Source organism: Vipera berus, assembly GCF_964194415.1.
Source record: "Vipera berus genome assembly, chromosome: 1".
Classification (NCBI taxonomy): domain Eukaryota; kingdom Metazoa; phylum Chordata; class Lepidosauria; order Squamata; family Viperidae; genus Vipera; species Vipera berus.
In genome coordinates, this window is record NC_138202.1 from 122,540,020 (window position 1) to 122,684,198 (window position 144,179).

Genomic DNA, 144,179 nt, shown 5'->3' on the forward strand with positions numbered 1-144,179 from the left:
TGCTAAATCTCAATAAATCAAATATCAGATATTGCAGCAAATTAGCTATATAATATAAAAATCATTTTTATTTTTAACACTATATCAAATACATGCAAATATTTCAAGTAAATAGAAATGACACTTTTTATAGCCCTCTCAGCTCAAAAGATTCTGTGTGGGTTACAACATATCATACATGCAACAATAAAATAAAATCTATATTATAAAAACAACAATAACAAGAAGACAACAATATCAAGTTAAACCTCTCCCAAGATGGAGGTCAGTAAAAGTTAGTCAGAATTGAAAGCTCAGTGAAATATGACTGTCCTTAAAGAGCTTCTACAGCCACAAGGGAACAAGGGAGCTTTACAGACCTCTGGCAGTGGTGGGGTGGTCCAGGCCCAGAATGGACTTCCGGAAGAAGCATCCACACAGAGAACCAGTTGTTCACGTATCTGAATCCCACCACTGCCTCTGGGGATTAGGAATTGCACAGAGTGGTGGTTACCTCAGAGAAGGCTACTTATGCAGGTCTCCTAAGTTCAAAAAAGGAGAGACTATTGGCAACTCTTTCTGGAATGTTCTCTTTATATGGGAAGATTCTATTTCTTCTGGAAAGAGAAGGAAGAGGAAATCTATCTGTAAACAATGGTCCAGCAGAGCACCAGGAAAAAGAGAGCTTTATGCTAAATATGTAAAACTCACAAGAGTTGGATTGATGATGCCCCTTTAATATGTACAATTTGTTCCTATACTGTATAAACAGAAAGTTTAATCCAATAGAGATAGATGATATGTCAAGATGATATCTCAGGAATAGGCTACTATATATGTATAATATATGCATAATTCTGTATTTATTTTTGTCATATTTGTGTAGTGTATATCGGATGGTGACTCTTTGAGAGCTGTATGCAACGAAATTTCATTTTAATGTATGCCAATTAGTATACATTCAAAGTGACAATAAAGTTATTATTCTATTCTATTCTATTCTATTCTATTCTATTCTATTCTATTCTATTCTATTCTATTCTATTCTATTCTATTCTATATAGAAGCAAGATAAATTCAGATGTTGGACCTAGAATAAATATGAAATCATTGCTTTTAATGCTTAACACGATAAGGATTTGGGCATATTGGTGAGGTACTTTACGTAATACGTAAAGAAAATATTCTGGTTTATGATCAGCCTAAAATATTGTGTGGAGTTCTAGTATTACTCCGAGGAGGCAAAGGCAAGATGTAATGAGCTGTAAAAATAACCTGGAGGAACAGGAAGAAGACATATAACTATGGATAACAGCTCTCAAGTCTGAAGCAGGAATGTAATTTGAAAAAGCATCTCTGACTCAACCTCCCTAATTCTATTGAAATTAAAGGTAGGGAAAGGAGAGACACATTCAAACTTCCAAGATTCTGTTACTGTAATCTGGTAATAAAAGTAGTATTATTCATAACTGGTTTCCTAGTGGGATACTTGAAGGGTAAACGATACAAGTACTGGAATGTTCAGTGATGGTTACTTTAACTAATACCAAACTAGAAATTAATAGGGTATACTTTTAGAGGAACTAATTCAGAATCATCCTGAATGTTGTTTACTGTATTCTGCCCATCCTACTTTTATATGAAGGACTCAGACCAGAGCATTTCCTGCAAGTCTACCAGTGCTGTGGAGTAGGATGCCGTTTTAGCATGCCATTTATTGTTAGGATGCCATTTTAGTCCAGGGCTCTCCAGATGCTTGAAAAGAGTTATTAAATTTGCATGCAGTTAATTTTGACCTATAACTATAGACCTATCTTTACCAATGAATTAATTTTTGTCTACATTACCCTTCTCTTATTGGCATTTTCCAGTTTGGTTTACAAGTAGCAGAACTCCTTTCCAGTTGGCTGAAGATTCCAAGGATTGCAAACTGAGCATATTAGCAGGCCACTAAATAGGATTCGTTCTCAGGATAGGCATACTTTACCTGGGCTGTAACCTACTGACAGTTATTAGATTGTAGGAGGGGATTAGCTATTTTGTATCACTCTGTTGGCCAGTAAGGGTCATCCAGATTTTTGCAATGCAGATATTCCAATTTAGGAGTAAAATCTTTTACTTGAGACAAAATCTGATCACTGGGCCTCAATCAACAATGTAGATTTAGCTTTGGACAAGAGGGCTGTCTAGCAGATTCCCAAATTTAATTTTTTGATTTGACTAATCAATATATAACAATTCAAAACATTTATATTTTATAAAATCTTGTGGCACCTACCTTGCTAAAAGACTGAAAAATGTGTATCATGCTGATACTCCTACTGAGGGAACTAGGAAAGTAAAGGGAAAATAAGCTAATAACTTATTTAATAGCAAACATTTAATAACGAAGTAATATTAGTCTAATATAATTCCACCTCCCATGAAATATTAGTTAATAGGGCACACAATTTGATTCCTACCTAGTTATGGACTTAAAATCACAGTGTTTTCCTGGTTACCGTGGAAAAAGATGCTAAGCTTGGTGGATCATTTATTCAGTCTAACCAGGGTGTTTCTTATGTTCATTAACAAAGAGAAATAAAAAGTTATTTTCTATATTTTTGTTTAACAAAGTTTTGGAATATAATCTATACCGTGGTCATATATTATTACCATGCTAGTTTAATCTACTAATTAATTTAATTGTTTAAAATGCCTATGATTTTATTAAAACTAAAACACTCAAATTACAAAAGTCAACACTGTGAATTAAAGAGTTTGTGCATAAAGAAGATATTTGTTATGTTAATTTTTTGCCATAGAATGGTCTCAGGTATTTACTTGCTCTCCACTCTCATGAATGATTTATTTTGTAGTTAATCCATAAACTGATTAATTAATTGAACCATAGACAATAACATACCAAAAGGAAAACTTTTTCCAGTCTGTTTTTTTATTGCATTGGTACATTTATGGTTCAGCCTTATCCTCTCATTTTTGTGAGGTAGGTTCAGTTTCTAAGCACACGTGTGTAAATTCTTATTTTGTATTTTACAGAATAGGCTCACGGCTGAATGTTGTAGATGGGTGAAACAAAGTCATGCCAACTGTACATAGAGTATTTGAATGCACTGTATATTGATAACAGTTTTAAAGAGCCCACACTTGGAATCAGTACAGGTTGTTTTTGATTACAACTGTAATTGAGCCCAGAATTAGGGTCATAGGTTGTGGTGGTCATTAAGCTTGTCACCATATGACTACACTTGATTTTATGAACTTTTTTGCAGCAGTCATTATGCAGCAGTGGTTAACCCAACCCGTTTTCTCCAGTGGGGTTGTTTTGTTCAAAACCAGCAAAAAATGCTGAAAATTGTTGTCACATGACTGCAGTTGCTGCAAATGGCCGTAAATGCAAGCCAGTTGCCAAGTATCCAAAAAGTAATCATGTGACTGGGGTTTTTTTTGGTGTGTGTGTGTGTGTGTGTTTTATTAAAAATAACAATACAACATTACAAAAATTAAAAACAGTTAAAATAATTACATAGACTCCCTGTCTTTATTCCCTTAATGTCGTTAGAGTTATTGTAGCTATTTAACTACCCACCATCCATAATCTTAAAATATTGTAAGAAAAGAGATTTCTCAACTTCCTTGGTCCAAAATTTAGAGAGGGCCCTAACTAAAATGCTTCTCCTCGTCCTTCTGCTCGTTCTGGGTATACTCATCTGCAGGAGCAAACTGATGGCATTGTTTTGAAAACTTACTGGGTAGATTGCAGGTTTGTGGTTGTTCTCTAGAAGGAGGGCACACATTACCGAAGAGCAGCTGTTTACATGAAGGTCAAATGTACAACTCTAAGGTTATAGCCCAGTCATAGCCCCTAGTAATAACAGCTCCCACCCTAACTAGAGAAAAACATGGATCTCTGCTTAGGTGGAAACTGCTGAGCCAGCTACGGTCATGATGTACCACATTTAAACACCCAGCCGAGCCCATTTACACTAAGGTTATGATTATAGAAATGAAAGCAATGATTTAGACACCTGTAAACAGTAGAGCAAAACCCTATTGCTATCTAGCTGATTCTGTTGAACTCAATGATCTCATTTCCATCGTAGTCAAAAGTCACCAGGGATTTTCCCCCCAGCTGATATACCCTGCTCAGTGCTAGGTTCATCCTGAAATAAAATCCTATAGTTCTAGAGCAAGGGTGTCAAACTCGCAATGTCACGTGACATATCACGATGTATCACGACTTTTTTTGCCATTGCCAGCAATGGGGTGGGTGGCTGTTTCGCTATGATGTATCCAGCCCGTGGGCCAGCAATTTGTTCTAGTCATTTCTACTAGAGTTAACTTCAGATGCAGAAAGGAAACAGATTTACTTATTCCATCTTTAAAACATTTAGCCTAGGCCTGCTCCATACATTTTTATTAATTATGAATATAAAGGAGTTGCGCCATCATCTAATTAAATTGCAGGCTGATTTAAAAATACCGGTTCTCAAGGTCAAAGCCCAAGATCAGGGGTGGGCTGTGTGTCAGCTGAAACCTCTTGGCATAGAGACTAGAATCTGCTGTGATACTCCTGCTGCAACTTGTCTCTTGGCTTCTTTTTGCCTTCCAACCAGAATGGATCCAAATTGCTGCACTAAAGCATCTTGTTCTTTATAAGAAGGTAAGAAAACCTTCATGGGGGCAACTAATTTTTTCCCCCCTCATCACAACCTGGTCTCCATTGCTACAGTTCTTGGTGTGTGCTTTAAGGTAGAGGTAGTCAAACTCTGGCATCCAGTAGTATCGGGGTGATCAATTCTAGGTGGAAAACAAGAATGTGAAAAAATCCACACAATTTATGTGGGTGCTTTCATCTTGGTTTCTCAAAAAGTGGAGGAACATCCCAAGTATGTGAATAAAATTGGTGTTTAATGTCTGATTTGGTTCTTTTATATACATATACATACATACATGTTGTATCCTAGTACAGCTGTTGTGCCTTGGAATGTAATAGAAATCATATTTTGTTTTAAATGAAGAAAAGGCTTTACTCCCGGGACTAGGCAAAATAGTGCTAGGGGCACTTTCCTTGGAACTGAGAGGGCTCCCTGGTTCCGTCTTTTGATTTTAGCCGATTCTTTTAATTAAAAAAACAACAAGAGAAGAATGACATGAGGCAAAATGAAATTTCAGCCTCTAGCAACATCTTTAACAATGAAAAGAAAAGAATAGTTTTTATTGGCCTACTGTGATTGGGCTTGTCTCTGGAACACAGGGCTTTTTTTCTCATAGAACGCTCAGAACGGAGTTCCGGCACCTTTTTTGGATGGAATCTTGTAGGGTAGGCAAAGTGGGTTGTATGACATGTGTGAGTTCCGGCACTTTTTTTTCTTCTTCTTCTTCTTCAAAAAAAGCACTGCCAGTGGAGCATAAGCTCTCAGAGTATAATAGAATGCCTCTAAACCCCACACAGGGCCCATAGGCATTCTCAGCACATAAAATGGAGGGGTGCAGTCCAATATTCCATGGAAAATGTGTTGTGGGATTAAAAAAAATTGTATGGGACAACACAGAACATCCTAAGGTACTAGTGAGTTATACTGATCTATCTTATTCAGTTCATCTTCTGACAATTGGTCCTTCTGAGGAGGACCAGACATCAAGGCAGCCATCTTGCCAACAGTCTCAAAGCATGTTTGCATAGTTAAAAAATGCTCAGTAGCCAAACCTCCCCTTGGCATATAGTATTAAAGATTGGTGGTGGGTGGGGGGAGAGGAAGGAGATTTAATTAAACTAGTTGCTCTTTCATTGATCTAATTGATGCTAGCAACAAAGTAGGAATTCATGAAAATGAGCCTGCTATAGTTTTCAGTGATTTGTATTTTTCCAAGTCAATGTTGGAAAGATAGTATGTAAAAGAGCATGGCTCTCTCTCTTTCAGCAGGATCCGTGTGTGAAAAACTGTACAAAATTTGAAGTGGAAGACAAGGAAAGAAAAACAGACTTTAAAAATGAATGGGATCCAAGTGAGGGCTGTGGAGAAAAACAATCCAGAAAAAAACCTCAAATGGAGGAAGTCCCATGATCCATGGTTGGGCTGTTATTAAAAGTTGGAAGGAATTCCCTGAATTATTTTATTCAAGATTTTGCTATCTTATTTAAAAAAAAAACTGAAGAGCATTCTGCGCTCTACATGCAAGCACCCCCATATTTGTCCTGTTGAAATTTTATGCGAAAATTACTCATTTTGAACCATGTGGTTTATTTGTTTGGGTTTTGGACAGAAATAACCAGCATAATAGATGCCTTCCCGAGTGGCCAGCTAATTAGTATGAGCAGCCAGCCAACAAAAACTGTTTCTTTTATAATTAATGACAACAGGAGGCTGATCATCTGCTCCTTGCCAACTATCTGATATGCTGACTGCTGGTGGAATAGGATGAGGGGTGTGGATGCTTCCATGGGGATTTATAGGTGTCTGAGACAGGAAGAGTATGCTTAGGTGCAGCCCTCAAGCTAAAAAAAACCTCACAATTTTTATTTGAAATAGTTAATTGGCGGAATCTTGGTATTGAGTATAAAAAGGAATTTAGGGAAATCACAGGGCTGTAGACTTTCCCAAAAGGATTTTTATTTTAAGTTATAACTTTAATGACTTTACATGCTTTATTATAAAGGATAGTCCTGCTAAGCTTGTAAGCCGCCCTGAGTCTTCGGAGAAGGGCGGGATATAAATGTAATAAAAATAAAAAAAAAATAAAAAATAAAATAAAAAATAAAATATGGCCACAGGAGTTAAATATCCTGTTTTCTGAATGTACTTCTAGCAAGGCCAAGAAATTGCATAAAACAATTTTTGAAATATAGCTATTACACTGGGAACATAATTTAGTTAGGTCAGTCCAAAAATCTATGTAATCCTGTTCCTCAAATAGGAGAATAGAATGGAGTCAACCATCTGTGGGAAAACCAAATACAGATAGTAGTCACACTTTCTCTCATGCTCCCCAAAAACTAGTGTTGAGATTTGTTGTCTCTAATATTGGAGATAATATATAGCCAGAATTAAAGCCATTCTAGTTGGTAGCAATCACAGCATTTTAAAGTAATAAATGTATAGTTTAATTGTCCCTTGTGTCTTTGAAATACTTTCTTTTATTTGTATTGAGTTGTCTACCATTCAACTTCATTGGTTGACCTCACATTATGGAAGACAGAGAAAAGATAGCCTCCATTTAATCTACAGCAGGTATAACTCTATGTACTTCAGCTTGTATCTTCCCTTGACATACTTGGCTTATTTTCCTCAAGGTCTACCTTTGGAATATATTTGTCCTTTGATTATTCTGTTTGTCTAAAAGTGCATAATGGATTGAGACTGCAGCAGAATTAATATCTATTTAACCACACCTTACTAGGAAAGGATTATTAAAATAGGACACTTCTACTTGGCTATTTATCTCTCTCTCTCTCTCTCTCTCTCTCTCTCTCTCTCTCTCTCTCTCTCTCTCTCTCTCTCTCTCTGTGTGTGTGTGTGTGTGTGTGTGTGTATTCTTCAAAGGTCTAGAGCAGGGGTGTCAAACTGCTGGACACGTCATCCCAAAACCGCACCCAGCAATGGAGAAAAAGCTCTGATACATTACGTGACATCACATGATGTCGCAAGTTTGACATGTCTGGTCTAGAGCATTGATATTAATCTGGAATAAAGAAAGATTCTCACTCTTTGTTGTAAAAAGGCTATTTCACTTGATCTGACTATCCAGCCATAAGAAGCCTGAAGTGATGGTGGCACAAAACATTTTGCTGCTCAAAGTGGAATGGAAACCCATTTCCCATCCCAGCCCAGCTAGGGCAACTCTTTAAAATCTTGCTGTACCAGTGAGATACATACTTGCCATTGGTACGTGCAATCTCTCTTTCTCTATCCAACATAAAGCATTGCCGGAAGCAAATCTCTTCACCCTGCTGCATGGCAGAGCTGGCCCCAGCTTAAAGATCCCTTAAATTAAAATGCAACTGCTGCATTTAATCCTGGTTGCTGGTCCTTTTCTTTGAAGTCTTCACGGCAGCTGCTTCCCATACTGGGGACTGGATTATTGCGTCTGTACATGGTAACTTTTTCAAAGAATTATAATGAATAGCAATAATGGCACCATTTATAGTGTTTCAAAGAAAGATACCCTTTGCCTCCTGCAGATCTACCCTGAGGAACCTGCATTGCACAAATAGGAAAGATAACAGAATGGATAGGAACTATCTAGTTAGACCTGCAAGAAAATGTTGCAATATGAGTAGTTTTGATTTGGAATGCCAACCAATCAGAATACAGGAGGCAAATACCTGTGTGGTTGTCTATTTTTCTTCCACTAACAATGAGCATTTCCTGACTATGTATAATCTACATAGGGCTATATTTGATGTCTTCTCAAATAAAGATTTGTAGTAAAATTCTTTCTTTCTTTCTCTTTCTTTCTTTCTTTCTTTTTTTTTCAAAAACCCCCCCTCTTCAAATCTTTGGCTTTTCTCAAGTCTCCAATATTCTCCTTTTGGGTTTGGATTGGGCCCTTTGGATTACGTGGCAGAATATTTCAAGAATACTTTTCTATTGATACAGTATATACCATTTCCCCCCCAAAAGTAAGGCCTACCCCCAAAATAAGCCCTAGCTTGATTTTTTGGGGTGGGCCTAGTATAAGCCCTACCCCAAAAATAAGCCCTAGTTTTGGGGTGAGGCACAGACTTAAAAATCAAGCTAGGGCAGGGGTAGGGGTGTGGATCTGCCCCACGTGCCCCGCATCCACTTACCTTGCAGCCAGGCCTGTCCTCACTGGCCCACTTCTTCTGTGGCGTCTTCTGCAGCCAGGTCTGCATTTCTCAGTCATAGGCCTTTCTGGAAGGCCATTGCAGCCAAGAACCGAGCTATGGATTCAATCTATAGCTTCATTCTGCAAGATCTCTGCAGCTGAGGATTGAGCTATGGATTGAATCCATAGCTTAGTACTCTGCTGCATAGACCTTCCGGAAAGGCCTGACTGTAAAATGCAGCCAGGAATGCACCTGCAGAATGAAGCTGCTCCTTCAGTCCCAGAAAAAGTAGACCGGCTGGGTGGGGCTGTCGGTGCCGGAGATGAGTAAGACATCCGCTGAAAATAATTCCTGGTGCCTCTTTTGGAGGCAAAAAAAAAGACCTGATCTTATTTTCAGGGAAACAAGGTAGCACCCTTCCCCAAAGTGGTGTATTCTAGGTCCAATGGACCCTAATGTCTGGCCACCCTAGCTTTTGAGATGAGGCTTACTTAGGTAAACACAGGTTAGAAGAAATTTGAAGCAAGAAGTGAGATTATATTGACATTCAGAAAATATGATCCAGTCATAAAGAGTATCATGGGAGAATGGGAGGGCTAGTTAAATGAAAGTAGATTACTTTGAGTACTTGGAAGTGGTGTTCTTAAGAGAAATCATTAGCATGGCAGCACCAGAGAAAATGTGGGCAAAATAAAGATGATCTGAGAAACCTAGGAGACCAGTTGAATAATGCAAAACCAGTACATTTGAACAACATAAAACCTTTATAGGAAAGCATAGAAAACCATTATATTAAATATCCACAGTCCAGCAATATCCACAGCAATATAATGGCTCCAAGGTCAGCCCTACCCATATGCTTATCATAGAGTCATCAACATCAGTGAAATAAAACTGAAAATCACTGGAGGTTTTGAAAAATAAACTGAATAACCATTTGGCTGGGAGGATACAAGGTCTTCCACCTCCGAGGTTCCTTCCAACCCTGTGATTTTACGTTCTATAAAAATAATAGGGGAATGTGAAGATGGGATAATGCTATACTTCGTAGGTAAATTTGTGGTTTGTGTGGGGAAAATCTGTTTCTCAAGTTCTCTAATGGCTTTTCAGGAATTCATAAGACTATAACTATTCCTCTAGGGGACAGGCAATCTTTTATATACTGTACTTTTCAAGGGGATGTACAGACTTTAGTTTCAGCTTTGTCAGCTTCCTCAAGGTAGAAGTTATTTGTCAGAATCTATTCATCAAGGGATAGAAAAGCTACTCATATAGACAAATCAGAAAATAAACATAACTCATATTGTCTCAGTAAATAATGTCCTGAGAAATGCTGTTGGGTAATAATTACAGGACTTTTTTTCATCCAGTTCCAAGTTTAACATGTAAGATTTTAATCTCTTTCAGGAGAACTATATTAGTCTCTTGCTGCTAAAATAACAGTGCCTTGTACACAACCTTGTGATACAAATAGTATATTTATTAGCCTTTAACATTTTATGACTCTGGGATCAGTTACAAGCCAGGTTCACAACTGCCGGCATCTCGAAGCTTGTGATTTCAGAATGATAAAGTTTGATCTTGCCACTTTTCTGAAAATTAAGAAGCATGGGTGTTGTGACACAGATTCGTGCACAAATTTTGTCTTACAGTGGCTTTGTCCTATTTTCCACTTTTAGTGACATGAATGAAAACAGCAGTCAAGAAACTAATCAAAAAACAGGTTCATTCATACAATCAGAGGCCCAGGCTTGATGGCAAAACCAGCTGTTTAAGGCCTTGCAAAAAGCCAGCATTCTTTGAATACTCTAATTTTTCCTTGTATTATTATGTACATCGTTACCTTTAGACAGAACACTTTCTTTCAAATATTACCTTTTGTTCTACTGGTATATATGTAAGCATTTGTTGAACAGCAGATAGTTGCAGTAGATGTTATCAATATTTCCACTCTGGTTTTAATTTATTTTATTAGTTACTCTACTAATTTGTAAGTAAGCCTGGTTTTTTTGGGTGGGGGGAGGGGTTGGTGATTAGAAATTCCTCAAACTGTTGTCAGTCCTTAAAAAATAAGACATTTATTAAGTCTTCTGAAAGCATCCTGACTGTGGACAAAAGACATTCTGAAGTAATAAATAACATTTGAATGGGTCTCTAAGTTTGGGAATAAGTCTATTAAATTCATTTGTAAGGATATGATATTATTAAGAATATTGCTGATTATTTCGACAGCACTCCCCAACCTTCCCACCTTGGGGGCCAGGCATGGGGAGGGGAAAGAGGGGATGGTTCCATTTGAGTGGCTGATGCGCACATGCGAGCACAGAGCTAAATTCATGCACTTGAGTGTAGCTGTGTATGGCAAGCACCCACTACACAAGCAAGTGGAGTTGTGTGTATACACTCAAGCGCATGCTTGCATGGTCCAGTTCCAAACAGGCCGCAGTCCTGTAGTGAGCTGCAGCCTGGGGGTTGGGGACCCCTGGGTTATACTGTAGAAATGAAAATAGTGCTGGTTTATCTCTCTTATGGAATGGTTAAGATATGGGTTTCTAAACTTGTTAGGTCAATACAGTAGACAAATTTGGCCTTCTGACCACCCCATGCTCACAAAATAGCCATTTAAAATGGGACTTAGGATAAATACCCATTTATTAATATTCATTTACCAGATGACAAGCTAGCAAAGTTACTTTAAGCAATTCCCTTTAGCCTCCAGAGCCACTTTATCACTTTGGTTTAACTTTATCCCCTTTTTTTCTGGGTAGTTTTGTAAAGTACGTTCTGTGCAGCCCCTACTCATCCTTTTTCATAGATAAGAATGATTCTAGGTTCTCCGTGTGCCTGAAGTCTGTCAGGATATGGGTGGAATGGTACAGGGTGAAACTAAATCTAAGCAGGAGAGATACTGCTAGTCTATTGTGTCTCTTCGGGGGAAAACACAGCTCTGAAGGAGTAAGTCTGAGACTTGGGGTGTTTTTGGACTTACTGCTTCTGTTAGAAGAGCAGCTAGAAGTCATGGTCATGGGATCTTTGTCCCACTTCTTTTGGGGCACCCATTATGCAAGAGGACCTAGGAATATTAAACCAAATCCTCCTTACTACCAGTGAGACTATTGCAATATGCTGTTCATGGAGCTGCCTTTAAAGACCACTCAGAAACTACAACTGGTCCAAAATACAATGGCCCTTATGCTAACTGTATCCTGACCAGCTCAAGGTTGACTCAGCTTTCCATCCTTCTGAGGTTGGTAATATTGAGAACCTAGATTGTTGGGGGCAATATGCTATCTCTGTAAACTGCTTAGAGAAGGCTGTAAAATGAGGACCCAGATTGTTGGGGGCAATATAGTGACTCTGTGAATTGCTTAGGGCAGGGGTGCAACGCCTACTGCAACTTTTTCCCCATTGCCGGCAATGGGGTGGGTGTGGTTTCGCCATGACGCATCTGGCCCACCGGCAGTTTGACACCCCTGGCTTAGGGGCTGTAAATCACTGCGAAGCTGTATTTAACTCTAAATGCTATTGCAATTGTAGCTGGGAGCAAACTACACCTGTTCTTTAGGCCCAGCACTGCCTTCCAATCGCCTTCTTGATACCTGAACCCAAAATGTTGGTTTAACCTATACAACCCTTTATTGCTTTGCCCTTAGCTATCTCCAGGTGGAATTGGAAAAAGTCAGTCACAGGAGAAACAATTGATTTCTCCCTTCCAGGGGAATAAATGGGAGGAAGACTTTTCATCAGCAGCGCTGGCTCTTTGGAACACCTTTCCAGTAGAAATTAGACTGACCCCTCCTTGATCCCTTTTAGGAAAATATTAAAAACTGAGCCCTTTCATAGAGTATTTACAATCTAGAATTAGCCACCGATCTATCTATGGATTCAGCATGATGTCATATATTTTGATCCATTATGTTTGATTATTTAAAGGCTTGCTTATAATTGACTTAATTGGCTTAGGTGTTTTTAATTTGTTTATGATGGAAGTTTATATCTTGTAAACCACAGAGAGTCATACCTAATCATGGAAGAATATAAACCTTATAAATAACATGCTGCAACCTAGTGCAAACTCTGTGGTTTACAGTGTATACTTTTCTTGCAAATAGATGCACTTTGATATTGAAAACTGGCTCTGGACTTTGCAACATACCGGTACTTGCTTTCTAGTTTTTCCCTTAATTAAAATAATTTTAAAAATTAGTAAATGTCAGGTGCACTGATACTGTATGCTGGGTACCACACTGGGAAATCCAAGAATAAAAGCCTCCTATTAAGCAATCCATCTAACCCAATCTTTTGCAACATTCTCCCATCAAAAAGCCATCCTCTGCCCTTCGACAGAGAATAAATCTGCAAATCTTCTTGTGGGTGCCCCATCACTGGAGGCTTTCAAAAAGAGACTGGACAGCCACTTGTCTGAAATGGTATAGACCGGATTCCTGCTTGTGCAGGGAGTTGGACTAGATGACCTCTAAGGTCCCTTCCAACTCTGTTATTCTGTGTTATTGTCTGAAATGGTACAGGGTTTCCTGTTTGAGCAAGGGCTTGGACTAAGTGTCTTCCAAGCTCCTGCTTCAGTTGCTGAAGAGGGATTGGACCTGATGGCTTAAACCAGTTTCTCCCCCCATCTCTATAATTCTCTAGGTCCAAGGGAATCAAACAAGAGGCCCCCCTCTACTGTAGAAGGACGACTGAATTGTACCTGTTTGGCTATATATGCGCCTGGCCGTTTAAATACGGAAAGGTGCTGCCGACTATGTGTAATTAATTGCACTGGGGGGGAGAAAAAAAAAGGCGTAGCCACAATTGATTCCTGAACTGTGTAAACCGCCGGTCTTCGTAATAGTAGCCGGCGTGCTTGTCCTCGGCACAAGAACCAAGAGTAGCGTGCAGAGCAAGAAAAGTGCGGCGGACGTTTTAGTAAACGTGCAGCGGCAGGGCAGAAGGAATCTACCTTGGCGACCGTTTTGGCTAAATGGCCTGCACGCTCACTAGCCAGCGAGTCTCTCCGAAGAGGCTTCAGCAAGCGCCCAGCAGGGACGAGCGCGGCGCTTGGCTCGGGCGAGAGCGCCTTAGCCGGAGCGTTGCTCTTCAGCTCTGCCAACGGAGGAGCGCGCCCGGCCTCGCAGCCGCTTAGCTTTGCGGGCTGAAGAAAACACCGGAGTATGTGAAGGGACGGCCGTGCCTCTTTCGGTGGCGTGCAACGCCGACCTGCGTGTCTTGAGGAGGGCGGTTGGCACACGCTTCCCGACCCGTCCTTTGCCTGCTCGCCCGCCTGCCCGAGGGCTCCTGCCCGGGCGTGTCGGGACTCGGGCTTGGGGCGCTGGCTCGGGAGTTGAACGCTACGCGTGGAAAAGGCTTTGCTTCCGTCCCGTCCGAGAAACCGCCGCCGCCGCCAGTTGCCTTGTTCGCTTTCTTTTCCGGCATCTCAATCGCCAGGAGCTCCGCGCGGTGGGACGGGTGGGACGGGCATCGCTGCTCTGCCAGAAGCCCCCGGGGCCTCCAGGGTCGGGCTGCCAAGGCCGTACGTGCCTTCTGACCCCCCCTCCCCACCACCACCACCACCACCTTTGGCCCCTGGAGAAAGATTGCTCTGCCCAGTAAGAGCTGCTGCAGCCCCTGGCTGTGATTTTCACAGTCGGGTGGTGGGGGTGGGGGGTGGGGGTGTTCCCAGTTGCAAAAGAAAGAGGGTGTGTACTTAGATAGCAGGGCGGGGTGGTGGTGGTGGTGGTGGTGGTGGAAATCATTTGCCAGCCTCCTTTTCTTCCCTCTGCGCCCCAGCGCGCTCAGATGGGGGCGGAGGAGAAGGACCTGTCCGCATGGAGTTCCCAGAAGCTTCGTGGAGCCTGTTGCTCTGTTCTGCAAGGGGTAACATCCCACGTCTCTTGGCAAACCAGCCACCCTGGTGAAGAAGGAAGAGGCGGGGGGAGAGGAGAGGAGGCAGGCCCGAGGTGATCACCCGCAGGTTAGACTTGCAGGTCTTTGGAAACAGTGGTCAAATTAAAACAGGACCCCTACTCCCCCCTGTTGACATAAACAGAAAAACCAAAGCTGAAAACTCTCCACTGGGAGGCAGTTGAGGAGGTCCTCAAAAAAAAAAAGTAGCCTGCAGTGACAAGGCAAAGAGTCGAACAGTAGATAGAAGGGGAAGGAGAGACGGACCCACTGCCCCGTCTTATTTGGGCTGGCACTTAAAGGAGAGGAACCAGCTGGTGGAGACAGAACTTCCAACATCCAGGATGGGACAAGCCTGGCTGCTTCTTTGGCTCTGCCCCCTGCTTCTCCTCAGCCTCTGGGGCCAAAGGTAAGAAAGACCCCTTCCTCTTTTTATTTTGGATTTCCTTAGCAGCCTCCCTCTGGCCAGATTCTGTTTCTTCAGTTAGTAGGCAAGACCTTAACCCCATAGCCGCACTTGGCAGCAGAAGATCTTCTTCAAATTCTTCCACCCCTGGCCCAGCAAATACACTGTACTAAAGGGAGATTAATGACACATCCCTCACTAATGCAGCTCTTGTAAGCCCCCAAGGGCCTGGAGGCTATGTCACTTGGGAGCTGTTTCTGTAATTACAGCTCTCCCAGGAATGTAGTGTCGAAGCAGATTTGTCTTTTTTACGAGTGGCTCTAGTCATCAGGATTATTTCACCCCCTGCTCCCCCCAGCACATTATAATCCAGGCTGTCATCTCCTTCTACAGACCTATTCTCACCCCATCGGTAATCTTGAAATTCTCGCCAAGAGGCATTTGCTTTGACATGAAAGCGTCCGGGGAGAGCCTTCATTTGTCAGTGTCGATTTTGGAGTTCATCTCTGAATATCCAGGGTTAGGAATTTGCTTGGCATCTTCTAGAAATGGGGTTAGAGGAAGCAAAGCAATCAGTCTCCCAAGTGGTTTTGTTCTAACTTGTTAGCCATATTTTCCTACTCAAAGTCAAGGACAGTAGGAAGATTGATTCCTGCTTGATCCTTGTATGGAGCAGCTCAATTTACTTCTTAAACTTGGAAAAAGATGATCGTTATCTGTAGCTAGGAGAGGAAAAAAATCCTCTAATGGGTAAATTTGAAAGATTCTTTTGATCTCTGTAGTCATTTGAAATAGTCATGGACCTGAGATGGTCTTCCCCAAAACAGTGTTATCTTTTATACAGCATAGTAATTGATTGAAAACTTACTATTTTAACTTCGTTGAGCATGGTACGTATCCTACATGGAATTGTTTGCCATAGCTTATCTAGGTTTACCCTATTTTATCATAACACAAGCTAACAAAAGATACCAAATTTGTGGTTTGTGTGATCTTTCTGTGAGCCCTGATGTTCAGCTGGCATTTCTATTATGCAACTACTAATGTTATATGGTTTTTTGTCAAAGTACTGCAGAAACCAGTTACCTTACTAGAGTGGAGTTTTGGCACATAGTTTGAGAGTATTTGTATTTGGAAATGGAAGAGCTGGTCTAAATTCCATTTATAGCATGAAGCTTACTAGGTAACCTTGAATCACAACCTCATACGTAATGCTTTCTTTGTAATGTTTTTTTTTAGAAAGTTATGTGGAATGGATTATAAAAGGAAATAAGAGACTGATACTTGTATCAAGGCTCAGAAATTTGGTAACAGAAATGGGGAGAAATTTAAAAATATAAAGAACGCTCAATGTTTGGGAAGCGTTTTAGAGCATATGTTAGTCTTCCAATATTTATGTGTCAAAATTGACAAGAGTCACAGGATGTTTCTTCACAAGGTAGCCCTGATGAAGACACAGCCATAACTTAACAAATAAGCAATATCTGAGTATCTGGGGTGGAGCACAATGCCCTTTCCAATTTAGGGAGAAAGCTGGGGGTCAAATGAAGAAATGGGGTGTGTGCTGGGTTCTGAGTCCTGGGGTTTGTATCATTCTGCATACAAATTAGTAGCTAATTTCCTTCATCTTTGTGACTCATTTTTACAATAAGGACGGGCAGAAGTTGTTTATGTTGCCCAAAAACCAATGGATTGGAGGTATTTTATTTATTTTTTAATGGGGCAGAGGATAAGTTTATGAATGAATCAATCAGCATCACGTTTCGAAAAGGCTTGAGGATGCCATGTGGAGTGCTTTCATTATTGCAAGCAAAGCTAGGCTGTTCAGAGCCACCTTATTTTGAAACACACACACACACACACACACACACACACACACAATCTCTTAATCATTTCTTCGAAGGGCAAGTCCCTTGCTTGAGGGCTAGGAGCTGATCACTTCCAAGAGCAGACATGCCTCTCTTAAGCAGGGCCCACTTACTTTGGGGCTTCAAGTGAATTTTGGATTTGGCATGGATTTTCAGACTGGATCAAGAGAGCCCTTCCCTTTTCATAAATAGGCAATGTAAACTGCCTTTCTAGTTCCTCAGTGTGGGTACAAGAAATTAGACATCATTTTGAATCATTTAGAAGGAAGAGAGTACATGTAGTCCTCAATTTACTATAGGTTCGAAGTTACAACAGCACTGAAAAAATTGACTGTTGTCACTCAGGACAGTTACAGTATCCCTGTGGTCACATGATCAAAATTCAGACCTTGGCAACTCATATTTATGAGGGCTGTAGTATCCTGGGGTGATGTGACCTCCTTTTGCCACCTTCTGACAAGCAAAGACAATGGAGAAACCAGATTCAACGTGTTACTAACTTAACAACTGCAGTGGTTCACTTAATGACTGTGTCAAGAAAGGTCATAAAATGGGGCTAAACTCAGTTAACAACTGTCTCGCTTAGCAATGGAAATTTCGGGGTCAATTGTGGTCATAAGTTGAGGACTACCGTACTTCCTGAGCCGCATATTCTTCCTCAGTTTAGGAAATGAAGAACATTTATAGTCTGATAAGATATTCTTATAAGATATTCTTATCTCGTATCTTCTAGAAAGATAGCTGCAGTTTAAGGGGGGGGACTGACCAATGTAGTGGAACTATTATTTCTTGTGATTTAGAAATTTCTGTTAGCACACTTCTTTCATTTTGTCATCAGATAGATATGTATTATTAACAAGTCCGATATTCCTGTCTTACGGCTGTATGTACTTCTTTTTCTTAAATAATTTTGCATTTGTTTATATTAAATCCCAATCTGCTACATCAATCCCGTTCTCTAATATATGAAAATCATTTCTGAATTTTGTTTGTCTTCTGGAATATGAGCTGTCCAACCTAGTTTGTCCCCAGCAAATTTGATAAACATTCTTCCTTATCTAAGTTATTGAAGACTGAGGAGCAACACCCACGGTACCCCTTCAATACCTAACTCCACTTTAATTAGGAATTATTATTGAGTTAATAGTTTACAGGCCAACTGTAGGCTCATCATGCTTAATTAGTTTGCTAATCAAAATAACATGGGATACTTTGTCAGATAGTATTGCTGAAGTTGTTATGTCTACCACATTGCCACAATCTGCTAAGGAAATTACCCAATTAAAATATAGTGGTTCTCTGTCTGGCAATGTGACCAGTAGTTCCGTGGATCATTCTTTCTCCCTGTTTGGACAATAGGAACAACATTTACCTTTAATGTTAAATTAATCTGATATTTCCTCCACTCTTCAGGATTTCTCAGAGATCATAGACAGAGGTTGGTCAAGTGATAAGCAAATTTCTTTTCACATTCTAAGGCAGAATTCCTTTGGCCTGGGGATCTGAACTCATTCAAGGTCAGCAAATATTCCCTGACTTCGTTTCTGTCAGTGTTGAAGGGGAATCCTGCTGGCCTTCACGGATACTCCATGGAAGGTGTTTCTTTCTCCAGAGAAGACTGAGACAAAACAGGAGTTCTACTTTTTCTTTGTGATCAGTTGCCATTCTGCTTTGTTGACACTGTAGCTTGATTGGAGATTTTTTCCTCCTTCCCTGATGTATATATGTACCCTGTTAGATATTCTGTATATGTTTTCTATGATTTTTTGCTAATCTTTTTGTATAGCCATATTGGAATTTTTTTGGGCAGTCTTCCATCCTGCTCTTGTTGGAACGGTTGTATAATGTCCCTTCCATATTTCCTGTTTTAGAACATTCTAATCCAGCCATCAAAAGCTTCTTTTCCCATTAACGTCTTTTGCCATGGAATCGTATTTCTCACTGTTCTGAGTTTGTTAAACTCTGTTTTCTGTATAAGATCATACTCATCTGTAGTTTGGGTGGCTGAAATCTGGAGGGAAGTGATGGGTTTGAGAATGTGTGTGTGTTAAGGAGTGTTCAGAGATATTCTGCTTCCATTTCCTTCCTAAAGCCTCCCCAAATAGCAGGCGAAAAACATTCATTCATGCACCTTTAAGACAACACTGGATAGCTCCCTGTGGTTTTCTAGATGATTGGAAAGTTGACTTAGCCAATCAGAGATTGCCTGTCCATGTCTTTATATAAAGAAATCCAGTACTATACAATCACTTTTCCACAACTTCCAGTTTGCCCATCTGTACTGACCAAGGATGGTTGATCCCTTTGCGCCTTCCTTCATTCTCAGAGACAGTTATAAGCAACAAAAGACAGAAATTTCCACTTAAAACGTGCGTCCAGAGTTTCTTTTCTAATAGTGTCAATGTAACTGAAGCTCTCTTCTTCATTGCTCCTGTATGCCACCTTGGAGAATCTGCAGTTTGTTTTAGGAAAGTATGATCCATATCTTATTCTTGGGTCACGGTTAGTAGTGAACACCCAGTAAGAGTGCTGCTGTTATTTCTTTTTCTAGTGATTTTAATCCAGTTTCTCTCAAATTAATTCCAAGTTAACCCAGCTAATTCCTTTGGATTTCTGTGCAGATGTGGCTATTTTTTAAAAATATGCAGTGCAATTGTTCCTCCTTTTTATTATTCAGTCCTTCTTGAATACATTACAGCCTTTCATTGTATTCAATTGCTGCAAACTCATGCTAAGCCTTGTCGTTATTATACAGCATTCTCCAATGGGTACACAGATTGGAAGCGATAGGAACTTTATACTATACTATCTTCCAGTATACAGGTAGTCCTCGCAGAGATGCCAAATTGACTGCTCTGATTAAAGAAGCAGCCTCCAACCTTTTGGGCACCAGGGACTGGTTCCATGGGGAGAGGTTTATCCACAAACCTAAGGGGATGTGGTTTTGCATGCTGCCTGCATCCCGCGGATGGGGCTTCACTTCTTTGTGCAGCCCGGTTTCTGCCATGCCGAGGAACGGTGCCGGTCCACAGACCGGGGCTTGAGGAGCCCTGGATTAAAGAACACAGTTAACTTTGTTTCTACATGGTAAACCACTTTTGGACTTTGTGCTTGAGGTGGAAAAAAAATCAATCTTTGATTTTGGCTTTCGCCGATTAGATAGGTTTGTTGTTATACAAATGGCTAGTTTACATTATTATATAAAAATAATATAATATAATATAATATAATATAATAATAATAATAATAATATAATAATATAATATAATATAATATAATAATATAAAAATAATATAATATAATATAATATAATATAATAATAATATATAATATAATATAATAATAATATAATATAATATAATATAATATAATAATATAATATAATAATAATAATTATATAAAAATAATAATAATAATAAATAATAAAGGGACGCGGTGGCTCAGTGGGTTAGGACGCTGAGCTTGTCGATCAGAAGGTCGGCAGTTTGGCGGGTCGAATCCCGAGTGCCGCGTAGCAGAGTGAGCGTCTGTTACTCGTCCCAGCTTCTGCCAACCTAGCAGTTCGAAAGCACGTAAAAATGCAAGTAGAAAAATAGGGACCACTACGGTGGGAAGGTAACAGCGTTCCGTGCGCCTTTGGCGTCTAGTCATGCCGGCCACATGACCACGGAGACGTCCTCGGACAAGCGCTGGTTCTTCGGCTTTGAAACGGAGATGAGCACCGGCCCCTAGAGTCGGAAACGACTAGCACGCATGTGCGGGGGAACCTTTACCTTTACCTATAAAAATAAAAAATTGAGGCTTGATGCTATTCTCTTATTCTACCACACTAAAAGGAGTCGGAAGTCAACACTTTTTCTTTCTTTTTTCCCCCTTTGCCCTACGTTTTTCTCTTCCCCCTTTTCCTTCCTTATTTTTCCCTTATTTTCCTTTGTGCTTTTGTATTTTATATTGTATTTAAATAAACTAATAAAAATTTTGATTTGGCTGTTCACAGGCAGTCCTCGACTTATGACCGCAATTGAGCCCAAATGTTCTGTTACTAAGAGACTTGTTAAGGGAGTTTTACCCCATTTTATGACCTTTCTTGCCACAGTTGTTAAGTGAATCATTGCAGTTAAGTTAGTAACACGGTTACTGCCTACGAGGTGTTAAAGTTAGTTACATGGTTGTTAAGTGAATCTGGCTTCCCCATTGACTTTGCTTGTCAGAAGGTAGAAAAACATGATTCTGGGACACCGCAATCGTCATAAATATGAGTCAGTTGCCAAGCGTCCAGATTTTGATCACATGACCATGGGAATGCTGCAACAGTCTTAAGTCTGATGCATATCAGGCAAAGTTAATTCTGTCTGTCATTGGTGAACATCCTTAAAATAATCATTACAGATTCAAAGAAGCTATTCTAGATTGTGTGTATTTTCTAATAAAACCTCTTACCCCCCTATCTCTATAGTAGAGTTTTTACAGTGGTTTAATGAGTTATGAGATTCAAAGCTCAGTTTATATTACAGTAGGACCCACCAAAAAAGGGATGTGGTGGCTCAGTGGGTTAGGACACTGAGGTTGTCGATCAGAAGATCAGCAGTTTGGCAGGTTGAATCCCGAGTGCCGCGTAACAGAGTGAGCGCCTGTTACTCGTCCCAGCTTCTGCCAACCTAGCAGTTCGAAAGCACGTAAAAATGCAAGTAGAAAAATAGGGACCACTACGGTGGGAAGGTAACAGCGTTCCATGCGCCTTTGGCGTCTAGTCATGCCGGCCACGTGACCATGGAGACGTCCTCGGACAAGCGCTGGCTCTTCGGCTTTGAAACGGAGATGAGCACCGGCCCCTAGAGTTGGAAATGACTAGCACGCATGTGCAGGGGAACCTTTACCATTACCTTTAGGACCCACCAAATTTGCCTAGCTGGTTAGGAAAGGAAACACTTCTTTGGCATACATCAAGTGGAGTAGTTGCCAAGATCTTATCAGAGATAGGTAACTTTCCATTAAAGCCCATTGAGGCTTAAAATTCAGTTCAGTGCCCATTTCATGTAAAATATAGATGATAATTTTTTTTAAAAAAAGGAACGTTTGTTAAAAGTCAGCAGAGGAAGCTATTCACATGTCTGCTACTATAAGTAGTTTAACTAATTGAATTAATTTGATGATGTGGGAATTGGAGGGAGATAATTGTTTGAATAGCTATCATCAGAAAGAATGAGATACACCTTGTTTTGACTTGCAATCATGGCCAGCACTTTGTTTCTTGCCTGTAGTTTCCTTGCTCAAAAAAAAAAAGAAAAAGAAAAAGAAAGAAAAAGTCAGCATTGAAACCAGCGGAGGGAAGGGTTAATAAGGGGTCTCTCCTTCTTTCCTAAGTTGCCGGAGTTTTAATAGTTCTGTTTCTGAGTTGCTTTTCTCTCCCCCTCCTTAATTTATTATCGTTGGAACTTGCATTAATTAAAGCAGCAGCAGCAGCAGCAACCACCACTGCTCGTGACCTGCGGCCATTCCTTGTGAAATCGTGTTTTAACTCATGTAGAGCTGGAGTGGGGAGGAGCAGGAAGGCAGGTCATGCAGAGAGAGTATGCCCATTCCTGGAGCCCTTTGGTTCTCTTCCCCAGTGCTGTGAGGTTTGGACCTCTCTTCCTTAGCCTTCTCGGGTCAGGGGGAAAAAAGTGTACATGGGAGTGGATGGTCCTGTGATTGGGTGGTGGATAGAAGGAGGGTGAGCAATTTTTATTGGGCAGGCCCTGACTTCCTCAGAGAAGGGGTACAACTTTACAACTTTTATGGGTTCTTGTGGGTGGTAGAAGGAAAGGTAGCCATTCTGGTCAAAAGGGGTTTGTCTGCAAAATAAGGTACGGTAAGTGAAAAAGGAATCTAGACTTATTTCTTATAAAACTTGCTCTTTGTCCTTAAACAATGTCTGTGTGGTTAGAGCAGGCAGTCAGAATTTAACTCAGTCTCATTTGGACATCATTGCTGCATCCCGGGTAACTATAATAGTTTTTTTAAAAATCAATAATAAACACTGCCTCTCTTGACAAATTTCATCATATTTTTCCTGGGTGGGAAGGGGCCGTGGTGCATTAATAAGAGATGAATTTCTGAGTGGTTCTCAAGTGTTCACACTGTAGCCTCCTCTGTCAAAGAACCTAGGAAACTTTATACAGGTTTTCTGCGATTGTACAGAAAGCACTAGATTGGGCACAACATACTGTATGGATTTCCCTTAATTATCATTTCAATGATATGTATCTCACCTAGACTATTTCTGTGTCCCATTCTGATGTGTGTATTATCACTGTCCTTCTAGAAGGCCTAAGAAACATAGTTGAGAAATATATGGAATAGCATTAAGTTCCACCAGATGCGCGGGCCAATTTCAAGAGTGCCCCAAGTATGGGCATTTCTGAAAAGTCTGCCATAGCTATGTTCACTTTGCATCCACAGTGGATATAACCAATTTCATTAAACCCAATTTTATTAGCTTGCCTAACACATAAAATCATAAACCAATATTTTAGGGGTTGTTCAACATACTAGGTCAAAATGGGGTCAGCTGCCTAGATGAACATAAATAGGTAGTCTGTAAATGATTTATGAAAATAATGTTATCAAATGCATTGACCTTTTGGAAAGCTGCCCCAGTTACAATTAGATGTCAGGCAGTATAAAAAAATAAATGTATAAGATGCTTTTAATTTTGCTGGTACAGGCTGCAGACACAAATACTTAGTCTTATTTTTTCCCCACTCTGTGTTTGTGTTTTGTATGTGACCCATTCCCCAATTAAGGCCTGAAAGTGGCATGTCACAATGTCTGAATCCAATATGAGTGATTGTCACTCTACCATTCTCATATAATTTTGCAGATAAGATTACTTTCTGATTTTTATTATGTTTGTACTAAGTAAATGTTAGCACCAGAGTTGCTTGCACTACATCGTATATACTGGACAGTGTTTCTCAATCTCAGCAGCTTTAAAAGGTGTGAACTGAAGTTCTACACATTTTGAAGTTGCTGAGGTTGACAATTGTTGCCTTACAGCAGGGGTCTTCAAACTTGGCTCTTTTATGATTTGTGGACTTCAACTCCCAGAATTCCTCAGCCAGCATGCCTGGCTGACAAATTCTAGGAGTTAAAGTCCACAAGTCATAAAAGGGCCAAGTTTGAAGACCCCTGCTTTACAGATATGGGATGAACTCCCAGCATTCTGGGTCTATAATTGAACTCTATCATTTGCTATAGAAAAATGATATGTTTTATTATTTTATCAAGAAATTGCTCAGCCTTTCAGAGCAATGCTCTGTTCTTGGAGCTGGCTGCAGCTACTGACAGGTGATGTTGCTGATTTTCAAAGTTTGAACCACTGCTTATTTTGAAGATATAGCAGAACTGGAAAGGCTCTTTTCTGATTTGGGGATCATAGATGTTGTATAGTGGGTTCTTTGGAAGCAGGAGGCGAGACGAGAGGGTTCAAACAGGAACATTGCTTTATTGAAGTAACAGGAACAGAACTGAATCAGAGGCTTCTGCGCAGCTACTTATATGGTTGGCCACTAGGCGGTGGCCAATAGGTTTAAAGGAACCTATTTCCGCCACAGAGCCAACCTATGATTGTCCTGGAGACTGCATGTCTGGGCAGTCAGCGACCGTTACACAGACACCCTAGTTAAGCAATCTTAAGCAGCATTCAAAAGACATTGAAAACAGTTCAAGTAAAAGGCCCAATACATTACACCCCTCCCTCCTAGAATGTACACACATTATTATTATTTGAGAATAAAGTCTTGCAAATGTGGTGGTCTGCGTGACCTTGCAGACTGCCTGGGGGATCCAGGCAACTCCCGGTCTATCAGCTTGCCCGCTGGGCTGGGTAGACCAGGACTAATGAGTTCACGAGAGTCGGATTGACTTGAGTCCCTTTGGCCGGCCATTCCAGGTCAGCCCAAACCAAAGTCCAATGAAGAAGCAGAGTTAGCACCGAGGCTGTCTTGATCGGGATGACTTTCCCCATCAGGGGACCCTTGTTGCACTCCTGGGCTTCGCCCATCTACGACCACCTGGCCGTTGTACTGACTGGTTGAGTCCTCAGAGCATGTGAACTGCCCTGCTTGGCTGCTGAGAGCGGACCCGTCTCGAGGTCCTTGCTTTGTGGCCGTTCTGTGAACCGCTTCCACAGCTGATCAATATGGCGGCGAATGACTCACCCCCCCATCCAGAGCCACCTCATACAAGAGAGGGCCCGAGATTTTGACAATTTTACCTGGCACCCACAAGTTCCCATGCTCATAGTTCCGGTCCCATACCCCATCACCCACTTGCAACCCCCTTGGAGGCTTTGGGCATGAGGTGTCTGCTGCCACTCAGTCAGGGTGCAACCTGTCCAGCTTTGTGATGAGCCTTCTCCCCCAGCGAAGCTCTGCTGGGCTCTTGCCTGTTACTGTACAGGGCGTAGTGTGCTGGCAAAGCAAGAAATCAGCCAGCCTATGGTGCCAATCTCCAGTCACTATGCGCTTGAGTGACTCCTTTGTAGTGTGCACCATATGTTCAGCCTGCCCGTTAGTTGAGGGATGAAAGGGAGCCGATGTAGCATGCCTTATGAGGTTAGTCCTCAAGAAGGCTTGAAACTCTTCCGCTGTGAACTGGGCCCCATTGTCTGATACTACAACGTCCGGTAGCCTGTGTGTGGCAAAAAGCTTTCTAAGCACCTGGATGGTCCTAGCAGTAGTCATGGTTGAAACAGGAATTACTTCCAGCCATTTAGAGTGGCTGTCGACCACTATCAAGAATAGCTGTCCCTGAAAGGGCCCAGCAAAGTCAATGTGAATCCTTTGACCACAGTGTATGAGTTTCCTCCCATCTGTGGACAGATGGGAAACAGCGAGGGACCGGCCCGGGCCACATTGGCACTGCCCCCTGCGTGCACGCTGGGCAGGTATCACCCTTTGTGAGGAATGAAGAAATACACCATTGCCTGGAAGTGGCCAGCATATGACCCTGCCTACTTCAGGCAGGCTAGGGGTTGGGCAGCATTGCGCTTCTCTTCAGATTTGTGCCACCCAGCTCAACTTCTCGGCAGTGTGAGGAGAGCGACCCACTGCCTGCCAAACCCAGGCAGGCTGGGGGCTGGGCATCATTGCACAGGTTAACATCGACTCTCACACTGCTCATGGCATCCCCTCCCCCAGAGCCCACCAAGCTGGATGGGTGAAGTAGGCGAGGGTCATGTACTGGCCACTTCCAGGCGATGGTGCATTTCTTCATTCCTCACAAAGGATGACACTTCTCCAGCTGCGTTTCTTGCCTGTTTTTCTCCCTCCCTCATCTCAAATATTTCCCACCACACTGTTCTAGGAAGGAAGGAAGGAAGGAAGGAAGGAAGGAAGGAAGGAAGGAAGGAAGGAAGGAAGGAAGGAGAGGGATGGTCTGAGGGAAGTCCTGCTTTAGTCCTGCCCTGCTGCCCTTTCACTATCCCCTTGCCCCCTCCTCCTGGCCTATCCTGGGGGGTCTCCCATCCTATTGCTAAGGAAGCTTTGGATACAAAGCCAGGTCTCCTCACATGGAGAGGGAGTGGGCCTCCCTCTTGACTTTGCCCTTGTACCCATCATGAGCAACCTGGCTAAGGAGAGCAAGCACAGCAGCAGCAGCCTTAAGGAGGAGGTAAGTGCAGCTGGGCGCCACCTTGGGGAAGTGGGGCTGGGCTTAGTGCCATGGGTCTTGAGGGCTGGGCTGGGCATTTGACCTCCATGCCACCATCCAGCCCTCCACACACACACACATGGCCTGAGAGGAACAGGCTCCCCCAGTGGACCATGCCTTGGCACTTGCCCCAGTCCCTTCTGCCAGAGACCCTCAGATCTGTCCCATTCCTGCCCAGCCCCCCCCCCCCGTGTTGGTTAATCCAAGACGCAGAGTCAGAATACTCTATGAGTTAGAAGTCAAGCCAGAGGACAAAACCAAAGCCCAGGAATGTATTGCTGAAATAGGAATATTTAAGTAAAGCAGCTCCTGTTTGTCTGATTCATATATTGCATTGAGGCGTACCTTGTTTAGTCATGATTTGTTGAATAAATCACATTTGGCTGGGTCCACATATTATTAACCATGTTTTGGAAACCACAGTAATTTGATTGATATAACATACTAAGACAAACAATCATGTTCTGACTTCCCCATGAAGTAGGTCTTATGTTACTTCCCAGCCCAGGAAGAATCTGTGCCACTTAAATGAAAGGATTTAATCTAATGCAGGAAAGTTCTGCCAGGTAAGATCCCTGTTAGGCCACAGATCAGGTATTGCACACAAGAGTGGCTTGGATGTATGCACCAGTGCGGATGAGAGTAGTCCAGCCTGTTTACTTGTCACGCACAGACTCCTGCCAAAATGGTTTTCCCCCGCTATTTTCTATTCAAACTACAGACTTTTTAATACAATTATGAAAAGTGTACCTGGCCACCTTGTTTCATCCCAACCATAGTCATTGCTGAAGAAGTACTTGTGCACACTGACTCAAAGTCAGTCTATGGAGCAGAGCGAATAGTCATTACACACATGAAATCCTACTGTCTACATAGGAAAAAGGGTTTGTCTTTATATAGACATGTCAACCTCCCCCCACCTGCTCCCCGCAGTTGGAGAGTAAAGCTATAGCACAAACATTGGAAGAACATTCAAGTGATAACCCTCTTTTTTTTCTTTCCCAAGCTCACGAAGATTGACTCTCTCCAAATCTTCATTTACTTTCACAGAATTCTGTCCTACATTGTAAGGTCAGTCTTGTGTATTGTCCAGATGGAAGTGTGCCCCATGAATACCAGTAGAGTAGGATGCTTTCAATTGATCCTCTGGTAGATTACCAACACATTTGCCCTAGACGGGCTGCTGTCCCATTCCCACATACAAATATGTGAACAACTGGTTCTCTGTGTGGATGCCGCTTCCGGAAGTCCATTCTGGGCCTGAGCAACAAAAAATTAGCTATCGGTTCTGCAGAAGAGGTGTGAACTGGCTGAATCCCACCACTGTCCACATCTTTTCCCCCCCCCCTTACTTTCAGAATCTTCTCCATGTTAATAAAAGTATGATTTGTTGTCTGTTGATTCCAAGGATGTGATAGACTGAAATTAATTTCTGATATCCTGAAGTAAGTATGCAGAGCAGAACTCATGGCCCAGGAGCTGCATATCATTTATTTCTTGTTTCTTATTAAAAATCTCTGCTGGCTCATCTTACTGCAAGGCGACTTGGGGCAGCTTACAACATATCACATATCAAAGAATCAGGAATGTCTCCTTATACGTTCACTTTTTGTCTGGTAGCAAAAAGCTTCCATACGATCATCTTAACATCTGTCATTTTCCCCTGTTCATATTATAACATGGACAGTTGGGAAAGGTCACATTTTCTTTTACTTTATTGGAAATCAGTTCAGGTGTGAGGAGAAGGAAATTGTTCACTGCGTGGGTGTTAAAAGTTGAATAACAGAATAACAGAATTCAGAATAGCAGATTTGGAAGGGACCTGGGAGTCTTCTAGTCCAGGGCTTTTCAACCAGTGGTACGGGTACCACCTGTGGTACATTGGCACCTAGCAGGTGGTACACGACCATCCTAGAAAAGTGGTAGCGGGGGAGGCGAATGAGTTGAACCAGTGGCAGCACTGCACAAGCCTGAGCGAGAGACAGCTGGAGCTGCAGGGCTGTCAGGGCTCAGCGGAAGCACCAGGATCAGCGCCAGGCTCCAGCTGGAGCTCAGCGCTGATCATGGCACTTCTGCTGAGCCCAGAAGAAGCACCGATCAGCTGGAATGTTGCAGCATCTCCAGGGTCCTGTGATTTACATTCAGATGCTTGGCACTGATTCATATTTATGATGGCCACAATGCCCCAGGGTCATGTGAAGTGACTTAAACCTGCTGCAACAACCCAGCAGAGGGGGAAAAAAATAAAAACCAAACACCCCCACCCATCCCGGCTGCCAATCCTCAACAGAAATGCTCACAACAATGAAAATCTCGGACAGGAGAAAGAGCACCGCCGAGCGGGCAGGCAGGTGTCTTGCTCTGCTGTGGCTTGGGGGGCACTTTTTCCAGTGCCATTGTAACTTCAGTCACTAAGTGAACTGTTGTAAGTTGAGGGCTACCTGTACTTCATCACTTTTTTCCTTTTTTTTTTGATCATCAAGTTTTTAACACTTTGCTAGGCGACTGGTGGTATTCGGATGTTGCCATATCCTAAAAGTGGTACAATGGGTGAAAAGGTTGAAAAGCCCTGTTCTAGTCCAATCTCCAGCACAAAAAGGAGGCCCTATATCATTCCAGACAAGTGGCTGCCCAATTTCTTAAAAACCTCTAGTATTTATTTTTATTTATTTATTTTATTACATTTATATATCGCCCTTTCACGAAGGACTCAGGGCGGTTTACAGGGTGATTAAAATGAAAAATACAAAAGTTAAAAACAATTAAAAATATTATATCAATCCCTGAACAAATAAAAACCCCAGTTAAAATTAAAATTAAATTAAAATTCTCAGCCTGGGCCAGAGAGCTCGAAGAGCCAGGTCTTCAGGTCCCGGCGGGATGAACGGAGGTCGGGGGCAGTCCTCAACTCCACGGGCAGCTGGTTCCAAAGGGCAGGCCCTACCCCTGGGTGTTATCCGCCGGCAATCTCTTACCGGCGGTACCCTGAGAAGACCCTCCCTGTGGGAGCGCACTGGACGAAGGGAGCTTGATGCTGGCAGCAGGTGTTCCCTCAGATATCCCGGACCCAAGCCATTTAGGGCTTTATAGGTCATCACCAGCACCTTGAATCTCACCCGGAGGGCAACCGGAAGCCAATGCAGCTCGCAGAGCAGAGGTGTTACATGGGAGTATCGGGAAACCCCCATCACAACTCGCGCGGCCGCATTCTGCACCAGCTGAAGCCTCTGAGTGGTCCTCAAGGGCAGCCCCATGTAGAGAGCGTTGCATTAGTCTAAACGGGAGGTAACGAGCGCGTGAGTGACTGTGCGTAGGGCATCTCGGTCCAGATAGGGTCGCAACTGGCGCACCAGGCGAACCTAGTATGGGATCACCCACAACTTCTGAAGGCAAACTGCTGCAGTGATTTAATTATTCTCGCTGTCAGGAAACTTCTCCTTAATTCTAGGTTGGATCTCTCTTTGATAGTTTTCCATTTGTTATTTCTGAAAATAAGTTAAAATAAGACATGCTGACATTTGAAAGCTTATCTTCTGTTCAGTCTTTTAATCTTCATGCAGACTTAACCCTTTCTGTTGTGTGGCCCCTGACGTGCTGTTTCAGTCATTGGTCTAACAAAAATTGCACACCCCATTATAAAATGATCTAGCCTTCAGCAAGCTTAAAGATGAGATTTGAGAATGAGATTAAAGGGCTTGGGGCTGATCGTTGCTCTTCCCATTATTGTCCTTTAGGTCTTGTAACATGAAGGAGTTATGCTTCCTGTATCATCAAATCAGAGAGATGCTTTAGCCAGTTACAGAGGGAACTGGCCAATAAAGTACTTGTTTGAAAGACTGATCTGGTCTGCAAAATTGAAGAGTGATACATTGGATCACAAGGACAAGAGGTGGTCTAAAATGGCTATGTGGGAGCCTAATGCTGTTCTCATTGGCTTGGGCATGAGTATCTTTTCTTGTAATATATTATGGTATTGTTCCCATGATCCATTTTCTCTAAAACATAAGCCCTTAGGTTGTTCTGGTTTCTTATGTATCTGTAACCAGATATTGAACAAAGATCCTACCACATGTTTTATTCTTGTTTCGTAGTACACTTAAAGGGTAAGCTCTGCATTACTTATAATGTGGATTTTGATCCTGGGAGTCCTCTGGCTTTGACTTTGTGTAAAAAGTGTAGGGGATTTTATTCTTCCATACTCCAATTGCATTCAAGTTCTTGGGGCATCAGAATTGGTTGCCTTAGTCTACATCTGGGGCTGCCTTTCTCTCACTTCCTGGATCTGTCTTTAACTGTTGAATGAATCTTCTCCTTGGGAAAATCATGAACCTTTGTTCCACCAGGCTATGTTTTCTGCAGGACTTCTGAATAAGAAGCTGTCTGTGTTTTTTTTGTGTAGGATCTCTTTTCTTTTCTGTGTGTGCAATTGATGAACAGAATCAACTGTTACAACTTTTACTAGCAAGTTGGACTAAAGGAATTCTGGTGAGCATCTCTGTGTGTCTTGTCTTTCTTGTTCATTTGTGTACCTGGATATAGGTGTGATCAATTCCATAGATCATGATAGGGTATTATTGTATTCCCAGGTATGTAGGGTACATGTCTATAAAGTTTACTTTTTGCATTGTGTATTTTTACCTAACCCCCTGGATTGAGCAAGCCTAGGATAAAATACTAGACGTGAGGTGCAAAACTCTGGACAACCACAAATGATAACAATTTTTTGCACATCTTTGCTGCCATCTAGTGATTTTCTTTGCAGCTGCTTCACCTGCATCATTTTAGTGACCACATATTTCTTCTCTTTTGTCAACATAATTGGTATATAGGGTTATTTGGTTAGTCTCTTCCTAGGAATACAACATGAATGGAGTAGAGGAGAGGAGAGGAGTGGAGAGGAGAGGAGAGAGGAGAGGAGAGGGGAGGGGAGGGGAGGGGAGAGGGGAGGAGAGAGGAGAGGAGAGAGGAGAATTCTTTATTAGCCAAGTGTGGTTGGACAAACAAGGAATTTGTCTCCGGTGCACAAGCTCTCAGGGTACATACAAGTAATACTGTAGTGATAAATCATGATCATAAAATAAAAATACATTCATCATAAATCGTAAGATGCAACATTTAGTGATAGTCATAGGTTACTAGCTAAGCAAACAACATAAATCATACTAGGATACTAAATAAAACAATATAAATTGTAAGTTACAAGCAATAAAGTTATAGTCATAAGAAGATAAGGATAGGTAATAGGAAAGATGAGGAGAATAATAGTAATACGGCTCTATTAAGTAGTTTGACGGTGTTGTAGGAATTAGTTGTTAAGCAGAGTGATGGCGTGGGGGGAAAAACTGTCCTTATATCTAGTTGTTCTGGTGTGCAATGCCCTACAGCGTCATCTTGAGGGAAGAAGTTGAAACCGTTTATGTCCAGGATGTGAGGGGTCTGTAGATATTTTCACAGCTCTCTTTCTGGCTTGTGCTGTATACAGGTCCTCAATGGAAGGCAGGCTGGTAGCAATTGTTTTTTCTGCAATTCTAACTATTCGTTGAAGTCTGTGTCTATCTTGTTGGGTTGCAGATCCAAACCAGACAATTGTAGAGGTGCAAACAACAGACTTAATAATTCCTTTGTAAAACTGTATCAACAGCTCCTTGGGCAGTCTGAGCTTTCTGAGTTGGCGCAAGAAGAACATTCTTTGTTGTGCTTTTTTGATGACATTTTTGATGTTAGGTGTCCATTTTAAATCTTGAGATATTATAGAACCTAGAAACTTGAAGATCTCTGCTGTTGATACTGTGTTGTCTAGTATTGTAAGAGGTGGAAAAATAGTAGGGTTTCTCCTAAAATCTACTATCATTTCTACAGTTTTTAGTGTGTTCAGTTCCAGATTGTTCTGGCTGCACCACAAGATTAGTTGTTCAACCTCTTGTCTGTATGCAGATTCGTCATTTTTGTTGTCTCGAACGAGACCAATTACTGTTGTACCATCTACAAACTTCAGTACCTTAACAGAGGGATCTTTTGAGATGCAGCCATCTATTTCAAATACAGTAATAGCACAGGTTTGCTAGAAGGGTGCTACTTTCAGATGAAAAGTGGTTTTCAGATAGTTTTAATTCTGACAGTGGATTCTATGTAGCCCTTCTGAACAGTTTGAGAATTCTATTGGAGAATCCCCTAACTTCCCTGTAAAACAAAAAAACCCTGCTTGGAGAGAAGGCCATCAGAATTGAACCTGCATAGTAATATAGCATGTTCATGTTTTAATCTTCAGACTGAGAGTCAATGGTATGTTGCAGACATAAATATCAACAGCTCATATTAATATTTACTAGCTCATTTCTGTGGTATGTTGATGGTCTGAATAGAAATAATAACATAACTGTTATGTATTGGGCTCAATGGTAATACCACGTGGGTTGCCAGAGCAGCTAACGGCTCTCCAGCAACCCAGACTACAAGTCTCCAGTGCTGCTATTGGCTGTCCCTAGGCGGCAATGGTTGCTTCAAACCTATTGGCTGCTGCCTAGGGGCTAGACTATATATTGCAGCTAGTTACAGCCCAATACTCTGTTCAGATCTGGCAAGCAATAATCCATGAGCTTTCCTGAACTCACTTGCCTCATCTTCATTCCTGCGCCAAGAACCTGCTACACAACACTGGCGATGAGGGTGGGATCCTGCTTCCCTGAAAAAGAGCTGAAGTCTTAGAGGGGAAGGCAGTGCACGCCGGAGGGAAAAGGCATTTCCCCCCCTCCCTCAAGGTCGGCTAGCAAGCTATGCTAGTGACCTCGTGCTCAGCGGACTCATTCCCTGAGCCTGGGAAACAGGATCGGAAGGAATCGCAGGAACCAGCAAGAAACAGAATGCCGAAGGTCAGAAGACTTCGAGAATTAGATGTGAAGCATCCAGAAGAATGGCCATCTTATTTGTCCCAGGTAGAAAACTACCTCCAGGCAAACCAAATCATGGAAGAAGGCCTCAAGGCCGCAACACTACTCTGCCTGTGCGGCCCAGCAAGCTTTGATTTGGCCGAGAACCTCTTCGCTCCGACGCCAATAGAATCAGTCTCCTATGCAGACCTCAGAAAGAAGCTAACTGAACATTTCCAGCCCAAGATGTCTGAAATGGCCTGGTGTTTCAAGTTTGACCAGAGAGTGCAGCAACCTGGTGAATCAGCTTCAGAATTCATCGTGGGCCTGAGGCAGGCTGCACGCCTTTGCAAATTTTCGAACTTAGAAGAGAGACTATGAGATCGGCTCGTTTGTGGCCTACAGAACCGAATGCTTCAACAAAGACTCTTTGCCAGACCGAGTTTAACATTTTCAGAAGCACGGGACAAAGTTTTGGCCGATGAAGCCGCTGGGGGCGCAGTTCAAGCAGTCCAGCCCGCCAAAATGACAAAGCATGAAGAAACGGTTCACCACGAGGATGCCAAACACCCCGAAGAGTCCTCCGAGGAGGAAGAACCAGAAATCAACAAACTTCAAAAGCAGCCCAATGCGCAACACCGCAACAGCCAGCAGCAAGAGAACACTTACAAGGCAGTTCTCTTGCCTAGATGTAAAGGGTGCGGTGGCAGCCATTTTCGCGCTGATTGCAGATTCCGGTCAGCCACGTGCAGAGCCTGCGGCCGGACAGGCCACATCGCAGTGGTTTGCAGAGCCCACCAGAGGGACCGGCCACCCAAACACCAGTTGGAAGAACCGACTAGGAGAGGTACTGGGGCTCAGGGTCCGGTTAGTGTGAGGTTTTTCAGAAGCCATAGAAGCGTGTGCCGCACTGGGGCCCAAAGCCCCCTCAAACCTAAACTCAGACTCCTGGTAGAGCTACAAGGAGTTCCTTGTAAAATGGAATAGGACTCTGACTCTGCAGTCACCATTATTTCTCAAGACACTTTTAATTTTGTGTGTAGGGGCAGTAACAATTGGGCCAAACTGAGGCCCTAAGACATAATTCTAATTGACTTTCAAAATGCTCAAGTTAAAGTTAAGGGAGAAGCCACCTTGACTGTAAAATTTAAGGGGTTTTATGGGCACCTGGATGTCATAGTAGTAGGGGGCCAGAGAACGAGTCTCATTGTACTCAACTGACGTTTTTGATTATGCCCTAGGAACATACACATGCTTGCCTATCTCATTCAAGCTAGACCCCAACGTAGTTCCAATTAGGGTTAAGCCTCGAAGGGTCCCCTTTGCCTTAAAACATAAAATTGATTCTGAACTTGACAAGCTTGTAGAACAGGGTGTTTTACAGCCAGTTGATGGAGTGGGAAACTCCTATAGTCACCCCACTTAAAGCCAATGGGGAAATTTGCATTTGTGCTTATTATAAATGCACTCTAAATAAAGCCCTCAAGCAACACACTTACCCGGTTCCAGTGGTCAACCACATTTTAGCCTCCTTGCAAGGGGGTACTATTTTTGCTAAACTTGATTTAGCACAGGCCTATCAGCAATTGCCGGTTGATGAGGCCACAGCTGCGGCTCAGAGGATCATGACTCACAGGGGGGCTTTCAAAGTAAAACGCTTACAGTTTGGAGTCAGTGTTGCCCCAGGCATTTTCCAGGGAATAATGGAACGCACACTTAAGGGCATTCAGGGCATCTGCCCTTATTTTGATGATGTTCTTATTCCTGGGGAATCCCCAGAAGTGTTAGCCTGCAGGCTCAGAACTGTTTTACAGAGGCTTCATGAAGCAGGCCTCAAGTTAAAAAAGAGCAAGTGTAGTATTGGGGTTCCTTCAACAGAATTCTTGGGATTCAGAATTGATGCTAACGGCATTCACCCTGCTGAATCTAAAGTGAAGGCCATTAAAATGGCTCCTAGTCCCAAATCCAAAGGTGAGCTACAAGCATTCTTAGGTCTCCTTAACTTCTATCACACCTTTCTACCTCATAAGGCAGCATTAGCAGAGCCTTTGCACAATTCACTGCTGCTGAATTTCAGGCCTTCCTTAGAGCTAATCTCATCAGACATGCAACGTCTGTGCCTTTTCATCCATCTTCTAATGGTCAAGCTGAACGCATGGTGAGGACAACAAAGGAATCACTCAAGCGCATTGTAACAGGTGACTGGCATCACAGATTGGCAGATTTTCTACTCTGCCAGCATTCTACGCCCTGCACTGCTACAGGCAAAAGTCCTGCAGAACTGCATTGGGGGAGGCGATTGATCACTAAACTGGACAGGTTGCATCCAGATAGAGTGGCAGCAGAAGCCTCTTGACCAAAACCCCCTAGGGGGCTGCAAATGGGCGGTTGGGTTTGGACCAGGAACTATGGTCATGGGAATCTGTGGGTTCCTGGTCAAATTACCAAAGCATCTGGACCCCTATCTTATGAAGTGGGGCTGGAGAGAGGGCGAATTGTCATACGCCACATTGATCAACTCAGAAAACGGTTTCCAGAATGGCCACTAAGTGAGGACTGCATCATAAGTCCCTCCCAAGGTCCTCAAACGTGCGGCCAAGCTAGTCATCACTTGGACTCTCAGGACTTTTCCTTCATAACCAATGAGGAACTAGATGGAGAAGTGGGGAGTCCAGGAATGCAACATGGATGCCCTGAAGGAGCAAGCCAACCGGACTCCAGCAACCGCTGTGCCTACTCTGCTGATCAGTCTGCTCTGGGGTGGGTCAACCTGGAGAGGCCAGCCAGAGAGCATCTAATCCCCTTAACTCAGGAGCAACAAGGGACATGGGTCTACCCAGCCCACTCGCTAAGCTGGTAGACCACAAAGTGACTGGAACTCCGAGACGTTCCACTAGGGCACACAAGCGTCCTTCATATCTTGCTGATTATGTTGTAAAATAAAGATCTATAATGTTGTTGTATTGCAACTTGCCACTGTACTACAGAAACTGAGAGTTATGATGTTAACTGTCTAGTGTGCTGTCAATGAAGGCCTATTCATTCAGATGCTATGATGTTAACTGTCTAGTGTGCTGTTAAGGAAGCCTATTCATCCAGATGCTGTAAGTTAACCTTGTAACCTATGTGGGTTTATTTTCTATTACCGTATTTTCCGGCATATAAGACGACTTTTTAACCCATGAAAATCTTCTCAAAAGTTGGGGGGTTGTCTTATACGCCCAGTCGTCTTATACGCTGGAAAATAGTACATAAATCAATCGAGCGCCCCCGTTCTTGCAAAGCAACTTCAAGCCTCCTTAGTCCAGTCCCCCCTCCAACGTGACTCTCCCTTCCCACCCCCAAGAGCCTCTAAGCCCCTTCCCCTCCTCCTTGCAAATGCCAGACCCCGGGAGCTCTTGCGTTTATTCCAAAGGGTGGGTGGAAGGAAAAGCCCCTTTTGGCTCTGGCGTGGCTGCAAGTCGACGAGCCTGGGAAGGCACGCCCTCCCCTCTCACTGTGGAGAAAGCAGGGCAGGCTGGCGTCAGGCGGGAGCCGGCAGGGCAGTCCTGCGCACGCGCGTGCTCCCCGGCTGCTAAGGAGTCCTCGGGGAGCCGTGGCAGGTGCCTCATGCTCTTCCCTCTCGAGGCGGCACTGGTGGAGCCGTCCGGCATCGGGCGGGAGCCGGCAGGGCAGTCCTGCACACGTGCGCGCTCCCTGACTGCTAAGGATTGCTCGGGGAGCCGTGGCAGGCACCTCACGCCCTTCCCTCTCGAGGCGGCACTGGCGGAGCTGTCTGGCGTCGGGCGGGAGCCGGCAGAGCAGTTGTACGCACGCGCGCGCTCCCCAGCTGCTAAGGAGTCCTCAGGGAGCCGTGGCAGGCGCCTCACGCCCTTCCCTCTCGAGGCGGCACCGGCGGAGCCATCCGGCGTTGGGTGGGAACCGGCAGGGCTTTGCACCATCTGCATCAGATGGGTCTGAATCGGGCTTGTGTCGGACACTTGGCAACTGGCATGTAAGTATTTTCCGGCGTATAAGACGAAAAATCTTGAAAATCCTCTCAAAAGTCGGGGGTCGTCTTATACGCCCAGTCGTCTTATACGCCGGAAAATACGGTACTATTATTTAGGATTTTGATAATGAATCTTGATAATTGTATTAATACTAAATTGTGTTACAATATTGTCTGATCTAAGAGGGGAGGGGTCGTATGTATTGGGCTCAATGGTAATACCACGTGTTTCTGAGATCACGTCTGCCAGTTCCTTGAGAACCTTGGGGTGTAATCCATCTGGTCCTGGTGATTTGAACTCGTCTAAGCTGGACAGGTGCTCATTTACCATTTTCTTGCCTATCTTAACTTGTGTTTCTATTCTGTTTTTTATGGCTCTGTTTTTGGTAAGTTGGACTGTTTTTTCCCTTTGTGTAAAGACAGATGCAAAAAACGAGTTAAATAGTTCTGCTTTCTCCCTGTTGCTCGTCACCTTCTTCAAGTAGGTAGGTAGATGTTAGATAGATAGATAGATAGATAGATAGATAGATAGATAGATAGATAGATAGATAGATAGATAGATGAAGACCATGAGTTATGTGTTGAGTCCTATGTATTTTATCTCTCTTGTTTTCTTTGCTGCCTCTCTATTTGCAATTTGGCCTCAACCCAAAAAATAATAAAAATTCTCCTTCCCTTAACAAACCCCATTTGGGCAGCAATGCATAGCTGTTTGCATTGCTGAAATACAAAGCTTGTAATAGTCAAATACAGAATGACAGACATTTTCAAAGAAGTGGTTGGAGGGACAGAGCCGTTTATACAATAAGTTGGTGAACTAGGATCCTGTGGGAGAGGAGACACTGTTTCATGCCTCTGCTTTTGATGAAGCACTGATATTAAGGAGTTACAACCATCTTTACATCTCCTCAAATTGAGCTATTAGAGGCTTGGAACTCCTGATTTTTAAAACTGCCAAAGGGAACACTGTATTGTGTAATTAGAGCGTTGTTGACTATTAACCTGTGTCTGTCTGATTTTTTTCTCTGTTCACCTGGTCTAGTCAACTTACAGATGGTGTGATTGTGGAAAATCTGGTGATATGTAGACGAAAGAGAATGAATTGGACTTTCTGTTCTGCAGACAGACAGAAACTACAATGTTGTGTGCTAATTTGATAATGCTTTTTAAAGGCAGAGGTATTTTTCATGTTTTTAGTGGTTTCCATGGGTATATCAGTTCTAACATGAGCAGAGGGCCATGGCAGAATATATTTTCTTTTATATTACAAATGGAAAAGGCCATTGAAGCCACTGAGTACAAATTTAAATTTATGCAGGAATGCAAATAAAATCATTCCCATCCGATTGTTATCTAGCCTCTGCTTGATCAATTCCAGTAGGGGGGAATCCATCATTTCTCTGAAAAGTTGGATCTACTGTCATTTACTATGAAAGGTTTGACCTCTACAATTGGAATTTGCCCTTCCTGTTATTAAACTCTATCATTCTATGTCCTGCTCCCTGGAACAATGGAAAACACATCTTGACTACTTTCTGGTGTGACACGATTTCAAGCTTTTGAAGAAAGATGTTGTATTCTCCCACAGTCTTATCAAGGCTGAACATTCCCATTTTCTTGAAATGCTTCTTCATTTGGCTTAAATTTCTGATCATCTCCTTTCCAATCCTTTCTCTTCTCCTTCCCTTCACTTTTTTCAAGTGAGGTTTCAAAACTGGACATGCTGCTTTAGGTGAAAATACCTGGGAGTGCACCATCTGCCAAACAGATTCCAGTCCCAAAGGATGCCCATTTTTTCCTTCGCAAAATATTGCTGAACAAGACAATTTGCAGTTGAGAAATGGCAGACTGGGAAAGGTTTCTCTCAGGTTCTGAATTTAATCTGTTCCAAAAACGGCTTTTCATTGTTTCCATGCGATGTGGAATCTTGTGAATTGAGATGACTGGCTCTTATTAAGCCATTGTGCTAAAAACCTTGATTTAACAGACCATTTTAGAGGAGGGATGCCCATTAAATCCAAATTTACATCATTTGTGTAAGTTTACATGATTTGTGTAATTATGTTATTGACATAAAGGAATTATTTTGAATAAATCAATTTAATGCACATCTCCCTGATGTAGCCGGTAGAAATCTCTTAAATAGTGTGGAAATTGAAAGCAAAAATGAAGGAAGAATGTGTTCATTGTATCTAAACCGAGGTCAAGTAATTGAGAATTTAGTGTAATTTATTCTTCATACAAGATAACTTTCTGTATAGTAAACTGTATTTGACTACATGTGGCATGTTGTCATTTAAGTAATAGAAAAATAAATGTTCAGTAACGGTAGTTTATGGGGACGTGGTGGCTCAGTGGGTTAGGATGCTGAGCTTGTCGATCAGAAGGTCGGCAGTTTGGCGGGTCGAATCCCGAGTGCCGCGTAACAGAGTGAGCGCCTGTTACTCGTCCCAGCTTCTGCCAACCTAGCAGTTCGAAAGCACGTAAAAATGCAAGTAGAAAAATAGGGACCACTATGGTGGGAAGGTAACAGCATTCCGTGTGACTTTGGCGTCTAGTCATGCCGGCCACATGACCACGGAGACGTCCTCGGACAAGCGCTGGCTCTTCGGCTTTGAAACGGAGATGAGCACCGGCCCCTAGAGTCGGAAACGACTAGCACGCATGTGCGGGGGAACCTTTACCTTTACCTTTTAACGGTAGTTTCGAATCCATGAGCTTCCCTTTAGATCCCGATGGAGGCTTATCAATGGACCTTTAGAACTGAAAAAAAACACCAGTAATTTATTTTGTGGTTCTTTTTACTGTTTGAAATTGCTTTAACTATTTTAGAATTTTAGAATTGCAAGCCGTGCAGGATCAGTTGAGATGGGAAGCTAGAGAACTTGAATAAAATAAATAAATAGTTCAAGTCAGGTGCTATACAGTATTCAATTATAGAAGATTTGTGTGCCAGAAGACTTATTTGTATAATAGATTTATTTCTGATTTCTATCTGAATAGAAGAACACAGTGCTGCAGAGATGCATGACATACTTTCTCTCTGTGGGTACTTACGAACTAGTAAGCTCTGCTGTCAACTCTGATTATATCAGCATTGTGTCTGGACAGAGAGCAGACTGAGTAGACACAGCAATCTTCTGCTGTGCAAGAGCATGTTTTGAATTAGGGTTAGGAAATACCTCCTGATACTTCAGCTGCACTGTTTCTGAATCTCTTGGCCATGGAAGAAAAGAAATAATGCCTGCCACAACAGCCAGATGTTAGTACCTTAGAGAGAAAGGCTTGTTTCCCAGCTGTTCCTTGCCTTTCAGCTCCCAGTGGCCAAAGTTAGAGAGCAAAAGGATTGATAAAGCCCCCCTAATCTTCAGATGTTCCAGCTGTCTCTCTGTTTCTAAATCTAGAGGATCTAACTTTGCAGGTTAGAGATTCCAGCCACTAAGAGAACAGCCAGATGTGGCCCTTCACAAGATCCAACTTCTTTACCCTTCTTGCTGCTTTTGATGCCACTGAAGCTGCTGCAGGTTGGGCCTCAGGAGGCCAAAATGAAAATATTCTTGAAGAAAGCAAGATGAAAACTGCAAGAAGGATCATGAGGCAGAAGGCAATTTAATTTCTCCCTTGCCTAAGATAACTGCAATGGTTACATGTTTACAGTGCTTTTTTGTAAAAGAAAAAGGTGCCGGAACTCACACGTGTCATACAACCTGCCTTGCCTACCCTACAAGGTTCCATCCAAAAAAGGTGCCGGAACTCCGTTCTGAGCGTTCTATGAGAAAAAAAGCCCTGCATGTTTATATGTAGAACAGAATCTGGAATTTTTACTCTTTTAATCTTTTATTAGGAAAAGAAATGATCTAGCCTTGATGATGACAGGATGTCTAAAGTGTGTGTGAGTGATCCTCATGTCTTATAAAGTTAGCTCCAGCAAACTGTAGGCATCATGTCAAAATCTTCACCTTGTTCCCTGTGTTGATTTTTTAAAATCTTTGGGGATAGATGGATGGGTGGTGGGTGGGTGGGTGGATGGATGGATACATACATACATAGATAGTTGAGGTGTTTAGAAGAAAAGTGCTCTTTTAACGTGGCGACATGGCTGATGGCCTGTTTCCTTTCCAGCTCCTTCTCTAATGAAATCCTGGGCCTGAAACTGCCTCTGGAGCCTGTGCTGAATGCAAACACTGTCTGCATGAACTTGCCTGGTCTGACACGGCGGCAGTTGGAGGTTTGCATACGGAATCCTGATGTGACAGCATCTGCCATTCAGGGCATCCAGATTGCCATCCATGAGTGCCAGCACCAGTTCCGTGATCAGCGTTGGAACTGCTCTAGTCTGGAGACCAAGAATAAAATCCCTTATGAAAGCATCATCTTCAGCAAAGGTGAGAATTCGCCTCCCTACCAGAGGCCCTGTAAAATCTCCAGAAGTTGATACTGTTTGGGAAGATGCTAAGCTGCTTATGGATCAAGCAGCGGACTCATTCAAGAAGTTGTGACGTTAGAATTTGTTCTAGAATTCAGCAGCTTCTCAGAATGATCAGGTGATAAAATTGGGTTAAGTTACAGAGTTCCCCCCAGATCACCTGTTGCAGAGGTCCCCAACCTTTTGGGCACCAGGTACCGGTTCCATGGAGAGAGGTTTTTCCGCGGACTGGAGGGGGTGTGGTTTTGTGTGCTGCCTGCATTCTGCGGATGGAGCTTTGCTTACTTGTGCAGCCCGGTTGCTGGCATGCCACAGCCCGATACTAGTCCACGGACCAGGGGTTGGGGACCCCTGACCTATTGTATATAGGTAGTCCTTGACTTACTACAATTCATTTCGTGACCATTCAAAGTTACAATGGCTCTGAAAAAAGTGACTTATGACTGTTTTTCACAGTTACAACCTTTCCAGCATCCCCATGATCACATGATGAAAATTGAGATGCTTGGCAGTTAGTTCATATTTAGGATGGTCTCAGTGTCCGGAGCCTCATGTCACCAGCTTTTGTGATCTCACAAGGAAAGTCAATGGGGCAGCCAGATCCACTTAATAACCATGTTACTAATTTAACAATTGCAATGATTCACTTAACAACTGTGGCAAGGAAGGTCATAAAATGGGGCAAAATTCACTTAACAAATGTCTCACTTAACAACATAAATATTGGATTCAATTGTGGGCATAAGTTGAGGACTATTTGGTGCATTTATTTCTGCACCAAGTTGAGGACTATTTGGTGCATTTATTTCTGCCCTTTCAGAAAAAAATACCTAAGGAAATGGCAAAAAATCCAAAAAGCCATTAAAAAATACCTCAAAATAATAAAAAACAAAAATAATGAAAATATCCACATCAGAATAAACAATTTACCATAAGGTGGTGCCAAAATAAGAGCAGATTCTAAAGATCAGCATGTTTAGTAAAAAAAAAAATTCAGATAAGAAGAAATGAAAGTTTCAGCCAATTCAAGCTGGATCTGCTAAAATGATAGGCTAATATTTGTCTTGCTGGCTGTTGTTTATTATAATTTTATTTGGTTATTGAACACATTTATATAGCTGCCCATCTTATAGTGAACTCTGGTTTGTTTTTTAAGTGAGAATCCAATCATTGTGTTTTAAATTTTGTATGAAAAAGTAAAAGCTCCTTCAAGCTCACCACAGCTCCTGGTGCTTCATACATTTTTCCGTGTAGTTTTCCTGGTAACAGTATAGAAAAGATTTCCCATTTCCTTCTTCTGGGATAATTTCCCAGTTTTCCAGTTTTTCCTCTGTCATGAAATTCCCTTGGGCTTTCCCATTCATATATTAAGCAGTCTCAGTCTGCCAATACCACCCAGCCAAGATCAGTCAGATCCTATTACTGCTGTGACAAAAAGAGAAATATAAACTCAGGGAAGATTTGTCGACATTTAAAATAAAGCCAATATAAATTGATTGGAACATTGCATAAGAGCCTTGTAGATAGTCCAATGTGCTTTTCAGGATTCCTGGCCCTGGGATCCACCTCAATGGTCTAGCAGTCTGTCTGCAAATTAAAACCCTATTGTCTCACTAGGTGGGAATCTGCCAGTTTGGGGGAGATTTTGGGATTTTGTTATGTATGTGCATGCAATAATCTCTTCCTGAGATTGATTAGAGATATACTTGTGTGTGTGTGTGTGTGTGTGTGTGTGAGAGAGAGAGAGAGAGAGAGAGAGAGAGAGAGAGAGAGAGAGAGAGAGAGAGAGAGAGAGAGAGAGAGAGAGAGAGAGAGAGAGGGAGGAGAGAGAGAGAGAGAGAGAGAGAGAGAGAAAGAGAGAGAGAGAGAGCGAGAGAGAGAGCGCTATATTACATAAGTTAATGTAGCACAGTAGCTCTTCTTCAGGTATCAGGATGTTTCAAATTCCTTCCCGGTAGGAAAGCCATGTCAGATAAGTTGGGTAATAACATGTTGAGATAGTTTGTTGTAGACAAGCAAGCACGTCAGATGCTTATCATGAAAAACCTTTAAGGAAGTTTTTTCACTGCTAATTGGAAGAAACAATGCCCTTCCACGGGGCTTTGTTAATTGCTGGAACTCACTCCCACAGGATATATTTCATAGCCTGAGAATTTAAGATGAAAAGGAATTGGAATCTCCACATGACAGAATAGCAAGGCTTCTATACAACTTCTTATAGGTTTAGCTTCGTGGTGCTTAGTGTCAGTTGTTGCTTCTTTGCAGACACATTGTGTGGTTCTTGGGGAACAAAGTAGCTCCCCGCTTCTTGATTGAATACAAAAACTCTCACACCGTTGGCTGAGTCCATCTGCTTTGGATACATATGTGCATATTGGAGAATGACAGCCACATCAGCAGCTCTTATTGGCACCGACAGAAAAAAGACATTTATTTATTTATTTTATTGTAGAGGTAATTTGCATCTCCCTATGTCTCAAGATTTGGGTTGCTTTCAAGTCTTGATCTTAGTAACCTAAAGTGGGCAGATCCTTTGAATCATTCTTGCCTTTACTACTGCCATTAGCTCCATCATTTTTCCATTTGTTTCTGATCTTTTACACCCCAGCATTTCCCTTTCCAATTATATGATGAAGGAAACCTCCATCTTTCAAGGCTCAGGATTTTGTTGTTCTTCTCCTTCCATTGATTTATCTAGATCAGACATGTCAAACACAAGGCCCGGGGGCCAGATCCGGCCTGCGAAGTGGTTTCATGTGGCCCACAAAGCCATCCTGGAAACAGTGAGGGAACGGCCCCCGCTGCCTTGGCCCTGGCCCAGGGACCCTCTTTCTGCCAGAGACCCTCAGATCTGTCCCACTCCTGCCCAGGCCCCCATAGGCACCCTTGATGCGAACGATGTAGAGCTGGCCACGCCCACCCAGTAGGCCATACGCACTCTAGCCACGCCCACCCAGTAGGCCACGCCCACCCTGGCCATACCCACCCGGCCCCCTGAGGGCAACCGCAATGCTGATGCGGCCCTCAATGAAATTGAGTTTGACACCCCTGATCTAGATAGACCGAATTGGTTGGACACCAGGAATCTGCTTCTGGCTAACGTAATGGGGAAATTTAAGGTAGATGTGAAACAATTGTGTTGCTTGCAGACAAAGCAGCAATGAATTTTCTGTTGTGCTGGATCCCTGAGAGGAAAGGTACACACTGACTAGTCTTGTTTTGCTGATAATTTGCAGTTGAAAATTATGACAAGAGTTGTCTCTGTACATTCTGCAGTTTCAACATGGATGCATTGAAGGATTTCTGGAACTTCTTCTGCATCATTGCCTTTTTGGGAAAACATAATATGTTCACATAATCCCTAATTTTGTATGCTTAGATAAAAAAAATGGTGCTGTCCCACTGGGTTTTTTTTTATTGTGACTTACATCTTTCTTTCATTAGAAGCATGTTTCTTGTTCATGGAATTGAGCCCTGGGCAGCTGAACTATTGAGGGTGAAGAAACAATGTGGCAAAGGAAGGAAGGAAGGAAGGAAGGGAAGGAGGGAAGGAAGGAGGGAGGGAGGGAGGGGGAGAGGAAGGAAGGAAGGAAGGAAGGAAGGAAGGAAGGAAGGAAGGAAGGATCGCCTCGTCTTCCTTTTCCCTTCCAGGAAGACTTCTGTGCAGAGCTTGTTTGTCATTCCTGGACCACCTCACACTCATCCCAAGCTATCATTCCCTAGGGCAGCTAACCTGGTTTTTTGTGCTTGGTTGTGGCACATTTCTCTTATTTGCAGTGCTCAGACCCCCACAAAGCTTGGAACAGGCGGTTTTCCCATTTGAGGGAAGCCTCTCTTGAAGCTCGCTAGTAGGTGTGACAGGTAGCCTTATCAGCAAACCTGTTTTTAATCTTTCTGCAAACTTTCACAACCCCTGCAAAAAACAACAACCCAGTTTAATTTTCTCCGTTTATATAAGCAGTCTACCTCCAATTCTTGCCTCATCCTACCTCCCAGCCTTTGGGCGCAAGCAAACCATTATGCTTTACCATGCATACATAGAAGCCATCCCCTGAACTTAAACCATGATTGTCACTTTTTAGGAAGAATGACTGGCTGTGATATGGAGATGCCTTACATCACTGTGGCATTCAATTGGAATTTATATTAGGAAGAAGGCCTTCTTGAGACTCTTAACAGCATTTTGCTCATAGCGCCAGATCTAGCAAAAGATGAGAGTGGGAAGCTAGCAATTTATTTTGCCTCTTTTTGTTGAACCTGGGGGAGCGGAAGGCTAAAAGGACTTTTGTCACCCCAGGTGCAGCTGTAGCACAAGGCTACATTCTTCACACTGATTGGCTCATGACGGGATTCCGTGCTTGCTCTGAGTTTTAGGTTTAGCAGGCTAGCTTCAGCACTACTTTGCAGGGATTGGAGAATAAAAATGGTAGCTTAAACCTATTATTGAACCTCATGATGATGATGAAATAACAACAGTAATCATTCCAATAATAGTACATAATAATAATTATTATTTGGAACAGCTTACATCCTGTGACGATACCTTTAATATCATTTTTATAACAACATCTGCTTGTCTCAGGTTCTTAGGAAGGATTCGATAGGTGGACAAAAGTGACAAACCCAGGCTAAACATCTGGCTAACTTTTGCAACCAACCATAACAATAACAAAATCTCCTTCAGCAGTTTGGTAGAGTTTTATATATTTGCATGTAACATACAATTAGTTCTCTTGAGACCCAACTCATGGTCACTTTGACTTCAGATGCTGAATTTGGCAAGGGGATCTCGACAGTGGTGGGATTCAAATATGTGAACATCCAGTTCTCTGTGTGGACCGCTTCTGAAAGTCCATTCTGGGCCTGGGCAACAAAAAAATTAGCTACTGGTTCTGCCAAACTGGTGCAAACTGGCTAAAACCCACCAGTGGATCTCGAAGAAATCTGATCAGAATTTCCCTGCCAAGAGTAGCACAGTTGGATAGCTTTAGTAATGTGTTTTTTATGTTATGCCTTTTAAAAATGTACTCTCTTGATATATTCTACAGCACAAGCTATAAATGGGATGGATTCCTAAATACATATGTATAGAAATCAGAACGATGAGCAAATGTGGTACAACCTACTCTTTGTCACCCTGCATGCTTTAGGCTTCATTGCAGTTATTCAACTTTGTAATGTTCTTTTTTAGAAAGACTGTGGCTGCCCTTGGGATGGGCAAAGTAAATATCACGTGTGCCCCTGCTCAAATGATACAAATCACATATTGTGCATCATTCGCATTATGTACAACAGATACAAATTGCGTAATTCACATTAGCTGAATCATGATGTCATTGAGATTTCTACTGAAACATGCGGGGGAAAGCCTTGGTAGATGGATACTTTCCTTCCTCTTGTTTCCTTCTTGCGCTTGGCCTATAGAGCTTTATAGCTCCAGGCCTGGTTTCATAGTTATACCTAAACCATTATTATTATATTTTGTTCAGAGAATCTTTGAAATGGGTAGGCTCTTTGGATCCATGCTACAAAGGCTTCCATTTGAGGTACCATTACGTAACAGAGCAAAATTCTAGCCACAAACTCTTTCTCTGTTCTGCATGTAACCAGTTATGAATCTCCTTTTGCTGCCTATAAATGAGACTGTGCCACCTCAAAATTCCTTGCAATTCAAAGCACAAACTGACATCAGAAGAGTAGGAATAATGGCACAATTTCAAGAGCAAAAGGATTGGTAGATCAAACAACAATTGGCCACACTTGGAATACTGCATCCAGTTTTGGTCACCATGATGTAAAAAAGATGTTGAGACTCTAGAAAGAGTATAGAGAAGAGCAACAAAGATGAACAGGAGACTGGAGGCTAAAACATACAAGGAATGGCTGCTGGAATTGGGTATGTCTAGTTTAATGAAGAGAAGGACGAGCAGGGACATGATAACAGTGTTCCAATATCTCAGGGGTTGCCACAAAGAAGAAGGAGTCAAGCTATTTTCCAAAGCGCCCAAAGGCAGGACAAGAAGCAACGGATGGAAACTAATCAAGGAGAGAAGCAACCTAGAACTAAGGAGAAACTTCAAGACAGTTAGAACAATTAACCAGTGGAACAACCTGCCTCCAGAAGCTGTGAATGCTCCAACACTGGAAGTTTTTAAGAAGAGACTGGACAGCCATTTGTCCGAAATGGAATAGGGTTGCCTGAGCAGGGGGTTGGACTAGATGACCTCCAAGGTCCCTTCCAACTTTATTATTATTATTATTATTATTATTATTATTATTATTATTATTATTATTATTATTATTATTATTATTATTATTATTATGCCAAAACAATGCAGAGTAAAGTATTTCCTTTGCTGTGTAAGATTTCAGAAATTTGGGCAAGGTGGAAGAGTTGTATGATGCTGTGCTTATATGACTCCTTTTTGTGTGATGTGGAAACAGCTGTGAAAGGATATTCAAGTGAAACATATTAGTGTTTGCCACTGTGATCTTGCGCAAAAGGCAAACTACTGAAGCAATTTTCAGGCTTTCACAGAGAATAAATAGTGCAAGTCAACCATCAGCTGGAAAACAGTGGGAAATCCCTCTTCAGACAGAATAAGGGAAGCAGATACCAAGTCATTTGCATTTACTATTCCTTCATCTTGTTGCTTGTTTGTCCATCTTTTTCTTTACCTTTGTTAATAATTAGATAATGTTTCAATTAAAAACAAACAAACCTAACTTGGATTTCTCTTTTGTTCCCACTCCCCTTCCCAACAGTTAGTTTTGTAGTTTGATATTATGTATTTCCAGTAATGCAGATCCCTTGTTACAGTTCGCTTCTTATGGTAGTGGAAGGGAGACAATATAAAGAAGGAAGATAGAGAGTCCGAGGAAATAGGAGAAAGAATAAAGAGAAATGGGGATGGATGGGTAGAGAAGTGAAATAGTTGCTCCCCTTGTTCTGCAGATACATTCCTTACTTTTCTTTTGTGTACATTTAACTGTGACCCATTACAGATAGTCCTCGAGTTACAACCACAATTAAGCCCAAAATTTGTGTTGCTAAGCAAGGCAGTTGAGTACGTTTTGCCCCACTTTACACAGTTAAGTGAATCATGCAGCTGTTAAGTGAATTATGTGGTTGTTAAGCGAATTGGTTTCTCCCATTGACTTTGCTTGTTGGGAGCCAGGTTACAAATGGTGATGGTCACATGACCCTGGGACAGTGCAAGCATCATAAATACATGCCAGTTGCCAAGCGCCTAAATTTTGGTCACGTGACCATGGGGACGCTGCAACAGTCGTAAGTATGAAGCCAGTCATAACTCTTTTTTCAGTCCTATTATAACTTGAAACAGTCAGTAACCGAATGGTTGCAAGTCAAGGACTACCTGGACCTGAGACTTTTCCTCATTTTGTAGTGGACTTTGAAGACTTCTGGGGGTGGTGGTGGCTACCAATGGTAGAGATGCCCGGCTGAAAGGACAGAATCATTGGACCATCATTGTGACTTTGCCTGTTATTTGAGCCCCAGGCACTGAACCCGTGACCCTGTTAGGCACGTACATCTTCTATTATGATTTCCCTAGAGCCACGCTGTGTCTTCCTCAAACGTATCAGAGTAGAGGGTGTGCTGACATACCAAGAAGAGAGATATCTTGAATCCAATTTGCCCTAGGGCTCGTCCTTTAATCTGGCTTTGGTTTCAGCTCATTTCAGGCTGGAATGTTTAAACCTCTGCCTAGACACGGGTCCCACTACCAGACATGAGTTGAAACGCTGTTTGCACTGGGCCTTAACCTCACACTGTTTTTCTGCAAAACAGGGCAGGGATGCCCTATATTCCAAGTCTGTTGTAACTGAAAAACAATAAAACACCAAGCTAGTGAAGATGAATTGGCACTCCATAGCTAATAATGGGGTATGGAGTGCAGAAAGATGACACACTCCAAAACGCGCCTAGAGTGATCAAGGTCTCGGGGGCTCTTTTGAAAGATGGAGGGAAGCAAGTTATGATCTGCCGTGAAAAGCTAAAGGTCTGGCAAGTTGCCAGTCCCTGGCGGGTTCACCTGCAGTTTAATTAGGAAAAGAGGGAGGAGGGACTGAGGAGAGAAGCGGGAGGCATGTTTCAACTGGCTGTGTGCATAGCCTTTGGAGGAGTAAGGAAGGGGAAGGAGTAAGCAACTGTGGACGGTATGGCAAGCTTTCCAGCATCCTTGGAGTGAAGTCACCTCCTTTTTGACATTATTAATAGCAGCCTTGGACTAATTGGGGAATAATCTGCTAGGACACATCCAGCAATGTTGACGTTAGACAGGTGTCACTGAAGGGATCTTAATTGGTTGTGCAAGAATTTCATCTTAGCAAAGTTATGTTGTTGGTATAGTCAGAGCTGGATGGCTTCCAGGATTTCTGCAGCTTGGATACATAACAGTCTTTCCCAATCTAGGATCTGTCAGATATGTAAGGATTCTAACTCCCAGAAACCAGAAATGATGTGATTGGGAATTTGGGGAGTCGCAACCTCACCAAATCACGGACAACTCTGTTCAGAGGAAGACAGTTCATAGAATTGCGGAGGGGGTTTCGGCGACTCCACTGCCACGTCATACATTCTCTTTCTCTTTCATTGATTAGTCAAACAAGGATTCCCAGTGTGCGTTTTTCTAGCTTACATACTTGCTGTATGAAACAGGTTTGCCTATCTGCTTGCCAATGGTTCCAGCTTATGCTGCTCTTTACCAAATCTATCATCATGCAATCGTTTATGAGAAGTGAGATTGTGACACTGAATTACCAATTATTTATGCCACATGAGATGCCTACAGTTTGACTTGCAGCAGTTTGTTTAGTGACCATTCTAAGTTACCACAGCACTCAAAAAAGTGACTTACAACTGCTTTTCACCCTAATGACTGTTGCAGCATCCTCGTGGTCACATGATCAAAATTCAGATGCTTGGTAACTGACTCATGTTTTTGATGGTTGCAGTGTCCCGGGGGTGTGTGTGTGTCTTGTGATCCCCTTTTGTGACTTCCTGATAAGCAAAGTCAACAGGGAGGCCAGATTCACTTAACAACCATGTTACTAACTTAACATCCACAGTGATTCCCTTAACAGCTGTGGCAAGAAAGGTCATAAAATAGGCCAAAACTCACTTAACAAATGTTTTGCTTAGAAACAGAAATTTGGGGCTCAGTTGTGGCCATTAATCGAGGAGTAACCGTGTTTGAGAAATGGCTACTGGACTGGATTAGACTTCACCACTGGTAGAAGGCTTGTGAATTCCGCCTAGTGTTGATTTATTTTTTACCTTTTCCATACAAAATACAGTTGGAAGTGCAAACACTGGTAAAGCAGGCATGATGGGGAAGGGGTTGAAACTTGGATGGAATTGTCCCCTCACTCAAAAAAATGTTTCCCCAGTGTGGCAATGGTACAGTATGCTTGCAGCAAAGGCAAATGTCCAGATGACTGGCCCTAGTGGCTCCTTGCCTATTGTCCTTCTCTGTCCCTAGTATGGAAGATTAGGATTATGATTAGCTTGGGAACTAACCCCTCCCAGACGGCATGCAAGATCCTGCAAGGAAATACATTGGATCTATTTTATTTTGGCTCAAGCCTTGAGTTCACAGGAAGAACTCTGGCAATGGGGCACTTGGTGAAGGGAGACACTTTCCAAAACCAGCGAAGAGTTGACAGCAAATTCATGTCGAAAATGAGTAACGGCAATCTTTGCTCCGTGCTCTATTTTGCTGCAGCCGCTGTGTCTTTTCAGGAGCAAAGCGGAGTGATCAACCTTGTCAGATTTCAAATATCCTCTTTCCTTAAGCATCCCAAGACTTCCAGAACAACTACGATTTCTGACCACCCTATTTCCTCCACTTTTTTTTTTTTGCTTTAACCAAGTGGCAGAACTGTTGTGGCTTAAACTTCCTTTGTAGCCATTTCTTGCAGAGGGGGCACAGAGCATGGGTGGAATGGGAAGTTATGTGGGCAAAGCCTCATCCTTCCCCAGAGCATGTAAACTCTCACCACACACAAAAGAAACCTAACCAAGCACAGCCTTTGTGGTTGATGAGCATCACACACTGAGCTTGGTTATTGGTTTTCTTACAGAGTCATACAGTAAATGGGAGTATGAGAAATGGCAAAGGAGGTTTACAATAGTGTTTACGTGGAATGGATAAGTATTCTTCCTTAGTAGGTGAATATCCAAATACTGATATCAGGCAAGCATAACGTATGGAAGGAAGATGAAGTTAGATCAGACACTGCTAGTGGCACCTTTTCTGGAACTGGTATCAAACAAACCTTTTTCACTGCCCAGTCATTTATTTGTTTATTGCTGCTGCTGTAGTTTGCTATAATTTCCAATAATCGCCACAGGCAAATCGCCAGTGGATCCTCATTCACAGAAGCAAAACACTTCCCCATCACCCTCCATTGTTATACAGACCACAAGCTAAAGAATCTGTTCTGTCGGAGGTTGCCACATTTTTTCTCCCAGGACTCTACCTTATGTGGAAATATGTCACTGTCAGAAACTGAGCAGGGACAAACATTTCCAAGATAGATATATAGCAAAGGGGAGGCCACCCACTTATTAGGCAAGCTGTCCTATCTCTTTTGGAAGCATAGGTCTTTACAAAAACAAAAGCAAATGCTGTTTTTGAGATGCTATCAAAATTCTACTGTGATATTGTTCGAAATAAGTGGCAACTATCTCAATTGAGTCCTTCTTTTCCTGATATTAGCAGATAGGGAACTCTTACCTCAACTGTGATGTACCTTAAATGTCTTCAGGATGGGACAACTGAATATGAAGATGAAGTATGTTCTACTTTACAATACTCTACCATGAGCATATTCTACCTTGTCCTCCTTTCCATCTCAGCATATTGTTGCCAATGGGGCTGCATTTACATTTTCTGTGACATGGACTCACTTTGCCCTCTTCTATTTCCCCGCTGCATTATTTTTTCTTCTTAAGCTGGGTGTCAGTTCACATATGATCTCTTGTGGGTTTGCTACTGTAAGCCGTATTCTTCCCTGTATTCCTGGCTATTTCTCTCTCTACTAGAAGATTTTCTTCTGTCATATTGAAAGTAAGTATACTGTGGATAATGCATTATGTAGATTTTTGGCACAACAGTGGGACTTGCCCCCTCCCTGTCACAAGGATTATCCTACAATGGTGTGTGTGTGTGTGTGTGTGTGTGTGTGTGTGTGAGAGAGAGAGAGAGAGAGAGAGAGAGAGAGAGAGAGAGGGAGGGAGGGAGGGAGGGAGGGAGGGAGGGAGGGAGAGAGAGAGAGAGAGAGAGAGAGAGAGAGAGAGAGAGAGAGAGAGAGAGAGAGAGAGAGAGAGAGGGAGATTACTGGTTGTCTCCCCACTGGGCTATACATTAAGGCTGCTTTTGTGGCTAGAATGTTGTTTCTTCCTTTGTTATTTGGTCCTTGCTATTTATTCCCTTGTCAGAAAACCTTTCTAGGCTGCCACAAGATTCAAACTTGTTTGTGAAGGAGGCATTGGAGCTTTTAGATAAGAATATCAGTTGCTTCCCTTTATTATTGGATTTCATACTGATTCTGATGCAAAAGCTATCAGGAGCTTTTCTTGACAGTTTGAACATGTTTTGGGTTGAGGTAGAGAATTTAACTGTGTTCTGTCAAGTCACAGCTGTGCTGTAATAGTGCCATGTTTTCAAAATTGCCAAAGCATTTTGTATAGCAAATTAACATTATTCTGCTGAATCCTGTGCATTTAATGCCAACCTAACAAAACCTTGAAGCCATATCAGAAGATGCTTTCTTTAGACTGGAATCAATTTTTGGATCATACCAATTCATGAAAAACAAACATAAATGAAGGATACACTGTACTTTATTTGCCCTTCATATTCAAATCTGATTATCATCTGTGGTTCTGACAATTTGTGTGTTTGTTTCCAAGGGTTTTATGCCATTTTGATCTAGAAAGGACTCTTTTGTTTGAGCAACCTTTGATTCATCATGGGACATTATTAAAAAATACTCTGTACATTAGACATGATTCAGAGCATATTATTTGATTACTTGTGCATGTTTTAGGAAAATATGTTTAGTCTCACAATTTGAAGACTAATGAATAGGAATATTATTAAAATGCCCAGCAAGAGGATAATGGGATGGAAAGATTCGTTAATTCATCTTCCTTTGCTGGTTTAGTGATTGAGGAACAAAATAAATGAGATATGGAGAACTACTATTGGTTCCCCAGGGTTTTTTTTTTAGTTAAAGTTCAACTATTGCAATGTTTCCTTTGTAGTCCAGGACTATAGCTACTTTAGGCAACACAGGCATGGAGTATAGGATAGATTAAATTGCACAGGATAAATTTTAAACTTTTCCAGATCTTACTTTGTCTTCAAGATTAAGCTGTTTAATACTACTCAGTGGTAGAAAATCATGCTTGTATCATGTTGCTTTGCCTGTATTGATCGAACAGTAATAGCAGAATGCTTGCTATACTTTTGAACAAGAATCCTGAATCTTGAATGCCTTGCAAATATTATCCTTCAAGAGCTAATAAAGACCACTACAATCCAATTAACTTTCCAATTTAAGTGTTTTTCAACTCCTCTTCACTAAGAGAGTGCAAACCCCTCATCTTTTTTTGTTATGAACTTTTGTTTTTGTATTGAATCTCCCACCCTCAGGTCCTATTTGACCATCATTCAAGCAGTTGGCAATAGTTGAAACATCAGTCACCCAAGGACACCTCTTGCTCTTTGCTCTTGACAGGATGAAATTGGGTTAAATAAATACCATTATTTTGGACTTCTGGAATTAAGTTCAATGGTGGGATTCAGCCAGTTTGCACCATTTCAGCAGAACCGGTAGCTAATTTTTTGTTGTCCAGGCCCAGAATGGACTTCCAGAAGTGGCATCCATACATATTTGAGTCCCACCACTGATTAAGTAGGTTCTTCTAATGGTTAGTACTAAATATGGGGTGGGCTTCAGACAGACACTGATCCTTGATCTCACAACCGGACTATTACAATATGCTGTACATGGTAGCTATAGCTGCTTTGAAAACACAGTGGCAGAAGCAGTAATAATAGATACTTATCATGCCCATGTATCATTGCTTATTTGCATGCTGAATTGACTGCTAATTGGCTTCTATGCACAATTCAATTGCCGGTTATTACTTATAAAGCCCTACATGACATAGGGCCTGGTTATCTCAGGGGCAACCTCTCTCCAGATGTTACTGGAGAGTGAGTGTGCTCAGCTAGGGTGGATGCACTTCAGGTCCCATTAATTGCCACCTTATGGGTGGATCAGCATCTGTTTGAGATACATATAGCATTGATTCTCCTAGAGTTCTGGAAGGCCCCTAAGATTGAGCTCTACTCCCAGGCCTGGGGCCAATGTATCTGTTGAGCCCCTTTCATGTTTTTATTGGTGTGATTGTTTTCAGTCTGGGCTGCCATGTCTTGCCTTGTGTTTTTTAAACTGTTTTTAAACTGAATATTTGGATACCATAAGCTGCCCAGAATCTTCTACAATGGGCATCCATAATAATTTTTGTTACAATAATATTAATGTGTTTCCTTCATTCTGCCTTCCCTCCAGCCGGAGTTCTTTAAGGAGCTTATAGTGGTTCAGGCAGGCTGAGTCTCCATCTAAGCAGCCTGCAGGACCAGACCTGCTTAGCTTTAGCAGAGAACTGTGTCATGTGCCTTGAAATCACTCAGTTAACAATAAGAACAGCAACAAAAAAGTCGAGATCTTAAAGACTGTGAAACAGATGGAACAATAGATGTTGAAATCTCACTTTGTGAATGCTTGAACATGAGTGGACCTCAGATACTGAGGGAGCTGTAGCCAGAAACAGCAAGGATCTATCTTTCATCTTGAATTAAGGTGGTAGTGCAGAGCCAGGAATGTTTGGATAGCATTGAATTTACAATTGGCAAAGGACGCAACTGCCGGAAGGCTTGCGTTTTGGGATTCCCCCCTCTGACTTTCTAAAACATTCAAACTCAAGAGATCATGGGTGACTTTATTGTAGAGTTTGGCAGAAAGACAGTTGAGTGCAGCATTCTCCCCTCTGCACAGAGAAAATGACATTAGGTAATACAATCATCCTGTGATAATTTAGAGATGTTGTTTTTTTAAGGTGGCTAATGGTGAAAGCGAGAGAGAAAGAAAAGCAAAAGGAAAACCCGCGCACTCCCCAATAACCATTTTGACTACAAATGAGATACAACACAGATCTTTTCCTTTGCTATAAACCCATGCTTGCATATTGGTGCCTGTGAAATGTTTAAAACTACATCCAGGAAGACATTTTGGCACTAATTAAAACAGTTGCAAACAACATCAACACAGCTGACAAATGGTGCTCGCTGCAAAGATCCTAGTGCAGACATGTCAAACACAAGGCCCGGGGGCCGGATCCGGCCCGCGAAGTGGTTTCATGTGGCCCGCGAAGCCATCCTGGAAACAGTGAGGGAACGGCCCCCACTGCCTTGGCCCTGGCCCAGAGACCCTCCTTCTGCCAGAGACCCTCAGATCTGTCCCACTCCTGTCCAGGCCCCCATAGGCATCCTTGATGCGAACGATGTAGAGCTGGCCATGCCCACTCAGTAGGCCATACGCACTCTAGCCACGCCCACCCAATAGGCCACACCCACCCTGGCCATACCCACCCGGCCCCCTGAGGGCAACCGCAGTGCTGATGCAGCCCTCAATGAAATTGAGTTTGACACCCCTGTCCTAGTGACTCTGTACTCAAGTCTGAATGGTTCAGCTGCTCCCTGCACTGTTGCCCACCTGAAAGCTATGTACATCTGCTGAAGTGTTGTTCTTCTTCCTTTCTTCTCAAGAAGGTTGGGTTTTCTGCAGTAAATACTGAAGCAGTTCTAGGAAAAGAGCCCAGATTGCAAATGAACGAGAGCATCCTATGATCCCTTAGTAAAATGTGGGTAAATAAAATGGGGAGTTTTTCAGGAAAGCACTACAGGACAAGCCACTCAGAGCTCAGTTTAGGACTTACTCTGTATAGTATGTTGTTTTGTCTGAATTAAGAAAAGGGACAGGGTGAAAGAATCTGCATGCTGAAAAGCCCCTTAGATGAGTAAATAGAGTGCCAACAGCTGTTCTTTGGGCCATTATTATTCTTTTGACAGCTTATAAAATGATCTACTTCAGGGGCATGCAACCTTGGCAACTTTAAGACTTGTGGACTTCAACTGCTGGAATGGGAAATTCTGGGAGCCAAAGTCTACAAGTCTTAAAGTTTCCAAGGTTGGACACCTCTGACCTGCTTGTTCCAGTGTTACTCAGGATTGGCTTTTTATACATTGTTCCCTCTGACGGATGATGTGATGTTGGCCATTGCTCAGGTAGTATATGACTTAAATTAAACATGTGTGAGTTATAATGTCCAGCCTTGCATTAATACTTAGTTAAATCGAAATGAAGTCTTGGGCAAAGAGGAACAGGTCTACTTTTTTTTGTAATTAAGGATCAACAATCTGTTGAAAAGTTCATGTTATAAATGGAAGCCACAAAACCTTCCTGTAAATATACAGACGGCTTCTCTTTCATCAAGTCTTATCTATCTGTGCTATGTATTTCATAAACTAGTTCATATGTGTAAGACAGACTGTCATGGGGTGTGTGTGCACGCACACATGCCTGTGTTTGAGCTCAAAACTTGAAACATCCTCTGGCAGCAGAATTTGGAGCAGGAATTCCTCTCTTCTATTGGTCACTGTTCCACTGGAAATTCCCCTTGCAACACTGAAATAATGCTGGGCTTTGGAGGCTGCAGCCTATAGCTTCTTCTCGCATGACACCAATGTATCTTTAGAGCATAAACAATGCCAAAGCCTGAAATGTGTTCTAATTAATGTTGGCAAGCTTTGCAGTAGTGACATTCCAGGGTGCCTAAGATTCCTAATCCTCACTTGCCCTTTCAAGCTGTCATGGTTGCTTGTCCCAATTCAGTAATTGCCATTAACTTGTCTCCACAACTTGGTTTCTGAAATCAAGGAGATGTCTCCTCCAGCATCCTGGTCTTCTCTCTGGTGATACAAATCCCAGAAACTGGGCTGAATGTTGTTCCCGATAAATTGTTTTCAGAGGTATTGCTTTGTCTTCTGTGAAAAGAATCCCTGCAAGTGCATAATTTACCTTTTCCCCAGGAGGATGTAGGAAGTCCGCACAAACCTATTTTAATCGTTCTTTGGAGTTTCATACATTACACTGGAGCATCAGAAGCTGCAATCTTGTTTAGAGAATTTTCCTGCCTGTCACAATGGCATTTTTAGAAGTTTTTGCAGCCCATGGCAGTGTTTTATCCATGACTCATTTCATTAATGAAGAACATCACTGGAACATTACTAAAGCACAAGACTGAAGGAAAAAATAATTTTGCAATTCTCATGCAGTTTTTTTTAAATTTTACTGCTTGTACATACTTTGCTGTGTGGTACAAGTTTTTTTTCTGATTGCTGTAGACCTGTGTGCATTTTTTCAGTGAGAGTATTAATGACAGGTATGTTTTCTTGAAAAACAGCAGGCAACTCCCTTCAATAGACAGATGTAGAGGGAAAGATGGATCTAGCCTAAGGATACTGTTGGTTTCTGCCTGGCAGTTTTGGCCATAGCCCATAATACTGGAGGCAGGTCAGAATCTACTGATGTATCTCTGCAGGTTGGATGAAAGTTAGCTGATACAGAGGACCTAATCTAATATATCATGCTAGTTACTGAAGTGAAGGATGACAGGATAAAGGGACTGTCTAGCACAGGGGTCTTCAAACTTGTCCCTTTTATGACTTGTGTGCCTGGCTGAGGAATTCTGGGAGTTGAAGTCCAGAACTCATAAAAGGGCCAAGTTTGACAACCACTGGTCTAGCAGAAACCCTTTTTTTAACAAGAATTTTCTCCATTTCTAAATCTTAGAGTAAAATTATGATTGCATTATCCAGTGCTTTCTTTGTGAAAGAAAAAGGTGCCGGAACTCACACATGTCATACAACCCGCCTTGCCTACCCTACAAGGTTCCATCCCAAAAAGGTGCCGGAACTCCGTTCTGAGCGTTCAATGAGAAAAAAAGCCCTGGCATTATCCCAATGTCTCTCCCCCCCACCCCTCAGTTAAATAAAGGATCATCATGGGGGGAAATGGACTGGAAGGGCAATATAGTATTGGAGGAAGCCAGGTCTTTCTCCCCTAGTTTAAGCCTTCAATCCCTGTTAGCCCTTAGATGTATTTACAGAGGCTTTTGGTGGGGGACAGTTTGAGATCAGCAGCAGGCTAGCAGGCTCATGTATCTTTATATGCATGTTGGGGGGAAACGCTATGGTTTTGTACTGTGGGCATTTGTAATATAAATAATAGGAGGGATAATGTACTCAAATGATACCTGTGTAAAACGATGCTAAATGCAAGATAAGGTAAGCTTTCCAATTCAGTCTATCATGATATAAAGAAAGATCGTCTCCAAAAATAATTAAGCAATAATGAAATTATAAATTGGAACAAGCTTAGTGCTCTTTTTCTTTTCAGAAATTTGAAGAGACTTGTTTCTTTTTTTCTTTGAAAATGAACGTGTTTGGACAAGTAGGGTAGTGAAAATTGTTCTGCAACTGCAACAGTGACTGTTGTGAACAGGAATTAGAACAGGAAGCAGGAAATAATGGGATTCCACTCTGGGAAGTTGGGGGTGGGGGAAGCCAAGCATAATCTAACCTAGGTGTTTTGACCTTTTTGCCTGTGTGCGCCTCTGAGAGAGGTGAGAGCTGAAGATGAAGGAATTAGATGAGTGAACTCTGGGCTCAAACTACAGCTCCATATTTTTGCAGCCCAGTTCCATAAAAATCCCATAATATTATTTGGTCTCTCTACAGATGCTAACAAACCTAATATAGTAGATATTAGATGTCCTGGATGTTAGATAGATAATCTGTCTGTCTGTCTGTCTGTCTATCATCTATCCTATTTATCTCTATATCTATCTGAGAGACGCACAGTTTCTCTGTACATTAAAAGTATTTTCTGCATTTCGTTCTTCTAACTTTTAGCCAGTTCACAATGAAAAGCAGGAATTATGAATTTTAAATGATACAGGAAGAGGAGAAGGAGGAGGACTGTGCTTGCCTTAAGAACTTCTGGAGAACGACCGATGTTGCAAAAATCCTATAATTTGGAAAGTATATTTGGTTCTTCAATATCTGATGGCAGGAGGACTCACTAGGCCCTCAGATGTTTGTTTTATTCAAAAGTTTTATATGTTGCCTTTGCAGAGGAGCTTAAGGCAAAGTCTGCAGTGTTCCTCCTTCATAATCTCAGTTTGGCTGAGAGAAAGCAGTAAGCTACAAATTTCCCAGTGACTTTCTGTGACTGACAGTGGAATCTGGTCTCCCCAGTCCTGCCCCAACACTTTAATCGCCAGGCCAACCTGGCCCTCTTGTGGTGTTGAGATACGTAGGCCCATAGGTAAGATAGCAAATGTCCATGCATGGATTAAGGCTGTTTGAGAAATACCCATGCACTAAAACTGTGGTGAGGGTAGTATTTTTGAGCTTTGTGGCAGAGATTGAATAACATGGTTTATGTTGCTTGCTTGCAGGTTTCCGTGAAAGTGCTTTTGTCTATGCCATTGCAGCCGCAGGAGTGGTACATGCGGTCTCCAATGCCTGCTCCTTGGGCAAACTGCAAGCCTGTGGCTGTGACCAGAAGCGCCGAGGGGATGAAGAGGCTTTCCGCCTCAAACTTCATCGCCTCCAACTGGAGGCCATGAACCGTGGCAAGGGGATGATGCACGGCGTCCACTTGGAGCACCTGCCAGATGAGGCCCCTGGCCTACAAGACTCCTGGGAATGGGGGGGTTGCAGTCCTGATGTGGACTTTGGGGAGAAATTTTCCAAGGACTTCCTAGATTCTCGGGAGATCCATCGTGACCTCCCATCCCGTATGAGGCTTCACAACAACCGTGTTGGTCGGCAGGTAAGTAAAAAAAAGCATAGTAATAGACAAGGCTTTCAGCTTGTCAAACTCCGCCTGATGTCACCTAAATACTGTACATGGGGCTGTATTTCCCAGAATTCCCTGCTCAGTTATGATGAGCATGATATATTCTAAGATGGTTTGGAAAAAAATGGTCTAAGTCTAAGACATCTGGCAACTTGCTTGCTGGGGAATTCTGGGAGTTGAGGTGCACATATTTTATAGTTGGCAAGTTTGAAAAACACATGGTCTAAAACATCTGGGTATCATCTCAATGAGAAGGCTTTCTAAAGGTTTCTGAGGGAGTGAAAGAAAATCAGCAGATCATGGTGCTCTTGAGGCAGAAGAGAAGTTCCTGCTCACCCAGTTCATACAGAGTTGATGTGGGTGATGGGACCACAAGAAATACAGTGGCCAGGATATTGTAGATACTTTTTAAAATATAATTACATGAAGCTGATGAAGGAGGCAGCCCATCAGCTTTCAGTGCAACCTGATGCTGTTTTAAGGCATACAAGATGCATCTGATTAGTTTTTTTCCCCAGAAAAAAATTGAGGAACTGGCCAGTTTAAAGTAAAGTGACAGTTGTTAACGTAATCTTCATATCCAAGAGCTGTAGAATCCTGCATTTGTTCTAGAGTGTTTAATAGGAGGCTATAACTCAGAGCTCCTTTTGGAAACGTGACTCAGGACCTGGAAAAAGGATAGAAGAAAAAAGTGGTGCAAGATAGCTTGGGAGCCTAGAGGTGTTGATGGGGAACAGCCCTAGTAGTTTGACTCCTGACAAAAGAGTTTTTGTGACTGGCACCATTTTTGGTGAGTGACTATGAGATGATGTCAACAATTGCTGTACAAACGTGCCCACCTGCCTTAAAGAGCAGGTAATTGGGTTTTAACATCTAACAACTTTATTCACAGACAAAACAAATCATTCTGTAATTTTAAGCCTGATGACAGGTTTACTTGAGTCTAAGAAGCGCTTGATAAGACGCAGCTAGACATTGTGATATGAAGCTGGTAATGCCACAGTTTTTCGAAAAATGTTATTAATAATAGCAACTATATACACAATGATATGGTATGTTTCTCAAGGTGTTAAGAATAGGCACTTTATACCATATATTACGCGTAACAGAGCGAGCGCCTGGTACTCGTCCCAGCTTCTGCCAACCTAGCAGTTCGAAAGCACGTAAAAATGCAAGTAGAAAAATAGGGACCACTACGGTGGGAAGGTAACAGCGTTCCGTGCGCCTTTGGCGTCTAGTCATGCCGGCCACATGACCTCGGAGATGTCCTCGGACAAGCGCTGGCTCTTCGGCTTTGAAACGGAGATGAGCACCGGCCCCTAGAGTCGGAAACGACTAGCACGCATGTGCGGGGGAAACTTTACCTTTTTACCATATATTAACTGTGATATACTGTTCCACTGCCCAGAGTACCTACTGCTAATAGGTAATGTAAAATGGTTAATGAAATATTGAAAAATCTTAGACAGTACTTAAAAAAATCTGTGCATGGAGAAAAATTCCCATCTATCAATTACAAAAGGCCACATTGTTTGGATCTGCACATATACTAACCAATACAATACAACATCTTAGATTCTTGGAAAGAACTCAGTGTGCAAGAAGGCTAACATCAATTAAAGAACTGGTAGCTCTGATTTCACGTTGTTGGGTGTAATAATATAATAATCTATATACTTCTGGAACTCACATTCACATAATCTTTAATTGGGCAAAACAGTGCCTCATAGGGCAACAATTTTTGAATCAAGATACCTCAAATGGGCTAGCTTAAGGAATGTGATCAAAATTGGAGACTCTTGACTCCTGTGGAACTGAAATTTGGTATAAAACATTTTATGACATAGAAGTTATCATAAAGCAGTTAATGACATAATATAAAATATCATAAAACCTTTTCTGTTCTGATGTTTGAATGTGCTATACAGTTCAATATGGGCTATTTTCAAGGCAGGTGCATCTCTGAATGTATCCCAACTTTTCCAGTGAAGGCAGTACATTAGAAGTTCTGTCATGGTTGAAGGCATTGAGGAATCTGCTAAGAAAATACCTCTGAAAAGATGAGCCAACTGAACTCAAGAGTTATCTAGTAATAAATTAGGGTTAGGGTTAGGGTGATCTTGATTCTATTCCTCTGTTAATGCAGCCTAGCACTGTGTTGGCATTTTTGGCAGCTACAGCACACTGCTGGCTCATATTTAAGTGATTGTCTACTAGGACTCTGAGATCCCTCTCATAGTTGCTACTATTGAGCAAAGTACCACATATGCATGTAATAATTTTTAGCTAAAGAAAACTATCATTTGGGGGAAAAGTATACTTCAGTCAAATGCATCATTCTATTGTTTTTGATTGTTTAGCAGTGTTGAAAATGTTGAGGGTATGACTGCTGATATGTGAGGGAAATTTAAATCTTGTTATTCCTGCACAGTTAATAATTACATAAGAAAATCTACTGTAGTGAGAGTTACAATTACTCACATCATCTGCAACAGGAATTGGTTTTATAATAGCAAAAGATGAATAAGAAGTTATTTGCTTAGGGGAAATATGGCAATGAAGATTTTCAGTGAAAGCCTGGCAAAAATTGCTCGGTGTCTACTTGATGCATATCTGATGCACTTATTTTTAGCATCCTGAAGCCTGAAAATGGGTGTGGATGCATAGACTTGTCACTGTCTTAAAAAAATGGGGAATTCCCCTAAGCCAGAGAAAATGTATGATAATAGGGAAAGTATCTCAAAAGTGTCACTGGATTAGGTTGTGTGCCTTTGCCTTTATCATTTGAAAGTATTATCCTTCAGAATATTCCATGACACTAAGTCCAAATTGGAATGTATTGCATTAAATATATTGGGAAGGAACAAAGGAAGGAACTCAAGCAATTATATAGCCATCAACTTCCTTAATTTAGACAAAATACGAAAACTTGGTAGTCTGGATAGTGCAGGGTGTGGAAAACATGCGTATACCCCTTTAATATTTCTTCTGTAGTAATTCTGTGATTGAATAAGACAGTGGATTTCTTGGATTTCTCAGTACTATTATGAGAAAAATTTGCAAGCCATTTATTACACTACAGAAGATTATAGGCCCATCACCATAAAGATAAATAGAAAAGCTAGATTTACTCAGTGTATTTTATTTAAGCTGTATCACTTAAAACATTGAAGAAATGAAGTACAGCATTCTCAAACATAATGCTTTCAGTAGAATTGCTAGCAAGATGGCATCAGTGAGATGAATTGGTTTCAGAGAAATTAATGTTTCCTCCATAATAGTTGCTTGATATTTATAGGTACCAGACTTCTGTGGCAGTTAAACAGGTCGAAGTCCATACATGTATGCAAAGTCTTGCAGAATGTAAATCCAAGCAATCAGATAAAATTGGATATAATATCTAACTTACTTATTATAACAATTGAATTTCAGTATTTTTACAGCTATGAAACCACAAAATAGACATTTCTTGCTATAAATTCCTTTAATTAGGAATTAACATTTGAAGAGGAATGTCAGTTCTGTTATGGATCTAGAAGGAAGATGACAACATTTCTGAGAGTTGGAGGTAGTTGATGAATATACATTTTGTTTAGTTGTTTATTTAGCTGCTTAAAGTTGTTCAAGGTGTTGTGGGCTACCTCTGGTTTAAGCTGAGGAGAGCATTTTAAACACATATTCGGAGAATTAGAGACATGTTTAAAATGTTCCCCTCTTCAATGCTGCAGTATTGAAATTGGCAGGGCAGCCTATCTGTTCGTAAGAGTCTGTATAAAAAGCAGACAAACGTCTACATAGGCCTATAGTTGAGGCTCCAATTGATAAAATGCCTGACGGATAGACAGAGTTGATAGAGAGGCAAGTTCTTCAGATTTGAGTATACAGGTAGTCCTCGACTTACAATCACAACTGAGCCCAGAATTATAGCCATTAAGTAGTTGTTAACTTAATTGCAATCCCAGCTCTCCCCATTGCAGTCATATAGAGCATGGGATGCCTCAAGGGGTGGGGGAGGCCTGGGGTTGCTGAATGAATGGTTCTAAGTTGAGGGCTACCTGTAGAAATATAGTATCACATATCCTATGATTGTTGTAAAATACTTTTGGCAATCTTAAAAAATATGCATTACCTATTTCCTTTGTTCTCTTCTTAGTTTTGGTATCCCTTGTATGCAATTCAAAAGAACACGAGCATCTACACAGAGCCATAAATCTTCCACAACAATCTGATGTGTACTTAAAAGAGCCAAATGGGAGCCGTAGAGGCAATGCCACCTCATGTGAACCATCAGGGTCTTATTCATAGAATTCACCATTTGTAACCTGTTCTTTGTTCATTGTTCCATCTGTCTTTCTTTCCAGAGATCATCCACCGAAGAAGAAAAACTAGAACCACCATACAGTTCTAAGCAGCAAAGTTTGGCATGATGGTGGGTGGGGTATTTGCAATGCAAGCCCCACTCTTTTGTAAGTGCCTTGATGTTGCACCCATCTTCAAAATGGATGGAGCTTGCATTTCAATGCCCCCTCCACCATCTTGCCAATTTTGACTTCCCACTTGACTCTCAACGATGCCACTGGTTCTAAGAGTTTTATCTCTGGATCTACCCATCTTACATGTATGAATGTAGAAAAAGGTTTGATAAATGGCCTTCAAATATGTAGGTTTCCATCGAGAGCTTTGTTGCAAAGACAGGAGTATCCCCATTCCACTTTATAAATCTGATATATTTCCCAAATGTTTTGTCGCCCCCCTCCCAATTCACCCATTCCTCCCCATTTAGCCAGCTTTGCTAAATGCAACTCTTAAATGGCCATTGTGAGGCAAATAAGAATCAGTTGCTCTTTCTGTTTCGCAGGGACAAAGAATAATGAATTTAAACAACAGCCTCAAACATTTCTGTTGGGCATTGGAAAGCACTTTCATAATCCTTAAATTGGTGGCACACAGTTAAGGAGTATACAGAGTATAAGAAAGATGGCATCTCTATCAGTGAACAGTTGAAAAGAAGCTAAACCAGTATTTGGCTGCATTTATTTATATGGATTTACCCTGAATAGGTGGATTACATGAAGGGCTTTTTAAAGCTACTGCCAGCCTTATAGCCAAAGATATCCTTCAGTAAATAAGTGAAAATGTCCTGCAGCAAAAAATGGGTGTGAGTAGAACACCTGAGTCTGGCAAAGGAAAAATCAGGAATGTTGTACAGGATTTTGCCTCCTCCATGCAAAGGTGGAAAAAGCTTTTTCTTTCCAATCAGCTTTGATTTCATTGTTTTAGGGGAAAGTTAGCACTTGAATGCTTAATTAAATGCATGAAGCAGGATTATTTAGCAATGCAAATATTTTTAGTAATTTAAGGAAATTGTACAGGTTGTCCTTGATTTACAACAGTTCATTTAGTGACCGATCAAAGTTACAACAGCACTGAAAAAAGTGATGAGCGTTTTTTTACAGTTGCAACCTTTCCAGCATCTCTATAGTCGTGTGATTAAAATTCAGGTGCTTGGGAACTGGTTCATATTTATGACCATTGCAGAGTCCTGGGGTCATGTGATCACCTTTTGCTATCTTTCGACAAGCGAAGTCAATGGGGAAGTTAGATTCACTTAACAGCCAGGTGATTAACTAATCAACTGAGGCAAGAAAAGTTGTAAAATGGGCAAACTTCACTTAACAAATCTCTCACTTAACAACAGAATTTTGACTGTAAGTAGAGGACTACCTATATTCTAATTACAGAGAGGCATAAAAAGATCCACATTGATTATTATGAAAACTGACAGTATAGGTAGTCCTCAATTTATGACTGTTTGCTTAATGATTGTTCAAAGTTATGACAGATTTCCCCCCCCAAAAAAAGGCTACTTATAACCCATTTTCAAATTTATGATAGCTACCACCCTGTGTGGTTGCATGATTTCATTGACATCTGGCTCACCTTCACAGCCATTTGTAGCATCCCATGAACGTAACTATGATTTGTGATTTTTTTCCCTTATTTCTGGCATTTACTTCCAGTTCTTGGCAAAAAAATGACCACTGGGAAAAATTTATTCATTTAACAAGCATGGCATTCACTTAATGACCACTGCAAAAAACATTGAAAAAATTGATTCCAATCATGTGATGCCTCAACGTATAACAGTAACAATTTATGACCATATTTCCAATGTCAGTTACAGTCATAGGTCAAGAGCTACCTGTACTGTATTTGATGAAGTTTGTTGTGTGCCATCAAAACATTTTCAATTCCTATTTACCACATAAAGAGAGGATCTATCCCTAACTGTTCTTTTCTATCTCCCAATGGGTACTCATTGCCAAAGTAAGTGACTCCCTCTGCCTACCTGCCATGTGTCCTCTTCTCTTTCCTTCTAACTTTCCCAGAATTAGAGCCTTTTCCAGAGAGTTAGGTCTTCACATAATTGGTCCAAAGTAAGATAATTTGCACTTTACTATTTGAGCTTTGAGTGACTTGATTTGTTTGATGATTCACTGGTTTGTTTTCTTGGCTGTCCACAATATTCTCAGGATATTCTCAAGATAGTTTAATGAAGAGAAGGACTAGGGGTGACATGATAGCAGTTTTCCAATATCTGAGGGGTTGCCACAAAGAAGAGGGAGCCAAGCTATTCTCCAAAGCACCTGAAGGCAGGACAAGAAGCATATTATTATTATTATTATTATTATTATTATTATTATTATTATTATTATTATTATTATTATTATTATTATTATTATTATTAATTATTGTTGTTGTTGTTGTTGTTGTTGTTGTTGTTGTTGTTGTTGTTATTGTTGTTTTGTTTTTAATATTTAACACGAACAAATATTTAACCTGATACAAAGAGATAAGTAAAGCGAAACAGCTTGTTACATTATGAAAACCAAATCCTGTTGACTTTCTCTTTGCTTTATCTGGAAAAAGTAGATAGCTGGTCATGCCTGTTCATGGTGACTGTATGGATGAATGGTTTGCATCTCAAATTGCCTCCACAACTCTTCTAGGGATATTTTAGGGATAATCTTGATCCTATTCATCCACCTTATTGGTTATCTTCCCCTTCAACCTTTTCCCTCATCTTTCCAAACATATTTTTTAAATCCATCAATACTGTAGTTCAAATAAGATGCCCAAAGTAAAGCCTTTGAAGGGTGCGCCTAAAAATTAAAATTCATAACTTTGCTCATCTCATAAGATATTTGGCATAGATCTTGGATTCTTGGGAAGCAAAACAACTTTTAGCCGATTAGTTTATTTTATTAAAAGTGCTTGAAAGTGATGGAAATATTTGTATGGTAAATGGAATTTTATTTTGGATTGTTATTTCTGCTTAATATAGAGCTGGCTCCAGTCTGCTTTGACACTTGCTGTGCACTGTGTTGCATTAGAGGGAGTTCCACAGACAGGGTCATGAATAGTAACCGTCCTCAATTACCTAATAGAATAGAATAGAATGTTGTTAAAAGTATATACAAATTAAAGGAATTAGGACTGTCCTGATTACAAGAAATCTCTTATAGCTGTAAATTTATGTAACTTTTCTGTCACTGCAGGATTTTATTATTAAAAACTCTTTGAGGGAGATGGGCAGTTCAGAAATGTGAAAAACATAGAAAGAAACAAATACCATGTATGGCAGGGGCCTTCAAACTTGGCCCTTTTATGACTTGTGGACTTCTACTCCCAGAATTCCTCAGCCAGCGTGCCTGGCTGAGGAATTCTGGGAGTAGTCCACAAGTCATAAAAGGGCCAAGTTTGAAGACCCCTGATGTATGGTGACATATTTTCTCTTTAATCTCAAAAGTGGAGTGGGGAAATTAAAGCCCTCCAATCTTACAGAACTACAACTCCCAGCATCCCCCCAGCATTAGTTTCTTTGGTGGGTTGTTTCATTACTAGCCTTACTTGTGAGATACACAAAAGGATTCTTTACTATGTTTGAAGAACAGATTCTGCCTGCTCTTCAAACATGGTGAAGGAACAGCAGGAAAAGCTCATCGTAGTTTTAGAATTAAATGTGCCTCAAAGCAAATGGCCAACCCTTTAATGTAAGGTCTATTTCGCCAGTCTGCAGCTTGTTGGGGCTGGAATGGTGGCCCTTGCCTTTGCCAGATCAGAGAGATAGAAAGATGAAAGGGTACCAGAACCACCCATTAGCTGCGCAACAAAGACCTTCTGGTGCAAGCAACAATAAAGCATTTGCACATGAATCTCTTCAGGGAAAGATGTTTAGCTTGTAGTGTGTTGTGTATTGGGTTCTTCTTTTAGACAACTAGGTTTTGGGGGCTTTTTTGCCTTGATCTGAAGAGGTGGCTAAACCTAGACTATGGCTTTTGAGAGGTGGAAGCCCAAATTCACTCAGTTCCTCTTCATTAATTCATTAACTAGCAATTAAAGACAATGTGGGGTTTTTTCCCCTTTTCTGCCTCTATGTCATTTATTTGAGGGGGAAAGGTGAAATAAACACTTACATGCCTTTAGAGTATTGATGTAGGCAACATAATCCAGGTTAATGACTGTAATACATGTTAAGCCTTCCTCTTGTAAACAATGTTGCCCTAAACCTGACCTCCTGGCCTCCTTGACTGAGAAGGGAGACTGCCTTCTGGTCTCTGCCTGATTCATGAGAGTCAGATCACTCCAGCACTGCTTTGCATCTGGGCAGTAGCTGTTAAGATGAGCCTTTCTTCCACCTAATCCAAGATGGTTAGTACAAGAATTGGTGCTTTTTTAAATACAGGATGACAGACCAAGATTAAATATAGGATGCACTGCATGATATCCTGAAGGGTTGCATTATAAAAGAGAGAATGCCTAGTCCTTAAGGATACTTGTCATTAGATTGTTCTATAAGTCATTCAGATGCAAAATCTGAATCCAAATGTAGTATATAAATTGAATAAAGAATAAAAGGAATGTGCTTATTTTGCCTCTGTGAAGCAGGAAATAGAAGGATCTTAAATGGGTTAGACTGGCCAGAACATCAGAGGCTGTTACCCCAAAAGAGATGTCTTTGGTGATGATTACAGTTGCCTGTTTAATCAATTGCCCCATTCCTGATGTTGGATTAAGTCAGGGGTCTTCAAACTTGGTCCTTTTACAATTTGTGGACTTCAACTCCCAAAATTCCTCAGCCAGGCACACTGGCTGAGGAATTCTGGGAGTTGAAGTCCACAAGTCATAAAAGGGCCAAGTTTGAAGACCCCTGGATTAAGTGGTTGGAATTGCTGAATTGCAGAATGCCTTCAGTGGAACACTGTGGGAATTAAAATGGAACCTCTTATCCAGATGTTCAGTGGCAGCATTTCAGAGTCACAGCTTCCATAGGCTTTTCCATTAGTAGCCATAGATGTGAAGGGGTTCACAAGGAAGATGTTCTGTGGATGGCCTTCTTGAGTCTTAGCAGAGGCTCCTATATATTAGGGAAAAGAGAATGTGATGCCCGCCTATCAAAGGCAAAACAGCCAAATAAATCAGTAATTGTGTTACAAATGAACAACATGAAAAAGACATTTCTTATAACAGATCTGAGTTCAATCACTTTTTGCTACTTTAATGCTAGGCTTTAATTCTAGGCTTCTCCCCTTTCCATCCCAGAAGAGTGGGTTTCTTTTCCTCAGGACATATGCCTCCCATGATACCTAAAGAGAAGACTGTAAGCTCTGGTACCTTCAGGGACCCAATTTTTAAAGGCTTCCCTAAGGATTGCTCTCTCTGCCTGATAGAATTATGGTAGACCTCAAAGATTGTTTTGTTTTGTTTTCATTACAGCTGCAGTTCTGTATATCCACTTACTTGGAAGTAAGTTCCATTGAACTTGGTCGGCTTTTCATCCAAGTAAACACAGAGGAGGATTTGTCCTGAACAGCTGTTCTTTGAGATTAGATGTCCTTTGAACAGCTCAACTTTAAAGAGTGCATAATGAGGAGCACATGAGCAGGGATGGGGTGGGGGGGTGGAGTCAGCTTTGGAGGGAGAGAAGCTTGAGGTGTGCGACTTTGGTTGTCTTCCTCCTTATATAACCATCCAGGGTTTGTTTGTTTATTTTTTGCTAGAGCACTATCCTTTACCTAAAATTTAAGAAATCCCCCTGGATGAATGACATTGGCCTGCTTTCTCCTTGGAGAAGTTTTGGCCTGAAGAACTCTGCCTTAACAGGACTGGACCCTTTGCAGGCAGGCAGTCCCCTTGGAACACACACAGGAAATGATTTAGAAACCACTAGGTGGGATGCAAAGGGGATAATGGCTCCAGCCTATTAGTGCTCTGTAATTTGGTGCTAATTTCCTTTATTACAGTGTTCTTGCACTGCAGGGGATGGTCCTCTCTTGCTGCCTGGGTGGGGGTGGGGGCTGAGGGCTGGATTGCAGAATGTAGAGATATCAGAGCCCCTGATGGGCAGAGAGGTGGCATCAGTGTGCTTTGCAGGCTGGTTTCTATGTGCCTTCTTGGGCCCTTTTGCCTCTCCCAAGGCACAAAGGAGTTTCATTGGTACATACAGATCATGATGAAGTCAAGGAATGCAACTGTGGTCTGTGATGCTATAGGACATGCCCACAACTGTTGGGCACAGGACACCCTCCCTTGCTTTACTAAACCAGACTGATGGCCTGTCTGGCACTCAGCTGCCTTCCTGGGACTGCCTTCTTAAGCTTGCTGGAACTTTCTGGCAAGTTTTAAATAGTTGTGACTATTCCCCATCCTTTGCTTGAAATATTGAACAAGCTGGTGTGCGTGGTTTCTAACCATGGTACCTCTGGTGGATTTCTGCTTATTGGTTTGAAAGCCTGGGAGTCTTAGCCACAAGAGGTGAAGGGTTCAGTCCACACGTGCCTTTCAGATTTGAACCCACCTCCAATTGAAGTTAATCATAAGTAACTCACAATACCAAGTATTGAAAGAAAAGCCTTGAAGCTTATAGATGCAAAAAACCAAAATGCTGCGGTGATGAAGGCATATACTGTATGCTAATGAGAGAAATGGCTTAAAGGTAAAAATGTCCTTGAGTTCACCTTCACTCCTGGTAATGGCATTATCAGTTTTCATGAAAGTAGTTTGCCTTTTTCCAAAATGCTTGACTTTTCACTCTAGTTTAGCGTGTTTCTCAAACTTGGCCTTTTTTAGATGTGCGGACGTCAACTCTCAGAATACTCCAGTCAGCATGATGGGGAAGAATTATAGGAATTACAGGTCTACACATCTTATAGTGGCTAAAATTCAGAAATATTGGTCTAACCAACAAAATTCCCAGATGGTTCTCATCCTAATAGTAAGCAAGACCTCTTCAGTTTAGTTCCTAATTTCAGCCAAAAAGAGGTCAGGCAAGGAAATGCTAATGGCATCTTGTTTCAAAGGGTGCATGAGTGGAAGAGAAGAGCTATATTTCTATACCAGTACCAGTGCAGTACGCTCTGTCAAATTTCAGTCAGCTGAGGACCAGCTTGGTTGTGTAATATGCATACTTCTAAGTAGAGGACACTATTCACTGTAGACTTGCTGCTGCTGAACTAGGTGTAGAGGAAGGGAGTGTTATGGTTTTGCTTTGACATGAGGTGTTCAAATGTGCTATTCCTTTCCCTAATCCGAAAAGATGTGCACTGCATGCTGCTTCTACATTTGTACATGTAGTACAAATGTAGTTTTTCTGGCTATCTTCTTACTCTAGCCTTCTGCATTGGGTGGGCTCCCACTTGTCTGCCATAGAAAGCTAAGCAGGGTCCTGCCAAGTTAGTACTAACTATGGCAGACAAGTTCTATTAAATGCTACTACCGGTATCTAGCCTGGGAAAATAATGAAAATTCCCTTTGGTGGAATCTGGTCTCAGAGGCAAAGAATATGGACTTTGTTAAACATGGTGATCAAAATCAAGTTAGTTAGTTACTGCATTGAAAGTTCCATCCTAGGAGCATATGACGTTTTCCTCAGAATATGTTTCTAACAGTATAACAGCAAACCCTCATTCACAAAGAACCTATTATAGATAACCAGAACACGTTTGCAGAACTTGTAACAACAGAATATAGCACAAAAGTATTATGATCTGCTTGATCAGCTTTATTTTCTGGCCATCCGAGTTTGCAAGAACATATTATCAAACAACTAGTTGATAAATTAGTATCTGGCTGATGGGTTGAGTTCATCTAGGTGGTTCCTAGTTGTTCTAACCTGATACCTAAAGTTTTAGATTCCAGGAAGTTCTACCAATATTCTAATTACATGTTTTCTACGATTCTGTAGTAGAATCCACAGTTCCTTAAATCTCTTCTCCCATACACTGATGTTAACAATTCTTCTCTTGTGAGCAGAGCAGAAAAGGCTGCCATAAGTACAGACCTATGGCAAGTATCTTGCATAAGTAGTAATTTACAATACTTACTGTGTTTATGTAGTCCAGCAGCCATGCTAGGTTGAGAGATGGTTGACTTCTCAAGGAAAATTGCACTGCGCTCCCTGTTTGTCCAAGACTGCAGATGTGTCCTCCCACAAGGTCGTATCTGGGCTGCTGATGGGAATTTAGACCCAGTCCTTTCCCTAGCTTTTATGAAGATAGGAGGAAGCTGTTTCTCTCGGTTGAAACATACTACAGCATACCGTTTTAGTCACTGGGCAGGCACTGTAATGGGCAGGGGAAGTAAGGTCCTGCTCCCTCTAGCTCTAAGAAACTGACTTGGCCCTGGCACAGCCTCACTCAGACAAGAGTGCCGTTCTTTTCCTAATTGAACAGATGTATTCTGAGAAGACATAAGTTGGCAAAACCAAGCTGAAAACATCCTGCCTCCACTAGATTGGCCTACAAGAGGAAGCAGGCATGTCCTCCATGAATTAGGAGCAGCCCAGAGTCCAAGCACCTATTTTAGCCTTTTCCAGGTATAACTGGCCCACCAATACTAATACCCCGAATCTGGTGATCTCCCTGCCTCCCCCCCTCACCCATATCCTAAGAAAACCTACTATTAGAAAATAATTTCTAGATCAGGGAATGCATTTGGAACACATTGCACAGGAAACAAGCAGGTAGGTCACAGCTTGGTTCTGCCAGATCTCAAAGCAATCCCCACAACCTGGTCTCCTTTGGATGTGCTAGAGACTGTAGCATCCATCATTTCCAAACTCATTGTGTAGCCATTAGAATTATATCTCATGTTTTCATTCCAGGCCTCAAGGCAGCCCAACTAGTGCTTCCTCTCTTTATAACTCTGTCAGATAGATTGGGCTGAGAGGCAGCACCCTAAATCACCTGCGGAGTTTCTGTGGCTGAGAGTAGATTGGAATCTGCTTCCTGGTTCCAGGCCAAGACCTTAACCATTACATTATGCTGGCTTGTTTTAATGCCTTATAGCAAAGCTATGCATCTCTTAAGAAAAAAGAGGAAAATGGTTCTGAAGAGACGTTTAATGAGACTGGAGTAGATGTGCCTTGGAAAAAAACACACACAATATCCCTCAGTGATGTTGGACATATAATCCCAGGAGAACAGTAAGAATTGGAAGCTTCCTGGGCATTCCCAGAAGAGTATCCTTAAAGTGAAAATTCAAAACATAGGGAAAAGTCAGGATCTGAAAAAGGGTAAGTCTTGTAGAATCAGAACACAAAACAATATTCCAAATTTGTCTCTGCTGTAGCCCTAGCCAAGGGAGTTGCCACTTAATCTCATGAACCAAAGTTAATATAGGTAGTCCTCAACTTATGACCACAATTGAGCCCAAAACTTCAGTTGCTAAGAGAGACATTGGTTAAGTGAATTTTGCCCCATTTTACAACCTTTCTTACCACGGTTGTTAAGTGAATCACTGTGGTAGTTAAGTAAACCATGAAATCATTAAGTGAATCTGTCTTCTCAATTGACATTGCTTGTCAGAAGGTTGCAAAAGGTGGTCACATCACCCCAGGATACTGCAATTGCCAAGCATCTGAATTTTGATCACATGACCATGAGGATGATGCAACAGTCATAAGTGTGAAAAATGGTCATAAGTCACTTTTTTTCAGTGCCATTGTAACTTCAAATGGTCACTAAATGAATGGTTGTACTTTTCTAGATGAGATGGAAAAGGGTGTGGGCATACAAGACACAGTTATTCAGACAACGGATTCTATTTCTGTTAAATTGGCTCACCTCTGGACCCCTACAAGCCAATGTTTGCACTTTTTACCTGTGTAGTTGCAGAAGCAAGCCTTCATGGAATGCTTGTGGCCAGACTCTGTGATAAGGAGATGGAGGAGAAGAATGTTGTCTTTAGCTTATTTAAAGCCCTTTAAAATCCCATTCTTTGAGTTTTGTTCTAAATATAAGGTGATGACACATTCTTGTTGAAATAACAACTTCATTTCATCCTGCAAGTCTGTAAATGATAACCCTAAACGATCTGAAGTCTTGGAATCTCTCAACACAGGTTGTTACATGTAGTTGGGAACATTGCATAAACTCTCTTCACCTCTCAGTGTACCACATGGCTACCTGGAAGGCTCTCGTTTACACTCCATCTACACCTTTTAGTCTAGTTAGTATGCTCTGTGAACCTACAACCACCATGGTTAGCCTTTGGTGCAAGATATTATGCACATCTGGATAGATGGTTAAATTGATCATGTGAACACAGTCAACACAACCAATCTCTTATGTAACTGCTTGACTGGGTTGCATAGCCTGTACCCAAAGAAGTTGTGACTTTTTGTGCTTTCAACTCAGTCTTGACTCCTGGTGACAAGTCTCTGTAGTTTTCTTGGCAATATTTCAGAAGTGGTTTACCATCAACTGCTTTCTAGGGCTAAGAGAGAGTGATTGGCCCAAGGTGACCCAGTGAGCTTTCTGCCTAAGGTGGAATTAGAACTCACAGTCTCCCAGTTTCTAACCTGGAACCTTAACCACTACACCAAACTGATGCTCTTGTGCCAGTAGCACAACATGTCTCTAAGGGATAGGAATTAAATTCCAAAGCCAGCTAGACAGAAAATTGAACTAGATGGAGCTCAATCCTTCTGCATGAGGTCTTCTGACTGCTGTGTTCTTGTGCTTCTGACAGGTGGTGATGGAGAACATGAAGCGAAAATGCAAGTGTCATGGGACTTCAGGAAGTTGCCAGCTGAAGACATGTTGGCAGGTGACTCCTGATTTCCGGCTGGTGGGTTCAGTGCTCAAGGAACGCTTCCATGTGGCAACAATGATCCGGCCCCACAACAGGAATACTGGACAGATGGATGTGGGCCAAGCCCGCCACCGGCGTCGTGGTGGCATCAGTGACCTGATCTACTTTGAGAAATCACCTGACTTCTGTGAGAGGGAACCAAAGTTGGACTCTATGGGCACACAGGGGCGTTTGTGCAACAAGACCAGCCCAGGCATGGACAATTGTGAAAGCTTGTGCTGTGGACGAGGACATAATATTCTGCGGCAAACGCGCAGTGAGCGATGCAATTGCAAATTCCACTGGTGCTGTTTTGTAGCTTGTGAGGAATGTCGACTCACAGAGTGGGTCAGTGTCTGCAAATGATATCTGTGTCTCTGTAAGTCCTGCAGAAAGTTCCATTGTTTGCCTTTGCAGCACTAAGGATGGAGCCCTGCATTAACATAAAGCAGGGTTTGAGGGACTTGATACATGCTAACGTTTCACATCTCCCGTCACTTCCTTTCTGGCTGGTTACATGAGCTCTTGATTCCAGGAGATCCTATCTTGGTGTTTCCAAAACACCAAGAGCTGTATATTAGTAAACTTGCTGGAGACCCAGAGCTTGTCTCTGGCTGTTTCTAAGCATTGACAGCTTCAGCCACACTTATCAAGTCTATGAGCTGTAGTTCCTCATAAAATAGCTGTCATTCCCACTATAAAAAGGTAAAGGTAAAGGTTCCCCCGCACATGCGTGCTAGTCGTTTCCGACTCTAGGGGCCGGTGCTCATCTCCATTTCATAGCCGAAGAGCCAGCGCTTGTCTGAGGACGTCTCCGTGGTCATGTGGCCAGCATGACTAGACACCAAAGGCGCACGGAACGCTGTTACCTTCCCACCGTAGTGGTCCCTATTTTTCTACTTGCATTTTTACGTGCTTTCGAACTGCTAGGTGGGCAGAAGCTGGGACGAGTAACAGGCGCTCACTCTGCTACGCGGCACTCGGGATTCGACCCGCCAAACTGCCGACCTTCCGATCGACAAGTTCACATTCAAATTAATGCCCTTCAAATCCAACATTGAGAAAATTCAGGGGGTAGGGAATACAATCAAATTCCTGTTAACCTAGGCCAAATTTGTTCCAATCTGGTTAAAGTGCCATGAGCATCTTTGTTGTTCGGGGGAGAACAATGAAATAAAATGCAACGTTGGTTTTAAAGAAATGTTTCAAAAATGAGATTGACGAGTTGGGGGTATAGAGCTATCTCTGGAACAAGAGCCACAGGCACTGAGTGCAAATACTGTGGTTGGTAACTTATTTTATTATTGTGTGAATAAACATGAATCCAGGACACTAATGTGCATGTGTATGTCTGCAGTAAAATTATGTGGCGATGTGTGAGGAGTTTCCTTCAGATGATATGTCATCATTTCTCCTTTGTGCACCTTTGGGATGTTGTCATTGCCGAATCGACTGGACAGAAAGATTCTGTCTTGGAAGAAAGCTATGACTGTAATATTTCGTTTTTAAGCTTCTGGGTTGAATTCCATTGGAAGAACCACAAATGTTTTATGCGAATTGAAATGAGCCTTTCCCAGCTGGGATGTTACATTTATGATTTCCACATGCAGAGACTTGTAAGCCGATTGGCGTGCGGAGTTAGTCACAATGTTTGTAAGAGGAGTAGACATGTTAATCTGCTGCAGGAAAAAAAGTACTGTAAGATTTTAAAATGCCACTAATGTTGTGGATAACAGGCCACAATGCCGGATTCATGAAGTGCTATCCTAACTTACAGGCACACATGGAGAGGATTGTCACCTGTAAAGTCCATGCAAACTAAAAAACAAACAATGGCAATCACATGGCTCAAAGTATCTCCTTTTTCTCTATGTATTTTCTATAGTAATGCCCCTGGCACTGGGCCTATATATACAGGATTGTGCAGTTTGGGACCAAATGCGTTTGATAACTGGTCTGGACCTTGAAAACATATGCTAGAATCCTTCGTTTTTAAGGTGCCACAGAACTCATTGTTTTTGCTAACATGATTATCCTGTTGGAAGCCTCTTCTTTTTGTTGCACATTCCGAAGATTATTATATTACTGCAAACCGGGAAGTTTTAATGTATTTGTTGCATTGAGGCTATCAGGATATCTCTAATTCTGCCCAGGAATTTATTGCACTCCAGGAGGAGGATAGGGACTAGGATGGCACTGAGAGGAATCTCCTTTTACGATAAGTATGAGGTGAGAAATGGGGACAACAAAATGGCCACTTATGTTGGAAGAGACCTCCCTTCCACGGATAAGTAAAACAGTAGCACAGGTTTGCAATAATGCCAGTCATTCTTAAGCGTTTGAAAGAGAGTGTTTGTCTCTACTGCTGAGCAATAAAATATTGGACTCTCAAGTGTTTGAAAGAGAGCGCTCCTCTCTACTGCTTTAAATGTGTTTTCATAGAACGGGTGAGTGGGATATGGGGCTGATATATGAATGGTGAACATGGGGTGAGAAATAAGTAACTGTTCTAAGCAGTCCCAGCTGCCTGCTCTGCCCTTCCTGGGCTTAGATGGTGATGAATCACCTGATTGGTATTGTGCACTGTCTGATAAATCCCCACCCTGCCTATAATGTCAGCCCAGAGGCTATGTAGCAGGAATATGAGACAGGAAGGGGAGGGAAGAGTGGGCAGGCTACGTCGGCCTAGCCCTAGCCAATGGGGAGCTTTCTGCAGCTGCATTTCAAGACTTCAAAGCGCTTTAAGGTTGGCAGTGGGTTTGCAGGCAGTCAAGTAACTGGGGGGGGGGGAGGCCAGTTCACCTCCTCAAATGCCTTTCCTGATTCTACTTTGTGGCCTCTGTAAAGGCAAGCCCTTCCATTTCAGCTTTGGTGCCTCTGGAAGAATAAGAAGATATAATAATATGGCTAGAGACCAAGCAAAAGTCCTGTTGAAGGTCTTTCTTACTTCACACATAGGCGTCAAAAAATAGCACCACCTGTGATAGGCTGTACTTCTGCTGAAGGCTTTAGCTATTTCTACATTTACATGCTGGAGATAAGTTGCAGCAGTAGGATTTTGACTTGTCAGGCAAACATTAGGTCAGGAAAGGTGAATCTTGAAAATGGAGGTTGCCTTCTGCACTTGATGCATTGTGTAGAAGAAACTTGTATGTATGTACATATGTAACTGAACACACAACCTCCAAGCATGGCGATCTTTTATTTTCAATGCGTCTAGCCAATATAGTTTTGACTGCAACCTGCCCCCAATAATTTGTCAATAATATGCTGGGCAGCTGTCATTCGAGTAGTATCTGACTTGAGTCTCATTTTTTAAATGAGCCATAAAGAAGGCTGTCCGGGTAGAGGGGAAAATGCTTTCAGTCCCTTTTTAGACATGTCAAAGTCAATAGGCAGCATGTTCAAGGTGTGACAATGGGGAAGGTGGACCTTGCAAAAATTTGTGACTTTTGGAATTATATTGCAATTAAAGCTTGATCGGAAGAGATTCTGCCTTATTTTCTTCCATTTACATTACTCTATTTTTATTTATTACACTTATTCTGTGATGTGAGAACCAGGAGCAACATTTAGCATTTTGATTTGTTAAGAAAAATATTAAGTTTAATCCGTGTCCCCCTTGTATACTCCTTTTATTTTTTTAATATGTAAGATGGGGCAGGGAATACCTTTACAAAGTTATCACTCCAAAGCTTTACATATTTTTTTCATGTCATGCTATCAAATTGCAATTTGCATGTACATAAATCAGTTTGCCTAATATTAGTAGTGGAAAAATTAAGCAGATGAGCAGAGCAAATGCCTAAATAGGTGAGACTTCAAACAATGGGATAAATTTTCAAATATAGAAAGAAGGTAACTTCTTCAGACTAGACATAGTCCTCACTTAGCATCTGTCTCTGACAGCGACAATTCAAAGTCACGGTGGGGATGAAAAAATGACTTTGTGATCAATCATCCCATTTCTGTCCTTCGCTGGTCTGTAAAGCAAAGGAAAGCTGAAGTAAGATCATAAGCACAGTCACTTTTACACTTAATGACCACTTCACTTAACAACCAAGTTGCTGATCCTAATTGTTCCTACCAGTATTGTGCAACTGACGGGGGGGGGGGGGGGGAAGCATCCTTTCATTCTGGTATCGGGTTTTTTTTAAATGATGTTGGTATTCAATTCAAAGAAACATTAAGCATTCACAAAGGCCAGGGAGCCTTCTGCAGTTTGTGAGATAATATGCCCCAAAGGGAGGCACTGTGATGAAATCTTCTCTCCATGAGTCTAATCCTCCCAGGTTCTTACATCTCCAGCCCACCCTGTGCTTGTTTGATACTCAGAGCCATCATTCTTCCCTAGCTCAACACACTCCAGTCTCTTGATAAACACGGGAAGGAAATGTCAGGCTATTAAGAGAAATAACAGTTGGAAGAAGATAGGAGGAAACTACCTTCTGCCAACAGTTCTCTCTCCTAATAGCTCGACATCCCTTTACTTTCAAGAGTCTGAACCCTTGGCTGTTCCTACTGCACTTTATCCAAAGAGCTTAGCCTCCTGGTTATTCAACACAGCCACCTTCTCCATTTTTTGCAACCAAGCAGTATCAGGAAGCCACCCCCCCAAGATGATTTTCAGAGGTGAGGCCCCCACCCTTGAAGAAAATGGGGTGACCACCCACCTTTCCAAATGCCCATCTCCAGTTACTCGGTGTTCGGCTCTAATCTCAGCAGGTCCACACATCTGCTTGCCCCATCCTGAATAGCCAGGATTCTTTCATCTTACTTCTGAATACCACCTTCGTTCCATCTGCATTCTCCATACTCAGCCACTCCTTCATAAGAAGGGGAGGGGGAAAAGCAACAGGCATGGAGGTGGGGGGGCAGAGAGCAGCAAATTATCCACACACATCAATCACGCCTCTGCCTTTTGAACTCTGCATCCATTTGCAAGCTCAAAGCAAAGGGGGATTGACTGAGTGTGTGTGATCTCAGTCTGCCAAAGATGATAACGTAAGTTGCCAAAACAGCCCTATTCCAAGCTGTATCTTTAAAATCCCACTGTGCTGGCCTTTTGCAATAACTATCCACCACTAACACACCTGCTTGATATATGTATGAGAAGTGGGAGCAGCAGAAGCTACCTCAAAGTCCAACATGCTTGTCCCTGTAAGGACCCACATCTATCTTGGAGGTTTCCCTCTGCAGAGGTGCAATAAAAGCTCCTGTCCCATTTGTTTTAGAAAAACCTAAGAGTGATGCAGAGTCCAATTGCAGGTAGTCCTCGACTTATAACAGTTTAGTTAGTAACCGCTCAAAGTTACAAGGGCATTGGAAAAAGTGACTTATGACTGTTTTTCAGTTACAATCTTTGCAGCATCCCCATGATCTTGTGATCAAAATTTAGATACTTGGCAACTGGTTCATACTTATGACTGCTGCTGTGTCCCAGGTTCACGCGATCATCTTTTGCAATCTTCTAACAAGCCAAGCTAGTGGGGAAGCCAGATTCACTTAACAACCAAGTTACTACCTTATCTTACTGCAGTGATTCACTTAACAACTGTGGCAAGAAAGATAGTAAAATAGAGCAAAACTCCCTTAACAGATGTCTCACTTAACAGCAGAAATTGTGGTTGTAAGTTGAGGACTGTCTGTACCTTTTTGTTTTCCTCTTGCCTGGTTCCCTAATGAATTCAATTCTTGCACCCGATTTGATACATTCTGTTCTCCAAGCTCTGTATATCCCATCCAATTTAATTATTGAATTAACCAAGTCCAACACCAAGAGTAATTTCTTCCCAGAAATGTTGATAGCAAATCATTTTTTTCCCAGAAGCAAAATCAGCTTTTTTTCCAAATCATTCTATCACTCTAGTCTATATAGTACACAAACTTTGGGCAGCATTCTGGAGAAAACGAGTATTTGAATCCACCCTTGTTCCAGAATTCCTGATTTCAAAATTCTTTTCAGTTTCTTAAGAGCTGCTGGGGCAAATCGCAGCATCTAGTTCACCGGGTTTATTTATTTATATTTTATTTTATTTTATTTTTATACCGCCCTTCTCCCGAAGGACTCAGGGCGGTGTACAGGGCAATACAATAAAATACAATATATAAAAATTTTTAAAAAATTAAATACAATAGCCCAATTTAATAAATTACAAAACGTTAAAATACCCCTAAACCCATCAGACCAGGCCGGCTTGTTCAAATAAATATGTTTTTAGGTCACGTCGGAAGGAGCGAAGGTCGGGAGCCGTCCGGAGCTCCACCGGTAAACAGTTCCACAGGTCTGGCGCGCCCACAGAGAATGCCCTCTCCCTGGGGGCCGCCAGTCGACACTCTTTCACCGACGGCACCCTAAGGAGGCCCTCTCTGTGGGAGCTCACTGGACGAAGGGAAGTTGATGCCGGCAGCAGATGTTCCCGTAAGTAACCCGGACCCATGCCATTTAGGGCTTTATAGGTCATAATCAGCACCTTGAATCTTACCCGGAGGACAACCAGAAGCCAATGCAGCTCACGGAGTAGAGGTGTTACATGGGAGTATTGGGAAACTCCCACCACCACTTGCGCGGCTGCATTCTGCACCAGCTGGAGCCTTCCTGATCTCAGGAAAGCTAAACAAGTTTAATACTGGGATGGGAGACCACCAGGATATCTCAAGGTTGTAGGTTAGATGGCTACCCTATTGGAAAACCATATTGGAAGAAGCCACTGCCATATTTGTGCAAAGAAATCTACATAGGTGTACCTCTGTAGTCGTTAGGAACTCAGCTTGACTTGAGGGAGACTTCATTTCTCTCTAAAGTCCCCATAAGGATCAGCAAATCATTTGTTTGGAATCCTCCCATTAGGGGAAATACTGTTTTTCCAAGAGTGAAGGGATAACCAGTGGCAAGAGGTGTGTGCTTGGGCATATATTCCTTGCTTGTAAGTTATTTTTTTAGGAAAAAAAAACAATCAAAAGTTCTGGTGCAGACACAGGAAGTCTTTGAATGTTCGGAGCGTGTGTAGAAAAAACACTGATTACAAGCATATATCAGTGCTAAAATGATGAATGCTACCCCTCCCCCCCTCTAGTATTGTTTCCACTACTGGATGCCATATTTTAAGAAAGATTCGGAAAGAATAGAACAAAGAAGAGTAATAGAGATGCGCAGGGGATAAACATTCTTACAAGGCGAGACAGAGACAAGGGAGCAAATTTAGCCTGGAGCAAAGGCTGAAGGGGGTGTATATGAGAACTCATCAGGTTTTTGAAAAGAAGGCAATGAGGACCTTTCCCTCTCTTTTCACAATGCAGGACATGCAATTGTGGGCTTAAGTTATAGGCAGGCAGGCACACTCTGGTTAGCTATTTGAGGGGAGGGAAAAAAATCCAATAAAAGAAGAAACTGTATGAGTGGGGAGCTCCTGGGCTAGATATGTTTAAGCCCAGCAGGGACACCCACTAGGAAGTGCATCATATTGGATTCCTGCATTGAATGGTTGCCTCTAAAGTCCCACCAAGCTTTTGTTGGTTTGAGCACAAACCCTCCACAGTTGCCAATTGCCATAACTTCTTAGGGGCCTTGTTCAGAGCCCTGTATTATGCCCAGTGGTGGGATTCAAATATGTGAACAACCGGTTCTCTGTGTGGATGCTGCTTCCAGAAGTCCATTCTGGGCCTGGGCAACAAAAAATTAGCTAGCGGTTCTGCTGAAGTGGTGCGAACCAGCTGAATCCCACCACTGATTATGTCCTTTCTTCCCCCAGAATTAGTCTAAGGCAGAGGCAGGCAACTTTGGCTCTTTTATGACTTGTGGATTTCAACTCCCAGAATTCCTGAGTCAGTATGGCTGGTTCAGGAATTCTGGGTATTGAAGTCTACAAGTCATAAAAGAGCCAAGGTTGCCTACCCCTGGTCTAAGGCATGGGTATCACACTCGATCGCGTCATGTGACGTATCGTGACATATCGCAACATTTTTTGCCTTGCGGAGCCAGGGGGCGTGGCCTGCACGTGACACAGGCCGCCAGTTTGACACCCCTGATCTAAGGGAAAGATCCCTAGCAAGTCTTAGCTCAGCCTTTGAATCGTTGAGTTGGTTCACCCTGAAAGAGAGATCAACTCCCAGGCATCTAATAAGACCTCTGAGTTACATTAGTAGTTACGTACATTAGTAGTAGCATATTCTTATCTTGCCATATCCACCCCACAGTGGAAGGGGCTCTTCCGCTTTCTTTCCTGGAGTGGAGTTCTTCTAGAAATCTATCTTTTCTAAGGGAAAATTCTTCAATTACATTTAGTTGGTAATTTCCTCATTTACCTAATCCAATTCTGCTTGACTGCAATTACACTACAAGTGGTCCACAATTTACAACTGTTTGTTTAACATTGGTTCAATGTTACTTCACCCTTGGAAAAAGGGCTTTACAACCTGCCCTCTTATGACTGTTACACCACCCCCACAGTCATGTGATCACAATTTGGGGTGGATTGCCTTTATGACTGGTTGCAGTATTCTGTGGTCATACGATCACTATTTGCAATCTTTCTTGCGGGGGAAGCTGGATTTGCCTGATGACCGCTTGATTGGTTTAATGACCATGGTGATTCACTTTACAACCATAGTAAAATGGTTGTAAAATCCACTCTGGTCACATGATGACCTAACTTGTGACCACATCAACTTACAACTGAAATTCCAGTCCAAACTGTAGTGGCAAATTGAAGATTACCTGTATTTCTCTTGTTGCTCCAAGAGAGGGAAGGCTGTGCAAAGGATTTGAAAGCTGCAAAAGTAATACCATCACTTTCAAAATGTGATCCCAGCAGAAGAATTGTCTGCATGCACATACCTGTGCAATCAGCCTTCTAAATGGCCAAATAAGCTTCCAGGAAAAGGTGGCTGCTTTGGTATATTTAGTTAGCATCCTTTGAAAAGCACCCCTTTATGTTAGTTTCTTCCTCTCTATCAGGGATGCCTTCTACAATCAAATTTTGTTATAACTTTGCGTTTCCCCACATATGTATTAGCCTTATTCTACATATTTTTGCATTTTGAACATCCACATGCGCTCTGTCCCACTGTAGGCATGATTTGCAGGCCCCAGAATCACTGGAGGAGTGGGGCAGGGATAGGAGTTGGGAGGAATATATCTGCTATATTTCTGGACTTGTTTTTGTTGGAAAATTACTATGGCTAATTTTCAGTTTAGTTAGCACTCAGCACACTTCCAGTCAATCCCTATATCCAAATCAGAACAAACAAATACACCACCTACTACAGCTAGAGAAACTATAGTTTGACATTTGTTAAACAGACATCAAAATGTTTAACTGGCAAAAGGAAAAATGAAGAAGAGAGAAAGCTATGAGCAACAGGGAAGATATACCTTATTTATATATCAATAGGGGGGAAACTTTCCAGAACCACTAGAAACTGTGTAAATAGCATGGACTTTAACCTTTGCATAAATTTAACAGAAGAAGAACAGAAATGGAGCATAGGACACCAGGTGATTCCTCCTCTCTTTTGTATTCTGAAAGAAACATTTTCATAATTGAGGATGATGCATCCAACAGTTCTAGACAGAACAAATTGCAACTGGGTCAAATATTTCTTTCCCTTTTTTCCATTTTGCAAAAATATTTTAATTTTGTCTTGTGGCATTCTAAAGAGGAGGGATTGAAAAAAAGAACTAGGAAGGTTGCAGCTTAATAGTTTGAAGTAAAATAACCTCAGTGCAGCCCATCCTGGCTTTGATAGAATGAATTTAGTTTTGGAGAGAGTCTGAGTAATTCTATATCTCAGCTCAATCTTTTCCCATTTGATCCTGTTTACTAATAAGCCAAAGTCTGAACAAACATCCGCCTAATGCAGGGGTGTCAAACTCAATTTCATTGAGGGCCGCATCAGCATTGCGGTTGCCCTCAGGGGACGGGTGGGTATGGCCAGGGTGGGCATGGCCTACTGGGTGGGCGTGGCTAGAGTGCATATGGCCTACTGGGTGGGCGTGGCCAGCTCTACATCGTTCGCATCAAGGGTGCCTATGGGGGCCTGGGCAGGAGTGGGACAGATCTGAGGGTCTCTGGCAGGAGAAGGGTCTCTGGGCCAGGGCCAAGGCAATGGGGGCCGTTCCCTCACTCTCTCCAGGATGGCTTCGCGGGCCACATGAAACCACTTCGTGGGCCAGATCCGGCCCCCGGGCCTTGTGTTTGACATGTCTGGCCTAATGGGAACAAATGGGCAGGCACCAAAGAGGACCTGAATTGATCAGTACTGCAATCCAAATTCAGTTCTGGCTCTCCCGAGTGGCAGAATTAGAGGGCAATCGATTGGATCTGGAGTATGCCAACTCTGTCTGATTATGCAAAATGGGCAGAAACTAAGGAAGACAAAAGGTCCCTCAATTAACAGGATATTAGAATAGAATAGAATAGAATAGAATAGAATAGAATAGAATAGAATAGAATAGAATAGAATAGAATAGAATAGAATAGAATAGAATAGAATAGAATAGAATAGAATAGAATAGAATAGAATAGAATAGAATAGATGGAAGGGATCTTGCAGGTCTTCTAGTCCAGCCTGCTGCTCAGGCAGGAAACCCTATGCCATTTCAGACAAATGGTTGTCCAATCTCTTCTTAAAAACTTCCAGTGTTGGAGCATTCACAACTTCTGGAGGCAGGTTGTTCCACTGATTAATGGTTCTGTCAGAAAATTTCTTCTTAGTTCTAGGTTGCCTCTCTCCTTGGTTAGTTTCCATCCATTGCTTCTTGCCCTGCCTTCAGGTGTTTTGGGGAATAGCTTGACTCCCTCTTCTTTGTGGCAACCCCTGAGATATTGAAACACTGCTATCATTGTAATGTCGTGGGTCCGACGCAAGGAAGAGACGCCAGCTGGAGTACGTGTTCAGCTCTTTATTGGGGGGGTAGCATACTGGGGAACAAGGGCTACCTGACCTCCTTAAATACCCAGCCAGGTAGGCGACCAGCCAATGGGGTTGGCCCTAGGTTTCCCGCTGAAACTAGGTTTCCCGCCAAAACCGTCCAGGCCAACGCCCCCTGGTGGCTGTTGCTATGCAGATGACTTGGATACATAACACCCCTCCCCCCTTAGAGAAGAACCACATTACAACTATGTACATACACAACTATATACAATGTGCCAATACACATTCAGCTACTGGAAGGTCACTTGCACACATAGTCCACTAAGTAGGCAGGTGTCCTGTGGGGCCTGATGGACTGTCTGGGTGTGGCTTGGCCCTGGACTTGGACAGCAGGCTCGTGAAGCCTCTGTGCTGGGTTGATCAGAGCTGGTTGCAGGAGGCCCTCCTCCTCTGGTTCCAGTTCCGAGTTGTTTCCGGTTGGGCTGACCCCCCTTGGGGTGTGGCTATCCTGTTGGCCGTGTGTGGTGCACTCAGGGACCCTTCCTCTGAGCTGGTCGATGTGTCGCCTTATGTGTCTATCCCCCTCCACCCCCACGATGTAAGAGAGAGGTCCAGTTTTCTCAACCACTGTCCCCGGAATCCATGGATGCCCTGCCCCGTAGTTCCTTGCCCAGACCAGGTCCCCCACGTTGAGAACCCTGTGTGCTGCTGCTGCTGCTGCTGGTCTATCCGTCTCTGCTGCCACTCGGTCCGGGTGTAAACGGTCAAGCTTGGTGATGAGACGCTGTCCCCATCGTAGTTCTGCTGGGCTCTTTCCGGTAGCAACGCATGGTGTAGTGTGTTGGGCAGGTAGAAATTTCACCAGTCTGTGATGCCAGTCCCCGCTGATGATGCGCCGGAGTGCGTCCTTGGTCGTCCTTACCATCCGTTCAGCTTGCCCGTTAGTCGATGGGTGGAAGGGTGTGGAGGTGGCGTGCCTAATCCAATTCACCTTCAAGAACGCCTGGAAATCAGTAGCGGTAAACTGAGGCCCGTTATCAGACACAATTACGTCGGGGAGACCGTGTGTGGCAAAGAGGGCTCTGAGCACCTGGATTGTCCTGAGGTCATGTTGGGAACAGGGACTACCTCCAGCCACTTTGAGTGGCTGTCCACTGCCACTAAGAACAGTTGGCCCTGGAACGGCCCCGCATAGTCGATGTGAATGCGGGACCAGGGTGTGTGTGTGGCTTTCCCACCTGTGCACTGGGGCGTGAGGCGTCTCTGGCCTGGATCTCTGGCATGTGTAACAGGCCTTGACCCGTTCCTCAATGTCCTTGTCCAGCCCTGACCACCAGAGGTAGCTTCTGGCCAGTGCCTTCATCCTAACCACCCCTGGATGTCCCTCATGTAAGGATTCCAATACCCTGCCCCGGACTGCGGTGGGAATGATGACCCTGCTTCCCCAAAGGAGGCAACCCCGGTGCGTGGAGAGCTCATGTCGCCTGGTGAAATAGGCCTGGAACTCAGTCCCCGGAGACTTGTCCTGCCACCCCGTGCAAACCCATGAGTGTACCCTGCTCATGATGTTGTCAGCAGCTGTGCTGGTTGCAATGTCCTTGACATGTACTGGGCATTCCGATAGTTCCTGCAGGGCTAGGATTTGTGTTTCTGGTGCTGGGTCTGGTTCAGTAGTGTCTATGGGTAGCCTACTTAGGCCGTCTGCGTGGCCCATCTCCTTCCCTGGCTTGTGCACCAGCTTGCAATTGTAAGCTGCAAGGAAGATGGACCACCGGAGCATTCTGGGGAGCAGTATTTGGAGGGTCTGCTTGTCCGTTGTGAATAGGCCTAGCAGGGGCTTGTGGTCTGTGTAGACAGTGAACTCCCTGCCATACAGATAATCGTGGAACTTCTTGATTCCAGCCACGATTGCCAGGGCTTCCCTGTCAATTTGGGCGTAGTTCCTCTCTGCTCCAGACAGCGGTGCTGGGAATAGTAGGAATAGTAGGCTATGGGGATTTGAGCCCCATTAGGCTCGAGGTGACTTAGTACTGTGCCCACACCATAAGGGGATGCATCACATGCGATGCATATGGGCTTTGTTTCGATGAAGTGGGTTACTGTGGACTTATCCGACAGTAGTGCTTTTAAGGCCCTGAAGCTTTGGTCATGGATGGAAGTCCAGACGCATGCTGCCTGCTTGTCCAGTAACCTGTGAAATGGCTCTGCAATGGCTGCCTTGTGTGGAAGGAATGTGTGATAGAAGTTAAGCAGGCCCAGGAATGCCTGTAGCTCTGCCTTGTTCTTGGGGGTGGGTGCCAGTTTGATTGCCCTTACTTTGGACTCTGTGGGGTGGATTCCCTTGGCATCTACCCTGAATCCCAGAAACTCCGTGGATTGGACCCCTATGCTGCACTTCTCCCTCTTCAATTTGAGCCCAGCAGTGCGCAGCCTGGTTAGTACCTCCCTCAGCCTACCAGCTAGTTCTTCCGTTGATGCTCCTGCGATCAGGACGTCATCAAAATAAGGACAAACCCCTGGAATTCCCCTGAGCGTCTTCTCCATGATCTCCTGGAAAATACCAGGAGCTACGCTGATCCCAAACTGCAGCCTGTTCACCCTGAACGCTCCCCTGTGAGTCACTATCGTCTGGGCATCAGCCGTTGCCCAGGTAACTGTGAGTTGCTGGTATGCCTGCGCAAGATCGAGCCTTGCAAAGATGGCGCCACCTTGGAGGGAAGCGAGAACGTGGCTGACCGTGGGGACTGGGTAAGCGTGCGGGTTTAGGGCGCGGTTCACCGAGCACTTGTAGTCGGCGCAGATCCTTACCTCCCCGTTGGTTTTGAGTGGGGTGACTATCGGGGTCTCCCATTCCCCCCCCATCTACGGGCTCTAAGATTCCCTGGGCCACCAGCTTATCCAGTTCGCACTCGATCTTGTGCTTGAGTGTGAAAGGAACTCACTGTGGCCTGACCCTAACTGGGGGAACGTTCGGGTTTAATTTGAATGAGATGGGGGGCCCTGTGTACCTGCCCAGCGTCCCATCGAAGACGTCTGCGAACTCTTTGCAGACGACCTCGATGGAGTCTCCCTGGATCCGGTGGATCCCGGAGACGGTGATTCCCAGGGCCTCAAACCAGTATAGGCCGACTAGGCTGGCTCTCCGGCCCTCTACCACTACAACCTCCAGGTGCTCTTCGTGACTCTTAAACCCCACGGAAATGGTGGCCTCCCCCTTCACCTTGACCGGCGAGTTCTGAAAGTTGGCCAGGGCTAAATTTGAAGGCCGTAATTTAATCCGCTGCTTGCTCCGGCCATTAATGTAGTTAAGGGTCTCGTCCGAAATGATGGAGACCGCGGATCCGGAGTCAAGCTCCATGCTGCAAGGAATGCCTTGCAAGTGGATTGTTAGTCTAATTTTGGGTTTGAGCAGCCAGTGGCTGCCCGTGTGGTGGATGGCCAGCCGGCTCTCAACATAGCCAATTCGCATTTTGGTCGGGGCCCCAGTACCTTCGAACGGCGATTCCTCTGGTTGCAGCTCATGGATCTCCTCTCAGGGGCGGCGGCTGTGACAGACCGCGGCTATGTGGCCTGTTTTCTTGCAGGCCCGACACGTGGCCAACCGGAACTTGCAGAGGCTGCGCACATGGCTTCCGCCACACCCTGCGCACTTCTGCGAGTTGGTTGCATTGCTAGAGGGCCTGGGCTTGTCTGGGCGTCTGCCTCGATGGTTGGGGGTCAACTTCCGCTGGAGGAGGTCGATGCTCTGTTCACCCTCGGCTGCGGCGACCTGCTGGTGGACGCTGGCTGCCAGGGCGCTGGGTTTGGCTTCCTGGACCACCTGGACGGCCCCGCAGGCTGCCTCGTGGGCCAGGATGGTGTCCTGGCCTTCCTGGAGCAAAACCTCCTCCCTCTCGAACAGGCGCTCCTGCAGCCTTGTGTCCCGTAGGCCGCAAACCAGCCTGTCTCGTAGCCGCTCCTCCAAATTTGAGAACTTGCAGGCAATGGCGGCTTCTCATAAGGCGGCGATGAAATCAGCCCCGGACTCGTCGGGCCGCTGGTCCCTCCTCTCGAACTGGGATTGTGCAGCCAACTTGGACCTGCGGGGCCGGAAATTGGCATTCAGCTTATTGACGAGGTCCCGGTACGAGACGGTATCGATGGCCTCCGGGGCGAACAGGTTTGCGGCGACCTCGAGGAGTGCGGGTCTGCCTAGGCAGAGCAGGGCAGCCACCTTTGAGCCGTCTTCCGAGATTTGATTAAATCTCATGTACAGCTCGACGTGCGACAGGTACCGGGCCCATTTCTCCGGGTGGTGGGTGTCGAACTCGTGGGGTTGCCCATCTCGTGCCATCGTCCCATCGGTCGTTGTGGCGTGTGTTCCGTTGCTCGCGTGGTGGCCTGAGCCGGTGTCTTGCGGTGGCTGGTTGCGGTGGCTGGCGGTCACGTTGGGGAGGAAGGGAAAGATTCCTCTTTTCCTTCAGCGTGCGGTGCGTCCCCCTAGTGACTTGGCAGCTCTTCTGTCGGCAGCATCCCACCTTCGTCGTGGGTCCGACGCAAGGAAGAGACGCCAGCTGGAGTATGTGCTCAGCTCTTTATTGGGGGGGGTAGCGTACTGGGGAACAAAGGCTACCTGACCTCCTTAAATACCCAGCCAGGTAGGCGACCAGCCAATGGGGTTGGCCCTAGTTTTCCCGCCGAAACTAGGTTTCCCGCCAAAACCGTCCAGGCCAACGCCCCCTGGTGGCTGTTGCTATGCAGATGACTTGGATACATAACAGTCATGTCACCCCTAATCCTTTTGCCATGCAGGACTTTATAGGTGATAACCAGCATCTTGAATTGTATCTAGAAGTCTATTGGTAACCACTTCAACTCATCCCAAAGGTGCTTTTCCAAAAGGCAATTGGACTTTCCTATTTTTTTTCCTTGAAAAATGTTTCGCTTCTCATCCAAGAAAATTCTTCAGTTCTAACTGGATGGCAGGGAATGCAAGGGTTTATATTCTTTGCAATCATCTGGTTGTTAGCACTCTGAGGGTTGTTTATCCATTACTGTTTATCAGGGATTTATCTGTACCTTCAGAGTCACCTGGATCAGATGGGTGTGGAACTTTCTTGGGATTGCTGAAAGGACTGCATTGTAAACAGAGAGCTGTATGAATTAGAAACCCTGTTCATAAATTAAGTGCAGCTGCTGCATTGGTAGCATCCCAGGTGTGGATCTCCTACCTAGGCCAATACATATAGCTCTGATGCCCAAAAGTTCCAGGAACTTTAGATGGATTCCATTCATTTAGGCTTGCACATTGCAGACTAGACACTGAAGTGACTTCAAAATCCATGATTAAAGGCATGTGATCATGTTTAATTTTATAACTGGTAAGACTAAATCAATCGGAGAGCTCTTTTAACCATCTTTGTAGTTTTGAAGTAAAGTTAAATTAAAAATGTGTCCGCACATCTCGAAACAGAAACACAGACACTCTCCAAGTGTTTCCCCATTTTCCTGAACTCTAAAATCTCTCATCTTTTTCAAAAATGCCAGCACAGGTCAGCAAATATTGTACCGTATTTTGGGATTTTCCCTTGCTGGAGACTGTGGCATCTTCTGGAGAGGGGTGATGAATGATTGTATGGAGAGTATGTGTGTTTTTGTGACTGTAAGGCTTTTGGTATTCATTTTCTGCTTAGAACATCCATTAGGTATTCCCCCAGAGGCACTGTCAAGGTTGTTGTGTAGCAGGTTCTTTGGTGCAGGAATGAAGACGAGGTAAATGAGTACAGGAAAACTCATGGTTTATTCCTTGCAGAACCTGAACTGGGGAAATGGCTGCAACTAGCCGCAATATATAGTCTAGCCCCTAGGTGGCAGCCAATAGGTTTGAAGCAACCATTGCCGTCTAGGGATAGCCAATAGCAGCACTGGAGACTTGTAGTATGGGTTGCTGGAGAGCCGTTAGCTGCTCCAGCAACCCACGTGGTATTACTAATGAGCCCAGTACATAACGAAGGTGTTGGGAACACCCAGCCACAGCCACACACTGGTTTGCTCAGCAAACAACCTAAGCAAAAGTAGGAGAGTGTTACAAGGAAGGGCAATGTCCACCTCACATCTTTGATGATGGCAAGGAACAGAACTAGCATCAAAGAAGGAAGGGACCTCTTCCCTAATAACCAGACAATCCAAAATATAGGAATCCTTCTTTCTTCTTCTCAGAGGACATCTGGCAAAGTACATGTCAGCCATGGAAATAGTGTCATGTCGTTGTAGAACAGCCTTTGCCAACACGTTATGTCCTGGGTATAGGACACAGTTCCTCAGAAATTATAACGATGATGTTAGAAGAATTATAATGCCACATACCTGGGAAACATCTAGAAGGGCATTCTAGAGCCTCACCAAAACGTGATTTTCCAAAGTTGTATCAGATTTGTTTCCCCAAAACCTCTATCTAAGCCAGGCAGTTATCTCTGTTATCCTTCGTTTGTCTCCACTGTCCAAACCTTTATTTCTAACACCAATTACTATTTGGAAAATTCTAATCTGTAAATGGAAAATGAGCAAGGGAATCAAGTCAACAAAATGACTAGGTTCTGAGGAACTGAGGAACACACAAACGTGTATGTGCAATGTCAGTGTGTGTGCGTGTGTGTGTGTGGTGTGTAGGGGATAAAGTGGTAAACAGGTGTGAAGGTAGTCCAAGCCTGTGTTTCCCTCTGGAATCCCTTTTTGGTGTTTTTTAAAGGACTTCAGCAAAGGGAGCTGAGCAGATGTACTTCGTATAATTTGAAGCTATCAGATAATGACACCATAGTAAGGTCCCTAATTTAGCTGTCCACATTGCAGCATACTTAGCAAAATGATTGATCTCTGTAACAAAAGAGGTTCTAAGTGGCAAGAGATCTGCTGTGGAAAATGGAGGTTTAGGGAAGGAAAACAAACACTTGTAAGTGACAGGAACATTCAAAGAAGAATTCCTGTGCATCAGATTTCATGTCTTTGCAAGGTACAAATTTTAACCCTGAGCTTTAATCACATTAACCTGTTTTGTACGTAAAGTCTGACAAATGCTGATACAGAAAGATTGCAGCACACTTTTCCCTTCTACATAATTTAGGGCTTTTGTACATTTGTAAATCGTGATTACAATAGTAGTTGTTTAATATAAATTGTCCAAATCCAGTTTTCAGAACTGTTAAAAATATATTAGATAAAGAGGTATTTTTTCCGTTGGTGTTTTTATTATCATTTTCTTGAGACTTGCTCTTATAGCACATTAGAACATTGCCCATGTAGTGGGTGTACTTCAGAAGTTTCATTTTTATAACCTCATTTCTTTTCCTGTGAAAATGAGAATTTTACTTGCAGTATCACTTACAGTGAGGATGAGGCAACCTGACATCCCTCTAATATTTTGGACTTTATCTGGTAGTTAATACTCAGCTTACGACCACAATTGCACTCATTGCTAAGCAAGGCAGATGTTAAGTGAGTTGGGCCCCATTTTACAACCTTTTATTGCCATAATCGTTAAGTGAATCACTGCAGTTATTAAGTGAATCATGCAGCCATTAAGCAAATCTGGCTTCCCCCATGATTTTGCTTGTTGGAAGCCTTGGAAGGTTACAAATGTTAATCCCATGACCCCCAGGATAGATGCCTATTGCCAAACGCCCAAATTTTGATCCCATGACCATGGGGTCCTAAGGGTGAAAACTGGTCACAAGTCACTTTTTCAGTGCCACCGTAAATTTGACTGGGCACTGAATGAATGGTTGTAAGTTGAGGACTACCTGTATAGATTCTGACCATGACATTTTTTTTACCCTAAAGGATATCAGATGGTTCCCTCTTGGTTTGGAAATCAAAGAAAATAATTTAAGGAGAAAATAAATGCAGGTGAATATGTTGTACATTTTTGCTTAAATGAGGTTTTAGAAAAAGACTGTTTTCATAAGTTTTTGATTAAAGAAATTTGATATAAATTAACCTTGCCTGATGTCTACTTCAGTATCTCTACCTATCTATTCACACTGGGCCTTCTTACTGCTAACTTGAAAACCAATGTAGGACTAATGGCTGTATTCTTGGAGAATATTGGTCTGTCTGAGAAAGAATCGAGATCAGGGATGTTCAACCTTGGCAACTTTATAACCTGTGGACTTCAACTCCCAGAATTCCCCAGTAGCCATGGTCTGGATGTTGAAGCCCACAGATCTTAAAGTTGCTAAGACTGGACACCCCTGATCTAGAGGTTGCTATAAGGCCCCCATGTACACCCACGTACACCCACACCCCTCAGGTCTAGATCTGGTGCCAGCCACCTGCTTTGCAATTGGCTTGAAATCCAAACTTTCTAGAGCTTTGTGTAAGCCTAACAGAGCAGCAGATGCACTGTTTGGTACCAATTGCCATGGAAATGAGGTTTGGGGAAGGGCAGGGTGTCCAAAGCTGCTGCCTGAGCCTGCTCTTGCTGATCAGCATGAAGGAGATCAATGGGCCAGGTGGGGCCTGTCCTATAATCCAGGCTCTCATGTGGGTACCTGCAGCTGCTTGCAGTCTGCTCAAGCCCCCTCTTCCCAGTTCTTGGGTCCTGGGGCTTTCCAGCTGCTGTTTAATTACAACCCAAAGGATGGACTGTATTATGTAAAAGTAACGTTCAGGGTTTGTGGATTGAGGGGTTTCACCCTGGCTGGATTGCATAACACCTTATTCCATTCAGTAGAGTCTTCTTCCAGGGCTGGTGACTTTATAAACACAGCCATGTTTTCCTTGGCAACAGTAGGCAGGTGATTGCTCTTTATTCATGGAGAAACTGTACTGTATCTGTGTAGTGGCTGGAAATCAACAACCAACTTCCTAGCACATGATCAATCGATCAGTCATTTTCCTTTGACTTCTTCCTGAGTTTTATTGATTTCCCAGTCTAATCTACACCCTTGAGATTTCCTAGTGGTTTCCTTACCCTAGTATTAACTAATACTGATATTCTGAGAGCCCTGAGTCTTTGGAGAAGGGCGGGATATAAATAGGATTAAAATAAAAAATAAAAAAAATAAACCAAAGTCAGCTGTTGGTTGTATTGAAAGTGGATGACCTTCCTATCTATCTATACTGAATAATCAGGATATTAGTCGTTCACTTTCAATTACATCCCATGCAGAACTCCTGGCCCAGTCCTGACTGCAGGACCTTCTGTTAGCAGCTGCTTATAAATTCCACAGGGACAAAAACAGCAATGTGGAGTAACGTTTAGCTCAAAGATACAGTCTTTGCTTGGTCAGTATGTTCTGGCAAGTATTCCCAAGTTATAAAGAGGGATCATGAAGCCTTTTTAAATACTTACCTTAGAGGATATGTTGTGTAGTTCAGCATTCCTTAGCAGGCAACTGAATGCAGGAAGAGATCCCAGAATTATTGCCAAATTAAATTAAATTAAATTCTGGTAGAAGCAAAACGTGATCCTTTCAGCTACAGATTACAGGTAGGAGTTGTGTGCATAGGAAAGCTTGGAAATTGCGGACCTTTTTTATATTTGATATAATATATTTTATACTGTATTAGACAGACTAAATAAACTCTCCCATAAAATTCTGCTAGAAAACATAGCAAAAATGCCAGTTATTGCACTATCATTAGATAGATACAAAGCTGGTTGAACAGGTATACCCTACAAGTGTATGTTAATGGGTAGAAGGACATATTGAGGAGAGTACTGAATACTGTGCTGTTTAGCACATTTATAAATGGCTTGGAAAAGGCATTATAAAATGCGATTACATAAATCAGACTCTGCTTTTGTCATGAAGCAAGGAAAAGTGACTAAAAGCCGCCACTGTATTGGGCCCAGGGTGGGTTGAAGATGATGCTGTGCATTCTTGCCCTCAGTGAATGATTATTGGGGCATTTTCATATTGGTCAAGCACACACATGCCAATGAATCCTAGGAGGCTTGTTTCAGCAATTTTCCCACTTTCTACAGTGCATAAATCTTGATCTAAGGCCCTTATTCATAAAGTTTGCCATGCTGTGGCCAAACACATTGTTACTTTTATTTGTAAAGTACAGTAACAGTGTAACAGAGTTGGAAGGGACCTTAGAAGTCTTCTAGTCCAACCCCCTCACAAACAAGAGACTCTATGACATTCTGGACAAATGGCGGTCCAGTTGCTTCTTAAAAACCTCCAAAGCACCCACCACAATTTCTGGAGGCAAGTCTTTCCACTGATTAATTGTTCTGATTGTCAGGAAATTTCCTCCTAGTTGTAAGTTGGTTCTCTCTTTGATAAGCTTCCATCTGTTACTTCTTGTCCTCCCTTCAGGGGTTTTGGAGAATAGCTGGAGCCCTTCTTATCTGTGGCAGCCCCTTAGACATTGTAAAGTCGCGTGCTTCACATAGAGACGGACACAGAGCTGGGGTAAAGATGAGTTTATTCTGAACAGAACGAACTGGGGAAACAGGGAAGCCTGGCGTCTATTTGTACCTGCCCAGGTGGATGGCATCCAATCAGTTCAAACCTGGGCTTCCTGCCAGTGCAGGTGACAATGGGTGTAGATCCTGGCTTCCCACCAGGCTGACCATGCCTGGGGCTGTCAACAGCTTAAGTCATTAGGCTTATCCTGAGTGAGCAGTCATCGCCCGGAGCTGTCCAGCCCCTCTGCTGATCTGCACCATCAGCCTCCTGCTGTGCTGTCCTTTGTGTATGCTGGGAGGCATACACTGCAGACATTGTATCATGTCATCCCTAGTTCTTCTTTTCATTCAACCAGACATACCCAGTTCCTGCAACTGTTTATCACATGTTTTATCCTTTAGTCCAGGGGTGTCAAACTGCTGGCCCGTGGGCTGGATGCGTCACACAGAAGCCACATCACCCCAGCTCCAGTAAGGGGGGGAAAGTTGCAATATGTCGTAACACGTCACGTGACACGGCGAGTTTGACACCCCTGCTTTAGTCCCTTAATCATCTTTATTGCTCTTCTTCAAACTCTTTCTAAACATCTTTTTTTGTATCATGGTGAACAAAACTGGTTGCGCTATTCCAATCATATACATAACTCAGTCCAAGATCCCAGAAATCAAATCCCTACCTTCAACACTGTTTGTATACCCAGTTATTGACTTGCAATCTGGAGTGCATGAGTATAACATGTGACTCAAGAGACTGGAACTTCTTTCCAAGATTTTCAAACTGGGTGGGAATAGGATTGCAGTCGTTTTTTTGCAAGATCATTTATTATTACATGTATTAGCGGGAAGGGATATTAATAAGAGGATATCATGCCTTGGAAGTCCCTATCCTTGCTTCCAATAGGAAGTGCATTTCACCAACTAGTGGTGAAAGAGTCATGATGATGCAGTGGTTAGAGTGCAGTATTGCAGATTAATTCTGCTGACTGCCAGCAGTTCAGTTCTTGGCAGCTCAAAGTTGACTCAGCCTTCCATCCTTGCAAGACCAGTAAAATGAGGACGCAGACTGTTGGGGAAAATATGCTGACTCTGTAACCCGCTTAGAGAGAGCTGTACAGCACTGTGAAGTGGTACAGTATATAAGCAATAGCACTTAGCTATTGCTATCGCTAGTCAGCATCCATTTATTTCAGTTCCCGTTTAATGAGGGCCCAACTATCATGTCTCTTCTTTTTTTGTTTTTTTATAAGATACAGTTACTTCTTCTTTGGCTTTTGGGATCCATCTCTCTTATCCCTTTCCACGGCATTTCTTTTTCTTTTCCAGAACCCTCCAAGCTTGTTTACTTTAAGAACCTGAACATTCCTTTGGAGATCCAGGAATGGAAAATATCTTCTACATCTCTTGCTTTTCTAAAAATGAGATACTGATCTTTATGGAGTTACTTTTACAGTTGTAAAAATAATGTAAAATTACATTTTACAGCTCCAGAAGGAGCGTATAAAGTCACCTAAAATCAAATTATACCATTAGTCCTTTACGTTCTGCACTGCCTCCATTGACCTACAGTGGTTCTTCAGGTTTTTCAGAAAAAAAAGACTATGAGCCCTAATTGGTGCTACTAAGGATTGAACCTGTGACCCTTTTCCTTGCAAGCAGGTATATTTAGCAAGCTTTTGGTCCTTTATTATGACACTACAAACATTCTTTTCAAATGAGAACGTGATCTCAGCCTCTCCACCTGCAGTTTGAGAAGTCTTCCCATCTGGCTTCCAGCTTTGCAATGTGGATAAATTTCCATGTAAAGTTCTTATGGCTCAAATCTAATTGAGCATGACATGTACAGCTAGATGCTTCCAGTTTTAAATGCCCACATATAGAGTACAGCTGTTATTTTTCATCAAATAATCAGGCAAATTAATCACTTATATTTACAGACTAAACTTAATATATCCTAATAGACTTTAAAGCAATCCAAGATTAGTTGGCAGACAATTTCCTTTAAAAAGTCAAATTGCATTTCAAAATAATAATAATAATAATAATAATAATAATAATAATAATAATAATAATAATAATAATAATAATAATAATAATAATAATAATAATAATAATATATTTTAACATATATGACAAATTCTATCTTCAATACGGCTTTCCTGTCTAGGTATGTGGGAGGTGAAATGTTTCTGATCTAGTATCTGAAAATGCACATACAGTAAGTGCATCACTGAGAAATGCTGTAAGCTTCTCTTTCTTCACTATCAATATCAGGATACAAATGAATGCAAATGTTTACATTACTTGTTTAGACAGCACTGCTTTTCCAAAACTGCTTTGAGCAAAGCAAACCTATAAACAATATTTTGTGAAATACAAGTATTTTTATAGTTTGGCTTTATTTCACATCTGCTGAAGTTCTAAATGAAAAGAAAGCTGTCCAAAAGATGCGTCTACGTCTGAACAGAAAGTGCAAATTTAGAGTTCATATTTGTCTTCTGTATTCTATTCCATACCTCAGGAAAACTTCTGCCTGTAGAAAAAACATTGCTGTACCATCTAGAAGAGATTCAAAAGAGAGATCTGGGTACACAGTTCATTTGAGCTACAGACTCAGGATTAAACGTGAATGTACAGGTAGTCCTTGACTCAGAACATTTCATTTAGTGACTGTTCCAAGTTACAACAGCAATGAAAAAGTGACTTATGAATGTTTTTCACATGACTGTTACAGCATCCCTATGGTCATGTCATCAAAATTTGGATGCTTGGCAGCTGCAGTGTCCTGGGCTCATGTGACCAGCTTCTTTGACCTTCTGACAAGCAAAGTCAATGGAGAAGCCAGATCGTCAGTCCTGCCCCAACTTGGTCCCTTAAGCAAGAACAACCCTCAACTCCATTTGGTGTGAAAGGTTTACTTTACTAAAGGCCAAGTGGATTACAATATAGCAAAGCCAGAACTGAGGCTCACGCGTCAAACTTTCCTGGTTAACTTTTCCCCTTTTGCCCCTTCCCATTGTTGATCCCTCATTGTCCAATCATATTTATATAAAATGTTTTGGGGATGGTCTCTTCAACTATAGACTGGGCAGTGCAGAGGTCCATGCCTTTCCCAGCTGCCTGACCTTGAAGTGGTTTCTCTAGAAGGTAAGATGAGTCTTTAGCCTTTCCATCCAGCTCCCTCCCTCCGTAGTTCATGGCAGACTCACAGCTAACAATTGCGAAGCACAGGCATGAAATGGCAGTTCTGACACAGATTGACTTAACCATGTTACTAACTTAACCACTGCAATGGGTTACTTAATAACTATGGCAGGAAAAGTCATAAAATGGGGAAAATGTCACTTAACAAATGTCTCACTTAGCAACATAAATTTTGGGTTCAATAGTGGTCGTAAGTTGAGGACTAAAGGTAAAGGTAAAGGTTCCCCTGCACATGTGTGCTAGTCGTTTCTGACTCTAGGGTCCGGTGCGCATCTCCGTTTCAAAGCCGAAGAGCCAGCGCTTCTCCAAGGACGTGTCCGTGGTCATGTGGCCAGCATGACTAGACGCCAAAGCCGCACGGAACGCTGTTACCTTCCCACCAGAGTGGTCCCTATTTTTCTACTTGCATTTTTTATGTGCTTTCGAACTGCTAGGTTGGCAGAAGCTGGGACGAGTACCAGGCGCTCGCTCTGTTCCGCGGCACTCGGGATTCGACCCACCAAACTGCCGACCTTCTGATCGACAAGCTCAATGTCCTAACCCACTGAGCCACCGCCTCCCTTAAGTTGAGGACTACCTGTACATAAATCATCTCCATGGAATTCCCCTTTTGATTTAATTTGATGCGATTCTAGTCTAAGCACACAATGAGTTGATCTAGACTGGAACCACCACATATGAATAGGAAAAATCTTAACCCCCTTGCTTGCCCCCCCCTTTTTTAAAAATAACACAGCAATGCACGGCACCGGCTTTTAAAAACTGCTGTCTACAACATCCTAGTGAGATGGGAAAATGATCAGCACAGGGTAATCTGAAGATGTGGACCTGTTTAACCATGATTCATTGAATGAACTGCACTTGGGTTCCAAAACTAAGCCTCCTTCTCTGGTTTGTGTGTTATGTGAATCTATCTGCTTTGCTGAAATTTCTATCTTGACTTTTCTGTGAAATCTATTTTCAGAATCTCTGTGTTATTGCACTGCTATTAGCATGCTATGTACCACAGGTTTAGTAGCTGTGGGCACAAGAGAAAATTGTACAACACAGAATTAAAATACTGATTGCTTGCTCTTCTAATTCTTTAGAATGGATGCTGGGATCAAGCTAGGTAAGATACAGTACATCTAAGTGTGTTGAATTGCCATTGTGGTTCTTGTGGACTGCAGATACTGACATAAAATATGTTTCATTCAAATATGTTGTTACTCCATCCTTGATAGGAGCACTGTGACTTATGCTCAGGTCATGCTTGTTTCACGGGCCCCATAGCACACCCATGGGGTACCCCAAAGGTGATTTTGAAAGGCAACTGGACTTTCTTGGTTTTGTCCTTGAATATGTTTCAAGGAGACTGAAGAAGCTTCTTGGATGAGAACTGAAATGTTTTCCAAGGAAAAAAAAACTAAGAAAATCCAGTTGCCTTTTGAAAAGCACCTTTGGGACAATCATGATCTGGATGATTGAGAATTTCCATAGACAGTACCCTATGGGGTACAGTAACAATGAGCACCATGGAGCTTGCAGAGATAATATTTGTTTAACATGCAGCCGTCAAGGTAGAGATATGCTAGAGATTCTGCATCTGTTCATTGAAGAGAAAAAGCTGCAATATAAATAAGATTTTGATAGTTAAGAGGGATTGAATGGAAGAAACAAGCTCTTGAAACTGTAGCCATTGACTCCCCTATACTACCTATGGAAGATTGTATGCCCTAGGGCTGATGCAAGGTCTTGGCTTGATCTGACCATTGATCAGCCCCAATGAAGTGGGCTCTTATTTGGTTTGGAATGCTGAGGTGAGTTTTAGTTTGATGAACCAGCACATTCCCAGCTGCTGCTTGGGTAAGACCAGATGCCCAGAACGATGCCATGTCTAGCCAGGCTGCAAACAACCAAACTTCAGCAGCCATAGCTCTGTAATTACTGCTACATAGACTGTGGGGATAGGGTGGGGTGGGGAAGGGAGTCAAACTTGTGTATATAAACATTGCTCTGCTATCTTCTCTATGGCATCACCCTCAAAGAAAGGGCTCAAAGAAAGCTCTAATTTCAGGGCTTAAGACTGGGGGGTGGTTGTTACTGAAAGGGCTGTGACCACGAGCTTTCATCTCAGCTGGCTGAGAAAGAGCACACTTTTAGCAGTTCTGAGCCATTCCCAAGGATGTGCCAGCAGCACCACTGTTTGGAATTGGGAATTACTATATGTAACTTTGTCCATTTGAGTTTAAGGTCCAGTAGCCTGCTGCATCCATCCTTCTGCTCAAGATCTCCATTGGGTTGCTTGCACAAGGGAATGAAGTCTCCATATGCAAGGTTTGCACTGCTCCAGGATTAACTCCCTAGATGTATGTTTCTATCTGATTTAATTCTACTTCAGCTGATACTCTATAGGAAACCAATGTTCCAGCAGAAACACTGGAACTCTCTCTAGATATTGATATGGCACTTTTCTCATTGGTAGATGCTCGTGCCTCACGCTACCTTCTGTTTCTGAGCTTTGCCCTCAAAGGTTAAATGGCTCTAACTTCATAATATCATTTCTCTGACCTGACACTATAATAAACTGAGCAAGGAAATGGTATCTTGATGGTTTTGAAGCTCTTCTCACTGCAAATGCCAGGATGTTTTAGTACCACACCAAACATACCCTAGATGCATTGGTTGAATTTGATCTTACACAAAATGGAACAACTTGCCATGGCCAATTCACCACGGCCAACTTGAGTCAGGACAACTCGCTGTGGGACAACTCAGCAATTCTCTTCAAGAATTGTTGCTTTTTGCCAGCTTTGATTTCCAAAGAGAAAATATTTTAATTTTCGTCATTCACATTTCATTTTGTCCCTCCTTTTGCATCCTTTCTTTAATGATTATATTTCACTTTTTCTTCAATATTAATGTAACTCTTATCCTGCGACAAGTGGTCCCGCAGTAAGTTAGCCACAGTGAGTTGTCCTTGGCAAGTTGGCTGTGGTGAGTTGTCCTAAACCCAGTTTTACAGCCTCTTATTGATCAGTTGGAAAATGCAATGGTTGCCTCCTATTGGATTATCTGTGTTTCAAGACTGCGGCAGTGAGCATGGTCACAAGCTGGGAAACTAAAACAGTGATTTTATTTATTTATTTATTTATTTATTTATTTATTTATTTATTTGTTTTTATATACCGCCCTTCTCCCGAAGGACTCGGGGCGGTGTACAGAGCAAGGCAAGTATACAGTAAAACAATAGTAAAACAAATGAAACCCCAGAATCTATCAGGCCAGGCCGGCTTGCTGGAATAGGTAGGTTTTTAAGTCACGCCAGAAGGTGCGAAGGTCGGGGGCCATCCGGATTTCGGCTGGCAAGCAGTTCCAAAGGGTTGGCGCACCCACCGAGAATGCTCTCCCCCTGGGGGCCACCAGCCGGCATTCTCTGACCGGTGGCATCCTGAGGAGGCCCTCTCTGTGGGAGCGCACAGGACGGAGGGGTGTTGAGGCTGGCAGTAGGTGCTCCCATAGGTAATCCGGACCCATGCCATGTAGGGCTTTGTATGTCATCACTAGCACCTTGAATTTCACTCGGAAGGCAACTGGAAGCCAGTGCAGCTCACGGAGGAGAGGTGTAATATGGGAGTATCGGGAAGCCCCCAAAAGTGTTCGTGCAGCTGCACTCTGTACCAGCTGAAGCTTCCGAGTGGCTCTCAAGGGCAGCCCCATGTAAAGAGCGTTGCAGTAGTCAAGGCAAGAGGTCACAAGTGCATGGGTGACTGTACGCAAGGCATCCAGGTTCAGATAGGGTCGTAGTGGGCGCACCAGGCGAACCCGAGTGAAGGCCCCCCTGGTCACAGCTCCTATGTGATCTTCTAAGGAGAGCTGTGAATCTTTTATGGAAGGATTTTATGGAAGGAACCTGACTGATGATTTTTTTAAAGGGTTTTAGGAACACTGTAAGTGGAGGCGAAGTCATGGAGAGCTTACCCATGATATTTAGCCTCGTCCCCTACTGGCAGGATTCCTTAGATTGAACTATATTTTGATAGATGGTCAATTGTCTCCTATTACAGAAGACAAATCCATAATATCCTTCCTGGCAATTCAGTTTACTTTACTTGGAACTGAATGAATTGTTTCTTGTCCTTTTTTTTTTTTGGTAGCACTGGAAATATTGACTCTTCTCTTTTTTTTCTGTGCAGCTTTTCGGATGTTTTAAATTCAGCATTTTTACACCCTTAATTTTTTTTTGTTACCTAAAGCAATTTCTTCAGTTATCTCTACTAGCCCCTTTTTAAAAGATGGGTGCAAAAAAAGATGCTGCATCCAAGAAAGAAGAAATGCATGATGTTAGTTGTGGGGGATGCAACCTTAATAGCTCTGTTTGTGTATGTGTGTGTGTGTGTGTGTGTGTCTTAGTTTTTCTCTCTGGACAACGTTTTTGCAAATTACAGGTCCTCATTTTAACATCTTCTGGCAGTTACAGTTGTGAGTTAAATCAGTGACTGTTATGTCAGACACTCCTTCATCTCCAGGGCTTCATATGGAATCTCATTGCAATGGCAATATTCATTAATATAAACTTACCTTATCTGAACAATATTGTAAACTAAATAGCACTGCTATCTTAAGTGTGCTTAATTGGCATAAGTCCCATTATAGAAAGCGGCAAGTGTTGCTTTTAATTAAATGAGATTAGTATGTGCTGCTGGATGCAGAACTAAGAATCTTATTCTCTGGAAATTCTGAAAACTTTCCTCTACTCTTATGGGTGGCATTGATTCTTCTTCTCATCCTTATAGCTTCCAGGGCCAACAATATGACAGCCTTGTGGTTGTCACAGCTGTCATTAAGGTAACCCTTGCTAAGGATATGGAAATCCTCCACGATGGGCAACTTGAATTTCTTCTAGCCATGTATGTTGGCCAGCAGAGAGACTGATTACTACAGGTAGGGATATACCACTGTTGAGTTTTTCTCTTCTCTTTCTCTCATTTGGTGGTTTCTTTACCTATGTCAGCAGCACCAGTTTCTGTCATCTAGCCTTCCCTTTTGGCCTTAGTCATATAGTCAGATTGGTTCATGGACAGCAGATATGATTGATTGATTGATTTACAATTCCAGCAGGATATTGAGAATTGAGGCCTTTGAACTATGGTGCTGTAGAAGACTCCTGCGAGTCCCTTGGACTGCAAGGCGATCAAACCGGTCAGTCCTAGAGGAGATCAACCCTGACTGCTCTTTAGAAGGCCAGATCCTGAAGTTGAAACTTAAATACTTTGGCCACCTAATGAGAAGGAAGGACTCACTGGAGAAGAGCCTAATGCTGGGAAAGGTTGAGGGCAAGAGAAGAAGGGGACGACAGAGAATGAGGTGGCTGGATGGAGTCACTGAAGCAGTAGGCATGAGCCTAAATGGACTCCAGAAGATCGTAGAGGACAGGAAGGCCTGGAGGAACGTTGTCCATGGGGTCGTGATGGGTCAGACATGACTTCGCAACTAACAACAACAACATAAATCTGATAAATAATTGAACAAATAAATTCTACTGTAACTTGGTATATTAAAAGGGCAACTGATTAGCTGGAGATATTTTTGTAAGAAGGAAAAGATTTTGTTAGCCCTACGAAGCAGACCAGATTAAGAGACCAATCCCCTATTGGTCTAAAACTGTTTTCAATAGGATAGCTATAGTAACAGAATTGTGCATCTCTGAATGTGCTTTCCCCATCCTTCACTTTAACTTCGAAAGAAATAAGGAAGCATTTTCATAAGTTTGAGTCTTGGAATGGCCCTAAACCACACTTGTCTGATCATTGCCTTGGTAATGGGCCTTCCCATTGTCCTTCAAGGCCATTGTTTATGCCCTCTACAGATCTTACTCCCTCTTTCCCCAACATCCAGTAAAACCAAACAATGTGCCCTCTGCTGAAGAGCGTATGAAAGATGGTTCACTCTTGTTTTTTCCACAGCCCATTCTCCAAAATAATTCAAGAGGGCACAGGTCACCTAAGCTAAAACTCATTGTAGATGAAAAAAATATAATCAGGAAGTGAATTGTACATCTACCTGGTAATAATCAGGAAGTGAAATGTGGTAAGATCACTGCTCAGCCACATAATTTTATTAAACAATCAAGCATTACTGTTAAAGCCATGTCCAACAAAACAGGAGGCCTTGCCATGATGTAATCCTTACTCCATCAGAGAACTACTTGGGAAAGGCACTGTTATCCTGTAGCTATTCTCCAAAGCAACTGAAGGCAGGACAAGAAGCAATGGACGGAAACTAATCAAGGAGAGAAGCAACCTAGAACTAAGGAGAAATTTCTTAAATGTTAGAACAATTAATTAGTGGAACAACTTGCCTTCAAAAGTTGGGAATGTTCCAACACTGGCAGTTTTTAAGAAGAGATTGGACAACCATTTGTCTGAAATGGTATGGAGTTTCCTGCCTGAGCAAGAGATTGGACTAGAAGACCTCCAAGGTCCCTTCCAAATCTGTTATTCTGATAGTCTGTTCTGTTATTCCTCAAATATGTCCTGAAATGGTACTATCAAAGGGGCTCAGTTATGTCCAGAGTTATAGACTTTACACTCTACAAAGAGTGCAGAGAAAAACAACGAAGATGATTAGGGGACCAGAGGCTAAAGTAAATGATGAAGTGATACATCTAGTCTAACAATTAAACTGATATGTCTAGTCTAACAAAGAGAAGGACTAGTGGGTGACATGATAGCAACCTTCCATGATTTGAAGGGCTACCACAAAGAGGAGGATGTTGGCTTATTCTCCAAAGCACCTGAAGGCAGGACAAGAAGTAACAGATGAAAACTTATCAAGGAGAAATCCAGCCTAGAACTGTAGAGAGATTTCCTGACAATGAGAACAATGGAATGGAATGGAATGCCCTCCAGAAGTTGTTAGTGCTTTGGAGGTTTTTAAGATAAAATTGGATGGCCATTCGTTCAGAATGGTATAGTGTCTCTTGCTGGACCAAAGGATTAGAAGACCTCCAAGGTCTCTACCAAGCCTGTTATTCTGTATTTTGTATTGACCAAGTGTAATGATGCAACTATTTTCAGAAAAGGAATGATTGCCTCATAAGCATTTTTCTGTTTGACAGAATGGGGTGGAACTTTCCTCCTCCTGATGCCCTTTTTATACCTGTTTGATTTGGTTTGGGAAGGTATGGGGCAAAGAGTGGACAGTGAGTGGGAGCTTGGCAGGGCCTCTGTTCCTGCAGGCCCCATAGTGGCTGCCTCCTCTGCCTTGGCTAGACTTACACCAATTTTGCCTCTCTTCTCTTGTCCTCCAGCTTTGGTGCCATCAGTATCTTGCAACCACCTTCCCCAAGCCTGCAATTAACATGGCATCTTATGTGTTTCTCCTCATGTACATAGTAATTACATTTTCCTTCAGTCAGCAGCTATGCCAAAAGATAAAACAAAACAAAACAAAAAAGGATAGGCAAGAAGATATGTTAATTTTCTTTGGCATTATCACTATTGGATCAATAGTGATAAACACTGGACAAAATCAGGATGACAAAATAGACATTTTCCTTCAGCATGTGCGCTGTGAGAAACTGTTTTACTGCCTAGCCCTGTATTCCAGTTATGCCACAAAAGAAAGCAGAGAAGTTAATTTAATATAGTTATTTTGCCTGTACTGTTTCCATGTTGAATACTCTCCTCCCCAAAAGTTTTCAGTACAGCACTTCAACATGCGTTTATAAAACCTTTATCTCAGATTAAAAAGTATTATATAAGATTCCTTAAGCTATGAGACAAAATAAAAGTAGTACTTGTTTAGTGACTGCCTTGTTTAGCAACTGTTCTATGATGGCAATGAAAGAAAACATGATCAATCCTTGCGTTTATGACTTTTGCAAGTCTGTAAAGCAAAAGAAAGCTGAAGAAAGATCATAAGTTGAGGTTTCACTTAGCAACTGCTTCACTTAACAATTGGGTTGCTGGTGCCAATTGTGGTCACTAAATGAGGACTGCCTGTAATTCAAATAAAAAAGTTCAGTTCTCGATTGCTTTGGACATATTTCTTAGTCCTACCTCTCTCACAGGGTTGTTCATATGGGTGGAAAATTAGAGGAGGATGTGTTAAGGATGCCATCTTCAGCTCTTGGGGAAAAGGCAAGATATAAACAGAACAAATTGACTCATCCATCCATCCATCCATCCATCCATTCAATGTTCATCAAGTCAGGGTTGACTGTTAGGGATCATATAGATCAATGTTTCTCAACCTTGGTAGTTTGAAGATGTATGGTGTTCAGCTCCTAGAATTCCCCAGCCAGTATAGTTGGGAGATTCTGGGAATTGAAGTCTACACATTTTCAAACTACCAAGGTTGAGAAACATTGATTATAGATAGATTTTCTTCATGATGATCTCTTCTTAGCCTAGTCTTTCAGGTCTTTCAACAGTATACCTACTGCCATTGTAACTGAGTCCATCCACATTGCAGCTGGCTGTCCTCTTCTTTTCTTTCTTTCCCTCTCTCCCAACATTTGTGGCTTCTCCAGAGAACTAAGTCTTCACATCATGTCTCCAAAGTAAGATAATTTGAGTCTGGTAATTTGTGCCTGGAGTGAGAACTCTGGAGTTGATTTGTTTGATGATCCATTTGCATAGCTTCTTCTCAGAAGTCTTCTCCAATGTCAAAGTTCAAAAATGTCAATAGTCATTTTATCCTGGTTTTTTAAAGCCTAAGTTTGCTTCCACAGAGTGTCACAGGGATTTCTATTGCTTATGCTGTTCTGATCTTCGTAAGTAGAACACATCACAGTATCTGAATATCTTTTCCACAGCGTTCATGGATGCTAATCTGTGGCATACTTCTTTACCACTTGTTCCTTTCTTATTGATGGCTGATCCTAAAAGGCAGAAGCTGTCTATCACTTCTGTTTCTTCGTTGTCAAATCTAAAGCTGTTGCACCTGTTGTCATTAGTTTGATCTTTATATTCAATATTAATCCCATTATTTCCAATATGAAACAAAACAAATAACATTAAAGGATTAATAAGACAAGCAAGATTTCCTTTTATTATTTGCCTGTCCTCAATGTCAACGCTATTAGATAATGTGCTTGCTTATTGATCCATAATGTCAATGCTATTAGATAATGTGCTTGCTTATTGATCCATAATTCCTAAAATCCTTTTTGGGTACTCCTTCTTGGTACTATAAAATGTATTTAAAAATCAAATATGAATTTAACATCACTTCATTGTCAGGACTCTTACACCAAGAGTTATTCTAGTTTTGCTGCATCGAACTATGAGAAATTTTATTTGTGGAATTTACGCTCATCTCTCCCAATTCTACTGCTTTAAGCTAGCAGAGAATTTGAGTACTCTGAAAATGTAAAGTCAACACATGTCCTGCAAAGTTGCCTAAATAAAAGTTATCTATTGCTTTTAAAAGATATCCAGGGCTGGGCAAGCCCCAGAGCATTTGGACAATACTTGGGATATTCCTAAGGGTCTAAGTCTCTTATCTGGATGCTTTGATGAATAGGTTGCTTCCAGCTGATCTGAGATAACATAAAGGCACAATTCTTTAGAAAAAGAGAAGATTTAGCAGAGCAATCATTGGTGTTTACTCCAAAAAGAATCTTGCTATGTTCAGTATACCCTCAGGCAAACAGGTTGAGATTTACAACCTCACATTGCAATGCACTGTATCTTGTTTACAAAGAAATTAATCCTGCTGTTTTCAACTGATGTGCATTAGATTGCAGTCTAAGGAACCAATTGCATCTGAGATATTTTATGCTTTTTTAAAAAATCAAGGTGCTAAAATGGTGCTAAACTAGATACGAATTACTTGCCGAAGACCTCAACTTGGCTCCCAAGTTTGTTGTTCGCAGCAACCCTACTTGTATATTTTAGTAATAAATTGATAAAAATAATTCCAGGTCAGCTTGATAACCTGCACTCTGGATTGCATCAATATAAGTACTTTGACTTCATCAATAAAACTAGCCAATTTATGCAATTTTTTTAAAGTGTAAATAACATAATTTACAACTTGCCCTTAACACACTTTAAAGCTTGCAAGCCTGGATGTTGACAAGAATTCAAGGCACATTCTGGAGAATCATGACATACGATCGTATTAATCTGTGCCACCATCTCAATCTGTGATGTTCTGTACTACTTTGCGTTGCTGAACTGCCCTCCAGGGGGGCTCCTTACAGAGTCTATTGAAGTAGACTAGAGGCAAGGTTATGACCTCTTGGATGATATTACCAGGCTGAAACTGGAGGGCTGAGATGGGGGAAGGGGAGGAGGAATGTTTGTAACCTTCCTATCTGTTGTCTCCAATCAGTCTGTTCCCTTGAACTTTGAAATTATCATGCTTAATTTTTTCAAACATATCATATGACAAATAAAAATATAATTCTGGAGTCATTTGCTTTCAGGAGGAGAGTTGGAGGAGGAAGAGGAGGGGAGGGTGGAAAGAAACAGCCTTGCCTGGTGCTTTCCTTGTAATCATAGGCGTATGACCCTGCCAAGGCCCTCTCTTCTGCCATTTTGTGGCTGCCTAAATACAGGTTTCCTCCTGAGTGGAGACTGGCTTTTGCCAATACTGAATGTGCCTTACAAAGCTAGTTTAAACAGCAGCAGCTGTGTGAAGCATGGACATGTGGCAAGCCCTCCACAGTGACCCCCAACTGCACTTTGCCACTTCTGTATGAAAGCAGGCAGGTAGAGAGAAGACTGGAAATCTCTACTGATCAATACAGGACTAGGCCTATCGTTTAATGCAGTTAAATGATAGGCCCAGTCATGGTAGTGAAGCTTCTTCCTGATCTGACTCTCTAGCTCCACTGTTCTTCTGATCTTGTCTTCCAGACATAGGGCCTTTATTAACTATTCTGGTGAGTAAAACGGTCTTTGTTGCCCCAAACTGGAAGATGTTTGAAGAGGAGTGAAGAAATAAAATTGTGCTTTATATGGGGCTTCCCTTGAAGGCCACTCAGAAGCTGCAACTGATCCAGAATGCAGTGGCGTGTATGATATTGAGTGCTCCTAGATTCACCCATGTTGCACCTCTCTCATGTGAGCTGCACTGGCTGCCAGCTTCCTTCTGGGTGCAATTCAAGATGCCGGCTATTACATTTAAACTCCTACATGGCATGGCACCAGATTACTTGTGGGACTTCATGTGTGTGTCTGCCCATCCTACCAGATCAGATAGGGTAAACATGCTCCAAGTCCCTTCCCTGAAATCTTCCAGTTAATGGGCCTCACAAGTGTGCCTTTTTCGTGACTGCTCCTGCCTTATAGAACAGCGGTCCACAACCTTTGTGGCTTGGCCACCCGGCTTGGGGGAGGAGGGGAACTGGGCCGCTTGTGAGAGTGGAGCTGCGTGCACACATGCATGCTGGCCCACCGTTCATGTAGCCCAGTTCTGAATAGGCCATGGCCTGGTAGTTAGCTGTGTCCTGAGAGTTGGGGACCCCTGTTATAGAACATCCTCCCCCAGGCAATTCAACAGGCCCCTTCCCACGTAGCCTTTCAGAAGACCATCAAGACCTGATTTTTTTCCCCAGGTGGTAGGATAGAATGAAGATACCTGGAATTGGTTGTGGGGCTTCTCAAGGGGATGACTGAGGCACTGGTGGTTTTTTCCCCCCAATTGGTTTTATTGTTATGAGCTGCCCGGCGTTGGGTTTAAAATGGGCCTCTATACAAATCATTTAAATAAAGTCAGGAATGGAAAAATTGCTGAATGTTGAGTACTTTCATCTATCTGCTGCTCTCCTTTAACAGAATGCTTTTCAATTCACTTAAATAGCAAGGGGGTGGTCTCACATTTATAATTGTTTATGCCAATGAGACACAGCTGCCATTTGAACCCCACTTCCCTAATTCTCAACATTTTTATAAACCAATATAAAAAAACAATATATTACCAGTGGTAATATATCTACATTCTTGCACACTATGGAGGTGATTAACTGCAGAAAACTACCCCTTTTCAGCCAAACTATGGCCTATCAATACTGCTCTATGAATGTGTAAAAATAACAAGCCAATAGACATCACTATTCATGATCCTATAAGAGGGTGAGGCAAAGTCATTATTCTCCTAATATGTTTTTTTCTGAAAATACACTCACAGTCAATGAAGGGATTTAAAAGATGTGGGCAAAAGGGATAGTCCCAGCTCTCAATGTTAGACAACTGTGGGGTTTTTAAATTTTATTCACTCAATACAACTGGGAACAGTGAATAAATAGTTTTGAAATAGTGACACTATTTGATTAGCAAGCCAGCTAGCTGTATATCCCATTTTTGTCATAGAAAGATTTGAGGATAAGATACGTCCCAAAGTTTTCAAACTGATCTGCAAAAGCTCCCCAGCCTTGGATATTTGGCATTGAGAGAAAGATGGGTGGATACAAAACTCTGAAAATCTGTCATCCAGCTAAATAAAATGAGGAAGTGGCATAAGGTATTGACATGGCAATAGACAGGCTGCAACAGAGTAGGACCTGTTCACATCTGACTAACAGGTGGTGGGACAACCTGGACTGTGAGTGCCCTCTTGTGAATTGTAAAAGTAATTACACTAACATAGGTGCTGAGTGATTAGACCATTACAGTGCTGGTAGGACGGCAAGAGAGTAGAAAGAAAGGTGATGAACATCCAATCTGTTTACTTCTTTCTTAAATGGAAAGCTGATGCCTAATATATGGTTGCTAGTCCTTTCTGCCAGATTGACTCTGAGTCCAAGCCATTCTACTCTAATGACTCTGAGACATTTGGCAGGAGCTGGAGGTACTGCTATTTCCCTAAATGTATTTATTTTTATCCTGGCTTTATTACGTTTGTAAATAATTCAAAGGGGTGAACATACATAATATTCCTTCCTCCTCCAGCTTTTATGCCTAAGGGGGGGGGCAGAACTCACCATCACCTGGTTTTTAGCCTGGTGTCTTAACCACTAGATCAAGCTGGTTCAAGCTGGTTCTTCTTTCCACTCAACAGGAGGTATAGGTTACCACATTTCCCACAATCCATTTCCACTTGTCTACATCATCTCAGGTCCTTAGACTTGAAACTGTTGGTTTGAGAGCTGTCTGTCTGGGTCAATTCAAAGATCTTTAGAAATAGATTGTGTCTTTTGTTTAAATTTTGCTCAAAGGCAGCAAAAGTGACTGGTTTTAACTTTCTTTGCTTACATTGGGGTTCTCAAAACATGAAGCCCTGGGGATTGGTGAACAAATTTGATAAGGGTTGCACTCATGTTCTCCCTGGACATATACATATTTTGTTTTACTTTATTTATTACATTTGTATGCTGCTCATTTAAGTAAAGCCAGCGGTCCCCAACCTTTCCGGCTTGGTGGCCCAGCCAGGGCTGATGGGGGGCGGGGTAGAGGGGATGGTTCTGTGTGAGTGGCAGGCGCATGTGCAGTCACACGCAAAGCTTCATTTAGGTGAGCGGTGGATGCACACAAATGGAGCTTCGTGCATGACGCCACTCATGCAAGTGGAGCTGCGTGCACACCCAGCAGTTGTGCAGCCCGGTTCCAAGCAGGCCAGCCCAGTAGTGGGCCACAGCCCAGGGGTTGGGGAACTCTGTATTAAGTGACTCTGGGTGGCTTCCAATACCATAAATAACCAAATAAAATAATTACAAGAGTAAAAAATTAAAACATGGGGCATTAAAAGTTGAAACAGTAAAATTAATATTATAGCAAACCAAAAGAACCAATATGTAGTTCGGGTGGAGGTGGGATCTTCTACTAGTCTACTAGTCACCTCAAAAATGCCCTTGTTGGAGCCCCAAGCCAGTTGACAGAACCAGGTTTTCAGACAAACAAGTGTTCTTAATGCATGAGCTACAGCTCACTTTCAAGGATGGGTGTTTCTGGACCCCCTCCTGGGGCCATTATGGTAGGTCCTGGTGTTGAGCCAGTGTGCCCATGGCAACCTGTGTGCTACAGCTTCTATTTACTTCTGGTACAATGATGCCTTGCAACCAACATCTTTTCACTGGAGATCCTCCTCAAGCAGGGGTGTCAAACTCGCAACGTCACGTGACATGTTGCGACCCATTGAGACTTTTTTGCCATTGCCGGCAATGGGGTGGGGGCGGTTTTGCTATGATGCATTCGGCCTGTGGGCTAGCAGCTTGACACACCCCTGTCCTAAAGCATTTTAACATGTTCTGGATTTTCTCCACTGGATACGATCTCTGGAAGCTCAGTTAGAGCACACCCCTCCCTCCTCGTAGTGCCTGTCCAATGGCCGGCTCCATAAGTGATTTTGCACTTAGTTTTCTGACCTATTTCTCCTTCTGCTATTCAGTCACTCTTTCTAAGAGTGCTTTCCAAGGCACACTACCCTCCTGGGGCCTCTTTAACCTGTTCCCACTTGCAGTTTAGCACATCACCCTAACATCCTGACAATCCCCCTTCTCACAAAGTTGGCCCATCTCATCCCTAGCCCATGATTTAAAGTCTTAGATTGTCAGTTAGTTCTTCCTGCATCTGTCACTGCCATCTGCCAAAAGGTCTTTTTTCTTACTGTGGCCCAAATGCCTCCTGGCAACTTCTTTTTGTCTGCCATAACATTGCTTATTTCTCAGCCCAGTCTGTGAATGAGGCAGGCTTAACTTCCCATTTGCTGACTTCCCATATTCTGACTCTGTCCAAGGGTGCAGCTTCAGGTGTGCAAAATTCCGTACGCTCTGTCGCCCATTAACTCGGCGAACAACCAGGTGACAGAAGTGACTTGAAATAGAAGCAGGATAGTCCGATGTGATGAATTCTGGTTTGGGCAGTGGAATTAGAGACTCTCAGGGAGACAGGGCAGATTATTCTCCAGAGAGAAAGAAGTGTTGCATGGAAGGACTGCTTTGATTCTGGAGAACTTTAAACTGTTTTACATTCTAGAATGTATCTAAATAGAAGAATATTGGTTGTATCATAGGGTGAAGGTGAAATAACTGGGCAGGCTGATGGTGATCAGAGAGATGATGGCTTGTCTGTCTCAGTACAAAATGTCTAAATCACTGACTGACAGCTTATCCCAGCACTGAGCAAGCCCCAACTAACAGAAGGGGTTCTTCCAGAACGGACGTCAAGATAATGGAGTCTCCTTTCTTTACTAGTAGATATAGTAGTACCATGGAATCAGTAAATAGTTCATACGAAGAATGGCCTGATAGTTTAGGCTAAAGGTATTTCAGCCCAGCGCATGGAAGCACTTGCCCATTCTATTCAAGCACCAGAGTTCTTGAACAACGTGGAATTCTGAAGAAGTAAAACGATCATATTGCACTGGGGGGAAGTGAGGGGAAATGAGGTGCTGAAGAGTTGAAGGGATTAGCCGATGACATCACCGTTGCCCGGGGGGGGGGGAATGCCCAACTGGGGGTTCCTTTCATGTTCCCAGCAGGAGCTGGATCAAAGGGAGTTTATGCCACCTCATGGCAGCCCTCAAGTCTTGAACGTGGAGTCACTAACTTCCAACCCAGCATCCTAACAATGTATTCCTTAGTAAAATGTTAATAGTACTTCTACTTTTATAAATGGTGGCCTAAAGAACTGCGATCTCCATTGCACCAAGCTTGCAGCTGAACCCATCATATCATTGTGGACTATGCTGTGGCTAAATTTGGGCAAACACAGGGAGACAGTGGAGGACAGGGAAGCCTGGCATGCTATGGTTCATTGGGTCGTGAAGAGTTGGACACAACTGGACAATAAATGCTGTGGCAAATAGAAACAGGAATGGGATGAAATTTTGAGGGTCATGCTCCGATTAGACTTACAGGTGTACCATCCCTTAGAAAACTTCTGCCCTTTTATAAAGGCCTCACGCTGGCCTGGGGAAGCCCTGCATGGCCACTCCAGAATGGCCACTTTCAGCCAGCGAAGGGGTGCCCAGGTTTCCCTTGTCCGACTGACCCTGAAATGCAGATTTACAGTTTTTTGCCTGCAGAGATTCAGCGCCTGTTTCTGTCTGCTCCTGTCTGCATACGCCTTTGTGTTTCAGTGTGTGCACATACATGCCTGAGCCTTTTGTTTGGCTTTTCTGGTGCATCACTCATGTCTCCGGGTCCAGCTCACTCGGCTGGAATCTCTAGCCGCAGGGCTCTGTTCTAGATGAATACTTTCGAAAGCATTTTTTTCTCCCTTAGTTACCACATTTCCCGGGGACAAGAAAAGCCCCAGCTTCCCCTCTCTCCTTTAGCGCTGGGAGCTTCTGCTGCTCCAGGGCTGCTGTTCTGGCCCCTCTCTTGGCCCCTCCCTCCTGAGTCATTGGGATACAGGCAGCGGGCCAGGGGAGGAGGCTGCATCTTTGCCCTGACCTGCCTGCTGAACCAAGGTCACCTATCTGGAGCCCAAAAGGTACCATGGAGCAAGAATGCTGCAAGTCCAGGTGGATAGCTCTTGGTCACTCTTCCTTTCTGGCTCCGCTATGCTTAGACATTGTTTTCCATGTAACAGGACCCGCCTACTGCCGCCACCATTGCTGTGGCCATTTTCTTTTCAGGCAGCCTATCAAAGGGTGTGGGATGACGTCTTAGTGAAGGTATGGCTGCCTCTGGTGTGCTTACTCACTCCCTTCTTCCCATCCTTGGTTCTGCTATTCAGGTTGGAGTTCTAAATGTAAGTTAATGCTTCTAAATGGCATTTGTAAACACTTTTCCCTTGTTCTTTGCTTTACTTGTGGCCTATGACTATAGACAGCATGCATCAAGTGCACGTCACTCTTGGGCAATCCATTCACACTTTCATGGGCAGACACACCCGGGAAAGAAAGTAGTCCACACCTACAAAAATATTTATCTTCCAAAGTAGTAAGGACATAAGAACTCTGCCCTTTTTTTGCGCTAGACATATTGGCCTTTTTGAGCAGCTTAAACTGTTTGTTCATTCTAGACTAATATTGTCTATTCGGACAGGCAACAGCACCCTGGGACCTCTACCAAGCCCTTTGTCACCACCTCCTATTGACACTGATGACACTGATTGAACTCGGGACCTTCTTCATGCAAAACATGTACAGAGAGGGCCTCCTCAGGGTGCCACCGATCAGAGAATGTCGGTTGGTGGCCCCCAGGGGGAGGTCCTTCTCTGTGGGCACCGCGGAACTATGGAATCGGTTGCCGGTTGAGCTCCGGATGGCGCCCGACCTTCGCTCCTTCCGTCGCGAGCTGAAGACGCATTTATTTGAACAAGCCGGCTTGGCCTGATGGGGGATGGGTTGGGTTTTTTATTGTCATTTTTAATATATGTATTTACTGTTTTTAGCTTGGGCATATGTTTAATATTTTTTAACTTTTGTATTTTTGTATTTTTTATATCTCTGCCCTGTTCACCGCCCTGAGTCCTTTGGGAGAAGGGCGGTATATAAATAAAATTATTATTATTATTATTATTATTATTATTATTATTATTATTATTATTATTATTATTATTATTATTATTATTATTATTATTATTATTATTATTATTATTATTATATTATTATTATTATTATTATTATTATTATTATTATTATTATTATTATTATTATTATTACTTGATCACTGCTGTATCTTTCATTAAGTAGAAATCAAAGTGTTCTTGTCTTCTCCACATCAAAGACGAGGAAGCCTACTGGTCTGTCTGAATGAATTGCTTAAAGTGATGCCATGATCTCTGTTTGCATAGTCTCTGGATGTGGGCAGTGGGCAAACGTGACAGTGGGCAGCAGCAAAGAGGGAAGGATAAATGCATAGGTAGAAAAAAATAGTGAGGGTTTGCTGGAGTTCTAGTACTAGTTGTTCTAGTACTATTGTTCTAGTACTATAGACAAGTATTTTGTTTATTAAATGTATATGCCGCCTTTCTCACCAACAAGATATACACTGTCCATTTCCATGTGTCAAGGTAGTTGCGATTCATGTGTAGAGTTGGCCCTGCCATTAAGCAGAATAAGATGTGAGCCGTGGTGGTGCAGTGGTTAGAATACAGTATTGCAGGCTAACTCTGCTGACTGCCAGCAATTCGATCCTGACCAGCTCAAGGTTGACTCACCATTCCATCCTTCTGTTGTCGGTAAAATGAGGACCCAGATCGTTGGGGCAATATGCTGACTGTTTTTTAAACCGCTTAGAGAGGGCTGTAAAGTACTATGAAGCAGTATATAAGTTGAAGTGCTATTGCTATTACCATTGCTATGACACTGTCTCAAATAACCACTTTAGCTAAATAAAGGAGACAAATAATAACTATGTAAATGTGTTACTAATACACTGCTTTACATGAATTTCCTAATTCTAGTTAGAATAATTTGGCTGATTCAAGAGGGTAGGATATTTATTTGTTGACGCTCCGTAAGCAGCAGAAATATCCTGACCGCAGTGCTGGGTTCAAGATAGGACAAATATTTCAGAATCAACATGGAATATTAGTCAGAGTGCTGGATTGCCACCAGAAAGCCTGGGTTCAAAGCCCAGCTTTGCTGCAAGGCTCAGTAGGTAATTTTTACATTAGATACAATTCCTCAACTTAATTTACTGAGGTGTTTTTGCATTTATATGAGGCAGATTCTTCTTATGTTATTGATTTCCGAATTGTAAAGTTAGGAACTACTAGCTGAAATGAAGATCTGCTAAAGTTCTTCGAAGTTAGGAAAAAAAGGTGTTACACACAGTACACGCATACTCCCCCAGTCACTACAGATAGTCCTCCACTTATATGTTGTGACTGCTCAAAGTTACTATGGCACTGAAAAAAAGTGACTTTTGACCATTTTTCACACTTATGACTGCATCATAATCAAAGTTCAGATGCTTGGTAACTGGTTCCTATTTACAGCGTCCTGGGGTCATGTGATCACTCTTGGTGACCTTCTGACAAGTAAAGTCAATGGGGAAGCCAGATTCACCTACACCATGTTACTAACTTAACGACTGCAGTGATTCACTTAACAACTGCGTCAAGAAAAGAAAAATAAAATGGGGCAAAGCTCACTTAACAACTATCTTGCTTAACAACAGAAATTTTAGGCTCAGTGGTGGTGGAGGGCTACCTGTATTGCTCCATTGGTATAATGGTCAAGGATTAGTTGTTACAGGGCTATTGCTTAAGCTCTGAGAAAGCAATAAATAACAGACCGTCTTTCCTCTTCTTTTAGTTTTTTATTGATGATCTTGCCCAGCTACCATTGAATCACCCAATCTGAATTCACTCCACCGCAGCTTGCAATGGGGCTGTGATGATGTTATCTAACGAGCTAAAATCAAGAGCAAATGCCTTTTGTTATCAATAAAGAGATCATTTGCATCACAGATCCCACAGGTTGATCTATAAATGTTCTTGTCCAGGTGCTGCATATTGTCATGCAGATCCGATACTCCATTGGGCTGGTTCAGAAGAGGAGATTCTTTACCTGTAGGGCCTTCTGCAATCTATCCTCTGTTCTTGTCCATGCAAATGTCATCAGAATTGAAACCAATCTCTTGAAAGATCTTCTGGATCACAGACAATAGAATGCCGCCTTTATCTTTGAGGCCATCGCAGTCTGTTCTTCCATCATAAGACTTCGATGAGCGCTTCAGGCTTCTGTCACCACTTCGGTCATAGGTGGAGTCATGGTGAAGATAGCCAAATGAGTTGGCATGGCTTTCCCGGAGTCTGGCTTTTTTGGTTTTTTCTAACAAGTGCTGCTGTATCTGCATTAAGGCTGTTAAAAGAAGCTCTTTTGCATACACATCCGCTGACCCTTGCTTGTCTAGCCCCCGACTTCCTGATGCTTGAGGTTTGCCTGGTCCCCCCATTCTTTCCTTCCACTGGCCGTGGCACTCACTTTTCAAGGATGCAAATTGCATGCCTTGAGTTCTCTGGTTGCCCTGTGCCCCTAATTTATACGAGGTAAAAGCTAAACTTTGCGCCCGGGTCTTATCATCTCCAGCGAGGAGCTTAAACAAGCGTCTCACCATTGCTTCCAAAACCTCTGAGGACTTTTGGCTTCCGACACTGTATAAATTCTTCTTCATCCCACAAATAAAATCAGAGTCTTTCATGAGTGCCCCTGTGATATTGTGTAAATTTTTCATCGAGGAATCTATCAAGTCTGAGACTATTTCCTTGGCATGATTCACAAGTACCTCTTTTAAAACAAAGCATGCTGATGCAGGGTGTCTTCCCTTCTGGACACTCATGGTCTTCAGGAATGAGAGCATCATGTCTGAAGCCACCTGGTTTGCATATAACATCAACCCTTTATTGACAGACGTAGAGTCATCTGATCTTCTTGTTCTGTCTGAATACTGTCCTTCTTGCTCCTTGACATCCTCTTCGGAAGATGGTTTACTTTCGGTTGCACTAGATTTTCTTCCTGCATTATAAGAACTAATGTTTTGGCATAGGTATTTTCTAGTATTGTCCCATCTATCCTTGATCTCTTTACGTGTCATCTCAACCACTAAGGAACAGAGCTTATTAGCATAGTAGGCAAGATCATCTGAATTTCCTGTTTCAGCCATTGAACTGCTGGAACCAGTGTTATTGTTGTTCTGAGATCCCTTATCAAACACCTTCAGTGTCTGAGAGGTCCTGAAAGGAGTCAGTGCATGTTCAAATCCAAAGGCATATTTCTGGAGATCATTATTGAGCCAGCTGACAATGTTGACATCTTCCGAGGAACCTGGCTTGAAAAGGCAGACCGCTGCGTCGGTGTTCATGCATTTCCTTTGTTCATTGTCCTTGATTACAATGACCTCCTTCTCCTCCAGGTTTCGTAAGTCGAGTTCACTGGCAGGGCCGTTGACGTTGTCAGGTTGGTCACTCATAACCTTTGGGCCCAAATGCCCGTCTTTCATGTTCAGGTTGGCAACATTAACAAAGCAAACCATTTTACGGTCTGAGTCTTCTTTCTTTTGTTTGGATTTGTAGGACTTAATGTTGCACACTCCAGCCTTACTGTTGATCCAATCAATTTCGTGAGCCATCTTTGTCAGTCAGAAGTGGAAATGTATTAAAAGGCGTAGGTGTTCCTTCAGCACAGCAGCTTAGATGACCCGGCCAGACTTGAGATGTTGCTCCGTCTTAATCTTCCATGCTCTTGTTACTTTCAAATGGTATTTTCACTTAGGTGGACACATAGCAGTAGTGACCTCACAAAGCAGCTGTATCCTCCACCAACCAGCAATGAGTTGCTACTGTGCCTTGTCCACACATGCCCCCCCCCACTGTATCCAGAGCTATAGAGCATCTTTGGTTTCTGATGAAGGGCTTTGATGACCCTGCCAGATTCAAGATGTTTCCTCTCTCAGCTTCCCATACACTTTTGCCAGCAAAAGGGGCTTTCCTTTGGGTGGACATGGAGCAGCAATAACATCACAAAGCTTCAGAATTACCTCTCAGCCAGTAAGCGGCCAATGTTTCAGCAAGAGAGGGCTGGGCCATCTTCTTTTCAGCTCTGATTCAGCTCAAATACTTTAGGAGGTCAGGTCAGGTCAGCCCCCCTGTGAGGGAGATGGGTGGTTAATTAGTTTGATAGATGAAGAAACAAATGTGTGTGTGTGTGTGTGTGAATAGATGGCAGCAGATGGATTTCTGAGTTAGCCAAAGAAATTCAATATAATCCAGGATCAGACTCACCTGGCCTAACTTTTCGATGGCTCCATATTTGATATTTACCTGGTATGACAAGGGCTATTTTTTTTTGCTAATTGTGCTTAAGTCAATAAATAAACCTTGGAGGAAGAGAACAGCTTTTCCAAAACCGGAATGCAAACATTGTATTCCTTTTGGTTAATGAAATCTCCAAAGTGATACCTCGGACTGCTTAAGACAGACATGTCAAACACAAGGCCCGGGGGCCGGATCCGGCCCGCAAAGTGGTTTCATGTGGCCCCCGAAGCCATCCTGGAAACAGTGAGGGAACGGCCCCCACTGCCTTGGCCCTGGCCCAGAGACCCTCCTTCTGCCAGAGACCCTCAGATCTGTCCCACTCCTGCCCAGGCTCCCATAGGCACCTTCATGCGAACGTTGTAGAGCTGGCCATGCCCACCCAGTAGGCCATACACACTCTAGCCACGCCCACCCAGTAGGCCACGCCCACCCTGGCCATACCCACCCAGCCCCCTGAGGGCAACCGCAATGCTAATGCGGCCCTCAATGAAATTGAGTTTGACACCCCTGCTCTAAGATGTAGGAGGGAGAAGGAGTGTGATTTTCCATTTCTGTAGGGGGGGGGTGACATCAGTATGTGTGTTTCTCTGAGTTATCACCATATTTGCTTTTTTGAAGCACGGACATTTTGCTGTGCTTCATTTGAGCAATTATGTGATTTATCATTAGAGATTCAGTTTCCAACTTGGCTTTGCAACCCATTCTTTGAGAAATTATTTTGTGTTTACCTTTCAATTTATCTTCGAAGAAAGCAATGTTTTGTGACAGGGTGAATGCTCTGGGCAGCCTTTTTGTAAAAGAAAAGCCTTTGCTGTGGCAACTACGTTGCAGGAAAGCCATAATAACACTCTCTTAATATCAGAAGTGGCCCGTGAGCCCCAAAACTCTGGGAAAGTCAAGAAGTTTACAGCGAGTTTACAGCCTGGGATATCAGACTGTCTCAAGGATTATAGGATCATTAGCTCTAGGGGTGTAACACTTAAACTTTTTCATATTTCATTCCAAAAATTTCTAATGAATCAAAGAACTCATGGTTCCCTGGTTTATGCCTCAACCACTTCACCAAACTATCTCTTTTCTGTCATGGTTCTATCAATTTTTGCAAAATGGTTCTGTTGGCTATTGAAGCGTAGTTCTTAGACAGAAAATAAAGACAATATACAGTACTAGGTCTGAAATAGGTTACGCATCCTTGATATATCTTGTAATGCAGTTTTCCTGCAAAAGTGGGTTATGTTGTGATTGCAAAGAGCAACACGCCTGTGAAAAAACTTCTTGCACAAAGCCTGAAGGCACTCATCACAAAAGTGATAATGAGTCGATTTTATCTCGTGGCAGGTTTGGCGTGATTCCTAATGGTAAGAGGTTAGGGAAGGAGTAGGGCGCAGGTGTTAACAATGGCATTCAGAAGGATTGGAGGGGAAGGTTACAAAAGTGCATGGGGGGGGGGGAGGGAAGGAATTTCCACGCCAGCAAAATGAGCTCTAAAAATACTATTTTAAAAGGTGGGTGGGAAAGTTTATATAAATCAGCAGGTCTTTAAGGCTTTCACAAAAAAATGTGCTTCATGGATCATACTGATGTTTATTAAGAGGGGGTGCAAAGAGTGACACGGTACTAGAATGAGAGATGCTTAGTCCAAATTTACTTACCTACCCACTAATAGGTTTATATGATAATGTTGGGGTGTCAGTGGCAAAACATCAAAAGCACTCTGCAGATGTTTGGGGGTGCTCTGCTACAGTCTACATGCCCCAGAATGGAGATATAAGCATTGTAATTTTTTGTTTTGACATTCATTCACAGAAATTATTAGATTCCCTCATAAAAGAGATCATACATTGTCTGGATCTAGCCCCCCCCTCCCCCACCAAGCCACAGGTGTGGAGTTGAAGGGAGGAGGTGGCTGTAGTCTTTCCCAGAGCTTACAATAGCTTTCTATACCCCCTCCTTCTCTTTCCCTAACATATTTTGCATTTCTCTATCTTATCTTATTCTTGCTCGCTCTCTGTTTGTTCCTCTGTTCCCAGCTGCCCTTGTTGTTTTCTAATTCTCGGCCCTCAGCCTCAGCTGTTTCTTCACCTGTACACCCCCCCCCAGCCCTCCGCTTGGAGGAGGAGATAACAGGGCTCCTTGATAACCCAGAGACAAAACAAAGATCTTTTGTGCTGGGATGAGTAAGAAAGGGTGGAGGGAATGTCCTCTGCACTAGACAAAGATGCACAATCAATGGATTTGTGTGTGTGTGTGTGTGAGAGAGAGAGGGGGGGGAGCAAATAGAGACAGAATACTGGGAGATGGATTGCTGAAATACTGTAACAGTATTTGAAAATGATGCACAGAGCTAGTATTTCAGTCCATTCTCAACCCTGGCTTTGAAGACTCAGAAGTCTATCTGCCTCAATACCCCACATGTAATATTTAAAAGAAATCCCTGTGTAGCGCTGATGTGTGAAGATCTCCTTCAACATTAAAAGTTTGCAAATTGATAAAAGTTGTGGACTGTTCAGTAACTGCGCTACTGTGAGCTGGCCAAAGTTGGAAGCAGAGGATGAGTTAGCCGCAATTAGGCCCAGCCTGGTATTAACGAAGAAATAAAAGGGCTCTCTGGGCACTTTTCAGAGCTCTCCTCTCAGAAAACACCTTCCTGTGAGGAAAAAAACATGTTGGAAGGGAAGCAAAGTGCCCTTTGGAGAAAGCTCCAGACTGAGGGCAGCTTGGGTGATAAAGCTGCTTCCACCCCCTTCCATTTTCTTTGGGGTGTTTAATATTCTTTGCAATGACAGATTCCTCTTGTTATCCTTTCCAAGTTCTGGCCAATGTATTAATCTCAGAACAAGTGGCAATTATTTCCTGCCCAGCTGCAAGAAGGCAACCTTGTCGCTATGGCTGCCAGAACTCATACACTTCAGAACCTGCTTCTTTGAGGCAGAAAAAAAACTGTCCCAGCTGCCCTCATGAGAAATCATAGGAAGGGGATCTCTCCTGTCTCCCTGTTGATGTCCTCTCTCCAGCTGGCACACATACCTGTCCCCTCCTTTTCCTTTTTTTCCTTACAGTAGGATTTCTTCTCAGGGCCCAAAATATACCTGCAAAAAGCACCCCACCCCCCACACACACACCCAGATTTTCTGGGCTGCAGAAATGTGACCAGACCCTAGATGGCAACATGCAGAAAAATCAAACTTTTTGAGTTTTTGCATCCCTAAACAATATTGGCAGATCCCTAGGTTTACAACTCGCTGCTTCAATTTCAGGCTCAATTAATAATCTGTGGGGTCATCCATTTCCTACATAGGTCCTAGTCCTATCCTTGAGAAGCTATGTTGCTTGGCTCTAGGACATTTCCTTTCATAGACCACAATGACACGTGACGATTCTCTGAAACATGATCACTAGCTTGTTCAAGGAGTAACTGGGAGATTTATAAAGAGTGGCTTGACCCAGCTAGCTTCTCAGTTTTTCTTTACACGTTGGAGCATGTGAAGTCGCGTGCAGCTAAACTCTGTCTTTCTTCTCTGGATCTACACACAGAAGAACCTAACGTCTTTTGTTCTTGAAAGAAGCAGCTATGTAATAAAATGGGTGTATCCCTCTAAGGCCCCACAATAAGACAGATCAATAAGAACTGTTTGCTACAAAGAATCTGTGCAGTGTTTGGTGACTTTTCTTCATTTTGGTAGAGGGAACTCATGTGCAGTCTGAGATCAGAACAATATACACTAGTTTGGGTTGTAGGCAGAAGATCTTAATATGACCCCACACCCTCCAAATCAAAATACTTTACTTTTTTGGAACTGCCCAAATCAGACTGTGAACAAATAAGAGCTATTTGTCCTCATCCCTCTTGTTTCCCTGCAAACATTACTAGGGGATGTTTATTCAAGGACAGTCAATTCTATTGCAGCCCTGCAGGATCACCTGAAGCCAAAACAGATGGAGTAAAGTGATCTGATATCAGAAGAAAGATATATATTCACAGTGCTTTTTTTGTAAAAGAAAAAGGTGCCGGAACTCACACATGTCATACAACCTGCCTTGCCTACCCTACAAGGTTCCATCCAAAAAAGGTGCCGGAACTCGGAACTCCGTTCTGAGCATTCTATGAGAAAAAAAGCCCTGTATATTCAAGAACAAAGGAAACAATGAGCATTCTCTGCAGTGGCAAATATCTTGCAAATCCCAGCAGCCTTTCATTGTTTCTGGCTTCTTTTTTTAGCACAAACAATTTTCCTTCAACACATTAAGGAATCTCAAGCACATCCTTTGGGAACTGTGCCCTCTGTAAAAGCATAGAATAATGTTGGTGGCAGGGATGATCTGATAGATGATATGACAACCGGGCCAGGAAATAAAAATACACAAGCGCACGTGCTGCAATGATGGGAAATCTATCCCTTCCGAATATTGTTAGGACTAAAGGTTCACGTGGACATGTGTGCCGGGACTAGCAGATGCTGGATGCCAACGGCTTTTTCACTCCTAATTATCATTTGGTACTCTGCAGTTCCTCCCAAAGTACATGGCACTTATTTGTGCCTTACAGTTTTATCTTACTCTTCTTTCAAGGATCTCTGGATAACCTACATGTTTTCTCACTCCTAATTTGAACATCTGAACAACCCTGTGAAGTAGATAAGGCTGAGAGTGTATGAATGGGATGAAGGTCACCAAGGAACCAGATTACTGTACTGAGAAGGTTATCCGGCTCTCCCTCCTCGTAGACAGACATTCCACCCAGGGCAACACACTGCTACTTTTTCCAAGTTGCAACGACATTGTCCAGCTATGAGGAGGTGTGGAGAAATCTGGGGCCTTGGGAAAACCACCAGTTTTTCAAAAATAAATAAAACAAGAATTTGGAGGAAGAATACACAGAGATATCCCCTCCAGAACTGCTTGCCCCAAATAAGCAGAGACAAGTTATTGCAACATTCTCAAAGGAAGATTCCAAAGAGGTTTTTCTCTTGCTCTCAATCCACAGTAAGCAACAGCTAATAGTATCTGAATTTCAATCGTTGGGGAGGGGAGGAAGGTGAGCCAATGGATTGTAGAAGAAACCTTACAGAAAACCATTTAAGATGCTTGAGAATTCAGTTCTCTAAGTTTTAAATGAAAATAATACATGAGTATATAAAACATCCCTTTTCCTCCGTTCTTAAATGTTCCACTATGTTCCACAGTCAAAAGACAAAAAAGGCCACTCCACAGGTTACATGATAACAGTCTTCCAGTACTTGAGGGGCTGTCATAGAGAAGAGGGGAATTGACCTGTTCCCCCAAAGCACCTGAAGACAGGCCAAGAAGCAATGGATGGAAATTAATCTAGGAGAGAAGCAACCTAGCACTAAGGAGGAATTTCCTGACAGTGAGAACAATTAATCAGTGGAACAACCTGCCTCTGGAAATTGTGAGTATTCTATCCCTGGAGGTGTTTAAAAAAAAGATTGGAAAACCATTTACCTGGAATGGTACAAGGTCTCCTGCTCAGGGGATTGGACTACGAGACCTCCAAGGTCCCTCACAACCCAGTTATTCTCTGTTCTATATTCTACATTATTCTTTTGTGAGCCAAAACCCTTTTAGCCCCACCATCAGCTAAAATTTTCTTCTTAACCAAGATTTGCCAGCCCTACTTTTCACCTTCCTGCGGACTATCAGTCCCATCTGGAGCAGTATAACACAGAGAAAACTAGATCTAATACAACATAACTTTTAGCCAGCTCCCTTTATTCATTTGTAGGGCATAAGTGGAGGCAAATGGGCTTTCTCGCCGAGAGATCAGCCCTTCTGAATGTTTTGCGTCTTGTTTGGGCTGAGTCAAGCTTTCTCTTTCTTATCCTGTTTACTGTTTGCTTGAAATTAATTTTGAGTGTGCATTCACCACTTCTGGAGGCAGGTTATTCCACTGATCAATTGTTCTGTCAGGAAATTTCTCCTTAGTTCTACATTGCTTCTCTCCTTGATTAGTTTCCATCCGTTGCTTCATGTCCTGCTTTCAGGTGCTTTGGAGAATAGGTTGACCCCCTCTTTGTTGTGGCAGCCCCTGGGATATTGGAACGCTGCTATCATGACACTCCCTAGCCCTGGTGCATGCTGGAATGGAGTGGGATTCTGAGCGGGAGAGAACAACGTGAATGGAGTATGCAAGTGAAAGATGTTCAGAGTATTTTTGGCTGCTAACGTTGGACTTTAACCCTACTTTTCGTTGTTATCGTTGTAGGATTCTACGTAGTTAGTTTTTAAGAGGGTTTGCCTTATTTCCTATTCTTTGTGCACTCAAAGAATCCTCCATGTGCTTCAGGCATATATATATTATCTTTACAGCAATCATTCCCTCTGTGCAAGAATGGGCTCTTCTCTCCTGCTTTGTTTACCAAGAACAAGTCCGTCCTTGTTTAATAGGACACTTGTTGAAGGATCTGATTGCTTGTTAAGCTAGTTCCATTCTTCCCAAGAGCAGAAATAGTTTACTGCTGTTGCTGCTGCTACTGTAAAGTTTTCCTATAGAGCAGGGCTGAGAGGGCCATGTCATACCAGACACCTTTATTTCAGATCCTCTTCTCTCTTCCAGGTATTTCAGGGTACTTCTACCAGTACTTGGGCTGATCTTGAAACACTAGATTAGTATTAGGAAAAGAGACCAACAGGAAATCATGGGTCTGTAAATTAAATAGGAGGCTAACCTGCCCCCCCCCAAAGCAAATGTCTGTTTGTTGCCAAGCAAATAACATGAAAGCTTTTGTGACATCATCAGAAATCAAATTCAAAGGAGATTTTACATTTACCTGTCCAGACACAGGTTCCCCTTGGCAGGAGTGCTAGCAAAAGGTGAGCAGCCAATTGGATGGGGTAGGAGGAAGTGCTCAAAGTGTCCTCCAAGGACACCCCATCCAACAGCCTCTCCTCCAGCAAGCCATTCCCCAGCCTTCCACTCTGGATGTAGTTAGACAGCATTGTCATTACTTAATAAGTCTCAAATACAATGGTTAAATATTTGGAAAATGGAAAGGCCTCAGCATTTCCTTCCTAGGCATTACAATACTTTCAGCTATTGGAGACTTTCATAGTCCAGTTACCCTGACAGGATCAGTACTGAGGATTCACACCCACTTAGGCACCCATATTTGTGTCCAGTGATCCTTAATGAGGGAGCAAAGCGTGGATCTGAGGAGATTTGTGGTAGAAGAGACTGCTTCTCTTCCAGCATCTAAACATCTCAACAAGAATGATGAGGTTGCAGCGCCACCTGTTGGAACCTACTGCATTTGACCACTTGAAGAGAAACTGAGGATCTTTGAGTTGAATTGTACACCAACATCCCTTACATTTTGCATAGTGCCCTGTATTTGCATCCCATTTCCTCACACTCAGCAGGCAGAATTAGTGTCATAAGCTGACATTCTCCAACATCCGTCCAAGGCCATGTCCTAACTTATGCCCTGGCCAATATGCTTTCTTCTTGTTATTGCTTGTTCCTCTTTTCAAATGAGTGAGCTAAGCAGTGAGAAGAAAAACGGTGATAATTAGAGGATAAAAGCACTATTTGCTTTAATTCCTTTCTCTCAAAGAGAAGAAGATGGTCAGCAGTAATCAGGAGAAGTGACTAAGAAGCAACGAGCAAGAGAGAGATGGATTTGGCTACTCCCGTGGTGGAGACCTAAGGCACACGTGCCACAGGTGGCATGCAGAGCCCACTCTGTTGGCATGCGTGCCATCGCCCCAGTCCTAGTCGTTCAGCTGGCTTTTATCAAACCTTTTTGCTTTAGGCCTCTGCCACAGTGTGCAAAAAAAATTAATGGTGATGTACATTTAGCTCTACAAATTCATGGTGAGGTAACTCTAACCCTAACTGGACTTTTCCTCCAATGGGATTTTCCCATGTATTTTACCAGGAAACATAGATAGGGCACCCTAGAAACATCAGTACCCTCCTAACCATACCCAAATATTCCCAGTTTGTTGGCGATGTCCATTTTGCTCTATGTGTTCATGGTGACGTAACCCTAAGTGGAATTTTCATCCAATGGGATTTTCCCATGTATTTTACCTGGAAATATAGATAGGGCAGGCTAGAAAAGTGAGTGCCCTCCTAAACGTACCCAAATATTCCCAGTTTGTTGGTGATGTCCATTTTAGTCTATGTGTTCATGGTGACCTAACTCTAACTGCAATTTTCCTCCAATGGGATTTTCCCATGTATTTTACCTGGAAATATAGATAGGGCAGGCTAGAAAAGTCAGTACCCTCCTAACCATACCCAAATATTCCCAGTTTGTTGGGGATGTCCATTTTGCTCTGTGAGTTCATGGTGACTTAACCCTAACCCTAAGTGGAATTTTCCTCCAATGGGATTTTCCCATGTATTTTACCAGGAAACATAGGTAGGTCAGCCAAGTATCCTCCTAACCATAACCAAGTAATTCAAGTTGGTTGGTGATGTCCATTTTGCTCTATGAGTTCATGGTGAACTAACCCTAACTCTAAGTGGAATTTTCCACCAATGGGATTTTTCCATGTATTTTACCAGGAAACATAGATAGGGCAGCCTAGAAACGTCAGTGCCCTCATTACCATGCCGAAGCACTCCAGATTTCTTGGCGATGTCCATTTTGCTCTGAGAGTTCATGGTGACCTAACCCTAAGTGGAATTTTCCTCCAATGGGATTTTCCCATCTATTTTACCAGGAAACATAGATTTGGCAGCCTAGAAAAGTCAGTGCCCTCTTAACCATGCCCAAGCACTACACATTTGTTGGCAATGTCCATTTTGCTCTATGAGTTCATGGTGACCTAACCCTAACCCTAAGTTGAATTTTCCTCCAATGGGATTTTCCCATGTATTTTACCAGGAAACATAGATAGGGAAGGCTAGAAAGATCAGTGCCCTCCTAAACATACCCAAGTATTCTGAGTTGGTTGGCGATGTCCATTTTCCTGTGTGAGTCCTTCATGACCTAACTCTAACCCTAAGTGAAATTTTCCTACAATGGGATTTTCCCATGTATTTTACCAGGAAACCTAGATAGGGCAGCCTAGAAAGGTAAGTGCTTTCCTAACCAGACCCAAGCACTCCAGGTTTTTTGGTGATGTCCATTTAGCTCTATGAGTTCATGGTGACCTAACCCTAATCCTAAGTGGAATTTTACTCCAATGGGATTTTCCCATTTATTTTACCAGGAAAGATAGGGCAGGCTAGAAAAGTCAGTACCCTCCTAACCGTACCAAAATATTCCCAGTTTGTTGGCTATGTCCATTTTGCTCTATGTGTTCATGGTGACCTAACCCTAAGTGGAATTTTCCTCCAATGGGATTTTCCCATGTATTTTACCAGGAAACATAGGGAAGCCTAGAAAGGTAAGTACCCACCTAACCATACCCAAGTAATACGAGTTGGTTGGCGATGTCCATTTTGCTCTCTGAGTTCATGATGACCTAACCCTAACCCTAAGTTGAATTTGTAAAGTCGCGTGCTTCACATAGAGACGGACACAGAGCTGGGGTAGAGATGAGTTTATTCTGAACAGAACGAACTGGGAAAACAGGGAAGCCTGGCGTCTATTTGTACCTGCCCAGGTGGATGGCATCCAATCAGTTCAAACCTGGGCTTCCTGCCAGTGCAGGTGACAATGGGTGTAGATCCTGGCTTCCCACCAGGCTGACCATGCCTGGGGCTGTCAACAGCTTAAGTCATTAGGCTTATCCTGAGTGAGCAGTCATCGCCCGGAGCTGTCCAGCCCCTCTGCTGATCTGCACCATCAGCCTCCTGCTGTGCTGTCCTTTGTGTATGCTGGGAGGCATACACTGCAGAATTTTCCTCCAATGGGATTTTCCCATGTGTTTTACCAGAAAACATAGATAGGGCAGCCTAGAAAAGTAAGTGCTTTTCTAACCAGACCTAAGCACTCTGGGTTTGTTTGCAATGTCCGTTTAGCTCTATGAGTTCATGGTGACCTAACCCTAATCCTAAGTGGAATTTTACTCCAATGGGATTTCCCTGTGTATTTTACCATGAAACATAGATAGGGCAGCATAGAAAAGTCAATGCCCTCCTAACCAGATCCAAGCACTCAGAGTTTCTTGGCGATTTCCATTTTCCTCTCTGAGTTCATGGTGACCTAACCCTAAGTGGAAATTGCGTCCAATGGGATTTTCCCATGTATTTACCAGGAAACATAGATAGGACAGCCTAGAAACGTCAATGCCCTCCTAACCATACACAAGCACTCCACGTTTGTTGGCAATGTCCATTTTGCTCTGTGAGTTCATGGTGACCTAGCCCTAACCCTAAGTTGAATTTTCCTCCAATGCGATTTTCCCATGTATTTTACCAGGAAACATACGGTAGATTGGGCAGCCTAGAAAAGTCAATGCTCTCCTAACCATACCCAAGCACTCCATGTTTTTTGGCGATGTCCATTTTTCTCTCTGAGTTCGTGGTGACCTAACTCTAACCCTAAGTGGAATTTTCCTCCAATGGGATTTTCCCATTTATTTTACCAGGTAACATAGACAGGGCAGCCTAGAAATGTGAGTGCTTTCCTAACCAGACCCACGTACTCTGGGTTTGTTGGCGATGTCCATTTAGCTGTATGGGTTCATGGTGACCTAACCCTAACCCTAAGTGGAATCTGAGTCTAGTCAGGTTTTCCTATGTATTTTACCAGGAAACATATATAGGGAAGGCTAGAAAAGTCAGTGTCCTTGTAACCATACTGAAGCACTCCAGGTTTGTTGGCGATGTCCATTTTGCTCTATGAGTTCATGGTGATCTCTCTGTGGGCACGTGCTCTGTTGCTCCAGTCCTAGGCCTTCAGCTGGCTTTTATAAACCTCTTCGCTTTAAGTGTGTGCCACCGTGTGTAAAAAAAACCAAGGTTCAATCAATGAATCAATTTCAACTTCTTGCGGGAAGAAAAAGATCTTGCAACGTTGGAATTAATTAGTCCCATCCAGTCTGCCGTTACCACCACAGCCACCCCCACCCAATTGTCCACGCCCACCTGGCACCCGATGATACATAATTGGGTTTTGGGTCGCAGTTTGGGCTCTCAGTCTCTAAGTGGTTCGCCATCATTGGGCTACTCCCACAAATGCAGAGTAATAAATTGCTCTGGGGATACCTTTCTTCCACATATCTTCTTACAGTGTTTTAACAGCCTGGGTATATGAGTTGATCTATAAAAGGTTTGATGGATTGACTAGCATTTTCAGAGGACCTTGGACTAAAGAACCCCTGGCCTTGTGACAGGTATTCACAGCATACCCTTTAAGTGATAAGGGGGCTTCATGTGGATTTTATTTATATTTGTTTACTGCATGGTCTCTCGGTCCCTATAACAAGGAATCTGAATTTTGTCAAAATGGTCCTGAGACTGGAAATGGAGGAAAACAGAGCAGTGGCAACTATTGTGGTACCTTCTCAAAGTTTGTGGGTTTGGGGGTGAGAGGGACTTATAACAAACTCATTTGAGCTGTCAATATTTTTGCAACTGAGTTTATTTCCAGAATCATTACAAACTTCTTTTTCTTTGACAGAAAGGGTGAAGATTTTTGTCCCTCCATAGATGAATGGGTTTCAGCTAAGCTGAATGATGGGGATCAGTTTCAGCTAAGCGAGAATGATGGGGATTGTCAGGGCTTTTTTTCTCATAGAACGCTCAGAACGGCGTTCCGGCACCTATTTTTTACACACACACACACACACAGACACACAGACACACAGACACACAGACACACAGACACACACACACACACACACACACACACACACAGAGAGAGAGAGAGAGAGAGAGAGAGAGAGAGAGAGAGAGAGAGTGCTTTTGCACAAGCTATGCTACTCCCTCCAAACTCGTGCGTCCTACTTTCTTCACTCGTCTTCCAAACTCCAAACTAGGACACGTGAATTTGGAGTTTGGGAAGGCAGGCATCCGATGGCGACTGTCGGTTCGGCACTGTCAGTGAGAGTTTGCATGGGAGCAGGCCGGTGAGGAGCACATGGCAAGGCTACCGCTCCCTCTGCTATCGGCTAGCCCTTAGCAGGCACTGAGCAGAGAGCAAACTTGCAGCATGACAAACCCCCACAGCCTCGACAAGGTGCTGAAGATGTATCTGCAGAGGAAGACCAAGGTTCATTTGGCAGCTGGTGTGTGTGTGCGCGCGCGCATTCTGTGTTTCCCAAACTCCAGCGTCCTACTTCCCTCGCTTGCCTTCTCCGAACTCCAAACTTGGAAGACAAGCGTAGGACGCGCGAGTTTGGAGTTTGGGAAGGTGAGGAGATTTGGCATTTCTCTCAGGCTAGTTTAGCTGTTGGAATTGCTCACAAGATTGGAAGCTCTGTGTGTGTGTGTGTGTGTGTGTGTGTGTGTGTGTGTGTGTGTTTCTGTGTTTCACAGCCACATGAGTTTAATGAGATTTATTCCTAGATATAGATGTGCAAAACTGGCGTCTTAAAAATAGCTATCCTCTCAGTGCACACATATTTGAAATGTTGGGTAGCGTTGGATAGATTAGATTTTTCCTTGTTGCTAAGGATGGCTTCAAGCGGGAATGAGGCAAGGAGCCCAATAATCTTCCCTCCTTTCTCTATTTTTGAAAGCAGAACCAGCCTTTTATGTTAAGGCCCTGCTCACTTTCCCAAACTCCAAACACGCGCGTTCTAGCACTGCAGAGTGATTTCACTTCCCCCCACCCCCACCAATCTGAGCAGCAGAAGCATTTTCGAAACTTCTGGAGCTCACATGCATGGCCATGAGGTGATTTTATGATGCTCCAGCAGCCCAATCTGGGCGTCGGAGGCCTGCAAAATGCCTCTGCTGCCCAGATCTAGGGCTGCAAAGCAATTTCGCTTTCCCCCCCACACACACACACACAGCTGATTTGGGCAGCAGAAGCATTTTGCAGGCCTCCGAAGCCCAGATCGGGCCGCTGGAGCATCGCAAAATGGCCCCACGGCCATCGATGCGAGCTGCAGAGGCTTCAAAAACGCTTCTGCTGCCCAGATCGGCTGTGGGGGGGGGGAGCGAAATTGCTCTGCAGCTGTAGATCTGGGCAGCAGAGAGAAAGAGAGATTGAGCCAGCAGAGAAGCAAAAGTGTGGGGAAAGGAAAGCACTGCAAAGTAAGCAAGCTTCCAAAAAGGGAATTTCTCTGTCTCTCTCACACACTGTCTTCCCCCACCCCCTTTAATATCATGTCTTCCCCCACCCCCTTTAATATCATGTCTTCCCCCACCCCCTTTAATATCATGTCTTCCCCCACCCCCTTTAACATCATGTCTTCCCCCACCCCCTTTAATATCAGTGAGGCTCCTCCAATGGACCATGACCCAGCGTTTGCCCCGGTCCCATCCCCCCTCCGCCGGAGACCCTCAGATTTGCCCCAGTCCTGCCCAGGTCCGAACAAGTGCCCCTGACACAAGTGATGTTGAGCTGGCCACGTCCACACAGTAGGCCACGCCCATGCCAGATTAACAAGATGAGAGTTCTGGCACCTTTTTTTTTTTTAGAAAAAAAGCACTGGGGATTGTAATCCAACAGCTTCAAAATAACAAATAATAACTAATAAAAGCCATCTGGCATGGGACAGATCGTTCTTTTTGGGCATATTCCCATTTGTGCTTAATCTTGATGCTGCCATGCCTTGGCATTAGCAATTTCTCTCCTCTTGCATTTTTCTTCTCCCTAGCCCAGGACTGAAACAGGTTTAAATTGCCATTATCTGACATACACTTTTCTCTCCCTGACCCAGTAGCCTCACATGCATCACGATGCCCTTGTGCAAAGGAGGGAATTCTGGAATGTGCATCAGTTATGCCCAATGCATAATTCACATCATTTCTGTGATGACATCATGGTAGCCATGCCATCACTTCCCTCTACTTCCCCTCTTCCTGCAGACACCAGATTCCCTTAGATCCTCTCTCACTCTCTTTTCCTTCCTCTTTCATTCTCCATTAAATATTTCCAGGGTAGAGAAAGGTCACCCTTGTTAGAAGGCCAAACTGGTCACAAACAAAGTGCTTTTGAAATTAGGTCAAAGGCCATTTGAAAATAGATCAAGCAGCACAAATTGGTGTCCATCCCTGGCCTAGGAAATTAAGAGGCCTGAAAAACAGTTCAAAGTGTTTCTGGGCTCTGTTAATTAGCATTAAAGTCAGTACAAATGCAATACTGCAGGACAATTATGGGCAACAGGGCAGACAGTGGCAGAGCCAGGATCTGAGGACCCAGCCTTTTCTGAATAAGCACCCACAGCAGCATTTCTCAAGCTTGGCAACTTGAAGACATGTAGACTTCAACTTACAGAATTCCTCTGACATTCAATGGGGTTAGCAACTAGAGATGTCTGTCTGAAAACTACACTCACTCCTCTCCAACCCTGATGTCTCCTATCTATGAAGAGCTGAAGGGGAATAAAATATCAATTTTGGAGGCACATTATCTACGTTTCAGGTTCATATTTGATTTTACCCAATGTACCAAACATTTAGTCCTTAATTTACTAGACCACTTCCGTTTGAATTTAGTAAAAACAGTTAAAGCCTAACATAGCAAAATACATAACAACTCTGTCCCTCCTATGGCATTGAGGACCATAGTCTCAACAATATTTAAATGAGGGGGAAAAAATAATCTACTTTCAGTTCCCAAAGTTTTTGTGGAACAATCAGGCGTGACCTTCCTAAATGCCAAAAGGAGGAAATGCTGCTCCAAAAATTGATCACATAACTGGAACTATTAGAAGAGAATGAAGGACATGAAGTGCTAAATGAAGTTTGCCAAGGACAATCTTGGTGCAAAGCTGGATTGGAAGGGGTCTCTACCAGTTTCACTTCTGCTGTTGCTAGCTCAGATTTCCTTGAAGCAACCTGGACAAGCCCTTGATTTCTTGGGATACATCCCACCCCAATTAGGTGCAGAATAACCTAGTTCTCAAGCATTTTGGAGCAGAGAGAATGCAATCTAGTACAGGGATGGTTGCTGTCCCTTCACTTGGCCAAGACTATGTGTAGATGTTTGTCATTCCATGTATTTTACCCCATGCAAAATCTTTGGAAGAATATGAAATTCACATCGGTTTTAGAATTGCCTCATCGAGGACTTTAAGTAAAGAAACTATGGCCAAGATTACTGCTATGCAGCGCAAACCAAAATATGTCTTACTCAGAAGTAATGCTTAGTCCCAGATCAATATGGATAGAATTGCTGCCTTAGGTTTCTAGCCTGTCGTTTTTAAAGCTGGAAGACACGGGTACAGTGTTGCATGTAAGGATGGGATTTGAGATATAAAAGGCAGAGTTTGCACGGTGACATGTTTTGTCTTCCTACTACCACTGACTGCAGCAGCATGACGGTCATGCTCTAACAGTGCACTTGTGTTGTGATGGACTTACAGATTAATGCTGCAATTGCTTCATTGACGCAGAACTTGAAATTTTAACACAGCTTGAATTAACAGGGCAAGGAGGAGGGCCAGAAGGGGAAAGCAAGTACTTTACTGCACATATGGCAAAGCAGAAGGGCACTTGGTACATCTCTGACTAAAGGCCGTAATGGATCTATGATTTAAGACCATTTAGCACTTCAGACACCAGAGGGCGCCCCACAGAAAGTGAGTCTTCCAGTCCTAGGAAGGTTTAATAAAAAAGAAATGAAACTCTGAATTGCACCAATATTTGAGTGTGATGGAAGGAATAGGCTTCTTCTCCTATTGCTAGTTATTGATCCAATTCCAGAGTTTGGATAAGTGAGGGGAAGGGGCAGTTAATTAATTTTTTCAGCCCCTAGTATTTCATCCATTTTATTGGGTTCCTCAATTATTTAATAGTACTACCTAAGTGACTTACAAGAAAGTTAACGTAATGACCACTGATTTGGACATGGAAGGATAGGGGGGAAAAATCCATTTACTCATTACCCTAAAACAAATGTCAGTATTTCTTTGTTAAGGTCAGTTAAATAGACATGACTTTATCAGTCAGAGTTATTTGTTTAAAAACCATTGGTCATCATCACAGTTGACAAGGCTACATTTACTCACCATGCTAAGTCACAAATGTGATTTGTTTGGCTTGGCTTTAGCATATTTTTCAACTCAGCCATTGTGCGTTCATATAGCAAACAATGACATATGATGGTATCAACTGCAGCTTGTACAACAAACCACAACTGGGGGGGAACCATGATTTTCTATGATGTGTGAACTTAATTCTCAAATCATAAAGGATTAAGCTGAACCAAACCTGCAAGGCTGTCTGGATTCCCTATATTCCTCTCTGCAGGAGACAGAAGCAGAAGAGCAAAATTGCACCATATTGTTTCACTCTTCAGGTGCCTAGAACAAACTTCTACATCATCTCTCCTACAGAGAGCTATGCTTATCTTATTTATTTTATTTAGCATATGGCACCTACAGAGGTCATGCAACTGCTGATATACAAAGAGAGATATGTGAATTGGATCCATTATGGAAATACAAGTGTTCCCTTTCAGAAGGAACACAGATTTTATTTTTGAATTGGAGACGAAGGCAAAGAATATAGGATGCAATCTTTTTCTTCAGCCCTACGTCAAGTTAGCAGACAATACCTGTGTTTGCACTTACCCAAACTACGGGGAACTGAACTACGGTTTACCTAACTCAGTTTTCTGAGTTTGAAAGACACACTGAAGTACAAACCATGCGAGCTGGGTTCACATAACTTTCTGTGCTAATCTACGCTCACCTGATTGGTGTTTGGATGTGGCTAGACATCTTGCATTTGGGAACGTGGGAGGCTTTTTCATTGATGAAAAAAGCTAGCAAGCTTAAAATGTAAATACTTGCCAAAGAATAACGCCTACTTTACCTCTGCTCAGCATAATGTGCTTGAAGGTTTCATCTAAGCAAAGATAACACCTGTTTTCATGCCTCAGAGAGAGTTGGCCCTCTGTTTAAGGGCTGGTAGCCACACCAAGGACAGAGCAATTGCCTTGCTCTGCTTCACTTGCTGCAATCTTCCCTTAGGGCAGGGGTAGGCAACCTTGGCTCTTTTATGACTCGTGGACTTCAACTCCCAGAATTCCTGAGCCAGCTGGGAGTTGAAGTCCACGAGTCATAAAAGAGCCAAGGTTGCCTACCCCTGCTTTGGGGCAAATCATCGGCTTCTAAGACCAGGTCTGAGCGGAACAGGGAAGACCTCCTTTTCTCCCTGAGGTTTTGCAATGCATTTAAATTACAAATACGAGGTTCAAGTAGGAAATGCCACCAGGGCAATCTTTTCTAACTTGCCTCCAGAAATTGTGGGCACCCCATCACTGGAGGCTTTTAAGAAGAGACTAGACACTCACTTGTCTGAAATGCATAGGTTCTCCTGCTCGAGCAGAGGGCTGGACTAGAAGACCTCCAAGGTCCCTTCCAGCTCTACCCTATTCTATTCAATCTTGTACAGCTGAGGTTGGCAGAAAAGGCCTCATGTCTTGTTTTAGCCAAATTAATGTTCCCCTAGAAGAGGGGGAGCCGAGTGGAAAGCTCCCCGCCCCCTCCGTTTCTGAATGTTGAAGTATAGACAAGGTGATAGGAAAGATATTTTCTACAAGGAACGTGATCCCAGAGCGTTTAAATGTTAAAACTTGGATTGGGGATGCAGGTTTATATAATGCCATGGCCTTTTTCTGCAGCCCCAGGATATCTCAAAATCGTGCTGCCCAAATTTGACGGCACATCTTTTAAAAGAGTAATAAAATACATTCGGCAAACCTGTTTCCTTAGCACACTGTTTTTACCTAAGAGGGCAAGATTATCTGCCTGTTTAAAAGAATGAAATCGGTGTCTTGTGCAAACTATTTCATAGGATTTCAGATATTCGTAAAAGAATGGAAAATCAAAGAGACCTTTCATGTATCTGTGTCTTTTCTTAGCTACATTTTGCTATACTGTATTCTACTTTAGCTTTAGGAGGAAAAGCTCTTCTCATTCTCCCCTATTTTATACATAGCCATCCGGGGTTTTAAAAAAGGATGAGTTTACTGCTGTAGTTTCTTCCATTCTCTTTTCTACCCTTGAATTCACCTCCCTGCTTTCCCATTGTTATTCCAAGCATGCTCGCCATCACTGGCTCTTTGCCATCACTGGCTCTTTCTCTCGCCACTCAAGGCATTCTCTCGGAAGGAGTTCAACCAGATTGACTTTCACCTGCTGCTTGTAAGCAGACATTGTTTTACATTCTTCCTGTTGCTGCTCTTCCAGATTTAACTGCCTCCGATTCTGTAAGTGTTGGCAATCCTTACAGCTCATCCTGTTGGCTACTAAATCTCCCCCAAAAATTTTCTCTCTGTCCTTGTTGCTGCCATTTCCTTTGTTTGCGGTGTTTGATTGGTTTTCAGACTTACCTGTCTACAAGAAACGTATAAAAATCTGCATGGTACCAAAATGCTGTAGGAGACAAGGAAGGAACAAGAAGAGATGCCCATAGAATACTTCTCCAAACTCAAGGGTCAAAGTGCTGGCCTCTTGCTGCAAGCGCAGCCAATTTCTGTAAAATTCCTGGAGGTTCCACTGAGATTTTTCTCTTATTTCAATGGGAAGAGGATTTACTGCTCCTAGTGAAATCTCCTTCCTTTGCTGCCATTTAATTAAATATCTTTTTCCCCCTTTAACTGCATGTTGCAAGGATTCTAAACTACTTTTCCTTTAAGCGTACAGCACCAATTTCTTTGTGCATGCTTAAGCAAGCTTAGTGATAGGAACCAGTGTTTTCAGGTTTACATGGCCCTAGTTTTTAAGAAGACAAGGATTGGTAGCAATTTTGCTCCAGTAAGAAAAGCAGACCAGGAGAATTCTGGGAGTTTGAGTTCAGAACACTCCACGATCCCAAATGGTTGCGGTTTTGACTCAAGAAAAGGTTAAAAAGAAATTGAGATCATTTGGGAGTCTGTGTTTATACATGCAAATGTGCCTGTTTGGTCTGTGTTCAGACCTTGCGATCCCGTCCCTCCTAATTAACCCAGCATGGCAGTGTTTCTCAATTTTTGGCAATTTTAAGTTGATGGGAATTCTGGGAATTTGAAGTTCACGCATGTTAACAATTGTCAAGGTTGAGAGACACTGCACTTATGGTTGTCAGGTTAGAATCGGGTTATTTTCTTCTTCTTCTTTTCCTGATCAATGTGCTTTCCTTTTGCTCCATTTGAGGCAAAAACTTCCATCCAAATCAAAGCTCCAGTTTCCTCCATTGGACAGCTACTACTGTTAGAAGAGATTTCCCAGTGTCACTGAGACAAGACCAATTTTTTCATCTGGCAGGCATTAGGCTGAGCAAGATTTTGGACACACATGCTGGGTTGACACATCAGCCTAGAGCAGATACATAGCACTAGCCATAGCGCATAGACTTATATACCGTTTTGCAGTGCTTCACAACCCTCTCTAAGCAGATTACAGAGTCATCTTATTGCCCCCAATAATCTAGGCCCTCATTTTACTGACCTTGGAAGGATGGAAGGCTGAGTCAACCTTGAGCCGGTGAGGATATATGATAAGCTGAGGAGAAAGGAGGCATGAAGGACTTTCCATCTTTCCCTCTACTTCAGGGGTAGGCAACCTTGGCATGGCTGGCTCAGGAATTCTGGGAGTTGAAGTCCATGAGTCATAAAAGAGCCAAGGTTGCCTACCCCTGCGTACTGGCACAAGGCAACCCCATCTTCTGATATCCCTGAACATGCCTGAACTCTGGGTTGTGTGTCCCTATGCCCATCCGTGCCACGGGAGGAATTCCCACGATAGTCCACCCCTTCAGCTCCACTGAAATAAGGGGATCATAGATGTCAGACTTAAGACATCCAAATTGCCACATGATACCTAAGATATCGCTGGAATGACTCCTTCTTTCACTCTCCCCCTGCTGCAGTTTCCTTCCAGGGTAAAGGTGGAGGACTTTATGTAGGGATGGGAGCCTGCAGTGTTATCATAATAAGGAGTGGAGGCACTTGAGCTAATGGGACCTGTGTTCAGGATGCCACTCCTTTGGATTTCGGTATTCCAAAATGGCTCTTGCTTTCATACGCTAGGATCTGCAAGGTTGTGTTGACAGTTTTAGTTGAGCACTGTTCTGTTTGTGGACACGAGCTTACAAACATTTTCTCACCGAACTTCACGGGTCCAGTTTTTTGGCATGACGGGTTCTGTTGTAATTATTGTTTTAAGGTAACTATCTTCTACATTTAGGCAAAACTAGGGTTTAATTTGTTTTCAATATCTGTATTTGTGCATTCTGTTATTTATGTCACTGTTCACCGCCCTGAGTCCTTAGGGAGAAGGGCGGTATACAAATCAAATCAAATAAATAAATAAATAAATAAATAAATAAATCACCTCTTAGGCCAGGCATGTCAAACTCGTGACGTCATGTGACATCGCACAATGTATCAGGACTTTTTCCCCATTACTGGCAATGGGGTGGGCACGGTTTCGGCGTGATGCATTCAGCCCGCGGGCTGGCAGTTTGGCATGCCTGTGTTAGGCAGTTAAAGCCTGCCCAGCTTTAACTGAAAGCCTTCACTGAAACAATACTGTCAGGTCTCCAAACCCTTATTGTTTTCCTCGCATATATATTCTTGTGCTTTTGTTTTGGGGCCCACCATTCTGCTGGAGGGAGGTGGGATATTTGGTTTCTCTTGGGATAACTTTTGCTTTCTGCTTTGTTGTTATGTTTCCCATGCTTTGCTTTCAATTTTTGCTTGAAAAGTACTGAGAAGGGCATTAGTACAGGTAGTCCTTGACTTATGACCACAATTAAGCTCAGAATTTCTGCTGTTAAGTGGTGCCTCATTTTATGATATTTTGCCACAGGTTTTAAGTGAACCCTGCGGTCCTTAAGCAAATCTGGCTTTCCCCGTTGACTTTGCTTCTCGGAGGTCAGCTGGGAAAGTTACAGATGGTGGTCACGTAACCCCCGAGACAGGGCAACCATCATAAATACATGCCAGCTGCCAAGTGCCTGAATTTTGAGATGCTGCAATGATCATAAGTGTAAAAAAAAAGGATGTAAGTCAATTTTTTAAAATGCTTTTGCAACTTCAAATGGTCACTAAGCGAATGGTTGTAAGTCAAGGACTACTTCTGCAACATCTGGATTATGGACCATCTTCACAAAGCAAAGCTCAAAGGCCTACGAACGTAGAATATGGTTTACCAAAATATAATTACAGAAACCAGTAGCATAGAACAAAACAAAACAAAAAACTCTAAAGTGCCAGGTCAAAATACATGATTTCGCCCCCTTCTAGATGGCAATCAAGAGGAAGCCCACCAATACCAAAGACAATGTGTTCCAAATATAAACTCTACCATGATGTTCATGTTGTAATTATTTCTGTTGCTGAAGCTATTTTTTGCTTGTCTTTGTTGTCATGTTTTTTTAAAATATTCTAATTGCTCTGTAGGCAGCTCAGAGAATTAATGTTATTCAGGGATTCAGATGTATGGATGGCTTCCTTTGAAACAAATTCGGAAGTGACACTTGTTCCTGATTGCTTCAGCCTTTGATCCGTCCAGCTGTGTCTTGATCAAGAGAGATGGGATGTTTCAGTGGCTGCTCTCAACTGTGTATTCCTTTCCAAGGGGGAATTTTATTTCCCTTATTAATAATCTTCTGGGAGTGGGTGAAGACTTTAACTTTTGGAAGACTTTGATAGTATATTTTTGTTCTTATGGACTTTTTCTGTTAGTTTAGTCAGCCAGCGATTTTACTGTTCTTATATCTAGAATTCTAAGATGATTGGTGACATAAAAGTGTTAAATAATATAATAACATGTAACTTTAGTTTATCCACAAACTGGCAACCCTCCAGATATGTGGACTTCAACTCCCAGAATTCCCTAGCAACTGTGGCCCTTACTGAGAATTCTAGATTTATAGTCCATGTATAAGAAGGATATCCCATTTCAGAAATGCTGTGATGATAGGATGAATAAATAATTATCTGGCATATTTTTGCAATGGAACAT

The 144,179-nt window shown here is 42.7% G+C and overlaps 2 protein-coding genes across 2 annotated transcripts; one reads left to right on the top strand and one right to left on the bottom strand.

Moving 5' to 3' along the window:
* Positions 1–15,015: 15,015 nt before the first annotated feature.
* On the top strand, positions 15,016–76,445 carry WNT10A (Wnt family member 10A; the record flags this gene model as incomplete). The annotated part of the gene is made up of 4 exons (XM_081314886.1): positions 15,016–15,080; positions 41,618–41,880; positions 60,544–60,920; positions 75,978–76,445. 4 exons carry the CDS (start codon positions 15,016–15,018, stop codon positions 76,443–76,445), a joined length of 1,173 nt encoding a protein of 390 aa, XP_081171012.1.
* Positions 76,446–119,968: 43,523 nt separating this feature from the next.
* Positions 119,969–121,510, bottom strand: LOC308673950 (A-kinase anchor protein 4-like; the record flags this gene model as incomplete). The annotated part of the gene is made up of 1 exon (XM_081338023.1): positions 119,969–121,510. One exon carries the CDS (start codon positions 121,508–121,510, stop codon positions 119,969–119,971), a length of 1,542 nt encoding a protein of 513 aa, XP_081194149.1.
* Positions 121,511–144,179: the final 22,669 nt, after the last annotated feature.